At 45.5% G+C, this 141351-nt stretch overlaps 5 protein-coding genes across 21 annotated transcripts in view; 2 read left to right on the top strand and 3 right to left on the bottom strand.

The window, feature by feature from the left end:
* DHX57 (DExH-box helicase 57) overlaps window positions 1-22652 on the top strand; it is a 53114-nt gene extending 30462 nt beyond the window's left edge. For both annotated transcript variants that reach the window (XM_084793094.1, XM_084793095.1), the window contains exons 13-24: window positions 1749-1865; window positions 5212-5308; window positions 5992-6165; window positions 6846-7046; window positions 10240-10516; window positions 11658-11753; window positions 11841-11924; window positions 13886-14020; window positions 14638-14712; window positions 16069-16203; window positions 19193-19393; window positions 21999-22652. In XM_084793094.1, the coding sequence (XP_084649220.1) occupies window positions 1749-1865; window positions 5212-5308; window positions 5992-6165; window positions 6846-7046; window positions 10240-10516; window positions 11658-11753; window positions 11841-11924; window positions 13886-14020; window positions 14638-14712; window positions 16069-16203; window positions 19193-19393; window positions 21999-22142 (1736 nt within the window). In that variant the 3' untranslated portion in view covers window positions 22143-22652. The remainder of the gene's footprint in view (window positions 1-1748; window positions 1866-5211; window positions 5309-5991; window positions 6166-6845; window positions 7047-10239; window positions 10517-11657; window positions 11754-11840; window positions 11925-13885; window positions 14021-14637; window positions 14713-16068; window positions 16204-19192; window positions 19394-21998) is intronic.
* Window positions 22653-32669: 10017 nt separating this feature from the next.
* On the bottom strand, window positions 32670-52643 carry GEMIN6 (gem nuclear organelle associated protein 6). Of its 6 annotated transcripts, none has more exons than XM_084793138.1 (3): window positions 52505-52643; window positions 35098-35244; window positions 32670-33122 (listed from the first exon to the last, which is right to left on the bottom strand). In XM_084793138.1, exons 2-3 carry the CDS (start codon window positions 35223-35225, stop codon window positions 32747-32749), a joined length of 504 nt encoding a protein of 167 aa, XP_084649264.1. In that variant the 5' UTR covers window positions 35226-35244; window positions 52505-52643; the 3' UTR covers window positions 32670-32746. The 6 variants fall into 6 exon arrangements, with proteins under 6 accessions (XP_084649264.1, XP_084649259.1, XP_084649260.1 ...); XM_084793133.1 differs by lacking the exon at window positions 52505-52643 and adding an exon at window positions 35797-36035; XM_084793134.1 differs by lacking the exon at window positions 52505-52643 and adding an exon at window positions 35801-36035.
* LOC311603865 (tetratricopeptide repeat protein 39B-like) lies at window positions 43157-52642 on the bottom strand. 6 transcript variants are annotated; one of them, XM_084793117.1, is made up of 3 exons: window positions 52505-52642; window positions 51892-52058; window positions 43157-45157 (listed from the first exon to the last, which is right to left on the bottom strand). In XM_084793117.1, the coding sequence occupies exon 3, from the start codon at window positions 44976-44978 to the stop codon at window positions 43164-43166; it is 1815 nt and encodes a 604-aa protein (XP_084649243.1). In that variant the 5' UTR covers window positions 44979-45157; window positions 51892-52058; window positions 52505-52642; the 3' UTR covers window positions 43157-43163. The 6 variants fall into 6 exon arrangements, with proteins under 6 accessions (XP_084649243.1, XP_084649244.1, XP_084649245.1 ...); XM_084793118.1 differs by having other exon boundaries at window positions 43157-45091; XM_084793119.1 differs by having other exon boundaries at window positions 51892-52013; window positions 52505-52637.
* Window positions 52644-52949: 306 nt separating the features above from the next.
* Window positions 52950-59470, top strand: SRSF7 (serine and arginine rich splicing factor 7). Of its 4 annotated transcripts, none has more exons than XM_084793130.1 (8): window positions 52951-53120; window positions 54283-54463; window positions 55203-55379; window positions 56247-56321; window positions 56401-56502; window positions 57541-57594; window positions 58183-58218; window positions 59176-59470. In XM_084793130.1, exons 1-8 carry the CDS (start codon window positions 53093-53095, stop codon window positions 59228-59230), a joined length of 708 nt encoding a protein of 235 aa, XP_084649256.1. In that variant the 5' UTR covers window positions 52951-53092; the 3' UTR covers window positions 59231-59470. The 4 variants fall into 4 exon arrangements, with proteins under 4 accessions (XP_084649258.1, XP_084649256.1, XP_084649257.1 ...); XM_084793129.1 differs by having other exon boundaries at window positions 52954-53120; window positions 56401-56511; XM_084793132.1 differs by lacking the exon at window positions 58183-58218 and having other exon boundaries at window positions 52950-53120.
* A 13078-nt stretch (window positions 59471-72548) lies between these two features.
* GALM (galactose mutarotase) lies at window positions 72549-124691 on the bottom strand. Of its 3 annotated transcripts, XR_014780832.1 has the most exons (8): window positions 124304-124691; window positions 116058-116212; window positions 110943-111149; window positions 105581-105662; window positions 77731-77872; window positions 74793-74967; window positions 73611-73738; window positions 72549-73473 (listed from the first exon to the last, which is right to left on the bottom strand). XR_014780832.1 is itself a non-coding variant. In XM_084791242.1 (7 exons), exons 1-7 carry the CDS (start codon window positions 124491-124493, stop codon window positions 73661-73663), a joined length of 1029 nt encoding a protein of 342 aa, XP_084647368.1. In that variant the 5' UTR covers window positions 124494-124689; the 3' UTR covers window positions 72549-73660. The 3 variants fall into 3 exon arrangements, 2 of the variants coding, with proteins under 2 accessions (XP_084647368.1, XP_084647369.1); XM_084791242.1 differs by having other exon boundaries at window positions 72549-73738; window positions 124304-124689; XM_084791243.1 differs by lacking the exon at window positions 124304-124691 and adding an exon at window positions 122448-122646 and having other exon boundaries at window positions 72549-73738.
* Between the last annotated feature and the right edge of the window lie 16660 nt (window positions 124692-141351).

Genomic DNA, 141351 nt, shown 5'->3' with positions numbered 1-141351 from the left:
GAAAGATGGTTCGAAAGTTAAGAGCACTGGCTATTCTTCCAAAGGTCCTGAGTTGACTTCCCAGAAACCACATGGTGGCTCACAACCATCTGTAATAAGATCTGGTGCCCTCTCTTCTGGCCTGCCGGTGAGCATGCAGGCAGAACACTACATAATAAATGAATCTTAATTTTTTATATTTTATATATAAATCTTGTTTAAATATGTAATTTTCGAAGTCCATGTATACTGCTAAAGCTGGTGGGTCAAATATCTCTCCGTAAGTGACTTAACTACAAAAGGAATTAATAGCAGTTACACAGGGGAGAATCTTAATTAGATGGTCAAGCAAAGATTGCAGACCTCAGCCATGCACTGGAAATTCAGCATTATTTTGTAGTATTTCGGTCAAAAATCCAGGATGTAATTTGGGGGGGGAGGGTTGGTTTTTTGAGACAGGGCTTCTCTGTGTAGCCTTGGCTGTCCTGGACTCGCTTTATAGACCAGGCTGGCCTTGAAATTACAGTGATCCGCCTGCCTCTGCCTCCCGAGTGCTGTGCTTAAAGGCACACACCACCACGCCTGGCATTCCATGATGTAATTTGATTATAGCGAAATACCAGATAAAGCCAAATAGAGGGACATGCTACAAAATAATCTTTAAAATGTCAATATTGGACAGGGGAGATGGGTTAGTGGGTAAAGTGCTTGCTGCATACGCATGAGGGCTTAAGTTCAGATCCCAGAACTCGAATAAAAGCCAGGCATGTCATTGAGCACCTGTAACTTCAGCACATGGTGGGGGTGGGACACATAACAACAGGCAAAAAGAGCCTGAGGCTCACTGCACTCAATTAGCTGAAACTGGGCCTCTGGTGTAGGAGAGACCCGCAGAGCAGAGGTGGCTTTTGCTAAGACTCCAGTGGGTAGGAAGTTCTTTGGGGAGAGAGGGAAAGAGTGTTTCAAGAAAGGGTTTCTCTGTGTAGTCTTGGCTGCCTAAAATTAACTCTGTAGACCAGGCTGGCCTTGAACCCACAGAGATCTGCATGCCTCTGCCAAGTGTTAGGATTAAAGGCGTGCACCAGTCTACACCCAGCGTTGAGGAAGTTCGTTCATTCACTTGCATCCTTCAAGGAAGAGCCATAGTTTCCATCACTGTCTTGAAGTGACCTAAGAGGTTAGCCCTGTTGTAAGATGCTAATGAAATAGCTGTGCTCTGTTTGTGTCTTCCTGTGGTAACTGTTACCTGGGCTTCCAGATGGCCTGACTCAGGGTTTGATTGACTCTGGAAGGAGTTTCTAAAATGTGTCTCACTGTATTTTGTTCTAAATCTTAACCGTTGAATAAATACGTGATGGTGAAAGGAGAAAAAGTAGGAGAATGTTACAGTGGGGCAGACACTTTCTCTTTGTGTCCTTGCTCAAGAAACACTAAATATGTGTGGGCTGGGGAGGTGACTCAGTTAACACAGTATATGTGCCTGGCAGGGAGCCTTGGTTTGCCCTCCAGGAACACATGAACCAGACGTGCTGCTGTGTGGACACAGTCCCCTCACTGGAGAGGGAGGCAGGCTGATCAAAACTTCAGTGACCCTCATCTTGAGTTAAAGTTAGCTCAGAGACAGACAGACAGACAGACAGATAGACAGACAGGGAGGGAGGGAGGGAGGGAGGGAGTGGGGGGGAGACAGGGGGAAGTGAATTCCTGTGCTCTTGAACCAGTAAAGGCAGACATGAGGTGTAATTCTTCGACTCTTACCTTTCTTTCAGGAGTGAGCAAGTCAGTCATCAAGACGATGTCTGTCATGGACTTTGAAAAGGTTAACCTGGAGTTAATAGAGGCCTTGTTGGAGTGGATTGTGGACGGCAAGCACTCCTACCCTCCAGGTAACAGCTTTGTTTTTCAGGCCCCCAATGATGCACATATTAAACACTTAGTCCTGAGTGTTTGAGCTGTGTGCAAACTAGATTAAAAATATTTTTAAAAACAAAGGGTAGAGAGATGGCACAGCAGTTAACAGCACTTTGCTCTTGCAGAGGACCTGACCAGCACCCATGTGGGCAGTCACAACCTCCTATAACTCCAGCTCCAGAGAGAGCCGATGCCTCTGGCTTTCATAGGCACCTAGACTCCCATGTACATAGCCACATATAATTGTTATATAGATGTAGATAAAAAACAAATCTTTTTAAATAAAAAGTAAAAGTAAGGCTAGGTGTGGTGGTGCACACCTTCGATCCCAGCACTCGGGAGGCAGAGGCAGGCAGATCACTGTGAGTTCCAGGCCAGCTTGGTCTACAAAGCGAGTCCAGACAGCCAGGGCTACACAGAGAAACCCTGTCTCGAAAAACTAAAAAAAAATTTTAAAAAATTAAAAAAAAAAGTAAAAATAAGGCTGTGTGTATACCTGATCTGGTAGAGTGCTTTCCTAGCATGCAGACAACCCTGGTTTCAGTCTCTAGTATCTCATAAACCAAAGTGGCAGTACATTTGGGGGCGCAAATCACTTGGGAGGTGGAGGTAGGGGAATCTAAAGTCACAGGTCATCCTTGGCCGATGTCATCCCTTTTCTTTACTTCCTGTCCTCTTCCCATGCTAGCCATGCTCATTTCACTTGCAGCTCCTTATCCTCAGTGTAGCCGAGATCTTCTCTTGGCTGAGTCTTTCACATCAGTTGGGTGTCCTCATACATGTCCCCGTTGTAGGCCATCCTATGATCTCGTCCCCACTCTTAACCCTGTCATGACATCCAAAGTGACTAGTATTTATACTCTCTGAAATTATTTGCTACTGACCCATCTCCTTCAGTAGAACGTAAACTTAAGAGCAGGGATTTTGCTGGGCATGGTAGTGCATGCCTTTAACCCCAGCACTCAGGAAGCAGAAGCAGGCAGATCTCTGAGTTCAAGGTTAGCCTGAACTCCAGAGCAAGTTACAGGACAGCCAGGGCTACACAGAGAAACCCTGTCTCAAAAAACACAAACTAAAAAAATTTCTGGTTCACCCTGTGTTTCTCAGCTCCTAGGAAACTTATTGGAACATTTAAGTATAAAACCTTTTTCTAAGACAGGTTCTCACTTTGTAGCCCTAGCTAGCCTGGAACTCATTATGTAGACCAGGCTGGCCTTGTACTCACAGAGAACCATCTGCTTCCACCTACTAAATGCTAAAATTAAAGGTTGGACCACCATGCCTAGCTAAAAGAAAATTTCATTTAAGGCTTAGGTGTGGATTGAGTGAAATAACAGATCAATAAAAGACTTTATATATATGCTCATTACATACTACTTAAAATCATGGTAATGCTGCTCTCTCAGTTTAGTCTTTATCATCGTGACATTTTCTAAGGAGACTTGAAAGCCATGTAAATTATTACGTTCCTATTTCTCTTCTCTTGGCAAGTGGTCAGGTGTTGCTAATGCATTACCAATGGACTGGTGGCCTGGTTTCATTCCAAATAAAAAGATTTATTGAAAACAAACATACCAGCCAAAAAGAAATTTTAGAAAATTACCAAAAATCACTAGTCATGGTGGCACCTGCTTTTAATCCCATTGGGAGGAAGAGGCAGACCTCAAAAAATAACAACAAAGAATTGGTGATATATTGGCAACCCTGAGAGCCGTCCCTGGCAGGTGGCCAAGCCACTAGGGAGGACTAGATGATGATAAAGTAGGTAGAAATATAAGCCCGTTCCCATCTATACACAGATTGTCTTCCCACTCTAAGTCTTGTGTCATTTAGCACAGAGGAGCATGGGATGGAGCTGCCAGAACCTTGAAGTCTGTATTGAGATAATCAGCTTACAGCTCTCCCACCTAGCCAAGGACTGAGTAGAGTGTCCTCCTGACACTCTTCTTACATAGGTGTCTGTGAAGGGCAAATGAGGTAATGGGGGGGCGGGGGAAATCCCTGCAAGACAGCTGTTTTTGTGATAATTTAGACTCCATCCTTGTTTCATGGCGAGAGTAAGCATGGCTGTAGGTGTGAGTTCAGGAGGTCTGTTTTCCATCCATGCTACACAGCTGACGTGGACATCCTGTTAGATATGTGAGACCGAGGAAGACTTCACTGACGAGGTTAGCACAGGAGAAAGCTAGGCATGGAGGCTCATACCTGTCACCCCAGCACTGGGGCGACTGACAGGAGAGTCCACATGGGCTCCAGGCCAGACTGAACTACAGGCTTCAAAACTGCCTGAACTACCAAGTGAGACTGTCTCTCACATCTACAAAAGGGGCTGCAGAGACGGCTCAGTGGTTAAGAGCACTGGCCGCTCTTCCAGAGGACTGGGTGCAATTCCCAGCACCCACATGGCAACTGACAACTGTCTGTAACTCCAGGATCTGACACCCTCACACAGACATACATGCAGGCAAAACACCAGTGCACATAAAATAAAAATAAATCAATTTTTAAAAAAGAACTCTACAAAAGAAAGTAATTATTGGGCAGGGATTACTGTTAGGCAGAAATCATAATCTCAAAGTATTGCTCATTTTCTTTAATGGACAATTTTAAAGGCTATCAGTGCTTAATATGACATGGCTAATTGATATACTATCTCTTTGTTTGTTTGTTTTGTTTTTTGAGACAGGGTTTCTCTGTGTAGCCTTGGCCATCCTGGACTCACTTTGTAGACCAGGCTGGCCTGGAACTCACAGCAATCCACCTGCCTCTGCCTCCCAAGTACAATATACTGTATCTTTCAAATGTGTCTGAACTTAGACAGCCTGATCAGACCACCAGTTATAGTTTCTTTTTATCACATCCAGTAAAATGTCTGGATTTCATTAACCAAAGAATCTTCCAGTCTTAAAAGGTCGCTCTTCTACAGAGATGACTGTACTGGCCAGGTCCTGAGGAAGTATGTGGAAGGCCTTAGCTGGCTCAGTGTATGCGAGGTGCTGGTTTCAGTCCTCAGATCTTACAGTCCACTCGAGCGCGCACACTCATGCACACAGAGAACTTAGCTAGTGCTCTTGTATAACTTACGGTATGCTTTTCTATACCTCAGTTTTCTATTGGAAAGGGGTAATACTACTCTATTTTGTCCTTATTAATTCAGAGTATATACAAAAATGTAATTTCATATCACTTAAATACTAAGTCTTTACAAAGAAAAACTTGATAGTGAAAAACTATCAGATTATTGGTTTAAAAACTTTTGTGGCCTGTATTAGTTTTCCTTGTTCATTTATCTTAATTTTTTTCTTCCTTTTTTATACCCAGGTGCTATACTTGTGTTTTTACCAGGGCTAGCAGAAATCAAAATGCTTTATGAACAACTCCAGTGTAACTCTCTGTTCAACAACAGACGCAGTCAGCGGTAAGCCACTCACTTTCTCGTAGTCATCTGTAGAGATGAAGAGCAGAAGGGTCCCTGTGGCCCTTACCGTCCTTAGACGTGTGTGTTCATGCCAGCTGGAACTGGGCAGGCCTCCGTGTCCAGGAAATGTTACTCTCTTCCATCAAGGACAGACATTTCTCTTCATTTGATCACAGTGACACACAAGTTTGCATGCAGCTTCAGTTGCCAGATTCCTGAGGAGAGAAGCTGAGAAAGGCCAGCATCAATAGCAAAGACTTGCTGCCATTGTGAGAGACAAGGATTTTCGCCAGTCACTGGGTGTGCCACCATCAAAGCGGGCTAACAAACACTTCCTAGAAATTTAGCAATGTATACTCTAACTTGCCTCGCACTTGGCCCACCCCCCACTAAAGGCAAAAGATAATTCTTTGCTGGTTAGTTTGTTTTAGGCCTGTTATGTATAAAATATCCATCACTTATTCCTCTTGGTGGTTTACAACTGAATTAACCCCAAAACTTTTCCCAGGTTGGGACAGGTTTTTTCTGGAAGGCAGTATTTTGTAAGATCAGAAGGAGCCCTCACAATGCGGAGCGCTGGGTCTCTTGAAGTCGTTTAATTAACTTCAGCAGAAATCCACCCTCTGCAGCTCAGTTTAAACCCCGTGCGCCTGAACCCTTACTGTGGCTTTACTTCCTTTTAGATGTGTTATTCATCCACTTCACTCATCTCTATCCAGTGAAGAGCAGCAGGCAGTGTTTGTGAAACCTCCAGTAGGCGTAACTAAGATTATAATCTCCACCAACATTGCTGAGACATCCATAACCATTGATGATGTTGTTTATGTCATCGATTCCGGAAAGATGAAAGAGAAAAGGTATTCTTTTCTGGTGAAGTAACAGAGGGACTGCAGATACCTCATCTAGGATAGCATAGCTGCTAAAGGTTAACATACATACAGCTAAAGGTGCATACACACAGAACTGTGTGTGAATCAGTGTCAAACAAGGATGCAAAACTTAAAAATTTTACCTCAGAAGTAATGGATTAATTTTCCAATATGGTTTTTCATGATTAAAGAAACTGTGTGTGGTGGTGTATGATGGCATTTAAATAGCACTAGTTTCACCACGGTCCTAGAATAAACAGAGCACTGTGATCTCTGTGAGTAAGGTGATTGTCTTAAGTAAAATGCTGGTCCATGCCCAGTAGTCTTGACAGTATTCCTAAGAGTAACTCAGCAACGTTCTTGTAGAAACTATGTTCAATCCCCAGAACTCACACTGGAAGGAGGAAGGGAGGGAGGAGAAGGAAAGGAAAGAAAAAGAGAGTTGTGGTGGCATGGGAAAGGAGAGCATGCAGATCGCTGGTCTTCACTGGTCAGCCAACCCCACTGTAGTCCCGGGCCAGTAAGCGACCTTGTCTCAGAGAGAGGGAGAGACAGAGGCACTGCCTAAAGAACTACAGCCAAGGTTATCCTCCGGCTCACAGACACACAAGCTCACCTATACATACATACAAAGTAACTCAATCTTCTATTTCCTTCTCTTTTTTTAGATATGATGCTGGTAAGGGGATGGAAAGTCTAGAGGACACATTCGTGTCTCAAGCCAATGCTCTGCAGAGAAAAGGCCGAGCTGGCCGTGTTGCGTCTGGAGTCTGCTTCCATTTATTCACAAGCCACCACTACAGCCACCACCTTTTAAAGCAGCAGCTACCAGAAATACAGAGAGTGCCCCTGGAACAGCTGTGCTTAAGGTTACATTTGCATGCTCTGCTTCCAAAAAGTCCAGATGTTTCTCGTTCTATTTAAGTTTCATACTCTCTTTTTCCTAAAGGAAGACATTTTGCTTAGAATAGAGTGGATGAACCCATTCATTTGCAAGAAGAAAAGCACGTCGATGTGGACCTTTTCTTTCCTTTTAACTCTGCACATAAAAATTCTCACATTTGCAAAGTGGCCCTACAATAAAGCTCAAAAAAACTTTTGTAAGTTAGGAAAGTGACTTGCCAGGGGACACATAAACATCACAGCATTCCAGGGAAAAATGTACCACCGCATTATCAGTTAGAAAAAAAGTAAACCAAGTTTACAACACCATTAGTAACTAATAAACAAGTGTCATAAAATAGGATTTAGTGACCAATTGAACAGACTCCTATTACATGAACTAAACAAGATTCAATTCATGAAAAATTGCTTGGTGATATATAAGAAATGCAAATTATTCATGTTCTCCTATCCGATTGTTAACAGAGAAGGTAAAAAAATAACCAAACAGGTAAGGATTAATTGTATGAAGCTCTTTATTTTTTAAGCACTGGGGATTGAACCTAGGGTGTTGGCTTGCTAGTCAGGCACTCTGCCACTGCGCTATAACCCCAGCCCCTAGCTCTTCCTCCTCCCTTCACGTAGCAGGTGGACTATAGGATACAGGAACACTGAGTCCATAGTTGGTTACTCTTTTATTTTTTTTTAAGATTTATTTATTTAATATATTTGGATGCTCTATCTGTATGTACACCTGCAGGCCAGAAAAGGGCATCAGATTCTTTATAGATGGTTGTGAGCCACCATGTGGTTGCTGGGAATTGAACTCAGGACCTCTTGAAGAGAAGCCAGTGCTCCTAACCACTGAGCCATCTCTCCAGGCCCCCATAGTTACCCTTAAAGATGAGAACTAAGGAAGAAGCCAGGAAGGATGGTGCACACCTACAATCCCTGCACTGGAGAGTCTGGCAGGAGGACCCTGGCTTTGATCCATTTCAAAAACAAACAAAAGCAGTTGGGGAGCAGCTAATGCTTAGCACGAAAACAATGCTGGTGCAAGCAGCGGGGAGCTGAAAGGATTTGAGAGAACTGTGGAAGTTGAGCGACTCATGAAGGACGAGAGGGGAAGTGTAGTACATAGCATAAGAGATTTTATTGAAACAGTCAATAGTAAAAAGTTGGGGAAATCCTATCTGCCAGCATAGTTTATCCTTCTTTTCCTTCGTGAAACTTCAGTACATTATCACTGTCAGTGCATCACTCTAGTGAAGTACCTCATGTGAAAAAGCTAAGTACCAAATATATGTACGTTAATGAAAAGCAACTTTTGCTGGGTAGTGGTGGCACGCACCATTAATCCCAGCACTGTGAGTTCAAGGCTAGCCTGGTCTACAAAGTGAGTTCAGGACCATCAAGGCTACAGAGAAGCCCTGTCTCGGAAAAAAAAGAAAAAGAAAGAAAGAAAAGAAAACAAAAGAAAAGCAACTTTTATCTAAGTTGATAACCTCCAAAGAAGTTATAAGGCCTGACAGTAGTGACGCCTTTAATCCCTGACATATAATACTTGCTTTACAAATGTCAGCTGTCATCATCACCATCATGTCTCAGGAAGTTTGTAATATAGGCTGAATGTTAGGATGTCTTTGTGCGACTGGAAAGATGGCCCCGTGGTTAAGAGCACTGGCCATTCTTCTAGAGGACATAGGTTCAATTCCCAGCATCCACATCATGGCTCACAACTATCTCTGAGTTCAAGGCCAGCCATGGTCTACACAGTGAGTTTTCAGGAAACTCAGGGCTACACAGAGAAACCCTGTCTCGGAAAACAAAAACAAACAAAGTGCAAGCGCTAGGTCATATGGTAGTCCTGTTTTCGGTTTCTTTGCAGAGCCCCCGCCCCGCCGTCCATGGCAGCGGAAGCAGTTCCCTCCCCCAGCAGTGCTCAGGGTCCCGTGCCCATGCCGTCACTTCTCTCACCATTTGCACTCTCTTTCATCATTTGAACCCACTGTTGAGAGAAAAGTAGTTTTGAAAGTTTATATAAAGAAATTTTAAATGGATAAGTTCAAAACTTGAAGTGTTTCTGTAGTTTATTGCTAAGAAAACTAGAGGACAAGAGATTTTTAAATGTTTTGATTAGTGCTGGAGAGATGGCTCAGAGGTTAAGAGCACTGCCTGCTCTTCCAGAGGGCCTGAGTTCAATTCCCAGCACCCACATGGTGGCTCTCAGCCATCTGTAATGAGAACTGGTATCCTCTTCCGGCATGCAGGTGTACGTGCAGGCAAAAAGCTGTAAACATAATAAGTAAATAAATAAATATTTTTTAAAGAATGTTTTGCCTGAAGCAGCCCTGCAGCTTGAAAGGTATGAGAATCCTGCCTATAATTCTAGAACTGGAGAGGCTGCTTCTGCTTTTCTCAGAACCTTACTGTGTGCCTTTAAAAAGCATTTCTGAGCCAGGCGTGGTGGCACACGCCTTTAATCCCAGCACTCTGGAGGCAAAGGTAGGTGGATCTCTGAGTTCAAGGCCAGCCTGGTCCACAAAGAGAGTCCAGACCAACCAAGGCTACACAGAGAAACCCTGTCTTGAAAAACCAAAAGAGCAACAACAAAACATTTTCGAGATGTTGGAGAGATGGCTTGGTGATTAAGAGCACTTGCTGCTCTTCCAGAAGACCAGAGTTCAGCTCCCAGCACCCACACCATGAAGCTCCCAAGCATCTGTAATTACAATTCCAAGGGATCCTACACCTGTGGCTTCTGATGGCACCTGCACTTGCACTACGTGCAGACCAACCTACACATAATTAGAAATGGTTCAAGTCAATCTCTTTAAAAAAAAGAGAGAGAGAGAGGGAAAAAAAGAATAAATAAATAAATAATGCATTTCTTTCTCACTCACTCAAAAACAAAAGTTGCTGGGCATGATGGCACACACCTGTAATCCCAGCACTCAGGAGGCAGAGGCAGTCAGATCTCTGCGAGTCTGAGGCCAGCCTGGTCTATAAAACAAGTCTAGGATAGCCAAGGCTACACAGAGAAACCCTGTCTCAAAAAAAAAACAAAAAACAAAAACAAAAAAAGAGAAGAAGGAGGAGGAGAAAGAAAGAAAAGTTATCCCTCTGCTTCGTTCTTCCAGCTATCAAATTTACAAATTATGATTTTCTTTTCTCTTCCAGAATTAAAATTCTAGAAATGTTTAACACTCATAATCTGCAGTCCGTGTTCTCTCGGTTCATTGAGCCGCCACATATTGATTCTCTTCGGGCCTCAAAAGCACGGTTGCGAGACTTGGGAGCCTTAACTCCAGATGAAAAACTGACCCCTCTAGGCTACCACTTGGCCTCCCTGCCAGTGGACGTGAGGATCGGCAAACTGATGCTGTTCGGGTCTATCTTCCGCTGTCTGGACCCTGCTCTCACCATTGCTGCCAGCTTGGCCTTCAAGTCCCCTTTTGTAAGTAAATGTTTGTCTAAATTTGAGTTTATGTCACAAGTCTCAAAGGAATCTTTAGGCTTCAGAGGTATGTAAGCCCCATAAAAATTTGCTTGTATGTGGGATGTGAAAATTTTCAGAACACAATAATATTTGATCCTTTGAAGATCTATATCCCATCCCCCCATCCCCCCACCCCCGCAAAAAATTGGGAATTAGAGGTATAGTTTATTAAAATAATGTGCTTTGGGTTTGCTATTGCTTATCATAGAAAAATAAAAAATAGTAAGCCAGCAAGATACCCCTATAAATTTCAAGAGATAATTAATATATTTATCAACTTTAAAATGTGCCTCCACTGAAAGATAATTTGCATATAATCCACCCACTCGAGAGTATTTAAGTTGGTGTCATTTAGGAGGTAAAGTGCAGTGCTTGTTAGCATGTGTGAGGCCTTGGGGCCTCACCAACTTGGGGTTTGTATAACCATCCCACTATGACCAATTTTCAAGGCCAGCCTGAGCTACATGGTGAGTCCCAGGCTAGTCTGGGCTATAGAATAGAATCACTGCAGAAATAAAAATTAAAAATAAGTCGGGTGTGATGGTGCGTATTCTGGAGAAAGAGGCAGAATGACCACCACAGATTTAAAGCCAGTTTAGTGTACATAGCAAATTCCAGGCCAGTCAGAGCTTCACAGTGAGACTGTCTTTAAAAACAAAAAACGGGTTGGAAAGATGGCTCAGCATTTAAGAGTACTGGCTCCTCTTCCAGAGGACCCAGGTTCAATTCCCAGCCCTCATATCACAGCTCACAGTTGTCTGTAACTCCAATTCCAAGAATCTGTCATCCCTCACAGACACATGCAGGCAAAATACCAATGCACATAAAATAAAAATAAATCAATAAAAAAGGAAGAGCCAAACAGCAATTCCAAAAAATACAAGTAGGTCCTTGATGGCTGTCTTTCCCACCTGTCCTGAGAGAGCAAGCAAGCTTACCGTGGCTCGTTTTGGACTCACAAACAAGGCCATTCATTAACCTCGCTAGCACGCTTGCCTTGAGTAAGCTACACACGGGGTGGTACACGCGGTTCCAGCAGAGAGAAAGTGCCATGTGAAACCTCAGATACACGCGACTTCCAAATCCATTTCTCATCCAGGTGTCTCCCTGGGATAAAAAAGAAGAGGCTAATCAGAAAAAGCTGGAATTTGCATTTGCAAACAGTGATTATCTGGCCCTTCTATGTGCATATAAGGTAAGGTGACCTCAGAGCTTAGCTTTGTGGCTAGAGTTGGCACCAACATCAGTGTGTAAGTTCAGCTTGATTTTCTTCACAATTTAGGGTTGGCAACTGAGTACAAAAGAAAGTGGGAGAGCGAGTTATAATTACTGCAGACAAAATTTCCTGTCGGGGAGAACTCTGCAGGTGAGTTCTTGTGTCCAGTCCTTCATTCGTGTCCACTGTAGTAGCTCACAGTTGCCCAGCGGGGTTGCAGCGTTACCTCACTTGCCGTGTCTGGACAGTAGGGATGTTACCTCTGAGTATGCTCGGGTCTCTGGGCTGTGCAGAATGGATTCTGGAACCACATGACACGAGGCTTTTTCAGTGAGGAAACTTTCACCTAACCTGTTCTGTGTTGCTGAACGTGGGAGACAGTGGACGGGCAGCATGAGAGGGGTCTGCTTATTTCAAGTCCATTTCCCAGTGGCTGTAGCAGGCCTTAACCTGGACCAGACCCCCTGAACTGTGTGCCAAACTATCCATATGTGCATCATTCTCAAGAAATTAACTATAGCTCTTACCACACTCTCGGTGGGGTCTGTGACCATCACTAACCCCCTAACTCTTTGGGCAAAAGCAAAGAATATTGAGTCAGATTTTCATGGTTAGTTTTTTCCTGTGCCCACCAGAACTACCGTTTATGAGAAGCGAGCATAGAAGAAAGAGAAATGTTTGTTGTCTTTTGCATAATCACAGACAAGAGTGTCTGCCTTCCCCTATGACATACTTTTAGTTCTCCTTCCACAGTGTCTCGGAAGCCAGAGTAGCAAAGGAGAAGATCTCCTCAAAGCTTTTGTTTCTCTAACGATCTGGGGGCTGGAGAGGGGAGAGACAGCGGAACATAAAATCAGTGTTCTTAGTACTTGTGCCCCCAACATCTACTTTTCCTTCTGGCAGATAAGGTGTACCAGAGCAAAGACCTTACCTGCTCCTGTAGCCTGGTGCGGGGAGTCCGTGTCCAGCATGCTAAGGAAGCCCCTCCCTTCAGGTCTATACCCCACTTTTAAAGTGACGGGCCTTCCTGTGCTGCCAAGGCTGCCCTCAAATACATGTATCTGCCTTCCAAGTAATGAGGCCGCAGACATGAGCTGCTGAACTTGGTTCTTGCAACCTGTGTTTGAACAAAAGCCACAAGACAGAGAGAGCTGCGCTTGTAACTGTCTAGATCTGCAGCACTCCGTAATGCATCAGCCGTGATCCAGTAGGACCACAAAGTAGAACCGAGAGGCAGTCCCGCAGATGAGTTCCACTGAGAGAAACATTAGCCACTCTAAGCTCAAGTAAGGAACTGACAGGACCTGAACAGAAATGCAAACGTTTAAAAAATAAAGTAACAACCTGGCTGCGGACTTTAATCCCTGCATTTGTGAGGCAGAGGCAGGCAGAACTCTGTGAGTTTGAGGCCAGGCTGGTCTACAAAGTGAGTTCCAGGACAGCTAGGGGTACACAGAGAAACCCAGTCTCGAAAAACAAACAAACAAAAAAATAACAAATAATACAACAAACAAAATACATTCATTATGCTTATCCTAAGAATTTACAAGAAAATCAGACCTACCACACCCCAGTTAAAATGTTTAAAGTGTAAAATGATCATCAGAGTTTTTTAAGACTTTGGACTTCCATGTAACTGTCTCACTCTGACTGCCAGTTTGTGAAAACCACTTTTTAATGACAGACAACCCAGCACTTGGGAGGCAGAGACAGGGGGATCTCTGTGAGTTAGAGGCCAGCCTGGTCTACAAAGTGAGTCCAGGATAGCCAAGGCTACCCAGAGAACCCCTGTCTAAAAAAAAAAAAAAGAAAGAAAGAAAAAATGATAGACAAGGTCTGGGTGGTGGCACATGCCTTTAGTCCCAGCACTTGGGAGGCAGAGGCAGGTGGATCTCTGTGGGTTCAAGGCCAGCCTGGTCTACAAAGCTATCCAGGACAACCAAGGCTACACAGAGAAACCCTGGAAAAGAAAAAAAAGACAAGGTTAGCTTTGTATCTTGTTAGATGGTCCATCTGCACTCATTGCTAATCACTGATGTTACACACTTGTGAGCCATTCACCTGGGGTATGCTGCTAGTTCCCTCTTTTAAAGGGTTGCCCCTTTTTTCAGGAAATGGCCAGCCTAAAACGGCAGTTCACTGAACTGCTGTCTGACATAGGGTTTGTGAAAGAGGGACTCAGAGCAAGGGAAATCGAAAAAAGAGCCCAAGGAGGGGACGGTGTCCTGGACGCCACAGGAGAAGAGGTAAGGAGTGTGTACTTGTCTTGTTTAACTTTAATTCCAGTGGCGTGATGGCCGTGCTTCACTGCGGCCAGTGAGCAGGCGGCAGTGGCACTCCCTGTTCACACACTGTCAGCTAACACTCAGGAGACCAAGAGGTTTTCTGTTCGTTGGCAACATTGTTTTGTTTTTTAATTTCACGTTGATCAACAAATACCAAGTTGTTCTTAATAATTCTGTACTTCACAGTAGGCTCTGGTAACGTTTTCTCAAAGCAGGTCAGCCTTTTCCAGCCAGTGTCTTGGAAGAGTACTTCTTCGCAATGAACTTAGGCTCCTTTCTTTTCTAGCAGTTAGTATTTGCTGGAGCCTCACAAACCAGGCTCTCTCCAAGATGCTCATCAACACCACCCATGTGTATTTATTTGTTTAAACCTGTACCAAAAGTTCACTTTATGCCCAGTGAGGTGGTGCACACCTTTAGTCCCAGCACTCAGGAGGCAGAGACAGGTGGATCTCTGACCTCCAGGCCAGCCTGGTCTACATGATGAAGCCCTGTCTCAAAAAGAAAAAAGGAAGATGATGGCAAACACATGACCTGCTGAAACATGTCGTGTGGCTAATGCTGTGTTTCTCTCACAGGCAAACACAAATGCCGAGAACCCCAAGCTGATTTCGGCAGTGCTGTGCGCCGCTCTGTATCCAAACGTAGTGCAGGTAACTACACTTTTCCTGAATCCTCCTATTTCTTGTTTTCTTAGTAACCAAAGGATAAACTTCTCTCTATCATCCCAATTTTAGTATATGTGTTGCCAAAGCAGCACAAAAGGGTAAACTTAAAATATGCTCATTAGTCATCTTAAAGAGATACACACAGCTCACAAGGCTTCCCAATTCACTCATTCTCCCAGTCTGTATAAGGACACATATTTTGTATGAAATGAGGGTGTAAATTAACCTACAGTGCACACACACAGAGTGCCTACATTTAGTAGTACAAAGAAATGCAGATTTACAGTAGACTTGTTTACTTTTTAAATTGGCAGCAGCAACAACAACAAAACATTTAATAATACTGATGCTGTGTGAGTCTTAAATAACCACTCTGGGTGAGAATAAAATGTATATATCTATCCTAATTATGCTCCATTTCTAGGGCTATTAGAAAAAATTACAGCCAGGATATTCATTCAGCAGACTATCTGAATTTGCAGTAACATGTACCAGGTGTGGTGATGCACACCTGTAATCATGGCACATGAGAGATGGAGGCAGGAGAATTGGAAATTCAAAGACAGTCTCAGCTATATAGTTCAAGGCCACACGGGTGACTTGAGACCTGCTCTAAAAATAAATAAAGTTTAATGTTGAATTTTAGATACTTACAGTGAGGTACTATTAACTCTTGATAACAGCGCTTTAGGAAAATCTCGAACAAATAGAAAAATATGTTCAATAGCAAAGTTTAAAAAGCAGGTGAAGGGCTGGAGAGATGGCTCAGAGGTTAAGAGCACTGTCTACTCTTCCAAAGCAACCACAGGGAGGCTCACAACCATCTGTAATGAGATCTGCTGCCCTCTTCTGGCGTGCAGGTGTTACATGCAGGCAGAGCACTGTCTAAAAATAAAATTATATAAATAAATAAATAAGCAAGCAAGTGATTCAACAGTCCTGGGGCAGAGAGATGGCTCAGTGGGTAAAGGTGCCTTGAAGCCTGCTGCCCTGATGCCTGAAACTCATATAGTGGGAAGAGGGAACCAACTCATGGAAGCTGTTTGCTGACCTCCACACGGTATGCATGCCTAGACACACACACACACACACACACATACACACACACACGCATACATATTCCAGCCACTGGGGATATGAGACAGGAGGATCAAAGGTCTGAAGCCAACCAAGCTGCGTAGAAAGTCCCAGGCTAACTGGTGCTATCCAGTGAGACCTACCTTGAAAAAAAAAGAAACCTAAAAAGAAATAAAAACTGTTCAAACTACCCTTGTTTATTTCAAAGGATAAATTCTGCAGTGAAAACATGTGTATTTATTTTTATAAATACTTGTTTTATAGGTCAAGACCCCAGAAGGAAAGTTCCAGAAGACCAGTAGTGGAGTTGTCAGACTGCAGCCAAAGTCAGCCGAGCTGAAGTTCGTTACCAAGAATGACGGATATGTCCACATTCACCCTTCCTCAGTGAACTATCAGGTCAGCCTCGCATACCTATGGCATATCCTCAGATAAGAAATGCAGTCCCTAAAGCAGACAAGCCTTGTTCCGTGATTTGCAGTGTCCCCAGCAGAACCACAGATTTATAAAGGTTGAATCTGTATAGACTGGCAAGCTGTTTCTGGGAAAGTTTTCCATTTTGAGAAAATTCTACTATATACAAGAAGTGCTCATTCCTACTCCCAGATGAACATTGTCTCTTTGGATTGGTTTATGTTGTCGTCATGAGCTAACTGTGCCATCAGCATGGTTTATCGCCCCTCCGCATGGTGCTAGGAGACTTCTGCTGCTTCTGACCAATAGGCTAAACTCAGCCATGGTCACAGCCACCTCCCAGTTGTTGAATCTAAAGGGACGATGTCACCTGGCCCTCAGCACACTTGCTTCTCATGTGGCTTTTGACGTTACTGGCTTTCCTCCACAATGTTCCCTTTGGTCCTGCAGTATCTCCTCCTGTCCCCATCTCCCTCTGTGTCCTCACCAGGCCCCCTTCCTCTGCTCTGAGGCAGTGGTCTGCCTTCCTACTTCTCTCACTGTAGTGCATGCATACTCCTTGACCCTCTGAGGGCACACCCTCATCATCTCAGCTAACCCCACACATGCTGCCCCGAGTCTCTCCAGAGCATCTTCTGAGCTGTCCTGCTGCAGAACAGTGGCTACCACCCTCCAGTCACCTCAGATCAAACCCATCACCTTCCCATGCACCTCTCCTGCTGTGTGCCCGTCCTGGTAAACAGCAGCCTCAGAATTAGAGCAGGATGCCATGAAGACCTCCGCCTTTCTCCATACTGACTCACACGGGCACCAAGTCCAGGCAGTGGCACCTTTGCCTCTTCCCATGCTCACTGCCACGTCCTCAGTTCTAACCCCAACTGCTGCCTCATGGGATTCTCTCCAGCCTTCTGCAGCACTGTTGTCAACATCTTGATCCTGTTCTTAAGTCTTTCTGTATGGACTCTCACTTGACATCTGGCCCTGGCACCTCAAAGCCCACTTCCTCTGTCATTCTGTATGCTATAGCAGTGCATACAGAGCAAGTGTCCCCATACCTTGACACCAGACACACTGCTTCTGTTCCCAGAGTTAGTCTCCTTCCCCAGGAAGCCCTGCTTACCCTGACTTTTCCACTAAGAGCCATCTCCTGCCTGGGAGTGTAGCTCAGTGGGAGAGTGCTCGCCCGGTATGGCAAGGCCCTGTGTTCACACCTCAGCACTTCTAAAAATGAACAGAATTTCCTTAGTGTCTTTCCCTCTAATTTCCCCTCCTCCCACTGTTCTGCTACTGAGCATGCATTTCTCCACTGTTCTTATTACAGTACTATGTCCTGAAATTGTAAAGTCCCCAAAGACAGGAATCTGAAGCCTTTTTACATTTCCAGAGTCTAGCGTGATGCCCAGTGAAGCTTTCAGGAGAGATAAAGGAGAAAAGAAGATAAAGAAATAGAAGAAGAGAGAGCCAAGTGTAGTGGTGCATGCCTTTAATCCCAGCACTAGGGTGGCAGAGGCGGGCCTGGTCCATATAGTGATTTCCAGGATAGCCAGAGGGCTACATAGTGAGACCCTATCTCAAAACAAAAGAACAGATGTGGGGTGAGGTTAAAAGGTCAGCACCGGTCAGCCCTATGGGGCTATTGAGAAATGTGGCACCCAAACCATGAGAAAGATCTCCTCAAACTCAGGAACCAGGAGGTCATCACTCATCTGACTCTATCTGGCTTTGCAGAGCAGAGGCCTGAGTTAGCACCACTCTTTTCAGCTAGCCACATGGAAGACGCAAGCATTCATGCCTCCCTGCAGTACCAGCTAGTCCTAGCGCTGTGTTGGGCACTGTCACTGTAGGCCTTGAGGGAAGGAAGTGAGCGGGGTCCCTCCACTCAAGCAGTTTGTTCTAGCAGAAAATAAGCCAGTACCTGTCAGTGGCAAATGCCCTAGAGGGAAAGATAAAGCAGGCAGCAAGACTGAGAGAGGGGCCCTTTCTGTACGGCAATTTGGGAAGAGCCCTATGGGTCAAAACAGTCAGATACTGAGTGAAAAGCAAGCCATACAATCTCTAAGGAGAGACCGTCCGAGCACAGGAAATAAGTGCTGAGACATGAGGTGAGAGTATGTTCGGGATGTTTATATGCAGGAGGGCAGCAGATAATGAAGCTCAGTGGGACGGCTCATCAAGGCGAGAGTGGTAGGAGGTGCAGGGACAGATGGGCCATGGGGGAGTTAGACTTTTAATCTTTGGGGAACTGTTGGAGTGTTTTGGCCGTAACTGAAAGATCACTGTGGCCGCTGTGAGAAGCAGCAGTAAAGATGCAGACGTGACAACAGCATGAGCACAGAGGAAGCCCTGCGGTGGTTCCGCTGGAAGGTGACAGTTCACAGTGCAGTGGCAGCTAGAAAGGTCAGGAGATGAGAATATGTCAGCTCCTGTGCACTTTAAGCATCCAGCTGTCAGGACTTGATGGTGATCCAAATGGAATGGGGAGAAAAACAAAACCGAGGCCTTACACACCCGAGCTGCCGTTTTCGGAAATGAGGAGATGTAGAAAGAAAGAATCAAGAATTCTTTTAGGTATTGGCTTGCAGAGGACCCACATGATGGTTCATTCTGTCCATGGCGCCAATTCTAAGGGATTCCATGCCTCTTCTGACCTCCATAGACACACATACATGTAGGCAAAACACACAGTGTCAGATACTTATTAAATGTCTAAATGGCTATTAGGATATCACACATAAAAGCACCAAGTTCAAGCAGGGCATGGTGGCACATGCCTTTAATTCCAGCACTCAGGAGGCAGAGGCAGGCGGATCTCTGTGAGTTCGAGGCCAGCCTGGTCTACAAAGTGAGTCCAGGATAGCTAAGGCTACACAGAGAAACACTGTCTCAAAAAACAATAAAGTAAAATACACAGGACTGGTGGAAATCCCCTATGCTGACTGCGACAACATTGTCATTCTGAGGTTTTGTGTTACAGGTCAGACACTTTGACAGTCCCTACCTGTTATACCACGAGAAAATCAAAACTAGCCGGGTGTTTATCCGAGAATGCAGCATGGTGTCTGTGTACCCCCTGGTCCTGTTTGGGGGAGGCCAAGTGAATGTGCAACTTCAGAGGGGTGCGTTCGTTGTCTCCTTGGATGACGGTTGGATCCGGTTTGTGGCCGCTTCCCATCAGGTAACAGGAGAGCTCACTGTGTGAAGGTTCGGCTCAGAAAGCGCTCTGGTAGTGTGAAATGAGCAGCACCCTGTGAGGGCCTGTGGGCAGGAAGAGGGAAACCTGCATGAAGCAGAAGGAAAGCCTGGGGCAGGGCCACCTGGGGTGGCTTAGAATTGATATAAAGGCTTAAGGTCACAGGCTCAAGCATTTGAGAGGCTGATGAAAGATGATTACTGTGTCTTTGAGGACAACCAGAGTTACATAGCAAAGCCTTGCTTCAAAAACAAAACCAAGAGCCGGGCGGTGGTGGCACACACCTTTAATCCCAGCACTCGGGAGGCAGAGGCAGGCAGATCTCTGTGAGTTCGAGGCCAGCCTGGTCTACAGAGCGAGTCCAGGACAGTCAAGGATACACGGAGAAACCCTGTCTCGAAAAGCCAAAAAACAAAAAACAAAACAAAACACCAAAAACAAAAGCAAAATCAGCAGAAGCTCCTTAATGGTACACAGCAATGTACCATTATATAAGCAAAAATTAATTGATAAAAATAGCCCTGATCCAAAAAAAAAATCACCATAATCTTACCATTACCATGAAAGCAAAAAAGTGGTCAGGTAATAGTTCATTGGATGGCCCTGGGTTGAATCTCCAAAACCACAAAGATAAAGCAATAAATAATAAATTACTTAAAACAAAATGAAAGGAAATTTGTATACCATCCCAGCCATACAGGAAACTAAGGCAAGAGGCTCACTCGAGCCAGGTACTTAAGACTAGTCTGAGCAACAGAGTAAGACTTTATCTTTTTAAAAAAGCTGAGAATATACCTCAGTGGTAGAGCATGCACTCAGCAGCATGTGTAAGGCTATAGATACAATGCCCAATACTAAAAAAAAGAAAAAAGGTGAGAAAAAAAAATAGGTGAAACTAATCTTAGTATGTTTTATTTAACCTAATATACCCTTCATGTTTTAGTTTAGTTTAACATGTAATCGAAGACAGGTGTGCATTTACACTCTCAGCGCGTCTCAGTTTGAAGCAGGCACGTTCCATGTGCTCAGTAACCAAATATGCTAGTGGTTGTCACCAACCATGGAGCCAGGCAAGGCTGGTTTGGTGCAGCAGCTCAATGAGAACATCCCACTCTCCTTGTGTGAGCCAGATGGCTGCAGTAGATCCTGGCTTCACAACTGTACCACGTGCCATCCCGAAGGCTTCTCCACGCTTAGAAGCTTCATCAGAGCTTCCCTCGGGTACAGTGGTGGCATGTGCTTATCAGCCAGCACTTGCATGCTGACGTGAGTGAGTGAGTGAGTGGGTGAGTGAGTGAGTGGGTGGCCAGCCTAGGATATATAGTGGGAACTTAGCTTTAAAAATGAATAAAAGCACCTTTGCATCACAGTAACACCTGCAACCCCAGGATAAGAGTATCAGGAGTTCTTGCACAACCTCAGCTACAAAGCAAGTATGAGGCCAACCTGAGCTTGTCTCAAAACCAAAAAAAAAAAAAGACAAACAAGCCAGATGGTGGTGGTGCACGCCTTTGATCCCAGCACTCGAGAGGCAGAGGCAGGTGGATTGCTGTGAGTTCGAGGCCAGCCTGGTCTACAAAGCGAGTCCAGGACAGCCAAGGCTACACAGAGAAGTCCTATCTTGAAAAACATAAAGTAAAATAAAAAGCTCCCACTGGGGCTGGAGTGAAAGCTCAGTGGTTAAGAGCATTGGCCTCTTTTCCAGAGGACAGGAGTTCAGTTCCCAGCACCCACATCGCAGCACACACCTGTCTGTAGACAGCTCCAATTACAGGGATCCAACATCTTCACACAGACATACATGCAGGCAAAAGACCAGTACATATAAAATTTAAAATAAATAAATAAAATTATTTTATAAATAGTAAAGAAATTAGCCGGGCAGTGGTGGTGCACGCCTTTAATCCCAGCACTCGGAGGCAGAGGCAGGTGGATCGCTGTGAGGCCAGCCTGGTCTACAAAGCAAGTCCAGGACAGCCAAGGCTACACAGAGAGACCCTGTCTTGAAAAAAATAAATAAATAAAAATAAAAAAATTAAATAAATAAACAAATAAATCAAAGCCCCCACTGAACATAGAGCTTACACTTGTAACCTCAGAATCATAGCAGGGAAGATTTCTGTGAGTTCAAGGCCAGTCTGGGCTAAGGTGTGAGATTGTCTGAAAGTGCCAACAAAGCTAGAGAGGTGGCAATCAGGAAAGCACTTCCTGTATGAGCATGAGGCACTGAATTTAGATTCCCATGCTTCGCAGACACACAAAGTTAACAAGCCAAACCATGGAAGACACTTAAATACCACACTTCCTAAAGTAATGAGACCTGGTAACATACACTGCGATCCCCACATGCAGAGGCTGGTGCAACAGGATAGACGTCCAGACCAGCCTGACTGCACGGCAAGAGCTTACCTCTAAAGTAGTAATAAATAGATGTGAAAGAGATAAACAAACAATAAATAGATGTGTTTAAAGTATGGTCTAAAATAATGTCAGGAGTCTTAAATCATGACAGTCATAATGAGCTATTTCTCTATGAAAATCGATTTCCCCTTGGCTCCCAGCACAGCTAATACTGCAGTTTTCATCTTAGGTGGCTGAACTGGTAAAGGAACTCCGCTGCGAACTTGACCAGCTCCTCCAGGATAAAATTAAAAACCCAAGCATGGACCTGTGTAACTGTCCTAGAGGGTCTCGGATCATCAGCATGATTGTGAAGCTCGTCACCACACAGTAAAGACTGGGCCCGGGCTGTCTGCTCTTCGCCTCCTGTTCCCCTGCAGGTCACACAGCACGCCTACCTCCTGACAGAAGACTGCCCTGGGGAGGCCAGGGCACGGAGCCTGAGTGCTGAGCCAGCTGAGGCCCCACAACCCAAGAGCCCTTCTCCACACTTGGTGTTTCTGAAAATGTGGGGACACTCCCAGCACAATTTGGAGTGTCAGTGGTAGGACAGTCTAAAATCCACCGTGTCTCTTTGTGAGTGTACCAAGCTGAATGAAATTCACCTCATAACTCAAAAGTGAATGTTAATACGATTCTGTCTTAATCTATGTATTCTTTTCCTCCCCCTTTTTATTATGCATTGTCTATACATAATTGATAATTCTTTTTCCTGTTTTTTACTGGGCATGAGAAGAAATGTTTGGTTTGGTTTTCCCATCATAATAAAGGCTTACCTGAGAAAACTCAAATGAAAGAAAAAAATCATGTGAGTAAAAAAAATAAAAATTCATTTTAGACTTGGCTATGGAGTAAACTTGATTTGTTAGGGATTTTTATTTTTATTCATAAAAGATCAAGTTTTTAAAAAGTAAAATCCTGTCTTCAAAAAAGAAAAGTTAGTAAATTAACTTAGTTCTGGGAGGGTACTAAAATGCAAACTGGTCTCCTCCATCACACCCCTATTACAAAGAGAACCACCTCATGCTTTCGTTCTCTAACATGTGCATTTGCTTTGCTCTGGGTGGAAGATTACTCAGCAGTTTAGAGCACTTGCTGTTCTTCCAGAGGACCTGAGTTCAATTCCCAAAACCTGCCCCAGCCCCCCACACAGCAGACAGGCCGATGAAGAATGTATTATTTTAGCTACCTTTTTAGGAACTCTGGTCTGCCCAAAATTATAGGTATGTTTTAGTTTCAAATACTTTTGAAGAGCTCAGACTAAGCAGTATTTTTTAGTTTCTAGCCCACTTTGCATAAAAAGCATACATATGCAAAGCACACACAGAATTCAAGTTCTGATTGGCTGCTGAAACAAAGCTCTCACTACAGAATGGATAAAGCTAGAACCCTTAGAAGAAATAGAGAACAAAACGGTATTATTGCTCCAAATAACTTTCTGAAAGATTTATTTTGATTGTTCATAATTATGTGAATAGGAGTTGGTACATACACAAGAGTGCAGATGCCAGCACGGGAGAGATGATGACTCAGCAGTTAAAAGCTCCATCTGCTCTTCCAGAGGTCTGGGTTCAGTTCCTAGTGAACATATTACGGCTCACAGCCATTTGTAGATGGAATCTTAAGGGCTGGAGAGATGGCTCAGAGGTTAAGAGAACTGTCTATACTTCCAGAGGTCCTGAGTTCAATTCCTAGCAACAACTTGGTAGCTCACAACCTTCTTCTGGCATGTACATGCAAATAGGATGCTCAAATACATAAAATAAATACATAAATAAATCTTTTTTTTTTTTTAAGTGCAGATGCCCTCACAAGCATTGAATCCCTGGAACTGGAGCTACCCGTGGTGGAGAGCCATCCAACAAGGATGCTAGAAGTGAACTTGGGTCCTCTGCAAAAGCAGTTTGTACACTTGGTTTGGTTTGGGTTTTGAGACCGTTTCCCTATGTAGCCCTGGCTGTCCTGGAACTCACTCTTTAGACCAGGCTAGCCTCCAACTCAGAGATGCGCCTGCCTCTGCCTCCTGAGTTTTGGGACTAAAGGCATGTGCTGCTATCACCACCACCACTACAGGGCCTGCAGCATCTCTCCAGCCCAAATAAGAGAGTTTTGGGGTTGTTTTGTTGTGTTTTGAACAAATTTTGGCTCTTGGTGCTACAGCAAAGCTCCTGCTGCCTTAGTGAGAACTACCTGGCAACAGCTGGCACAGCTGGGAAGTAGTCACGGCAAAACTTGCCACCCAGAGCACTGAGAACTGCCCTCCAAGCCAGCCCTTGGACTGATCACTTTCAGACACATGTGCAAAAGTACTATCATTCTGTAGCTGTGGCTGAGTGTGAAAATAGTTGGGGAAACTTCACTTAAAGCAGTAAATAAGGAAAAGCCCTGTGCTGCAGGGAGGGCTCAGTGATTAAGAGCAATGGCCGTTCTTCCAGGAGACCCAGGTTCAACTCCTAGCACCCACAGGCAGTTCCAGGGGACCTGGTGCTCTCTTCTGACCTCTGAGGGCACTGCATGCACACAGACATCTATGCAAACAAACCCTACAAACAAAATAAATAAACTTTAAAAAAAAGTCCCGGGGCCAGGCATGGTGGCGCATGCCTTTAATCCCAGCATTCAGGAGGCAGAGGCAGACGGATCGCTGTGAGTTCAAGGCCAGCCTGGTCTACAAAGCGAGTCTAGGACAGCCAAGGCTAACACAGAGAGACCCTGTCTCAAAAATCCAAAAAAAAAAAAAAAAAAAAAAAAAAGAAGCAAAAAAAAAGTCCCATCCCAGGCTGGCAAGATGACTTGGTGGGTAAAGGCCCTTGAGGCCAAGCCCAACAGTAAGACTTCAGCTCCCAAGGCCAAGGGCAGAACTGCGTCCTACATGTCACCTTCTGACCTCCACTGGTGGCAAATGTGTGCACACACCCGTAAGTAAATATAATTTTTTAAAATAAAACCTGCTTCAGCTGAACCCTTTGTGTGTAGCTCTGGCTGTCCTGGAACTCTTTGTAGCCTAGGCTAGCCTCAAACTCAAAGGCATGTTCTACCATGACCTGTTTTTTGGCACATCCTTTTAATCCCAGCTCCTGGGAGGCAGAGGCAGGCAGATCCCCATGAGGTCCAGGCCAGCCTGGTCTACAGATTGATTTCTAGGGCACCCAGAACTACACAGAGAAACCTTCTCTCAAAAAAACCAAAAAATAAATTGCATACCTCTAGAACTAAGTTCTTTAAAACTCATCAAATTATGAAGTAAAAAGCAAAAAAATATTTACAATGGAATTATGAAATGATTACTTCTTTGTAATTAAAAACTCAGAATTCAGTGTTTATGTTGAGGTAAAATTAGATGTCTAAGCTAGATGGCCAGCATTTAATGTAAGTTTATGGAGAGATTGGTAAATGGCTCCTTTAAACGTTTTCCTGCAGGCTAGCTAGAGGATGGAGTATTTGCTCCATAATGTGTTTGCACACATGTTTTGTTTCTGGTCTGAGATGGTTTAGTGAGATGAGCTTAGCATTCTTCCTTCTGGAGCTCCATACACAATGCTCTATATAATACATATTAACCAGGTGTTTCTATTGAAGAGAAACGTCAGAGAGAAGGTAACACATCTCACACTGGAGAAGCTAAACACATCTGCTTTCCTCCTTGAGTCCCCTATCTGTTTATTATAACCCATCCCTGGCAGGTAACACATTTTAATCTGTAGCCTCTCTTTCTATATCTGAGTAGTTCAATTTGAATACTGCATCTAAGTGCAGCAAAAGATCTGAGTCATGTGGAAAATGTCAGCTCCTTTCTAGGCAACAGTGTAAATATGTTCTTAAATGTCATAAAATACGATTCTGAAAAAAGTACCTTGTAAAATCAAAACAAATAGACAGTGTTCGGCGGCTGGGGAAATGGCCGTCAGTAAAGTGCGTGGTGCATGAGGCCTGGGTTCAGACCTCCAGCACCACATAAGTCAAGTACAGTGGCAGGGTAGTATGTACTACCCCAATGCTGGGTGCATAAGGGCAGCTGCGGGGGACAGCTGGACCCCTGAAACTTGCTGGTAGGCCAGCTTAGCCAAACTGTTGAGTCCCAGTTTCAGTGAAAAACTGTCTCAAAAAATAAGGTGGAGGCTGGGCCGTGGTGGCGCACAACTTTAATCCTAGCACTTGAGAAGCAGAGGCAGGTGGATCGCTTTGAGTTCGAGGCCATCCTGGTCTACAAAGTGAGTCCAGGACAGCCAAGGCTACACAGAGAAACCCTGTCTCGAAAAACTAAAAACAAAACAAACATGGGGGGAGGGGTAGCGGCATGGACAGCCGCGGTGCAGGAGAAGTAGCTAAGAGTTCTACATCTGGACCTGCAAGCAGCAGGAAGAGAGAGACACTGGGCTGGCTTGGGCTTTTGAAAACTCAAAGTCCACCCCTAGTGGCACACTTCCTCCAACTGGGCCACATCGCCCAAGCCTTTCCAAGTAGTGCCACTCCTTGATGACCAAGCATTGAAACAGATGCGCTTACGGGAGCCATTCTTGTTTTTGTTTTTGTTTTTTGAGACAGGGTCTCTCTGTGTAGCCTTGGCTGTCCTGGACACACTTTGTAGACCAGGCTGGCCTCGAACTCACAGAGATCCACCTGCCTCTGCCTCCCAAGTGCTGGGATTAAAGGTGTGCGCCACCACGCCCGGCAAGGGAGCCATTCTTATTCAAACCACCATAGCCCCCACAAGTTCACAGATTTGAGTGCTTTGTCACCAAGGACCGAGGGCAGGGGAGGGCAGGGGAGAGGAGGGGAGGAGAGGGGAGGAGAGGCCACCTCATCAGTCTTGTAACTACAATGAGGGATGAAGAACAGGGCTTAAAGTGATATTTGACATAGTATAAAAAAATAATATTGTGGCACATGCCTTTAATCCCAGCCCTTGAGGCAGAGGCAGGTGGATCGCAGTGAGTTCGAGGCCAGCCTGGACTACAAAGTGAGTCCAGGACAGCCAAGGCCACACAAAGAAACCCTGTCTTGAAAATCCAAAACAAAACAAAAAATGTTGGTAAACATGGCATAAAACAAACATTTTCACTAAGGAGACAGCAAACCATGAGGTTTGCTTGTTTCTGTTTTGTTCTTTAAGCCAGGCATGTTAGTGCTGTCCTGTAAGCCTAGCCTTAGCAGGTACAGGCTGGAAGATCAGTCGTTCAAGGTCATCCTTAGCTCTACCTTAAGAGTGAGCAGTTTCGGGCTGGAGAGATGGCTCCGCAGTTAAGAGCACTGGCTGATCTTCCAGAGGTGCTGAGTTCAAGTCCCAGCAACCACATGGTGGCTCACAACCATCCATACTGGGATCTGATGCCTCTTCTGGCATGCAGGTGTACATGAAGATAGAGCACTCAGACGTAAGATAAATAAATAAACCTTAAAAAAAAAAAAGGAGCAGTTTTACAACAACAAAAAGGCAGGAAGAATTACAGAAAACACTGACTGCCACCTCCATACTGAGACATGGTGCATTTTTCTTCCAGGTTTAGATTACCCATGCATGTCTTCCTTCTGCACTGAAGCAGCTCAAAAGACTCACTTGCAGCCGGGCGGTGATGGCGCACACCTGTAATCCCAGCACTTGGGAGGCAGAGGCAGGTGGATTGCTGTGAGTTCGAGGCCAGCCTGGTCTACAAAGCAAGTCCAGGACAGCCAAGGCTACACAGAGAGACCCTATCTTGAAAAACCAAAAAGAAAAAAAAGAAAAAAGACTCACTTGCACCCAATTTCACATTTCACTTTGCATATGCTTTTCTTCATTCTGTCCTTGGGCTTCCATGTGCTGGGCACCCGCCTGAATACCTTCAAGACAAAATCTAGGCGGTCTATTTTCCCATTTGCCTGGTGTGTGTGCTGGAGTGGGTGGGATCATGCTTGACACATGTTCTTAGGATACCCTGTGCCTTGTGGGTACTGAGCAGTGAGTGTCCTTGGGCTCTACTGGACGCTTGGACGCTAACAGCTCTTTCTTTCGGCTATGACAACCAACAATGACTTTGGACGTTCCAAATGTTCCCTAGGGGACAAAATTACCAGCAGTTGAAGTGAAGTGTTAAACACACCCAGGCGGGAGTATGTTTGGAGGCTGGCAGGACAAGTCAGCTGCTCAAGGCACTTACCGGCAAGGCTGAGTTCAATGCTCAAAGCCCACATGGTGAAAAATGACTCACAAAAGCTGTAGACAAAAAAAAAAAAACTTATCCAGTCTAAAATGTCAGTACTGCCAAGGGGGGCAAAACTCTATTTAAACAAAATTAAATAAGGAACCATTTATAAGTATAATAGCTTATTATAGCCAGGCATGGTGGCGCACGCCTTTAATCCCAGAATTCGTGAGGCAAAGGCAGGCGGATCGCTGTGAGTTCGAGGCCAGCCTGGTCTACAAAGCGACTCCAGGACAGCCAAGGCTACACAGAGAAACCCTGTCTCGAAAAACCTAAAAAAAAAAAATAATAATAATAATAATAATAATAATAATAATAATAATAGCTTATTATTCAACTACAAATTTTGTCAATAGACATATCTAAAAATGTAAACATATGTTAGAATACTAAACACGAAACCTCTGCCAAAGCAACTCTAGTAAAGAGGGAGAAGCCAACTTGCAACTTGCATATGTTGTCCTCTGACCTCCACATATGGTTCATGTGCACACCCACGCACACACACATACACACACATGCATGTGCACAAATAAGCATGTGCTATATGAGTAAGACCACATATTGTGTTGCTAAATACAGAAATGTAAAGACCAAGAAAATGATATGCACAAATAGGAAAATGTCATGTACAGATGGAGAGGGATTTTTTAAAAAAATGGTTTACCAGTACTGATCTTTTTAAAAATCACTTATTTTAAAAATGTGAAGATATGATTTGTATGTGATTGCTGACACTAATGACTGGCACTGCAAAACACAAGTTACCACACTTAAGCCTACATTACAATGTCTAACATAGACACAAACCCTTATCTTATCTCCATGCTAACTGAACAGAGTCCAATCTAGTAGACTTTGGCTAATATGTAAAACCTAAACAGGAACCTTAATTTCTAGGCGCATTAACTCTTCTCTCCCTAAGTTTGCTAGAAAAATCCATTGGTTTCATGGATTGCCAAAGATAGGTGAGGTGTGGTGTGCTCTCTGGAAGGCAGATGCCACATCAAACCACGGACAGGCGTGCTACAAGATGAGCACCAAGGGACTGTCCCGTATGCTAGGGGAAACTAGCTGATTACAGATCCAGAACAAGGTGACTGGTAATCAGAGAGGCCTGTGTGCGCTCCCGCTGGGATTCACCTGCTCAGCTCTGCACTTACACTGCAGCTGCCCCCGTTATCCCTACGTAATCTGCACCTACAGTGAGCATGGCTAAGAGCAGATTAACTGAAGCATTAGTCAGCAGAAAAGCCAGTTTACAACTAAAGTTTACCACAGTGCTACCCTGAAACCCAACTCGGAGCTGCAGAAATGCTTCTCACATCTGTTTTGAATTTCTTTTGAGCAAAGCATGTAATTGCTGGAGATCAGTCAACACGCTAGAAATTCAGAGCACAGAGATAAACAAGGACGCAGAACAGACATGAAGCTTACTCAGATACAATCAACCTGCAACATAACTCAGCCACATAATGTCTAAGATAGCTGAAGAATCTGGATACTTATTTATTGAAACTAAAAGGAACTAAGGGCATGCGGGTTCCTAATTCTGCCCTTCCACTCTCAGGCCTACAGATGGAACGCACTGGGAGGTGCTTGCCCAGCATGCTAGAGGCCTTGGGTTTGATCCTCAAGCCTCTCTCCATCAGAAATAAGGTGTGTTTGTTTAATGAAATGACCGTGTACTTGGGAGGCTGAGGCAGGAGCATAGTTGCAAGTTTGAAGCCAGGCTGGGCTACACTGCAAGTACCAGGCCAGCCTGGGAAATACAGAAAGGCAAAGCCCTTATCACAAAAAATAAAGTACGATAAATAAAAAAGCAACATAAGCAGGGCAATGGTGGTGCACACCTTTAATCCCAGCACTTTGGAGACAGAGACAGGCAGATTTCTCTGAGTTCAAGGCCAGGCTGGTTTCGGGACAGCTAGGGATACACAGAGAAACCCTGTCTCAAAAAACCAAAAAACTAAAAAGCAACCTAAGACTTGTATGCAGAAAACTGCAAAGCCCTGTAGTCCTCGGACCGCCACACAGGGACATACGTTAACTGCCGATGTCTGGGCACACCCTTTAATCCCAGCACTCCAGAGGCAGAGGACTACACAAAGAGACTCTGTCTTGGAAAACAACAAACAAACATGCTGGAAAGAGCATGGAGACTTTTTGTTTTATTTTTGTTTTTTGAGAGTTTCTCTGTGTAGCCTTGGCTGTCCTGGACTTGTTTGTAGACCAGGCTGGTCTCGAACTTACAATGATCCACCTGCCTCTGCCTCCCGAGTGCTGGGATTAGAGGCATGCACCACTATGCCTGTACCGTCCCTCTTCTAATAGACACTCTTTTATATTTGTGTGTGTGTGTGTGTGTGTGTGTGTGTGTGTGTGTGCGCGCACACACACAGCACACATTTGGAGGTCAAAGGACACCTTTCAGGAGTTGGCTCTCTCCTCCAGCTGGTGTGAAAATCACATTTGGCAGCAAGTGCCTTTACGAGCTGAGCCACCTAACAGATTCTTAAAAATAAATCTTTGTCAGGTATGCTAACACACACCTGTAATTCCAGCCGTCTGGGAGGCAGTCTAACGGACCAAGGCAATTCAAAGCCAGCCACAACTTCACGCACAGCTCAAGACTAGCCTAGGCTACATGAGATCTATCTCAAAAAAAAAAAAATTAAAAATTAAAAGGGGCCGGGCGTGGTGGCACACGCCTTTAATCCCAGCATTCGGGAGGCAGAGGCAGACGGATCACTGTGAGTTCGAGGCCAGCCTGGTCTACAAAGTGAGTCTAGGACAGCCAAGGCTAACACAGAGAGACCCTGTCTCAAAAAACCAAAAAAAAATAAAAATAAAAATAAAAGAAGGAAATCCCAGAATTGGAGTTATAGTTGGTTGTGTGCCAAATGATGTGACTATTGGAAATCAAACTCGGGTCCTCTCGAAGAGCAGTACATGCTCTTAATCACTGAGCCATCTCACCAGCCCAAGTCCTTCGTTGTTGTTGTTGTTTTTTAACATTTATTTATTATGTATACAATGTTCTGCCTGCATGTGCACCTCCCCACCAGAAGAGGCAACAGATCTCATTATAGGTGGTTGTGAGCCACCATGTGGTTGCTGGGAATTGAACTCAGGACCTCTGGAAGAGCAGTCAGTGCTCTGAACCTCTAAGCCATCTCTCCAGCTCAAGTCTTTTGTTTTTCAAAAAGTATTCTTAATGTCATGTTCAAAGACAGCCCTGGCTGCCACCCAGAAAAGCAGTAAGCATAGTTGGCTTTGGGAAAGGCCCTGCCTCTGCAGAATCCGGAACCCCCACCAACGGCCCTGAGGAAGGATCACAATGGTGAGCTAACCTCACTCTGGGAGCATCTTAGCTGAGATGGTGACAGGGAAACTCCCTCAGCAGCCAGTTCCCATGGCAGAGAGGATGGTGTGCCCTCTTCAGCACTCAGGTTTTATGTGTAGGCTAATTGTTTAAACAGTCTAAGGATTCAGTTGCCAAGAAACAGCATGTCCCCAACCGACATTGAACAGCAAATCTATCTACCAACACTAATGGCCCCGAGTCTGTCCCTGAACCAAGACCACGCCCGAGTGATGCTGTGGTTAATTTTCTTCCCACAAGGACATTGGCTGATCAGAGTCATTTTCATGTTAAAGCCAGTTATTTTATATTCTCCCTCTATTAAATTTCTAACAGGTCCTAGCCAAGCATGGTGGCACACACCTGTAATCCCAGCACTCGGGAGGCAGAGGCAGGTGGATCTCTGCTTTGGGTCACTAAAATTAACTAAATACTTGGAACAGACTTTTTTATGAAGAAAAATTGAACTCAGTGTCGGAGGTATAGCACAGTAACACTGCACCAGCTCTACTTTGGTCATGGCTGCAGCAAGTTCACATAAGGGCTTTTCCTTTCCAGAATGCGCATCACCACAGTAGAAGAACTTACATCGTCAAACAGGAAGTCTGAGACCAGGTCCCATAATCTTTCCTGTGGTGTTTTGATTAGGAATTGTCCGACTGACTCGGGTGTTTGAATGCTAGGCCCACGTGTGGCCTTGTTGGAGGAAGTGTGTTGCCATGGGGCTGAAGTTTGAGCTCTCCTATGCTCAAGCTCCAGTGTGGCAGTCTCCTGATGCTGCCTTCAGATCCAGCATCAGGGTCTGTATCAGCATCATTAGAACTCTCAGCTCCTTCTCCAGCACCATGTCTGCCTGCATGCTGCCATGTTTCCCCCCAGGATAATTGCCTAAACCTCTGAACTGTAAACCAGCCCTGATTAAATAGTCTCCTTTAGCAGGGCTTGGTGGCACTTGTTTTTAATCCCAGCACTCGGGAGGCAGAGGCAGGCAGATCACTGTGAGTTCGAGGACCGCCTGATCTACAAAGTCCAGGACAGCCAAAGCTACACTAAGAAACCCTGCTTGAAAAACCAAAATATAAAAATAACATTAGGTCCTTACAAGTCTGACTTTCAGTGCACAGGATGCTAGTCTTGTACCCTTCGATTCCCTAGGATATCAGCACTCATGATTTACACATCTGACCTGACCTCAACAGAAACCTCATGCGCGCGTGCGCGCGCATGCGCGCGCGCGCACACACACACACACACACACACACACACACACACACAGAGCCTATGTGTGCTTATGAAGTACTATAATGTGACCAACTTACATTCCAAGCATTTAATACAAAGCCCAACAGTGAGGTAAGGCATTTGGGTCACTGTGCTCGTAGTGCTGGCCTCTCACTGGGAAGCTGAAAGGTGTCCCTGAATAAGATCCTGAACACGGCACAGGATGATCTCGTTAGAGCTGCTGCAGTTCTCTGGAGCATATGGCGGGTCTATAGTCAGAACCCCGGCCACACAGAGAGTCCTCTGTGCTTCTCCCTGCTCAGTGACAGGGATGTGGTTCTTCTCAAGCCATTTCCTTAGGCTGCTCTTTTTCTTTTCCAGATCCTCAGGGCTGAATCCTTGACAATCTCCAGACGTGAACAAACGCATCAGCTTCTCTCGCACCTTGTGGTCCCCTTCACTCACAGTTTCCACAGCCTGCACAGAATGCCCCATGATTCCAGTCACAGACAGTCTACCATCTTCAAGGAAGTTCACGAGGACAATACTTTAAAGAAAAAGTAAGTTCAGAGCAGATTTGCAAAAGAAAAACCGCAAGTTCGATGAAGAAGCAATGGACTGAGGGCATCACTAACCCGAGCAAGTACTTTTTTAAAAAAGATTTATTCATGTATTTATTATTTATACAGTATTCTGCCTGAATGTGTGCCTACACACCAGACAAGGGCACCAGATCTCATTGTAGATGGCTGTGAGCCACCTTGTGGTTGCTGGGAATTGAACTCAGGGCCTTTGGGAGAACAGACAGTGCTCTTAATCTCTGAGCCATCTCTCCAGCTCCCCGAGCAGGTACTTGAACAAGAGGGAACAACTGTCCCTAGAGAAGATTAGTCATCTCCACCTAATGCTTTTACTTGTCCATAAGCATTCACTGAGACCCTAAACATTTACGCATTTGCCCAGCTAGTCACTACAGGGCACAGCTATGGATTAGGGTTGAAATACAGTTCAATGACAGTGCTTGCTTAGCACAAAGATTAAAAGAAAAAGAGTTATAAATGCCTTGAGTGTGTGTAGGACAAGGTGTACATTTAACTGTAAAATTAGAAAACAAAAGTAGGGTGAGCCGGGCGGTGGTGGCGCACGCCTTTAATCCCAGCACTTGGGAGGCAGAGGCAGGCGGATCGCTGTGAGTTCGAGGCCAGCCTGGTCTACAAAGTGAGTCTAGGACAGCCAAGGCTACACAGAGAGACCCTGTCTCGAAAAACCAAAAACAAAAAACAAAAACAAAAACAAAAGTAGGGTGTGGAGATAGCTCAGCGGATAATGCGCTGTGTTGAAGAGGGCAACTGGATCCCTACACATATGGATGGTGCAGGTCACCTGAAACCCCAGCAGGTGGGCAGCACAGACAGAAGACCCCTAGAGCAAGGTGGTTGGTTAGACTGGCTCAGGTGAGGAACCCCGCCCCTTATATAATGTGGACCGTGACAGGGGCTACCATGCCTCTATCTACTCATGCACCTATGTGCATGCTTAATTGCACATACCACATATGAATATGCATATATACATGCACATATACCACATATACATAAACCTGTTTTTAAAAAAAAAAAAAAAACTTAAGTCGGGCATGGTGGCAACACCTTTAATCCCAGCACTCAGGAGGCAAAGAAAGGCAATCTCTGTGAGTTTGAGGCCAGCCTGGTCTACAAAGCAAGTCCAGGACAGCCAAGGATATAACACAGAGATCCCCTGTCTCAAAAAGCCAAACAGAAAAGGGAAAAAAAAAAAAAAGAATTTTCCAGTAAGTGGTACAGGCATTTCCGCCCTTCACCTCTGTGTAGCCTCAGCCCTTTGTTACTTTTTGAGACAAGTTCTCACAACTAAAGATGACAGCTCACACTTAGTCTCAACACTCGGGAGGTGGAGACAGGAGGATCAGTTCACATTTATCCTCAGCTACAGAATGAATTTGAGGGGCTGGAGAGATGGCTCAGAGGTTAAGAGCACTGACTGCTCTTCCAAAGGTCATGAGTTCAATTCCCAGCAACCACATGCTAGCTCACAACCATCTATAACGAGATGTGTATACATAATAAATAAATAAATCTAAAAAAAAAAAAAAAAAGAATGAATTTGAGGCCAGCCTGAGCTATGTGAGACTTATTTAAAAGAAAAAAAGAAAAAAAAAAAAGATTGGTGTGGCGTCCTGGCATTTAGGATGTTGAAGCATATGAATCAGATGTTTAATGTCATCTTCATATATAGAGCTAACTCAAGGCCAGCCTGGGCTACATGAGACCCTGTGAATGGAGGGCTAGGAGAGAAGAGAATTTCTATTTTCGATTCCTGTAACTGTGTCTAGCTTGCCATAAAAACCCATATGTTAAAAAAGCACTTAGACTCAAAAGCAGTCCTTCTGTGGGAATAGCCAGCCTTTCATTGGTCTGCATTCTCATCCCAATCCAGGTCAGTACACTGGACTGTCATTTCAGGAAAGAAAGGTGCATACTCACTTGGCAGAGACTGGGTCTGTGGTTAGGAGCCACCCTTTATATTCCTTCTTCTCACTGGCTGTCACTCTGACTTCTTTATAAACGTACTCTTCCCATTCTAAGGGGCTCTTCTTGATCCATTCGCTCATGGCTACCAGCTGGCTAGATCTAAAACCGTTACCAATCTGGGTTAATCACTGGGCATATTCCACACAAGCAAATGTCCTAACTCCTAATCGCCACTCTGGAGGCAGAGAAAAGTCTAAATTTTCCCTCAAATTAAACAAGTTCTTAATACAAGTAAGCACTGAAACACAGAGCCGGTCTTGGAAACTCACACCCTACAGGCTACCTACAACTACTGACGCCATCCATTTGAGACCGATCTGGTTAACACAGTGCAGGTCTCCAGCCTCTAAAGGAACAACAAAGAAAAAAGTAAGAAACTCACACTACAGTTGGAGGAGTCTTGAGAATGTTTTGTTTTTACCATATCCGGAAAAAGAAAAGCTATTTATAATTCAGCCTGCGCCCGCAGGTGCAATTCTGAAACTTCTAACATGTCTGTCCCACCCTCTTCTCCCAATTCCGGATACTGCTTTCAACCTGGTATGAACTCTGGCCCATAGAGGATACTCAAACCCTTCGGCTCCTCTTTCCTCAGATAAAAGGATTTCGCCCCTAGAGGCAGAGCTAATGCCGAGTTCTCGGGATTCCCACCTACTCTCTCTAGAGAAGTCTCCGCAGGATTTTTGCCAATGTCCTCGCAAAGCGCTGAGGACTGGTCAGCGAAGCTCTAGAGCTCCAAGGCCGCCATACCCACAACTGCACGCAAGACAGCTGCTTATCCCCGACAACCCAGGAAATCGCCGCAAAAAAGCCTGGTTACAACCCACTCAGCTCACGCGCGACCGTGCCGTGTCAAGTCGGCCCGCCAGAGCCCAGCATGCTTTGTACCTGACGTCATTTCCTTCCCCCAGAATCCTCCGCTCTGTAGTTCTTTGCCTCCGTTCTAGATACTGGGCCGACTCACATGCTGTATACTAAGAATTCTGAGTTCTCTCAGCCACCGTGAACATTTCAAGTAAGCCTTATAAGAAGATAATGTTCGTACCATGTCCTCAAGGCAAGTGGGTATGAAAATGCACTTTTGCCATGGAGTCAACGAAAAGCTCTCTGGGTAAATCTAGATGCTGGTGAATTGATTTGGGGCAGATGCATGCCTACGCCTTTGGAATGTGCTCTCAAATCTCAAGGGCCGTGCGGAAGATGGGAAGATCAACACTGGAATGTGTTGAATACCATCACTCATTATAAACCCCTTTGACGAAAAGGGATACAACCCTTGCTTCTGCTTCAGATTTCTGGGCACGTAGTTAACTGGGCTGACATAGTGCAGAATCTTCTTGGAGACTGTGATACTGAAAAGTGGTGCAAGGTAGTGAATGCTGAGATCCTGCCTATACGAAAAAACCAAGGGTGAGGAACAAAAATTGAGCTAAAAGACTGTGAAGCCATAGAGCAGAAACACTAAAAATGAATCAGCTTTTTATTACTACTTGAAATTCCGTATCAAATAATCCTCAAAACCTTCACTCATTCAGTGGCTGACTGCTTATATTAATGAGCTTTCATGGATTAAGTTAGGCTTTCCCAGTTAAAACCCTCTGTAAATCTACAAAGGACTAATGTAAATTCCAACTTATTAGAGTGTGGGAGAAAATGTTTGACCTTTTAAAAACGCAGAGTAAAGGGGCTACAACTGTTCATTTGCACTTTAAGCTTCATTCTTTATTGCAAAATAAAAGGTTTGGCTTTGTGTTTTCTTTCTGTTTTGAGACAAGGTCACTCCCTTACTCTGCCCAAACTATCATTAATTTAAATTGCTTTTGGACCACACACAGTGCACTGGTCTTTAATCCCCGTATGTGGGAAGCAGAGGTGGGTGGGGGTTGAGACTAACTGATCTACACAGTGAGTTCCAGGCTAGCCCTGTCACACGAGAAAGAGAGAGAGAAGAGAGATGAGAGAGAGAGAGAGACAAAGAGAGAGAGAGAGAGAGAGAGAGAAGAGAGAGGGGGGGTCAGGTGCAAGCATTGTATTGCATTAGGTACGAGATAAAGTATTCTAGCCTTTCCAGCCAGTATAAGGGACATACAGTGTCCCTTCTGTATGTATATGCTTAGCCATCAAGAATACTTTACTTTGATGAGGGACTAGGACTAGCTATATTAAAAAAAAAAAAAAAAGCCCAGCATGGGGCTGGAGAGCTGGCTCAGCGGTTAAGAGCACTGACTGCTCTTCCAAAGGTCCTGAGTTCAATTCCCAGCAACCACATGGTGGCTCACAACCATCTATAATGAGATCTGGTGCCCTCTTCTGGTGTGCAGGTGTACATGAAAACAGAGCACTGTATACATAATAATAAACCTTTAAAAAAAAAGTTGAAAAAAAAAAAAAAGCCCAGCATGGTGGTGGTGTTCATTTGTAATCCCATGGCTGGAAAGTGGACACTGAAGGCTCCCTGGGGCTCACTAACCTAATTGCCAAGTTCTGGACCAATGAGATCCTGTCTTAAGGTGGTTGGATTTCCTGAGAGTGACACCTGAGGTTGCCCTACCACACACAGAAGGGAACATAAAACAAATTTAGAAAAAGAATACATTGCTGGATATGGTGGTGCACGCCTTTAATCCCAGCACTTGGAAAGCAGAAGCAGAGGCAGGCAGATCGCTGTGACTTTGAGGATAGCCTGGTCTACAAAGTGAGTCTAGGACAGCCAAGAATACATAGAGAAACCCTGTCTCCAAAACCAAAACCAAACCAACAAACAAATACGTTAAGGGACTGGAGAGATGGCTCAGTGGTTAGGAACACTGGCTGTTCTAAGAGCCAGGATCCAACCCCCACTATCCACATGGCGGCTTACAATTGTCTAACTCCCAGGAGGTGACACACTCATCTGGCCACCTATGTGGTGCTCAGACTTACATGCAAGTAAAACACCCATGCACATAAAATGATTTTTACTTTGAGCGAGAATACACTGGGCTGGGGTGACAACAGCCCTTAGTAAAGAGCTTGCTTGAGAATCTGCGTTCACATCCCCAGTGCCCACAGAAGCCAGGTGAGCCCCTGCAGTCCGGTGACATTGCTCCGTGGTTAAAGGAACTGGCTGCTTTCCCTGATGACGTAAGTTTGATCTCTGGGACATTTGTGGAAGGAGAGAACGGGAGCAACTTCCCTTTGTAGACCAGGCTTGCCTTGAGATCCACTTGCCTCCGCCTCTGCCTCCCAAGTGCTGGGACGGGGTGTGTGCCACCATGTGTGGCTAACTAAATACAATTTTTTAAAATGTATTGTCTTTTGAGACAGACTCTCGCTATGTAGCCTAGGCTAGTCTAGAACTCCAGATCATCCTGCACCAGCCTCCAGAGCGCTTATTAAAGGACTGCACCACCATACCCAGCCACTGTTTGTTTTTCTAAGAAAACTTCTGTGTCTGAGCTGGAGATGTAGCCCAGTTGGCAGAGTGCCTGCTTAGCATGCATGAATTCCTAGGCTTGATCCCAGCGTTGTATAAGCTTGGAGTAGTATATATACTTGTAATCATAGCACCAAGAGAGACGGGATGGGGTGGAGCGGATGGACACACAACAGGACAGGACACAGGGACACACCTTATGCCAGGCACTGTAAGAACTTACAAACATTGGGGTTGGGGATTTAGCTCAGTGGTAGAGTGCTTGCCTAGCAAGCGCAAGGCCCTGGGTTCGGTCCTCAGCTCTGGGGAAAAAAAAAGACAAAATAAAAAGAACTTACAAACATTAACTGTATTATGGGATGTGAGGGGGGGTCATTGAGATGCCCAGAGTTTCAAGCGAATTAGGTAAGTACTTTATCATTGAACTACAATCCAACCCTAAAAGTTAATATGAATAATGGTGTATTGATGTCTGTACTGTTCTTTTAACTTTGCTGCTCAGGCTACTCTCTAGCAACCCTTTAGCCTCAGCCCCAGGGCAAATGGATTCTGCACGTTCATGTCTTTTCACTGCATGAATAAATAGGCTTGCAGATAATTGGTTTTTTTGTTTGTTTTTGTTTTTTCAAGACAGGGTTTCTCTATGTAGCCTTGGCTGTCCTGGACTCACTTTGTAGACCAGGCTGGCCTGGGTCAAGTGCTGGGATTAAAGGCGTGTGCCACCATGCCCAGCCTATTTTTTAACTATGTAATGACATGATTAAATCAATACAAAAAGCCTAGCAATTGTGGTGAATGCTTTTTTGTTTTGCTTTGTTTTGTTTTTCTGAGAAAAGGTTTCTCTTGTAGTCCTAGCAGTCCTGAGCTCATTTTGAATACCAGGCTAGCCTCAAACTGACAGAGATCCACCTGCCTCTGCCTCTTGAGTTTAGAATCGCCCGAGCTGAGATTAAAGGCATGGAGCACTGGGAGACAGAGGCAAGCAGATATCTGAGTATGAAGCCAGCCTGGTCTACAGACTAAGTTCCAGGACAGGCAAGGCCGCACAGACAAACCCTGTCTTGAAGAAGAAGAAGAAGGAGGAGGAGGAGAAGGGAAGAAAAGAAGAAGAAGAAGAAGAAGAAGAAGAAGAAGAAGAAGAAGAAGAAGAAGAAGAAGAAGAAGAAGGAAAAAAAAGCCAGGCATGGTGGTACACACCTGTAATCCCAGAACTTGGGAGGCAGAGGCAGATGGATCTCTGGGAGTTCCAAAAGAAAAAAAAAAAGAGGGGCTGGAGAGATGGCTCAGAGGTTGTTCTTCCAAAGGTCTTGAATTCAAGTCCCAGCAACCACATGGTGGCTCACAGCCATCTATAATGTGATCTGATGCCCTCTTTTGGCATGCAAGTACACATGCAGTCAGAGCACTGTATAAATAATAAATCTTAAAAAAAAAAAAGAAAGAAAGAAAGAAAGAAAGAAAGAAAGAAAGAAAAGAAAAAATAGGGAGGTAGATAGACAGACAGATGCAAAGAAGGGCTGCAAGGGAGTTAGGGATGTGTCTCAATAGTAAAGATTTGCTTTACATGGTAGAGGCCAGGGATTCACTTTCCCAGGACTAAAGTAAAAGGAGAGGGAATACAGAGAAATCGGACCTGGGGAACATAGAGAACTAAAGCAGACTGAAAAAAATCATGTATAGCCGGGCATGGTGGCACAAGTCTATAATCCCAGCACTCAGAAAGGCAGAGGCAGGCGGATCTCTGTGAGTTCAAGTCCAGCCTGGTCTACAAAGTGAGTCCAGAACATCCAAGGCTACACAGAGAAACCCTGTCTCGAAAAAACAAAAACAAAAATCATGTATAACATACTATGTACCCAAGCAAAGTGAAGAACGGTATTCAGAAAAACAACTCCAGAACACTATCTTTAACAGAAAATCCAGTTAAAATTGGGGGCTGGGAGGGAGGCTCACAACCTCAGAGAAGCAAGATTGATTTCCCTGGCATCAAGTGAAGACTGATTTGTTTTCTTAAGATGAACACACTTATATGCACTCAAAAGCAATAAATATGAAGTATGAAAGTGACTTTTGTTGTTTCTTGTTTTTGAAACAGAGTTCCATGAAGCCCAGGTTAGCTTCTAACTCACTTTTTAACCCACAATGACCCTAAAACCCTGATTCTGTCATCACCTCCCAACTGTTGGGATTATACATGCAAGAATAGCATGCTACGTAAGACCCTGACGTTAGAAAACACAAAAGCCCAAGAGGTTGGAGAGATGGCTCAGCAATTAAAAGTGCAGCGCTTTTCCAGATAGACTGTGTGGGTCCCAGCACCCACATTAGGCACTTCACAACTGCCTGTAACTCTTCTCTCACTTACATAGTCTCTCTCTCTCTCTCTCTCTCTCTCTCTCTCTCTCTCTCTCTCTCTCTCTCTCTCACACACACACACACACACACACACACACACACACACACACACACTAAAAATAATTAAAATAAGGCCAGGCGTGGTGGCGCATGCCTTTAATCCCAGCACTCGGGAGGCAGAGGCAGGTGGATCACTATGAGTTCAAGGCCAGCCTGGTCTACAAAAGTGAGTCCAGGACAGCCAAGGCTACACAGAGAAACCCTGTCTCGAAAAACAAAATACAAAAAAAAAAAAGAAGAAGAAGAATTAAAATAGCTAGGCGTGAGGGCACACACCTTTAATTCCAGCACTCTGGCAGGCAGGCAGACCTTTGTGAGTTTGAGGCCAGCTGGTCTACAAAGTGAGTCCATGACAGCCAAGACTACACAGAGAGACCTTGTCCCAAAAAAGCAAAAAACAAATATAACACATATTTTTGGTGGGATGCTGGGGATCAAACTTGGGATCTTGCACATGTTAAGCACTTTTATGGCCAAGTAACGTTCCCAATGTCAAACCCATTTTTTTCTTTTGTTTCATTTACACGAGGTCTTTCTATGTAGCCCAGGCACAGTTAGAATATGAATCCAGCTGCCTCAACCTGGGAGCGATAAGGTTACAAGCCTACATCATCTTGTCTGGTTCTTTCCTAAAATTTGTTTCAAGGTGCAAGGATACACTCAACCCAACTTACTGCTCTGGAAATTGGAGACTATTTTTTATCCCTGAGGCAGGTAAAACCATACCGAGTCCCAAAGCTATAACTACCATTTCCTTACATATTGGCCTATCAAATGGTTTAAAGATGTTGAAGAGCAAAAAGGAGGAGGAAGAGGAGGAGAAGAAAAAACAAACACATTTTAGGGCTGTGGTGGCTCACACCATTAGTCCCAGCACTCAGGAGGCAGAGGCAGGTGGAGCTCCGTGAGTTCGAGGCCAGCCTGGTCTACAGAGTGAGTCCAGGCAGCTAAGGGCTGTAACACAGAGAAACCCTGTCTCGAAAAAAGAGAACAAAACAAACAAACAAAGACGTCCAAGAGCTGGCTGGTATTAAAATAGAAACTACACCTAAGGACAATGAAAGTAAGAGTTAGTCAGTCACTAATTGTACCTCCAACAGCCTCACCTTTTTTCCCTTGAATTTTTATTAATTTTAATGTGTAGGTGTGTGTGTGTGTGGTGTGTGTATGTATGTATGTGTGTGTGTGTGTGTGTGTGTGTGTGTGTGTGTGTGTGTGTGCACGTGGAGACCTGAGGTTGATATTAACAGGCATTGATTGATCTCCACTTTATTGAGGCAGAGTCTCTCAACTGAACCTAGAGCTCTCAGACACGGGTTCATCTAATCAGCCAGCTTGTTCCTGGTTCCCCCATCTCCTCCTGCCTCTTACAGGTGAGGCTGCCACACCCACCCAGAAGAATTTACCTAGGTTCTGGGAAGCCAAACTCTGGTCTCCATAATCACGTGGCAGGTGCTTTATTTGCTAAGCCATTTCCCCAGGTCCTTTTTTTTTTTTTAACCCAACTGTCTATCATCATCTTGATTTCCTCTAGTTATCATCATAGTATTTATATGTGGAGCCTTCTTTCTTCTCTATTCTCTCTGGCAACTCATAAACTCACTTTAGAGCTTCCTAGTATTCCGCAGGTAAAAGTGTAAACAATATTCCCTATCACACAGGGGAAAATCATCTTCAATACAAAAGCCCATGAAAGTGATAGTTTAGAAGGGAAAACCTTTCAGAGTTTATTCTACTCCGTGTGCCGTTATTTCTGGAACAGTACGATACTGAGGTCATTTCTTACCAGTTAAGCATTCATTATGTTATGTGCAAGAGGTAATCAGTATATAGTGGGCGGCTAAACCTTTAAAGGTTTTTACAGCTGTTAATGTAATAAGCTCATGAATAGCTTTGCAATGTACAGCATTTGCCTTTCCTTTTCAAGAATGTGCATCACTCCGTTTTTAGTCTAAGCGTTGCACTTTATGGGTAAGGAGGAGCAGAGAGGGCAAAGAAATGGCATATTCCTCATTTACTGATCAGATTCTTAGCAGCTGCCTCTAGGATTTGTGCTTTTCACAAAGTACTTTCTTGTCTACCCACTAGCTACTTGACCGATTGTAGATAGTCCACTCATACTAAACAGAAGCACACTGGGTTAAGAATCACTTCTCAAAACAGAAACAAACCAAACCAAACAAGAGGATCACTTCTCTAATTTAGCGATCTGCTCAAGGGCAATATGCGCCCTAAACTGGAGCCGGGCTTCCATGGAGTAGTCTCTGTAGTTCTTTATGCACTCTAGGTTCTTCACGGCACTAGTGTAGTCTCCCTTCAGATAGTACAGCATTCCCAGCTCATAGTAACTGTACGGCACCAAATAGTGGTCGTATTTTAACATTTTCTCCTTCTTGATAACACGAGTAAAGTAGTGCTCAGCCTTCAAGTGCTTGCCCAGGTGTTTGAGGCACAAACCTTTCAGCAGGTTCAGCAAGCTCATGTCGTCGGTGCCATACTCCTCATTTGGATTCTCACTCAGCAGGTCTTTCCCTTTGTCGATTATTGACAGCCAACTTGAAATAAGCTCTATTCTCTTGCTCATGACTCGGAAGCCACTCCAGGCGTAAATGAATTCCAGGAGGGGCTGTGCTGTAAACCAGCCTGTCGTCGTACCGTAGCGCTGACTTTTCTCACCAATAAACTTTTCTATTGGCACAGACGAGCCTAAAAATTTGATTCTCAGGCTATCTACCCGTAAGAAGACAGAGCTCATTTTTTCACTCTCTGAGTCCACATAGTCAGGAGGAAGCAAGGCCAGGATGATGGCTTTGCTGTAGGTGTATATGGCCTTAGACCAGCGGCTGTGTTGAGCCAGTAGGCTGGCATAGTTGTATGCCTGCTTCCACTTCTGCAGGAAAATGTGGCACCACATGAGTTCCCAGTAACAGAGGTGATGAATCTGCTTCCATTCATTCTGAGTAATAATGCACTCTTGTAACTTTAACTGTGCCATTTCAAAGTTCCCATTTAGCATGCTGAACCGTGCACGAAAAAATTTAAGTACAACACAGTTGGGGAATTTCTCCAGGTAGATTAGGAAGAGACTCTCTGTGGCCCTATTGGAAACCTTTTCAACACCAAAAACTACGCGCACATAATTGTAATAAAAGAGAAGAGTGAAAACACTTAAGATGTTATTTATATGGGGTTCAGATGCACTCTCATGAAGCAAAGCCAGGCCCACTTCTCTATCTCCAGAATAGCCAACAATATTGAGAAGTTTAAGTGACCTTGGTGGCACAAGTGAGAACATCAGATTGAATACTCCAAGTCCAAATTTTACCCCTCCATCCAGGTGTTTGTGGGCTTTGCTTTGGTTGTCAGGCATAAGTGCTAAAACCTGTTGGCAGTCTTTATATATTTGATAGCTTGACCCAACGTTAAGGCCGCTTTTAAGAAAATTCAGCAAACTGTCGTCCTGTATAAACGTTATGGCACACTTGAGGATCAGACACTCAGCATAACAGACCTCTGCGTGTAATTCCTCCTCTTTGATAGACTTTATTCCCTGCCTACTCACTAGGCGAGACAAAGTCATTATCCTGGGTCTTTTCCGGAAATTGTTGCAGGTTTTCAAAGCTTCCTTTACAGCATCGATTCCAATCTGAATATCCTGTGGCTCAAAGGTCAGGATGGCTTTGACAACCATAAGCATACTGTATACCAGGGCGTGGTACGGACTGTGTTTTGACCATGGGTGAATAAGATTGATGGCATCTGAGAATCTGTTATTTAAAAACAAGTACAACCCAGTTGTGCACTCGTCCAAGGATGATAAAAGGTTCATTGTTGTTGCCACAGGGATAATTTCATGGGCATCCTCAAACTTGTCCTCTGCTTCGTTTTCTCTTAGACTCAGTGATCTAGTTACTCTGGCCATTCTCTCGCTTTCCCCTTCGCTTAGGCTAACGGACGTAATAAACATGTTCTCGTCATCCTCGTTTCTTAGGAACCGTGACATATTTGCTTCCTCGCAAAGAGGCAGGACTATCTGAAGTGGGGTTGCAAGGAGAGTAGCTGCTGCACTCCTGACCGGGGTCTCGTCTTCCACACAAAGCTCAGTCTGAAGTGTCGCTGTTAAAATGGAGGCAAACGCGAGACGAGCTGTGAGATGCAGCCTTAGGGCATTCGCTCTATGATCTAGGTCAGACAAGAGGAGGATTGCTTTATGTACCCAGAAGATGCATTTCTGAAAAGATCATCCAGAACGAGCTGAAGGAAACCAACCATTGAGCCGGGGGTGGGGGGGGTGGGGGGGGTGGGGGGGGGTGGTGCACGCCTATAATCCCAGCACTCAGAGGCAGAGGCAGGCAGATCTCTGTGAGTTCAAGGCCAGCCTGGTCTACAGAGTGAGTCCAGGACAACCAGGGCTACTAAGAGAAACCCTGTCTCGGAAAAAAAAGAAAGAAAGAAAAGAAAACCAGTCACTAAAAGTAAACCCTGATAAGCAGCAGAGTTCTGTACCTAGCTAGTACAGATTGCGTTTGCTCACACTTGTGGGTATTTCGTGGCAGAACTGTACTGAGATGGCTGCACACCCTCTCAATAGGACACAACAATCTAGCTAGAAAGGATGCATATATAGTTCTCTAGCTCAGACTAAGGAAGGCGTGCCTTGTTCTGTCCAAAGGACAAAGATTATGCGAATGAAAAAGCCCTCCCAACTATCCTTAGTGCTGTGCATGTATTGTCCCTGAAACAAGGTCTTTTTGTTCGTTTGTATGTTTGTAGGAGGTGTCAAGATAAGATCTCTCTGCTTAGCTCTGGCTCTCCTGAACTCATTCTGTAGAAACTGTTGGCCTGAACTCAGAGCGATGTGGCCTGTCTCTGTGTCTCAAGTGCTGGGATTAAAGGAATGGGCCCCATGCCTAGCAAAGAAACACAACTTTTGGGCCAGGTGGTGGTGGCGCACGCCTTTAATCCCAGCACTCAGGAGGCAGAGGCAGCCAGATCTCTGTGAGTTCGAGGCCAGCCTGGTCTACAGAATTAGTTCCAGGACAGCCAAGGCTACACAGAGAAACCCTGTCTTGGAAATGATGAAGGACAAGGAGAAATGTAACTTTTTTTAATAAAGGGAAAATATATTTTTTAAATGTTGGCGAGGATTGTCTCAGAGGTGTTATTTTAGGAATTTATTGTTTTTACAACTTGTGTTTCAAAGACTTAGCAGCTGTAATTAATAACCCGTGGAAAGCAATGTTAACCACACACATCCCTAGAAGACTTTGCTGTGCATGGCAAAGCCATGTGGTGCATTGAAAGAAAACTTAATCTTGGGGTGGCAACAGCAGTGGGTGGTGCTGAAAATGTAGCGCAATGGTAGAGTTCTTGTGCAATGCACACAAGGCCCAGGTTCTATCCCCAACACTGCAAAATCAGCAGCAAGAAACAGAACTATGGATAAAACTGAGGACGGTGGCCGTCACGGTTGTCCAGAGGCACCCAGGTGACAGCCAGCTTCAGCCTGAGGACGAAGCTCACCTTCCCCTGGCACTAACAACGCCACTTTCAAATGGTGTACCACAGACTCTCATCCCCAACAACTGCTCTCTACTTTTTGACCTTAGGATCCAGAGTTCCGCTGCACTGCTTTAGTGTGAGTCCTGGGACCAGCACTCCAGCACACACAGCAGCCTTTGAGCCCACTGAGCCGTCTCTCCAACACTTGTCTTGCTTTTTGGGGACATGATCTTACAACATAGTCCTAGCTGACCTGGAACATGCTGGGTAAGTCAAGTATTTCCCATGATCCTCCTTCCTCTGCCTCCCAAGTGCTGGGTTTATTGCCACGCATTACCATGCCTACAGAATTGGGAATTTTTTTTTCCCTACCTATTTATGTTAGGGATAAAACCTAAGGCCTTGTATTTATTACTGAGCTAGCCTCAGCTTCTTGGAATTTAAAGTAATTTTGGGGGATTACAGGGTAATGGGGATTGAACCTAGGGCCTTACACGTTAAGAAAAAGCTGTCTCGCCAGGCATGGTGGCGCATGCCTTTAATCCCAGAACTTGGGAGGCAGAGGCAGGTGGACCACTGTGAGTTCGAGGTCAGCCTGGTCTACAAAGTGAGTCCAGGACAACCAAGACTACATAGAGACACCCTGTCTCGAAAAACCAAAAAAAAAAAAAAAAAGAAAAGAAAGAAAAGAAAGAAAGGAAGAAAGAAAAAGAAAGAAGGAAGAAAGGAAAAAAGAAAAGAAAAAAGAAAAAGCTGTCTCACTGAGCTATTGATAGGCAAGCACTCTATCACTGAGCCAAATCCCCAACCCCCTTCTGAGGACTTTAAATCACCTCTAGCTTACTTATAATACAAAGACTGTGTAAATAGTTATGCTGTGTTGAATAGTCTGTACATATTCAGTATAGACACAAATTTTCTCATTTTTGTTTTTTAAGAGAGAGTTTCCGGGTAGCCCTGGTAGTCCTGGAATTGTAGACCAGGCTGGCTTCAAACGCACAGAGATCTACCTGCCTCTGCCTCCTAAGGGCTGGGATTAAAGGTATATGCTACCAACCAAAGATTTTTGCTTGTTGGTTGGTTGGTTGCTTTTTGGTTTTTCAAGACAGGGTTTCTCTGTGTAGCCTTGGCTGTCCTGGACTCACTTTGTATACCAAGCTGGCCACAAACTCACAGTGATCTGCCTGCCTCGGCCTCCCAAGTGCTTGGATTAAAGGCATGTGCCACCACCGCCCGGCTAATTTTTTTTTACGTTAGGTACATTGGTGTTTTGATTGCATGTATGTCTGTGTGAAGGTGTCAGATCCCCTGGAAAAGGAGTTATAGACAGTTGTGAGCTGTCATGTGGGTGCTCGGAATTGAACCCTGGGTCCTCTGTAGGAACAATCAGTGCTCTTAACCCCTGAGCCATCTCTCCAACCCCTAACCTGGAATTTTTAATGTAGATCAGACTGGCCTTGAACTTATAGAGATCTGCCTGCATCTGCCTCCTGAGTGTTGGGATTTTCCTTAGAAAATGAGGTGGTTTTTTTTTTTAACTAAAATACATTTAAATTTTAAAAATACATTTTCTCTCTCTCTCCTCTCTCTCTCTCTCTCTCTCTCTCTCTCTCTCTCTCTCTCTTCTCTCTCTCTCTCTCTCTCTCTCTCTCTCTCTCTCTCTCTCTCTCTTTCTCTTTCTCTCTCCACATGTAGAAGTCAAAAGAAAACCTGCATGAATCTTGGGAATCAAACTCAGGTCTTCAGGGATGGCAAAAAGCACCTTTATGTACCGAGCCATCTTGCCAGCCTTCTAAACATTTTCTTCTTCTTCTTGGTTTTTCAAGACAAGGCTTCTCGGTGTGTGTGCCAGGCTGGTCTCCAACTCACAGGGATCCATCTGCCTCTGCTTCCCAAGTGCTGGGAGTAAAGGACTGCACCACCACTGCCTGGCTAAGCATCTTTTCAAGACAGAGTCTCCTTGCATAACTCCAATTGATCTATAACTTCCTGCCTATAGCTGTCAAGCCTCAAATTTGCAGTAATCCTTTTGCAATTACCTCCCCCATGCTGGGATTAGAGGCACATGCTACCACACTTGGCTATTTATTAATTTGTGGCAGAATAAAATCATTTCTAGAGAGGCAGGCGGATCTCTGTGAATTCGAGGCCAGCCTGGTCTACAAAGAGAGTCCAGGACAGCCAAGGCTACACAGAGAAACCCTGTCTCAAAAAAAAAAATCATTTCTAGGGTCTAGATCAGTATCAAAGAAAAGTCTTAACAGCGTTTCTCTAAGTGTAGCCAACAGCCAATTACAAGCAAAGGTTCCAGAAATGAATCCTATATGCTGTGTTTTGTTTTGTTGTTTTGAGGAAGGGTTTCTCTGGGTAACAAGGCCTGGCTGTCTTTGTAGACCAGGCTGTCCTTGAACTCACAGAGACCCTCGTGCCTCTGCCCCTACCCCCTAGTACTAGAATTAATGACATGTGCCACCAGGCCAGGCTGTGAATGAGATTTAAGTTGTTCACAGCATCCTGAGCACTTCTGTAAACAGTGGGTGGTTGTGTAAAATAGTTTTAAGGAGTTTCACTCGGAAAGGCTCCTGGAATGCCCTATTTTAAACGACACATGCTCACCCTTGGACTATCCCTACCTGCAGGGTTGTCTCCTTCCAAACTAGCGCAGAATAAACTGTTGAATCCGAAACCTAAAATAACCCAGCTCTGTAGTTAAGACAGGTCCAGGCCCACTCACCAGTAATTCTTTCTTCCGAGAAGGAAGACGATGATTGACTGGTTAAGGGCATCAAGATTCCTTACTTTTACATTTTTAAAATATCACAAGGTGTTCCTCAGGAAACCTAGCAACACCCTGGATTGTTTTAAACTCCTCCGTCCTGCATTAGCTTTCTTCTTCCTAGTTTTCCTCTCACACTTCCACCCACCCCCACCCTAATCTTCTTTGTAGCTGGGGCTGACCTCACACTCAGGAGTCTCCTGACTCAGCCAGCTAAGTGCTGGAATTACAGGCATGAGCCGCCACGCCTCTTTGTTGGAAGGTGGCCAAAGCACTCACAGCGCTTTACTATTACTCCCTACCTTCATTCTTTACTACTGTTTTAAGTGTGTGTAGTATGTGGCTAATGACAAGTTCATTTCTTATAATATGAAAGAATTATATATTCTATAAGCCTTTCCGGGTTTCCTTTAAAAAAAAAAAAAGCACTCTCATGTTTTTTTGTTTGGTTTTGGTTTGTTGTTGTTTCTGATACAGGGTTCCTCTGTGTAGCCCTGGCTGTCCTGGACTCGCTTTGTAGACTAGGCTGGCCTCAAACTCAAGAGAGATCTGCCTGCCTCTGCCTCCCTGAGTGCTGGGATTACAGGTGTGCACCACCATGCCCAACTGGGTTTTGGTTTTTGTAGGCATGGTTTATCTTGGCTGTCCTAGAACTCACTATGTAGACCAGGCTGGCCTCAAACAAATAGAGATCGGTTTGTTTCTGCTTCCTGTGTGCTAAGATTAAAGTATGTGCCACCACCAATCACTCAGCTAGATTGTTTCTTTGTGTGTGTGTGTGTGTGTGTGTGTGTGTGTGTGTGTGTGAGAGAGAGAGAGAGAGAGAGAGAGAGAGAGAGAGAGAGAGAGAGAGAGAGAGAGAGAGAGAGAGAGAGAGAGAGAGAGAGAGAGGAGAGCTGTACAAATTTTTTTCTTGTCTTGTAGGATTTTTCTTATCTAACCTAATAACAATAATTTAAAATAATTTAAAAACTAAACTGAAGTGATGAAGGAAGCAAGATTTGGAAGTGAACTTTTCCCTCGCCTCCAGCCGCCTTGCCTTCTATTGCCTTAGGCAGCAGAATCTCCCCTACCGTAAAACAAAACAAAATAAAACAAAACAAAAGAAACCTTTTCCCTCAGCACTGGAAGGTGGATTTAGAAGAGTTTACAGCAAGATCTGTTTCAAGATGGGCAGTGGTGTGCATGCCTTTAATCCCAGTGCAGGCAGGGGATTTAATCCCACGGAGGCAGAGGCAGGCGGATCTCTGAGTTCAAGGCCAGCCTGGTCTACAGAGAGTTCCAGGCTACATAGAGAACACCACCAACAACAAAAATGACTTCTTAACTCTTTTATGGAAATGTTAAATTTAGTAAATGAAGATAAATTTTGAAAATTGATAGCACTTGGGAGGCAGAAGCAGGTGATCACTGTGAGTTCAAGGCCAGCCTGGTCTACAAAGAACAAAGTAAGTCCAGGACAAGGCTCTGTTACACAGAGAAACCCTATCTCAAAACAAACAAAAAAACAAACAAACAAACAAACAAACAAAAACAAAAAAGGAAGAAAAAGAAAAGGAAGAAGAAAAAAAGAAAGAAAAAGAAAATTCATGTAAAATGCAGATCATACTGGCCTATAATTTACTATGTAATTCAGGTTGGCCGCTAATGATTTTCCTATCATATCATAACATTCAATTTTAAAGTGGTAACATAGGCAAGATTTAACAACCATAGCATATTAATAATTACTCAGTAGCTTATATTTGCAGATGTTAGCATATTTGTTGACTTAAGCAGATTCATTTAAAGTGAATCTGGAGGCTGGGCATGGTGGCATATCCATTTAATCCCAGCACTCAGGAGGTAGAGGCAGGTAAATCTCTGTGAATTCCAGGCTAGCCTGATCTACAGAAGGAATCCCAGGCTAGCCTGGTCTACAGAAGGAGTTCCAGGACAGCCAGAGCTACTCAGAGAGACCTCATCTTGAAAAACAAACAAACAAAAACTTCCTTCAGAGAGTATTAAAAAAAATCTTTATAAGTATTGCTAGTGCTTTTCAGAAGAGAAGCAGATAATAGCAAAAAAACAGGGGCTGGGAAGGTAGCTCGGGTTAGAAGAGTCTTTCCCTAGCATGCATAAGAACTCTGGGTTCTATACAGAGCAAATCTAAGGCTAGCCTAGACTGCAGGCGACCTTGAGGCGAGCAAAAACCACAACAGTAAGACTGAGGAAGAACAAATACACTCTGTGGAGTTTCTATTTTCTTGCCAGACATTTTGTTGAAACACTCTATAATTTGAAATATTTGAAAATTAACGTTCATATGAATTGTTAATGCCTGGCCAGGTGGTGGTGGCAGCGGCGGTGGCACACGCCTTTAATCCCAGGCCAGCCTGGTCTGCAGAGAGTTCCAGGCTACATAGAGAACACCGCCAAGCGGATTTCTGAGTTCAAGGCCAGCCTGGTCTACAAAGCAAGTACAGGACTAGCAGAGCTACACACAGAGAAACCCTGCCTCAAGAAACCAAACCAAACCAAACCAAGGTGATGCTTAAGGATTTCATGCTTTATTGACCAAGTAGGCCTCCTTTCTCTGTACTCGGCATCTGCATCTATACACATCAAATGAAGACAATAAAACGATAAGATCACATACCTAAGGATTTCCTCTTTTATGTGCAACGTTTCCAGGTCTTGAGTATTCCAAGTATTTATGTCGTGATGTATTTTTTGGTGGTTGATAAAAAGAACTTAACTCTGTGTTTTTAAAGCTGGATTCTGGCAAGTGCATTGTGTAAAGTCAAAGGCAGATTTTAAGCAACTCTAGTACAGAGATAAGAGTTTCACTTACTATATATTGAGTGGCTGAGCTGTAAGGTTTTAAGTAAAAACTCAACTTAAGCACAACTTTAAAAAAAAAACCCAAAGCACTATAGAAGGGAAAAATAAATTTCTTTGTGCTTCAGATGCATGTAATCTAAGAATTGTCTGGACTCAGTATGCTTGCAAACTTTTACAGTTTTGACACAATTTTAACATTGCCAGAAGCCCTTCCTCCCAACTCTATCCCTTTGTTCAGCAAACACACAAGGATTCCGATCAAACTTGGTGACAAATTAAGTGACCGACTGCTTAACGGGCTGTCAGTCAGTGCAAATAGGAGAGGTAGGATCCGAGAATCCCTTTGAGGCTTGTGATGCAATGACCATTATGCAGAATGGCGGGGTAAGGGGAGTTTTTTTTTTTCACTCCGGTCACAGTCTAATTACCTCAGATGAGCCTCAAAGATCAATGAATAGCAGACTTAGGCCAGGTGCCCCAAACCGAAAGGTGGCGACAGCGACTTCAGCAGTTAAATTTTATAGACTTTCACAGATCGACCCTAAGGCACCTGCACTAAGGTTACACTAGCGAGGTCAGTTCCTAGATTAAAATGAAGAAGTGGAAGGGTTGGGAGAAGGTAAGGAGGTTCCAAAGGGTTCGGGAAAGGGGAAGGGGAGGGGAGGGAGCAGGACGCTGCCCCGAAGGCCACGGGTTTAAGGGGGGGGGGGGCAAGGTCTTCGGTGTTCCCATGGAAACGTATCCCTCCGCCCGCACTCGGCGTGGGGCCTCTTAGTTCCCTCCGCCCCGCCTCTAGGCTGTTTCCGCCCAGCTCCTTTGTGCCGCGCAGAACGTTAGCACGACGCATGCGCAAGAAAAAAAAAAGGCCTCCCCGCCCGCCGCGTATATAAGCGCGGATCCGGCCTCTTCCTTGTTAGTGCCGCCGGGATCGTTGGCGTGGGAGCTTCGCGTCGCCGCTTCCGTGCTACTCGCGCTTGGAGCCCTGAACTAGAGCCGAGTACGCGGGGCCGGCCATCATGTCACGTTACGGGCGGTATGGAGGAGGTAAGCGGCCAAGGCCCAGGGGAGGACGGTGCTGTTGGCAGAGCGAGGCCGTAAGGGTCGGCGCGGCGGTTGGAGACGGTTATTCCGCGTGCGTAATGGCGGCTCGGGCGCACGCCGTACGAAGCCCGAGGCCGCGGGGGCGGGGTGCAGGAGGGAGAGCGGGACTGGAGGGCATGGGTGCAGGGTAGGGCCGGGGCGCTGGGCCGTCTGGGGCTCCTGGCCAGCCCGAAGCCTGGTGGGGTCGCCGCTGCCGTGGCGTTGCCCTTTCTCGGCGCTGCCGCCCGCCTCTCCCCCCGCCCCCCCCCCGCCCTCGGCGGCCGTGGCTGCCATTTTGAGCACATTGACGACCATGGTGGCGCATTTCCTCAGCGCTTTCCCGCCACTGGAGCGGGGAGAGCTGGGCGTTAAGATTCGGCTTGGATTGGAGACGGAGCGACACTGGCAGCTGCGAGCTGCGCGGCGTCCAATAGTTGGTTGAATTGGGAGACTGGAGGGAGAGACCGTTACGACCGGCGACGGCTTTTTCTTTCTTTCTTTTTTTATTTTTTACCCCCCCCCCCTTCTTTTATTATTTTTTAGTCATCTCAAGCGTGGCTTTCTGGCTCAGGGGCGGGGACTTGAGTGAGCCTGCGCCTACCGTGGAAGACAGGAACCGGCGCGGCCCAGCTCTTCCCGGTAGACCTCTCTCGCCGGGCCGGGCCACCGGAGTCCGCGCGCTGGCTCGCCCGGGGCTGCCGGGACCGGGGGGCGGGGCCGGGGCCACCCCACCCCAAACGCCTTAGTCCACCACTCCTCCTTAGCAAGAGTTTTCCAGCGCTTCTGTCGTATAGGAACTACAGAATTTGGTCACGAGACTGGCTTTCAGTATCTCACGAGGTTAAGACTAAAACTAATGCTTGAGGAGAGCCAAATAAAAGAAGCCATGCATGGTGGCCTTTAGTCCCAGCTGCCTGAGGGAAGCTGTGGCAAGAGAGTTCCTTGAGTGATACATACGTAAATGTTTGTAGTGTGTCCCCGTAGTAGGGCACTAAGCTGGCGCAATCAAGGTCTCCAAAGCAAAACATGTATTTTGGCAGTTTTTAAAGAATGGTTTGTTTTAAAGGAACGAATTCAAACTTGAGACACACTTTGAATAACATTTGTTGTGTTTGTTTTTGAACAGAAACCAAGGTATACGTTGGTAACCTGGGAACTGGTGCTGGTAAAGGAGAATTGGAAAGGGCATTCAGTTACTACGGGCCCTTAAGGACTGTATGGATTGCCAGAAATCCTCCAGGGTTTGCCTTTGTGGAGTTTGAAGATCCCAGAGATGCAGAAGATGCAGTTCGAGGATTGGATGGGAAGTAAGTGGGTTGTTTCAAGTTTGTTTAAAATATTCCTGGGGGCTAGATAAATCATCTTGGTACTAATCATAGATTGGGGGAGGAGCGTTGTTTTTTGATAGTGTGTCTCTGGCCTGTATTGGCCTGGAACTCAACAGTGTAGCTCAGGTGGTGGCTAGGGCCAATCTGTCAGCCTCTCAAGTGGTGGAATTACAGGCACTTGATAATTTTAAGATTATCAGCCATGGGTGCTGGCATATGCTTTAAACCCAGCACTGGAGGCAGAGGCAGGCAGATCTCTTTACAAGTTGAGTCCAGGACAGACAGGAGAAACCTCGGGAGGCAGAGGCAGGCAGATTGCCGTGAGTTCAAGGCCAGCCTGGTCTACAAAGGCAGTACAGGACAGTCAAGGCTAACAGAGAGACCCTGTCTCGAAAAACAAACAAAAAAAGGGTGCAATTGGAAGAGGTTTGTAAACAAGGACAAAGCTCCTAGGAAGAATGAGTAGTTTAATTCTTTTTTGTTGTTGTTTTGTTTTGTTTTGTTTTTTTGTTTTTTCGAGACAGGGTCTCTCTGTGTAGCCTTGGCTGTCCTGGACTCACTTTGTAGTCCAGGCTGGCCTCGAACTCACAGTGATCCACCTGCCTCTGCCTCCTGAGTGCTGGGATTAAAGGCATGCGCCACCACGCCCGGCTAGTAGTTTAATTCTTTTAAGCTCATGTGTATATTTTAACATTAGCATTTTCTTAACATTTTATAGGGTGATTTGTGGTTCTCGAGTGAGGGTTGAACTATCTACAGGCATGCCTCGGAGATCTCGTTTTGATAGGCCACCTGCCCGTCGTCCCTTTGATCCTAATGATAGATGCTATGAGTGTGGTGAAAAGGGACATTATGCTTATGACTGTCACCGCTATAGCCGACGAAGAAGAAGCAGGTATTTAATTAATGAAGGAATGGTTGGTATTCTAGTTAATCAAATTCTTTTATTAGCAAGGCAGAAACTAGTGTTTTTCTATAAACTTGAATGTTAATTGTACAGGTGTATTTTACAATTTTTGTTTAATTAAAATGTTAATATATTAATAATCAACCTGGTCAAAACCTTTCAGGTTTCTTCGTTTGAGTCAGTCGCCTTGATTCAGAATGTCACGAGCCTTATGATATCATGCTGAGGCGCCTTGCAAATCCGACAATTAAGATCCTCCTAGACCTTGAGGTGATCAGCATAAGAGGCCAGATCCCCTCGAGTCATCTACACCTAGCTTCACCTTATTCTTTAAAGGGCAGAAAATTTGAGTCGGTGATCGCCGTAACAGTAAATTTGGCTTACAATTGGGGCCCCCTCCGCTTTAGAAAGAGGAACACCAGATTGACCACATTCCCAACTAGAAAAATCTTCTTGCGTCAATCAAGCCTCACCTGGCTCTTTTGGCTGTCAGTTTGATCGTCGTTAGATTGAAGAAAACAACTAGATGCAGCGATCGGCTATAGATACTTCTAGATCGTCTAGATCTACTAGACCTACTACTAGACCATGGGCCAAAGAGGGTCGACCTGCAAACTTGCAAGGTTTATTTTAAATACACATTATGGCGTTTTATAATTTGTAATTCTAAGTTGTAATTCAGCTTTTAACAAATCTTTTTTTAGGTAGTAAAAAAAAAAAATTAATAGGCCCAGACTTTTTCCAAATGAGATACTGAATTTTAAATAGTTTTGAGATTTGATTTCAGCAGAGGTACAAAAACACTAAAACTGAGTTATCGTCTAATATTTTTTATTTTTCTAACTTGAAAAATAGGTCACGGTCTAGATCACATTCTCGATCCAGGGGAAGGCGATACTCTCGCTCACGCAGCAGGAGCCGGGGTAGGAGGTAAGAAACCTAGTAAAATTCAAGTTTTAGCAAGTGGGAAAATGAGAGAAATGGGCTTAAAACTACTTTTATTTTTTAGGTCAAGATCAGCATCTCTTCGACGATCAAGGTCTGTGTCTCTTCGTAGATCAAGATCAGCTTCACTCAGAAGATCTAGGTCTGGTTCTATAAAAGGATCGAGGTATTTCCAGTATGTAACACATTTTTTCCTGCTTACTTGTAGATGGACTGTCACATCTTAATGACACAGTGAAGTATCTTGATTCAAATAAGGTTCTTCAAAATATTTGAAATGTGAAGGTTGTTTATTGAGTGTGGTGCATGCCTGTACTCACAGCATTTAGACTGAGACAGAAATAGAAGGGGGGCATAGTGAGGTATATATAGTCCACCTCAGACCAGAAAAATAATATTCCAATAAATAATCTGGGCAAGCATGATGCAAGCCAGCCAAAGAATACTGGCAGAAGAGCTTTCCACCAAGCCTGACAACTTGTTTGATCCTGGATCCCACATAGAGGGAAGAGAGAACCAATTCCCACAAGTCTCTGACTTCTGGAAGGTGGTGTTAACCTACTCAAACATAACATTCTCAGTGAATGTCAACTTCCTTTATAGAAGGCCTTAAAAGGTTATAAAATGTATTTTATAAATAAGGAATTTATAGTAAAGATAAAGAAGCACTTGGCCACTGGGCTTTACTGCTGGTTAATATTAAAACCTTTAAGTACCATAATTAATGGATTAACAATTGGAGAAAATTACTAAACCATCTCTACATCAGTTTAATTATAGTGTCCCAAGGTTTTTAAAAGATACACGGTCAGCCTAGTTTTGACATATTAAGGGGTCAAGTCATGGTAGTATTCTCAAGTGGAACCACCTGTTAATCTTGGCTATTCATGTTTGCAAATGGGTCTGTACAGCACTTGGGAGGCAGAGGCAGGCAGATTGCTGTGACTTCCAGGCCAGCCTGGTCTACAAAGTGAGTCCAGGACAGCCAAGATTAACAGAAGCCCTGTCTTAAAGAAAGGAAAGGAAAAGGAAAACTATGAAATAGTGGCTCTCTTTGTTTGAAACCTCCTTGTTGTATCATTTGTACATCGGATTGATGTAAGTCATACAGCAGTTGTCTCTGTTTCTCTGTCCTGTCTATACTACTTGGAAAGGTTACAAAGGAGTTCTTGTATAATTGTGTCCCCTTTCCTTTTTCATTAAGATCCCGCTCAAGGTCAAGATCAAGATCCAGGTCCATTTCACGACCGAGAAGCAGGTAGGGTCAGATTTTATCTCATTCAGTGCTCTTACAATTATATAGCACCAATATCCAAAGAGATCAAAGTATTGTAAATTACTGAAACTTGGGTGTTAGCCCAAAATCTGAGTGTTAAGTAGAAATAACCGTACCTTGTTAACTCAACTGAGAACTTCATTTATACATGGCCTATTAGCCAAATTCAGGAGAAGTTAATGTTGGGTGACATTTTACTTAGGAGGTTAAGAGGCCCTTAAAAGAGGTAGGCACATAGAGAAGCTTTCTGAGAAATGTGCTTTATAGCAGAATGTAAAAATGAACTGTAATACAGCAGTTCACTCATTTTATGGAAATACGGGCCCTTTAAGATTGGCTTTTTATCGAGGCCAGCCTGGTCTACAGAACAAGTCCAGGTCAGCCAGAGTTACATAACAAAACCGGTTTAAAAAAACCAACAAAAAATTGACTTTTTAGAGGAACTGAGATAGACACTGAAATTTTAGTTCAACGTGACATTTTAGGATAATTTTGGTGTTTGTTTTGTAGTAGGACTATAAAGAGATTCGTTAGTGTTTTTTCTTACTAGAATTTCTCATGTTTTAACAGCCGATCAAAATCCAGATCTCCATCTCCTAAAAGAAGGTAAGCTAAATGTTTTGTTGCCAAATATTGTCAAAATATGGCCTCGTAAAGAACTTAACTGCCTACTTAGTGGTCTTTGAACTCTTTGGAGAATTGGTGCTGTATAGATTGGGGACATTTTTTAAATGATGACTTTTTATTTTTGTATTAGTTAAAATTTAAGTTGAAAATAAATAACCATAAGTGTTAGGAAAATTTAAGGTGTTTTTAGTGTTGAGTGTTTTCAGTTCAGTTGTAGGTATGTCATGCTTAAGAAACATTTTCCCTCTGTGTATAGTAGCTGAAAGGGAAATAGCCACATAATAAAAAACATAATCTTGAAAATAGTTGCAAATTGAAATGTTGAAACTGAATTATTCCTTCTCATTGCCCTTCAATGACTCCACCCACCATCACCCCAAATTCTTTTCTTTCTTTTTTAATTTTTAAGGTTTTTTGAGACAGGGTTTCTCTGTGTATCCTTGGCTGTCCTGGACATACTTTGTAGACTGGCTGGCCTCGAACTCACAGAGATCCGCCTGCCTCTGCCTCCCAAGTGCTGGGATTAAAGGCGTGCGCCACTACGCCCAGCTTCACATATTTTTATTTAATGTATCCTTGCAGTTTTGACTAGAGTGGTTCTTAAAAGCCTGATTATGGGGTTGGTGACATGGCCCAGTGGTTAAGAGCACATACTACTATTAACAGAACAAGTAGAACTTAGTACCCATGTCAGGTGGGGGGTCTAATACTCTGACCTCTACAGGCGCTTGCATTCATGTGAACATAGCTCACACATAATTAAAATAAGCTTTAGGGAAAAAATACCAAGCACGTTAAGAGTGGATATGTAATGTACATTTGGTTATGCTTAGTCTTGGGCCAAAAAGAATTTGATCTCTTTGAATGTATTGAAATACTAACTTGTACACAAGAAAAAGCTTCATGACACTAATTGGTTCCAAACTTTGTTTTTAGTCGTTCCCCATCAGGAAGTCCTCGAAGAAGTGCAAGTCCTGAAAGAATGGACTGAAGTTCTCAAGTTCACCCGTTAGGGAAAAGTTATTTTGTTTACATTATTATAAGGGATTTGTTATGTCTGTAAAGTATAACCTAGGAAGGATCAACCATCTAAGGAGAATGGATCTGGATTATTATTACTCTGTAAAATTCACAGCAGTAAAATATTGTTTTTATTGAATGTATTAACATCTTATGGTCTGGAAATGTGGGTTGTTATTTGGCACATTTAAATAAAATGTTTCTAACTAGATTTTTTTTGATTTGTGTTCAATATTAATACTTTTCAATTGGGTAAGCATCAGGTGTCCAGACAATTGTTATTGACCATATTTATATGGGCCTGTATTCAAAGTTAATGGTATTGACTAAGTATCAATATCATTAACTTCCATAACACTGGCCAGTATCTTAAAGGACTTTGAAAATTCCATTTTACCCTTGTACCTTTGGGTAAGATGATCTTGAGTCCTTGTAATAGCATGAATGCATCACGGCAGATCTCTGAGAATTGGTGTTAAGTAGAAGTCAAACTAACAATCTCAAATCCTCAGGCTAGAGGGACCACCGATTTAGCCTACAAATGGATGCATGACAGGAACTAGTTACTAAAGTAAATGTCATTAAGAAACTTGATTTCTAGAGGCTGAGATATTTTTAGTATCTGGTTTTTAAAGACTATTACGTTAGGATGATTCTGCTCACTGTACTTTTTCTTTTCAAACAGCCAATTTAATACCAAAAAATGCATGTTTGAAGAATTGTCTGAATTTGGAACAAAACCCTGTAAACCAGCTTTGCAAAATGATCTAGCCCCATGCTCTTGGTTTTGTTTTGTTTTGTTTTGTTTTTTAATGGACTGCCTTATCTGTGCAAAAACCTGTTAATATCTGAGCTAGATTTTTCAGTTCCTGACAAACACTGTTCTATTTTGCCAAGCTGGTATAAAGAGATGTCAAGTAAAAATGTTAGAGACAAAGCAGTTTTGTAAACCTTACATATTTTAGCATTTCATGTAGCTAAGTTTTGTTATGTTTGGGGGCTTTTTGGTTTTTTGTTGCTTTCTCTTTTTGTATCTGGTAAACCTTAGAGTGGTATAGTGTGTTCTTAGTCAGACTTTAAATATTTTAAGCATAGTAGGGCAGTAATGGTCATTTTCAAATTTTTGTTTTTGTTTTTGTTTTTTTTAACAAGCTTTTTAACTTTCTTAGCCTTAGTGTAAAAACAAGTAGCACAGGAGTCTGTCCTTGTCCATTTTAGGCTTTTTCAACAAAGTTGTTCGATAGTATTGCAACTTGAATACTGATCTGCCTCAAATTTATTTGGCTGAGTGGTCACTAGTATGTTGAAAGTCATTTGGAATCTTTGTTTTTAGAGTTTGGTTGAATACATGGTTGGTATGAAGCGATGTATAATTGGCAGACTTAATCTGTTGCACTTGGTTAGCGTTAAATTGTTCTGTATTCGATAAAAATTAAAAAATTTATTCAACAATAAATCTGCAGAGATTGAACAAATAATCCTGATACTCAGTCTTTGGAAGTATATCTGAGCTAAAAGTTGAATCAACTCTGTAGCTTTTTAAGATTAACTAGTATAGCATTCTAGATAGGGCCTAAAGGGATGGGATGGAGTAAAAAGTTATCTCAGGTAAACAGTTGTGCTTTTGTAAGAATGCCCTGGCTGTGTGAGCCAGTATGCTTCTGTTCTGTGTACGCTCTCAGATGCAGTTCCAGTCTGTAATTTAGGTCTTTGTGACCATCACTACCCAAGACTGGAAGTGTTATAATTTTTTTTGATATTTATTTTTGGTTTCTCTGTGAGTTCAAGGCCAGCCTGGTCTACAAAGTGAGTCCAGGACAGCTAGGGCTACACAGAGAAACCTTGTCTTGGAAAAAAACAAAATTTTACTTACTGGATTTTCCCAGACAGGATTTCTCTGTGCAGCCCTGGCTGTCCTGGAACTCTGTAGACCAGGCTGGCCTAAAACTCAGATCCTCCTGCCTCTGCCTAAGTGCTGGGATTAAAGATGTGCACCACCAGGCCTGGCAAGAGCTTTTAGTTTTAAAATGAAGGAAAGAAGCAACAGTAGTCAGGTTGAACACTTGGAGAAAATAACTGCTTTAACTGGATCAGACTTTTGAGTTAGGTGTAAACTCAACAAAATGTGAGGTTCTTATTCTCTGTTTACTGTAATTACTGAAGGAAATAGGTTTCTACAACAAAATTATTACCTCCATCTTTCTGGGTTCAGAAGTTAGTATTGGTTTATTCATCTAGCAGGGAATAAGGAACACTTAATCCTTGTGGTTTTGAACCCTTCAAAAGTTAGAGGCGGGGCTCAGGTGATCCAGCTGCTGCCTTCAGCTACCGATGTATCAAATCCCAGCTTTTTTCTTTTTCCTTGTAACCTAGTATTAGCATTTTAACCTCCTAGTGCTAATAGTTGGGTATTCAGTTCCATTTGCTTGCTAGAGGGTGTCTTAGTATTTCCTGGAATAAAAGACTACCTCCCAGCCTTTTCAGTTAAAATAGTGTTTGGAATATACTCACCGTATGAGACTACCCCTCAACACACACCCTGTGCAACAGACTTGGGCATGTGTCTATTTGCAAGCAAGGCACAGACAACCAGTCACTAATTGCAGCTAGTGCCAATTTACATTGCCTGCCCCTTTAAGGTGCGTTCCACACTCAACCAAAAGACTGCAGCCCTTGGAGTTGGGTGGGTTCTGGTAGAGAGCCAATCCAGCACAGCAGGGAATTGGCCACAGCACCCCCACTGTATGTGCCAGACATAGGAAGCAAGCTGCAGGTAAGTACCTGGCATATAAGATGACTCCTGATTTTGGCACGGATTTTTCAGCTTGGGCCGGGAGGGGGCAGAGGTTAAAGTCATTTTATATGCCAGAAAATGTGGTAAGTTACTAATATAGGTAATAATAAAGGTACACTACCATTAAAGTGGTGACTTAGTGTAGACATTTAACACCTTTGAGTAAATAGCAAGGAGCCTGATCACGTTTACTTTTGTATATGAAGGTGATCTGTCACACAATTGACCTATATCGTATTAATATGGCTGGTCTCACCTCCCTCCCTTATCACACTATGAGCTTAGTCAAACAGGATGACCTTCCCCAGTAGAGGAAGATAGTTTTTCAGTCAAGAGAATACAAGCAGCCATGCTCTCCTAGATTCCTCTAGAGCTCTCACTGTGTGTTTATAAGAAACTGCCAACTTCCAAGAGACATACCTTCTCATATCCAGCAGTAAACTGCCATAGTTGCTGTTGTGCCCTGTCCTTTGATTTTGGCCAGTGTGTGGCGGTGTTGTGTCAGAGCATTCATTTCTCTAGTCAGCATGTGCTGTGCAGCATCTGCTCAACATTTCCTCTTGTGAAAGTTCTATTTAGGGGCTTTCGCAGCCAGGTGTGGCACACGCCTTTAATCCCAGCATTCGGGAGGCAGAGGCAGGCAGATGGATGTGAGTTCGAGGCCAGCCTGGTCTACAAAGCAAGTCCAGAACAATCAATGTTACACAGAGAAACCCTGTCTCGGAAAAAAAAAAGGGGGGGGAGGTGCTTTGGCCTCTTCTGCATTTATTTTTAATGTAGATGAGCGTTTTGCCTGCATGTATGTATGAGTGCCACATGTGTGCCTGGTGCCCATACAGAGGTCAAAAGAGGGCAGTGGGGAACTGGAGTTACAAATGCTTGTAAGCCACAGTATAAGTGCTGGGAACTGAGTCCTCTGTAAGAGCAACTGTGCTCTTCTCAACTAAGTCATCCCTCCAGCACCCCTTTTTGTTTTTGAGACAAGTTTCTCACTGGCCTGGAGTTTGCTACGTAGACCGGGCTAGCCTTGAACTTGCACTGAACCACCTGTCTTTGCTGGGATTAAAGGTCTGTACTACCAAGCATGGCTATAGCCTTACCCCCCCACCCCCAAATAGAATTGTTTTTCAGCAAAATGTCAATCATTCGATTTTACCAATAAAGACTCAGGAGCCAGATGCTGGGTTGAAAACCTGACAGCTCAGCGAGGCAGAGAAAGCGCCCAGCTGACCTTCCTACTCCACTGACAAACTAGAAGGCCTTTTCTCCTTCCAGTGCTCTCTATTTTAATACCCTTCACCGCAGCGTCCCTCCTTCCTGTGCTTTCTTCTGCTTAATCCCTATCAACTAGCTGCTTGTTCCACCTCTTGCGCTGTGGCTGACTTTAGCTCTTATTCACAGAAAGCTCTTGGGTTCAAGATGTGTGCCAGCGCTGAGCCACACCACAGCTACTTGTTTACAGTCAACAGAAAACTCTTGCTTTAAAGGTGTGTGTTGGGGCTGAGCCACAGCACAACAATAAACAAACAGGGGTTTCCAGTTCACAATCTAGGGGTTCACAACGGGATCAAATATCCTGTGACTTGGAATTGGTTTTTTATTGTTTGTTTGAGATGTCCTGGAACTTACTGTGTAGGCCCAAATGGGCCTCAGATTCAGACAGCTGTCTGCCTCTGCTCCTGTGCTGGGATTTAAGGCACGCGCTACCTGCCTGGCTTTCCTAGAGGGGGTTTTGAGGAGAGCAGTAATGGAAATCCAGTTCCCTACTGATGGGCTTGAGTGATTTCTAATTACTATTTCCACATTTAAGTGAATGTAGTTACTTATCTTTGCTTGGATGAGCATGTATATCCAGGATCCTAAGTTTCTGGGTCAAAGATATGTGTATATTTTAAATTTTGGTGGGTGTTGTTAGTTTCCCCTGGTGGCAATATATAGGCATTCAGGAGGTCCCTTATTTCCTATTGGGTGGGTTTTCAAATTTAAGATTTTAACAGACCTTGTGTTGAAAACTTATTACAATACAGTGTTTTTCTTTTGAATTACTACATTTTAGTTATACGAAATAATATGCTTAGAACATTTTCATACATTTAACATACTTCAGTCTACTTTCTCCGTATTTATCTTTTTCTTTATACCTCTCCTTTTGTTTGTCAGTTTGCTTGTTTCTTTTTTGAGACAGGGTTTCTCTGTTACACAGAGCCCTGGCTGTCCTGGACTCTCTCTGTAGGCCAGGCTGGCCTCTAAATCACAGAGATCCATCTGCCTCTGCCTCATGAGTGCTGGGGTTAAAGGCGCGCAACACCACGCCTGGCTATTCCCCTCCTTTTTAAATTTATGGTAAAAACATTAATCAACCCTTTCTGGCAATTTTCCATGTGTTTAGATTGTTTTAATTTCCTTAGTTTCAATATACTTGAACTTTGCCAGTGGGACTCAATTTACATAAGTATTTTCTGTTCATTGGTCTGCATATCAGGCACTATTCTGTTTATTAATTGCCTAAATATATATTTGGTTGGTTTTTGGTTTTTGAGACAGAGTTTTTCTGTGTAACAGCTGTGGCTGTCCTGGACACTCTCTTTGTAGACCAGGCTGTCCTCGAACTCACAGAGATCCACCTGCCTCTGCCTCCCGAGTGTTGGGATTAAAGCCATGTGCTACCACACCCAGGCAATTACCTATATTTTATTTCATTGCCTATACATACCAATTAACATTTAGGTACCTGAGTGAAACTTTTTTTTTAAAGGTTTTTCAAGACAAGAGTTTCTCTGTGTAACAGTCCTGGCTGTCCTAGGCTTGCTTTGTAGACCAGGTTGGCCTTGAACTCACAGAGAGATCCATCTGCCTCTGCTTCCTGAGTGCTGGGGTTAAAGGGCTATGACACCATGACCAGCTCTGAGTGAAAATGTTAATGGTGAATAAATCAATTACTTGAATAATAACAGTAACTCCTGTTTCTGAGACAGGGTTCCTCTGTGTAGCCTCGGCTGTCGTGGACTCACTTTGTAGACCAGGCTGGCCTCAAACTCAGAGATCTGCCTGCCTCTACTTCCTGAGTGTGGGGATTAAAGGTGTATACACCTGGATTCTAATTAATTTTTATAAGCTAAGCATATGAAATTGGAACTTAATCATTATATCAACTAAAAGCCTATATTTTGTTTGGGTGCTTATGAGACCGACTTTGTCTCCTTAGGCTCTATTTTGTAGCTGTAGCACAGGGGGTCAGCTGTTGAGCCCTAGCTGCTCTTCCAGAGAGCCCAGGTTCAACTCCCAGCATCGGTATGGTAGCTCACAATCATCTGTAACTCTAGTCCGAGAGGATCTCAAGGTCTCTGTGGACACTGTATGCACATAGCACACATACATACATGCAAGCAAAACACCCACACACAAAATATTCTCATCTGGGCTAACCCTGAATTCTGGTCTTGAAAGTATTGATCAGAGCCGGGTGTGGTGGCACAGGCCTCTAATCCCAGCACTTGGGAAGCAGAAGCTGGTGGATCTTTTTGAGTTTGAGGCCAACCTGGTCTACAAAGTGAGTCCAGGACAGCCGGGGCTATTAAGTAGAGAAATCCTGTCCTGAAAAGCAAAATCATCATCATCATCATCATCATCATCATCATCATCATCATCATCATCATCATCATCCCAGCACTCGGGAGGCAGAGGCAGGTGGACCGCTATGAGTTAGAGGCCAGCCTGGTCTACAAAGTGAGTCCAAGGCTACACAGAGAGACCTTGTCTTGAAAAACAAAAAAAACAAAAAACAACAAAAAAGCAGTGCTCAGAAAACATTGGGAAATTGCTGTGCAAAAGGTATGCGCAGCAGGTCTACAGAGCTGGTGAGAGCACGGTGCAGGGGCTTTCATTTCATGACTGTCAGCTACCTCCTATCCTGCTGAAGGCCCCTGGCTTGTGCTTCACAAAGACTAAGGTTTGAAAGTGTCTGGATTGGGGTTTAAGGACTCGGTTAATAACATGTCTATTGAGCTAGGCAAGGCGGTGCACGCCTTTAATCCCAGCACCCCGGAGGCAGAAGCAGGTGACCTCTGTGAGTTGGAGGCCAACCTGGTCTACAGAGCAAGTCCAAGACAGCCAGTGCTACTCAGAGAAACCCTAGCAGAGAAAAGAAAAGATATGGCTGCAGGCAGCCCTAGAGGGCCTTTTCTTAATGAGTGCCTGAAGTGGGAAAGCCTAGCCCATTCTAGGTGTAGGTGGTGCCATTCCTGGGCTGGTGGTCCTCGGTTCTAGAAGAAAGCAGGCTGTCTCTCCAGTTCCCCTGGTGCATGCCTTTAATCCTAAAACTCAGGAGGCAGAGGCAGGTGGATCTCTGTGAAGTTCAGGACAGCCAGGGCTACACAGAGAAACCCTGTCTCAGAAGAAAGAAAAGAAAAAAGAAAGCAGGCTGAACAAACCACAGAGGAGCAAGCTGTTAAGCAGCACCCCTCCATGGCCTCGACACCAGCTTCTGGCTTCAGGCTCCTGCCCTGCTTGAGTTCCTGTCCTGACTTCCTGGGATGATGAAGCATAAGCCGAATAAAACCTTGCCTCTTGGAGTTGCTTTTAGTCCCTCTTTTTATCACAGCAATAGTAACCACGACTAAGATATCAAACTAATGCTTATGGTCTGGAAGACTTGTCCGAGACTTATTAATGAAAAAAGGTGCTTGCGGATTAGGGAATCAACACATTTGTGTGCTTGGAACATGCAATATTGGTGACCATAGTGAGACAGTAGCAAAAGCGGCTACAGCAATTGCTCTCATTGCTGTTTTCAGGAGGATAATTTAAGGACCTTAAAACATTTTACACCATAAAAGTAACTACTCTTTTGGCTCAATTGTTATGTGGGAGGCTAACTGCCTCCTGCTGGCCTAGGCCTAGTTCTGGAAGCATCTAACCTCTATATAATCTAATCTAGGCCTCGAATGTTTCGGCCTCTGAGGCTTACTGCTTAATGAGCTCACCCTTACTTGTTCTTTCTGAGCTCTGGGCTGGCTGGTTCAACTCAGCTGTTCTGGCTCAAACTCTTCTCCCAGCTGATTTATTTAATCTTGTGTCTCTCTCGCCAGGCCGGAATTTCTCTGCTTGACCTCAAACTGACTCAGCCATCTGCTCTAATCTTCTGGCTTCTCATTTTCTGGCTCATTCTGTCTTGAGTTCTCTCTCTCTGCAACCCATCTCTCTATTACTGTCCTCGTAAAAACTGCCTCAAGTAGCTTAGTGGCTTCCCTTCCCCCTCTCTTCTCATGAGAGGTGTGCATCTCCTGTTCTGTCGAATCTTCTCTGATTCATAACTCTTCTGCCACTCGATTAGACATCACTTTCAAACATGAGTGCTTCCTTCTACAAACTAACTTTACCTTTGTTTGGGATTAAAAGCCTGCACCTCCATGCCTAGACCCAAGCTTTTCTTTACCTCATACTTGCTCTATACCAGGCCGGCCATGAACTCAGATCTGCTTGCCTCTGTCTCCTGGATAAAAGGCATGTTTGTTCCAGACAGATTACACAGACCTAAAAGGTCTTTGCATGTGATCTCTTGCCAACCTGATCACATAGACCTAGAAGGGGTTTGGATGTGACCCCCTGCCAGAAGAGCCATGTTCTGAAGTAATATTCCTCTGTACTACACAAATGGATAAGTCAAGTTAGTTCAAAAGCCTCCTGGTGAGCCTAATACAACAAGATTGAGAACCAATGCTTTGGGCCTCTGTTTCCTAACTGGAAACTGACATTAGCCTGGCTGTACAGAGGAAAAAGCACTAGTGTGGCTAAGGGGCTGTGTTTAGGTGTCTCTAGCCAAATACAAAACAGCAGAAACTGTGCTTTAATCTACAGGTGTACCAGTAGAGGTCACTGTGCTAAAAGAAAGAAACTGGGGGGAAAATTCTCTTCAGGAACTTTGAAGCAGTATTTCATAGAACTATTATTAAGTTAGGCCTAGGGTGCCATGGCGGAGGCAATTTATGACTCTAGCCACGATTATTGCTTCAAAGCCTCCTAAGGCTTTGCTGTTAGGTACATACATTTATAATTGTCATGGTGTGTGTGTGTGTGTGTGTGTGTGTGTGTGTGTCTACACAGCACACATATATGGGGGTCAGAGGGCAGCTTCGTGAGTCTCTGTTTGCTGTTGCACACCCTGGGCTAGATGACCCACAAGTTCTGGCAGTTCTGGACTGGGATTGCAAGGACATTCGACAGCTCCTGGCTTTCTGGGAAAGCTGGAAATTCAAACTCAGGTCCTCACACTTAGTAGGCCAGTGCTTTACTCCCCGACCTTGCCCCTGGCCTGATCCTCTCAATATAAACCACCTAGGTCTCTAGTAATACTTGCCTGCTTTCCCTTTCTCCTGACCCCAACTTGGCTTTTGTTGTTGTTGTATTTGGTTTTGGTTTTGCTTTTTTGAGGCAGGGTTTCCTTTTTTTTTAATATTTATTTTTATGTATATGAGTGCTCTATCTGCATGTACACCTCCATAGCAAAAAAGGGCAGCAGATCACATTGTATGAGCCATGAAGTGGTTGCTGGGAATTGAACTCGGGACCTCTGGAAGAGCAGACAGAGCTCTTAACCATTGAGTCACTTATTTTCCTGTGTTGATGGCATTCATTTGGTAGATTAAATTTTTCATTATTACCAATCACATTGTGGCCGGGAGTGGTGGCGCACACATTTAATCCCAGCACACGGGAGACAGAGGCAGGTGGATCACTGTGAGTTCGAGGCCAGCCTAGTCTACAAAGCGAGTCCAGGACAGCCAAGGCTACATAGAGAAACGCTGTCTTGAAAAACCAAAAATAAAATAAAAATGTAAAAGCCCAATTACATTTTGATAAACATTCTGACTGCCTTTACATGCTTGTCCTAGTGTTTCTTTTCTTTTTAGGCTCATCTCTGTGAATGTATGCCACATGTTTGGGTGCCTGAAGAGGCCAGGAGAAGGCAGGAGGTCCCCTGGGGCTGGATTGCAAACATGCCTGATACACATGTTGTCGGGAACCAAACTCAGGCCTCTGGAAAAGCACAAGTGCTCTTAACTGCCTGTTTACTGCTAGTCAGGTGGGGGAACAGAGCTGGTAAATAAGGCCAACTAAACGCTCAGGCACCTTTAGTCAGAGCCTCAGACAATGTATACTCCGGGGGGTTAAGAACGGTCACATGGGTAAAGTTCTCATGAGTTCAAGCCGCATACAATCACAACGAGAAGCCACACATGGCAAAAAACATGTTTTTCCATAGAGGAATAGAAACACTCAATTGGATAACACCTGCAAGCAATAATGAGTAATTGGAAGTAAATTCACTCCCATCTGCTGCACCTGAGAGGAGCTCGTAAACACACTCTAAGAACAAGTCTGTGTTTTGAAGAAACCGAGGTCACAAGACTCTTGTTTTCTCACAAGAACTCAGAATTCTCACAAAGCCAGGCTTCATTTATTTAAAAACATTTTTTTTTTTGTTACTGGTCTCGCTTTGAAGACCAGGCTGACCCTGAACTCACAAAGATCCACCTGCTTCTGCCTCCTCAGTGCTGGGATTAAAGGCGTGCGCTGCCACCACCGCCCGGCCATTGATTTATTATTAATTAATTAATTTATTATTTTGAGACAGGGTCTCTCTACAAAGCCCTGGCTGTCCTAGAACTCACTACGTAGACCAGGCTGGCTTCCAACTCAGAGATCTGTTTGCTTCTGCTTCCAGAGTACCGGGATTAAAGGTGCGAGACACTCCACCCAGCCTAAGACCATGAGTTTTTGCAATGATGATAGATTCTATCAAATTCCCCTCTATTGAAGTAGTATTAACTAATGCTTGTGCCAGTGGTAATTGGGCAGAAACTCTCTACTTATCAGTATTGCAACTTCTGGTGGCTGGAATAGAATGGCACACACATGCCCGTGTATCTGTACGCTTGATCCCTGGCTTGTGGAGCTGCGTGGGAAAGATTAGGATTCATGACTTATTGGAGGAGGTGTGTTCCTGGGGGTGGGCCTTGAGGTTTCAAAAGCCCATGCCACCCTCAGCCCTAACTGCTCTTCCCCTTTGTCTCCTACTTGTAGATAAGGATACATAGGAGCTCAGCTCCTGCTCAAGCGCCACACTTGCCTGCCTCACCCCCTATGATGGTCACGGACTCACCCTCTGAAACTGCACGCCCTCAATAAACTTGTATAATAAATTTGTCTTGGCCACGATGCTTTGTTACAGAATTAGAAGTAACTAAGACATGAATTATAATTTTTCCCTCCCTAAAAAAAACAGGACTTTTCGTTTTTCTTGTGTTTAGTGCCAATAGGCCTCTTATCAAAGGATATAGACATTGACCCTGGATCTGCCACGACCTGTTTTTCACCACAGCATCAACACCCGCCTTACCTTTCAAGGTCAGATGAAAGCATCCACTCAAAATTCAACCATTATGACAAAGTTACAGTGAATAGCTAGTTATGGAGGAGCACCCTGTAAGATGGCTGCTGCGTTAACTCTTCCTGAGGAGACTAGAGATCTCTCCAGCCCAGACAGCACCTGTGGCACCCGCGCCACCGCGGTACCGAGTCAAGGGCGAGGGACTGCGGATTTAACACACACACACACACACACACTAACACAGCGGGTCCTTCGTGCTAAGAGGGCAGCAGCCGCGGCAGCAGCTTATTATTCTCCATCATTCTAGAGTTCCAAAGAGCATTCTAATAGGCAGCAAAACAGGACTCCTCCTCCCAGGTGAAATCCCTCAAGAGGTAATCACACACAGGAGGAAAAGTCTCGAGGAAGGGAGGGGTGCGTTCTCAGAGCAGTAAACACAACTAGCTAACCAAGATAAACACAGATATGGAAGCTGCTAGAAACAGGACATGAAACAGCAAGACAGGCAGGCAGCCCAGTCGGGCCTGGTTCCTACAGCACCAAGCACAGACTGTCTAAAGTCCAACCTGGTGGGTCAGGGAGTTCATCAGGCTTACCTGCAGAGTGCAGATCGTGCTGGGGCTGGGGCTACTTACAGGATGTGGGCAGGCAGAAGCAGCTGTGTCACTGCTGGGTCCCATGCAGTCCTGGATGACAGCTTCACGGAAGGTAACATGGAGTCCCTTGTACATCCTTCAGGCAGCTTCACTGGCTGCAGGGTCTCCTCTCCCCACGGATTCTTTACGGCTTTTGACAGCAATTCTTGGTTGTCACCTTGGCTGCACCCAATTAACTGAGACCAGAAATGGAAGGGCACACTACAGGGGGAGTTTTGCTAGATTTAAAGTGGGAAGGGTCTCTCTGTGTAGCCTTGGCTGTCCTGGACTTGCTTTGTAGACCAGGCTGACCGCGAACTCACAGAGATCTGCCTGCCTCTGCCTCCCGAGTGCTGGGATTAAAGGCGTGTGACCCTACGCCTGGCTGAGAAGGTCTGTTTCTAATGATCTTTCAGGTGGGAAGATCCACCTTAACCCAGATCTTCTGAGACAGGAAGATCCTCTGCTAATCTGAGCCATGCCTTCCCCTGGACACCTACATAAAGACATGGAACAAGGAAGCATTTGTTCCTTGCTTGCTTGCTCTCACCTCCCTAGCAAATCCATTCCTTTGCTGGCATTACAGCTTTTTATGGGATTCTGGTGTATACTGGAGACCAGTTGAGAGATTCAGCCTTGTGGACTGAACAATTACTGGATTGTTGGACCTTCTGTTCAGTTTAGCTGGACCACAGCATGCATATGTACACACACACACACACACACAATTTCCATTACTTTAGAGAACCCTGACCAATACATTGCTTCTATAACCTGGAAGGAGGGACCTTGCAAATCTTATAACTTTCAGAACTTCCTGATTTTTAGGAGCTTCTGTCCTCTCTCTAGGAGGAAACAGCTCCCCACAATGGGAACAGTAATGATTTATTTACACAGAGGGTCCTCAAAGAACGTGATCAAAGTAGATTGTCAGGAGCTCTGAGCAGATGCTCCAGACTCCTCACTTTGGGTCATCTGAAGCACTTACTATGCACCCTTTCCTGGGGCTCCAGCATCATTGGGGGACCCTGGACCAGAAGAAAAAGAACCTGATTGACATCAGCTCTAGGTCCTACTCTGCAGAAGTCATCTTCCTGTCCCTTTGTGTCACAGGCGAGAAGACAGGCTGGAAGCATGGCTCATCAAGTAAGTGTATTCGCTGTGCACGCATGAGCATCTGAGCTCAGATACCTAGCGCCCACACAGAAAGATTGGGCATGGTAGTGCACAGCTCTCGCCCCAGGTATAGGGGGAGTGGCAGAGGACAGATGAGGCTTCCTGGCAGCCAGCCTAGCTGAAAAAAGGCGAGCTCCAGTTTCAGTGAAAACACTGACTTGAGAGGAAACGTGAAGTTGTCCAAATCCTCCTAGAGCGTCCACATAGGCACACATGGAGCATGCATGTGCACTTGAACGAACACACACACACACACACACACACCCCACACACACAGTGAACAAACAAGAGTCTCCCGAAGGTGAAAATTTGGATTTATTTCAACTGATTGTAGCAGGTATTAAGAAACTTTTTTTTTTTTTCAAAATCAGTAATCACAGAGGAAAAGAGGAGCCTTCAGCCATTTTGGCTCAACGTAGCATCTAGTTCTAGAGCGAAGTTTACTGCTGCAGGCACTGTTTGTGTGAGCTGCTCTCATTCAGCTCCCGCCTTCTACACCTATGCACCTTCCTACACCTTAGCCGAGCTTCTAGTGAGCCTCAAAGGCAGGAAAACCTAAATTATTCTAATATTTAGATTTTACCATTTAAACCACCATCTCTCAGACTAAAAAGATAGTTCAAATCACTCTAATCATTCTAAAGTGAATTTTTTTTAATTTTAAGATTATTTTTAATTGTGAATAGGTGGGTGTGTGTATGTGCACATGAGTGTGGGTACTCATGGAGACCACAAGAGGGCGCTTGATCCCCTAGAGCTAGAATTATAGGCAGTGTGAACCTGACATGGGTGCTGGTCTCATGCAAGAGCAGTGTGTGCGTCCTCTGTAGCTCCTACAGTAAGTCTAAGAAGAAAGGGCTGACGGAGCAGGGTCTAAAATCCTGCTTGTCCTTCAGTGACCCTAGGAATGTTTAGGCAAACTGAAGTAGAAGCACAGAGGAGGACCTGAATTCTCATAGCCTGAACCCAAATCCTGGTTAAAACTGTTATACTAACTTCTGGGAGGAGAGTGGTCTGAGGTAAAAGAAGAGACAAGAAAACAAGGGGAGTTCCATCAAAGAAAGGAAGGCTTAAGGAAAACAGACAAGATGGAGTCTGGATGGAGAGACGGAGCCTATAACAGCAACAGCAGGAGAGTCTCGAGGATCACTTGTCCTCGAGGATCAGACCTTAGATGAGGGCATTGATAGAAGAGCTAATTTGCCACCTGAACTGGACAGAGAGCAGAGCTGGTCATTAGACATGGCCTGAAGACAGCTGTTGGGAGGACATCAGTATTCAAGCTACTACAGCAGCCACCAGGCATAAGACGTGGGGCCACTTTAAAGCTTCCAAGCCCTCGCTGGATAGGAGGCCGGCTAGTGGGGACCAGCCTGGCCCTGAGCCGGGTCTCGTCCTCAGTCTTCTTTAAGCAACAGAGAACTTGAACCAGGTGGTGTGGTTGTACTCCTTTCCGGGCCCCAGCAGCACAGGAGGGAACTGGGGCTGTGGAAAGAAATCAGCAGTTAGACCTTACCAGCTATACACACAGGCATGTGGGGTTGCTTCTGTGCTAGTCTCCGGGCCAGTGGACGTGGACTGGTGCCAGTGTGAGGACAGCGCGTTGCTGACTTTCAGTGAAATTAACAGAAATCTACCACGGCACCAGGCCTGCTTCGTCAAAGCAAGACTTGCTACGGGAAGCATTGCCTTGACTCCGGAGTAAGCCACAAGCTTGTCCCCATGGATGACACTGTGAGGAGCACTGCTCTAAGTAACACCTAGAGAGGAAAGGAGAAAACAAACAGGGAGGAAGGATTTGGAGGGCCTCTTCAAAGAGTGGATGTGAGCCAGGTGGTGGTGGCGCACGCCTCTAATCCCAGTACTTGGGGAGGCAGAGGCAGGCGGATCTCTGTGAGTTCAAGGCCAGCCTGGTCTACAGAGTGAGTCCAGGACAACCAGGGCTACCCAGAGAAACCCTGTGTCGAAAACCAGACAAACAAACAGAGTGGACGTGGGCTGGCAAGACCGTTCAGGAGGTAAAGGTGCTTGAGGGCAAGCCTGATAACCGGAGTTTTATCACTGGAACCAGCATGGAGGAGAACTAAGCCCTGCAAGTTGTCCTCTGACCACCGTGGCATGTCGCTACACACCTCCCACTCCCCAAGAAAGTGCAGAAAATAAGAAGTGACGAGAAACACTGAAGAACGATGTTGATGGTACAAAGTTTGCAAACCCCACCGCCCCCTTTTTCTTGAGACAGGGTTTCTCTGTGTGGCCTTGGCTGTCCCGGACTGGCTTTGTAGACCAAGCTGGCCTCGAACTCACAGAGATCCACCTGCCTCTGCCTTCCTGCCTGCTGGGATTTATAGGCGTGCACCACTGCGCCCAACAAACTTCGCGCTTTTACCGGTTCCTTAGCTGTGGGTTTTCTGTGGCTGTCTACATTGAAAAGCAAGAACATGAGCTTTAATTACACAGCCCGACTCGAGTGCTGTGACCTGCCATGCTGAGCGATTGTGGGTCAACGCCACTCTGACAAGCCAGCTTGCAGCCTTACCTGATTGACAGCATCAGGCCAGTTCTGGGTCTCCAGGCAGAAACCAGAGTGCTTGGGATAGACGGCTCCACTCTTGCCTTTCAGAGTGCCATCCAGGAAGTTGCCTGTGTAAAACTGGACGCCAGGTTGGGTGGTGTATACTTCCAGGGTCCGTCCACTTCCGGCATGATGCACCCTGTGGGATAAGACAAGCAGCATTTGAGTGTGGAGGAAAGAGGCCAGGAAACTGCATTGTGACGGGAATCAGAACTGGGCCACAGAACCTGGGCAAGAAAGATGCAGGAGATAAAAACTGGATGAAGATTCTAGAAGCTTCACAGGGGAGCCATGAGCTGTTGCCTTTGAGGACCCTCAGAAACAACTTCTCACGAGATCTTGGCCTCTCTGGGCAATGGTATCACAGGCTGACCTCAGCCAGTTACGGGTGTGGAGGAGGAGCGGGCAGGCAGGCTGGAGAGAGGCAGTTCTAGGATGCTGAGATGCTTCTGTAGGGATGTTGGAGATGGAGCACATGGCCACTGCCATTTCCACTGAGACATGCCTCCCAAGGGTGTGGTCCAGGGTGCACTGGAACTCAGACCTCTTCCTGCCTCTCCCTCTGGAGTGCGGGGATTAAAGGCATGCAAACTACGGTCCTACTGTCCAGTTTGTTTACATATGTGTGTGTGTGTGTGTGTGTGTGTGTGTGTGTGTGTGAACATATATATATGTTCTTTTTTTATTTTTATTTTTTGGTTTTTTGAGACAGGGTTTCTCTGTGTAGCCTTGGATGTCCTGGACTCACTTTGTAGACCGGGCTGGCCTCGAACTCACAGTGATCCACCAGCCTCTACTTCCAGAGTACTGGGATAAAAGGTGTGCACCACCACACTTGGCTGTTTATATTTTTAAGCGTGTGCATGTGTGTAGAAATATGCACATGAATACAGGTGCTCTTGAAGGTAAGCAAAGGACATCAGACCTGCTGGACCTGGAGCTACAAGTGGCTCTAAGCAGCTTAACTTTTCTTCTGAGAAAAGTGTGGTATGTTCAAGCAGGTGTGGTGATGCACATCCTTAGCCCCAGCACTCCAGGAGGCCCAGGCAGGAGGGTATTCTGAATTCAAGGCCAGCCTCACCTACAGGACAGCTGGGGCTACACAGAGAAGCCTTGTCTTGGTATAAAGAAAAGGTATGTGTGAGTTGGGTAGCTCTGGGTTCTAATTCTCTGAGCCACATCTCCAGCCCCAGACACTTCCCCGACCACCACCACAGTGTTGGGGTGCTCTGTTGGTTTGACAGTAAGCAGCCAGGTCTTATGAAAAACTGAGGAGAAATGTTTTTCTGACTAAACCTTCTTTCCCATGGTCTTCAGCCGGCTTCAGGTCTCCCCAGAACAGTCCTGCTGTGGGGTTCCTGGAGTCACTATGTTGTTTGTTTTCAAACCAGGCCTCTGTAGAAGTGGTACTCCTACCTGGTTCTGTATTTCTTTTGTTTGGTATTTTCGAGATAGGGTTTCTCTGTGCAGCCCTGGCCCTAGTTGTCCTGGAATTAGCTCTGTAGACCAGGGGGGGCTCGAACTCAGGATCTGCCTGCCTCTGCCTCCCAAGTGGTGGGATTAACGGTGTGCACCACCATACCTGGTTGAACATACTGGCCCAGGTCTGTACTTCCTGTCAGAAGGATATAAAGAAAGGCCTGGGTCACATAAGGAATCATTCAAACAAAGCATGTTGTTGGGCTGGTGAGATGGCTCCGCCTCTCCTCCTTCCTCTACAAGACCGCACTAATAATAATATAATTTTTAAAAAAATTAAAATGCAAAGCCAGGCATGGTGGAGCACGCCTGTAATCCCAGCACTCAGGAGGCAGAGACAGGCAGATCTCTGTGAGTTCGAGGCCAGCCTAGTCTACAAAGTGAGTCCAGGACAGCCAAGGATACACAGAGAAACCCTGACTTGAAAAATTATAAATAAATAAATAAATAAATAAATGCAAAATGTGTTGTCAACCAAGAGGCTGGAAAAAACGTTTGGAAAGAGGGGGCCCAGGATTTGAATCAATGGGAAGAAGAGAGGAAGAAGGCCTTAGGTAGAGGTGGTGAGGAGAGGAACATGAGCAATGGGTATGCACACAGTAGGTATGCACACAGTAGGTATGCACACAGGAGGGGGTTATCCTGAGCCGATGGAACCCAAAGGCCCCTGTTCCTAGAGCTCCAGGGATGAGGTTCAGAAAGTATTTGTCTCTATCAAGGTATGTCACATCTCCCCCTAGACGCCCGGCTCCACAACCATGAGCTGACCAGTTGTTCGTGCCAAGCCCGCTACTAGGCAGGAGGGGAAAGATCAGGACTTCCACACACAGAATGACTGGATTTGCGTGAGAAGAGAGTATGTATTCCATTGTCAAAGTGGGGGTGGGAGCTGTGAGAACTGCAAGAGAAACGAGAAACGCAGCCTCTAGCCCATCCCGGCAGATAGGCTCTGGAGTTAAGTAAGCTAAGGGGGGGGGGGGCGCAACCAGAACAGGAGAATTAGGACTTCTGACAGAAAAGGGGCTTATGGAACAGGCAGAGATGCAAAGCCAGAGAGGATGCTGGAGAGGAAGGATTCTACAGAATTCACTTATGGCAGGGGACTTTACAAAGATACAGGGTGTGGTATTCGACCCCTGCTTCTATTAGGTGCTATTGAAACTGTTACAGAAAATGCTCCTTGCTGGCAGTGGGCACACACCTTTAATGCCAGCACTCGGGAGGCAGAGGCAGGTGGATCACTGTGAGTTCCAGGCTAGCCTGGTCTACAAAATGAGTCCAGGATAGCCAAGGCGATACAGAGAAACCCTGTCTCAGAAAACCAAAATAACAAACAAACAAACAAACAAACAAAAGAAGCTCCTCAAATAAGAATTGCTGTTTCTTCTCCCTTCCAGAGAGGCAATAAGGACAAAGTTCCAACCTTGCACAAAAAGTCTTTTCTTTTGACTCCTTCAGACAGAAATTGTGGTCAAAACCATGGATGTGAAACTCCTGCAGGTGTTTCCCAAGCTCCACTGGCTTTCTCAGGTCGAATGCAGTTCCTTCTACTGGAGCAATGACTCCTGGGAAGAGATTGGAGAAAACAAAAGTGCTTATTACCAAGACCAACGCTGTGCACTTTCTGTCCTCAAGACCCACCCGCTCTACTCTCTCAGCTTTCCTTTCCCTCTGTGGAGGAGATGGGGGCCTGGGTCCCACGAAGGGGAGTGAGTTGCTGGGTTCCCTGGATCAGAATAAGCAACTGACTGCCAAATGCAGTATCTAAAACAATATGAAATGGACAAAGCGCTGGGGTGCGGCTCTGTCGCTGGGGTGCGGCTCTGTCGCTGGGGTGCGGCTCTGTCGCTGGGGTGCCTCCAGAGCACACAAGAAACCCTGCATTTAATCCTGGAACCACATAAAGCTACATGTGGTGGTTCACATCTGTAATCCCAGCACACAGGAGGTGGAGGCAGGAGGATCAGAAGTTTACGCATTCTAGCAGTGGAATCATAAACCTATAATGCTAGCACTCAGGAGGCAGAGACAGGCAGGTCTCATTCAATTCAAGGCTAGCCTGGTCTACCTGATGAGTTCCAGGGCTATGCAGAGAGACCCTGTTCTAACCAAACAAAACTAAAACCAAACACAAACAAACAAAAACAAAAAAACCCAAGAATGAAAATCAAAAAATTGGCTCTAAAACAAAACTAACCAAAAAATAAAAGTACTTGGGCCTGGAGGCAGAGGCAGGTTCTGTGAGTTGGAGGCTAGCATGGTCTACAAAGTGAGTCTAGGACAGTCAAGACTACCCAGAGAAACCCTGTCTCAAAAACCAAAATAAAATAAAATAATAATAAAATAAAAAAGTAAAATAAAAGTATTCAAACAAAAAACCCTCATGTTGTGGAGATGGTTCAAAGTGTAAAGCATTTGCCTTGCAAGTATGAGGACCTGAGATCAAGTCTTCAGAACCCACGTAAAAACTGAACTCAGCAGCATTCCATGTTGGCTAACTGCCACCACGCCCGGCTTTTTTCTGTACATTGTGGGGATTGAACTCAGGCCCCTGTGCCTGCAAGGCAAGCACTTTACAAAGACTGAGCTATTTTCCCTGCCTCCCTACTCCTTTTTGGGTGAGCTGCCCCTATGTCCCCTTTTCAAAATTCTTTTAAGTGTTAGGTTTCCATCGGTTTGAGTAGAAGGTAAAGTAAAAGGCACCTTGTTTCCAGGAGGTGGCGCTAGAAACACGAGAGCAAAACCATCTGCGGAGTCTGCGCTAGTCAATCCTAGGTACCATGACTCATTCTGGGAGATTTTAGTAGTTAATTTTGGATCACAAAGGCCAAATTCTAGATGGTAGAGAGCCCACTGGTACTTTTTTTTTTTTTTTTAAGAATTTAAAAATGTAGACCTTAATAAGTATAATCAAGTCAGCTGCTGGAGAAGTTGACCAAGATACATGTGGCCACCTTAAAGTTTCTATGTTTCATTCTTTTTGCAAAATATGTACTAAGATTGTTTACATCTCTAATTTTGGTTTTGGGGTTCCCTTATTGTAAATATATGTGTATACACAAACTTAAATATATAATATATATGTATGTAGGTATGTTTTGTTTTTTGTGACACAATCTATTCTGTAGCTCTGACCATACTGTAACTCACTATGAAGACGACATCTTGTTATCCATCATGACCAGGAGCAGGAGCAGGGGTGGGGTGGGGTGGGGAACTGGCTCCCACCTGCTGGAGGAGCCAAGGCTGCTCCCACCTGGGTGTCTTTATCATGTAACGAATGTGTGCCCAAATACCTCCTGGACAGATGGCAAAGATCTACACATTCTGATCATTAGTGTGTGTACGTGGGTGTTCATACCACTGAGGAAGGGAGAGAACTTCCTTCCACTTGACGTACACCCTGGGGATTCAAACTCTAGGACTAGACCTCACAGTCCCTGTGATGGCCTTAACTTTGGACTTCTGTTTCTCACCAAGCCTTGTTTCCACATCAACCTTTTATTTTCGTTTTGTTTTGTCTTTTTGGTTTTTCGAGACAGGGTTTCTCTGTGTAGCCTTGGCTGTCCTGGAATTCCCTTTGCAGACCAGGCTGGCCTCAGACTCACAGAGATCCACCTGCCTTTGCCTCCCAAGTGCTGGGATTAAAGGCGTGTCCTACCACGGCCCAACTCACATCGAGTTTTTATTTTATATGTATTTATTTATTAATTAATTCATATTACATCTCAATTGTTATCCCATCCCTTCATCCTCCCATTCTTCCTTCCCTCCCACTTTCACCCTATTCTCCTCCCCTATGACTGAGGGGGACCTCCTCCCTCTGTATATGCTCATAGGGTATAAAGTCTCTTCTTGGTAGCTTGCTATCCTTCCCCTGAGTGCCACCAGGCCTCCCCATCAAGGGGACATGGTCAAATATGGGGCACCAGAGTTCATGTGAAAGTTAGTGCCCACTCTTCACTCATCTGTAGAGAATGACCTGTCCCTTGGCTAGATCTGGGTAGGGGTACATAGACTTTTTAAAAGGGAATCCATGATTCTTATGAAACTCTCAAGAGCTCAGTATGATTTTCAGTTCTATCAACCCATATCCGGTGTGACATATTATGCTTTTTCCTGTTTACACTTAACTCTTTCTCCTCTTCCTCCTCCTCTTCTTGGTTTTTTGAAACAGGGTTTCTCTGTGTAGCCTTGGCTGTCCTAGACTCACTTTGTAGACCCGGCTGGCCTCGAACTCACAGTGATCCGTCTGTCTCTGCCTCCTGAGTGCTGGGATTAAAGGTGTGCACCACCGCGCCCAGCTTTAACTCTCTTTTCTTTTTTTTGTTTTTGTTTTTTTCGAGACAGGGTTTCTCTGTGTAGCCTTGGCTGTCCTGGACTCACTTTGTAGACCAGGCTGGCCTCGAACTCACAGCGATCCGCCCGCCTCTGCCTCCTGAGTGCTGGGATTAAAGGCGTGCGCCACCACGCCCAGCTTAATACATCTTTTTTTTTTTTTTTTTTTTTTTTTGGTTTTTTGAGACAGGGTTTCTCTGTGTAGCCTTGGCTGTCCTGGACCCACTTTGTAGACCAGGCTGGCCTCGAACTCACAGTGATCCACCTGCCTTTGCCTCCCGAGTGCTGGGATTAAAGGCGTGCGTCACCTCGCCTGGCTTTAACTCTTTTCTTAAAGCCATATTTGACTTACAGTCTTACCTTGTGACAGGCCTAATTGCCCTACGTTGTGTCAAAACTTAGCTACTTCTCCACAAGGTTATTTGTAGAAGACTGTTAACAAACAACAGAAGCCACGAGCCTGCATGACAAAGGCACAGGGCACACTGCAGGCCTGTTTTGCCCATATTGAGCAAGTCAGTGCTTATTTATCTCTTCCTGTAAGGAAGCTGCTGTCTCCTGGCCTACACTCTGAGTTCCAGGCCAGCCAGAGCTGCATGTCAGAGAGACCCTGTCTCAGGTATTTATATTTATAAAAAAAGCAATAACAAGAACAAAAGTCAGAGAACTCTCTAAACTGTCTAGTAGCATCGTTCCCCGTGGAGGACTCTTCCAGTCAGACTAATCCCTTTCCTACTTTGCTGTCACCAGACACAGAACAAATTGTATCAAACATCCACCGCACTACCGTCGAAATATTGGACTATAGCAAGTTTTCTGCCTCTTATGAAGGTGGGGTCTGAAGTGCAGGGGCAGGGTCCTGCCCTGCATAGTGGCTGGCATGAACTGAAACCTTGGCTTCACAGGAAAGCTGGGGAATAGGAGCCGCTACGAAGGTGGCAGTGTCTGTGACAAAGTCAGAACGCAAAGCCTGGAAGGCCCGTGTGAGTGACCTCATGCAGACCCCTCACTTTGCAGAGACCCTGAGCCAGGTGCAAAAGGGACTCGCCTGAAGTGACACATCCCCAGGCTGCAAAGCCTTCCGGTGTCCACGGCAGCCCTTTCTGACTTACTACGATGTGTCTGCCGTGGCGACCCCCTCGGCCCCCAAGTCCTCTTGGTCTTTCAAAGACTCTGCAAAATGGACAAGCTCCTTTAACTTCGGTTAATCTGCGTATGTGAGTTTCTGCTTTGTGCTAAGAATAGAAAAGAGACATCAATCAGGCTTTGAGCAAAGCTGAGTATACAGAAAATGAAAATGAAGTGGAAAATGTGCCCACAGAGAGGATGTCACAACACGGTTCTAGTTTGAAAGCCACCAGATCCACCCATCCCTGTCTGTCTGTCTGTCTGTCGCTTCCTCTGACTGCCCACCATCTATCTTGTGTGCCTTTGGAAGAGGATGCCTATCCTCCTGATGCTTGTTAAGCTGTGGGAAGCAAAACCTAAAGCCTGGCAGTTGGTGACCTCTGACCCGAAGACATGTCAGTACAGCTCAAGGACACAGGAATGACCTGACTGGTCCTGCTTCCTCGTTGCAGCAGAACCTGAGGGCACACAGGAGTAAGAATTCCACATTTTCGGTTCCTATGGCTACAGGGTGAGGCCCTAACACTTCAGGGTAGCTACTGTGGTGATTGGGCTGGCTCTACCAGCTTGGGGCCGGCTTGCAAACAGTACAAGAGGAGGGAGAGAGACAAGAAAGTTGAGAACGTGTGCAAAGTGGTGCTTTTCAGTGATGCGCTCCGACCTAAGCTGGGGTGGGTAGGGGTGGAAGTGAGGTCATAAGTGGGTGGGCGGGAGCGGAAGGAAAGGGTAGGCGATGAAATGGCTGCAGGTCCTGTGGTGAAGGATGATAGGATCTCAAAGATGACCCCCTGACAAGTGGCCACAGAGGGCTGACCCTCTGAAGAGTGGCCACAGAGGGCTGACCCCCTGACAAGTAGCCACAGAGGGCTGACCCTCTGAAGAGTGTCCACAGAGGGCTGACCCCCTGAAGAGTGTCCACAGAGGGCTGACCCCCTGACAAGTAGCCACAGAGGGCTGACCCCCTGAAGAGTGTCCACAGAGGGCTGACCCCCTGAAGAGTGTCCACAGAGGGCTGACCCCCTGAAGAGTGTCCACAGAGAGCTGACCCCCTGAAGAGTGGTCACAGAGGGCTGACCCTCTGACGAGTGTCCACAGAGGGCTGACCCCCTGAAGAGTGTCCACAGAGGGCTGACCCCCTGAAGAGTGTCCACAGAGGGCTGACCCCCTGAAGAGTGGTCACAGAGGGCTGACCCTCTGACGAGTGTCCACAGAGGGCTGACCCCCTGAAGAGTGGCCACAGAGGGCTGACCCCCTGAAGAGTGGCCACAGAGGGCTGACCCCCTGAAGAGTGTCCACAGAGGGCTGACCCCCTGAAGAGTGGCCACAGAGGGCTGACCTCCTGAAGAGTGGCCACAGAGGGTTGCGAGGAGAGGAAGGCAGTAGCAGCGAGCAGGTGAGGACCCGTGGAGGACAAGGTTAGCTGAAGTCAGCGTGAAGAAGGCACTAGGAGATCAAGATCCACAAGCATGAATAAGGAAAAGGCCAGGAACTGTAACAGTGCTGGTGCTGGAGAGACAGTGGCCCAGAAGTGAAGGGAAACGGCAGGGGAAAGGGTGTGTGAATGGGCAGAGTTGGCTGAGAGTTAGTTCCATGAGCATGTGCGCTAGCCATAAACAGCTGTGCCAGTTTTGCAAGAAGTGGATGGGATCATTGAAGACAGAACTTTCTGGCAATGCTAGACATCCATCACCAGGAATTAGCCTCCCTCCTCCTAGCTGCCTCCTTGACAGTGATAATTACTTACTCTCTGAAAGTGAAGAGAACACTCACAACTCTTTTTGCAACCCATCTGCCTTGATTTCCCTTATGTCACTGAGGGTTTCCCACTCACATTTTATCACGGAATGTGGCCTTTCTTCACGTCTGTGGCATACTTGTTGGACCTTGCTGGGAAGGTCAAAGGCTGGCATTATCCTCAGCTGGGTTCCCTCATTTCCCTCTCATCTGGGGAAACTCCAGGTCCTATAAGAAGTGTCATATACCCCTGAGGCAGATTAAAGGCCTGAGCCTTTCCTGATAAGAAAAGGGTTCAATGTGCACCTAGGGATTAGAAACACCTACCCTATGCTAATGAGATGTCTTGGGAGTTCTTCCCCTACCCAAGGAAAATTATGTTTTTTGTTTCTTTGGTTTTGTTTTTTGTTTTTTGTTTTTTTTTAAAGGCAAGGTTTCACTGTGTAGCCTTGCCTGTCTTGGACTTGCTTTGTAGACAAGGCTGGCCTCGAACTCACAGCGATCCGCCTGCCTCTGCCTCTGCCTCCCGAGTGCTGGGATTAAAAGTGTGTGCTACCATGCCCAGCCCATAGACAGTTATGTATTGCATTCCTCTTCTTATGATAGGATGGTGCTGCTGCATGTAAATGAAGTCTCCCTGGCACCCCTAGCCTCAGAGAATCAAACACATTCACCCTCCAAACCTCCCCCCCCCCCCCATGCCTTGTTTCACACAAAATAAACAGGCTGCCATTATTTTTTCACCACAACAGTCTGAGACTCGTCATTTATCCTGGGGAAGGAAGGGCTCTCCTGTTCCCTGGAGAATTCGCTGCTAGGTCCCCATGATTGACTGCCAGCCAGGCAGCGACTGCAGAACTGCCGAGGCAGCTGCTGAAGCCCTCTCATGACTGACGAAGCAGCAGTGGCCAGGCCTGCCTTCTGGTTATCCGCTGCCGTTGGCTCAGCAGCTAGGCCGATGGGCTTTAACACTGCAGTGCCATCACCAGCTTTGGGATGCCCGGTCTGGTACCAGCAATCTCATTTTTTAAAAAAGCTAATTATAACACAGTGGGAAATGCCTTTCCACACCCCTGTGAGATCCAGGAGCCTAGCACGCAGGCCTCCTCAGCGCGCTCTAGCCACTCCTGAAAGAAGCGGAACCTTTGATTCCCGAAGTTCCTCTGTTCCTGCTCCAGAAGCCAAGAGCGCCTGGGCCAGAGTGCCAGAGGACTGGACCTCTGCAGTACCCTGCAGCCCTGACAGCAGCAGAGAGCACAGAACGACAATACTAACACTCCCTGACTGACAGCCGGCATCTTTCTCTCCCTCTTAATAATTGCCTCAAACCATAAAGGTGCTGGGGCGTGATTCCTGAGACGAGGTTATGAAATATAAAGCAGCCTCCGCCTGGACTGCTCTCTTAAGAAATGTGCTCTTGAGAGGCAGCCACGGTATCATTAGGAAGCCCACATCACAAGGAGGAGTGTGCAGGCAGGGTGGGGGGTGGGAGAGTGGGGGGTGATAGCCTCAGCTGAGCTCCCAACCAAAAGCCAATGCCAGCAGGCAAAAGAAGTCTATAGATGTTTACGTGCCAGCTCTGATGTATGCTGGAGGCCCTAGAGGATGACTCGCCCTGACTAAAAGAAACAACGTGACAATAAATGACTGGGTTGGGCTGATTTGTTTTGTTAGCAGTTGCTCCAGGGTGTTTTCACCTATCAGCACTGACAAGTCCCCGCTTCTCTCTCTCTCTCTCTCTCTCTCTCTCTCTCTCTCTCTCTCTCTCTCTCCCTCTCCCACCTTTGCACATGTTTTTTTTTTTTTTTAAACATTTTATTTAATTTAAGTGCATTGGTGTGAGGGTGTCAGATCTTGGAGTTACAGACAGTTGTAAGCTGCCATGTAGGTGCTGGGAACTGAACCCAGGTCCTTTGGAAGTGCAAGCAGTGCTCTTAACCACTGAGCCATCATCTCTCCAGGCCCTGCACATGGTTTTTAAGGGCTTTCAAGAGAGCCTACATCAAGAGCATGGATTCTTGAAATTATTTTTGCATCAGGGAAAACCAAAAATAGGGACCAGGGTGATCACTTAATAAATGGAATGCTCCAGGACCTGAGTGAATCCCCAGAACTTAGATAAAAAATAAAATTTAAAATGCCAGGCAAGATGACAGGTAATCCCAGCTCTAGGAAGATGCAGACTGGCAGCTCCTTGGGGCTCACTGGCCAGCAAGCCAAGCCAGCTTGGTAAGTTCCAGGCCAGTGAGAGATCTCAAAAAGCAAATGGATGGTACAAAGGAAGAGCAGCGAGGTTACCTCTGACTTCCCATGCATATGCACACACATGAACAAACAGTCTTGTTTGTTTCTTGTATCATCCCTGTCAATGGTTAAACTGACCTCAGGAAGCCCAAAGCCATGTGGCAGAGACAGACTCACGATATAAGCCGTTACAGGGCTGTGAAAATGCCATCATTGTGGGATGTGGGCCAGCAAAGGTTTCTCAGAGGTGTTACAGAAACCTGATCTTAAAAGATGAGTCAGGATTGGCTGATTTGATGAGGGACAAGAGATGACAACACAGGAACAGACTTCTGCTTCTGACGAACTTATGTTTGGGACACAAGCTAGACACATCTATATAACATTACACAGATCCTAAGGGATTCTGAGTGCTCACAATTGGGGAATGGGTAAAAGGCATAAGAAACAGGGTATAGGGCCGGGCATGGTGGCGCACGCCTTTAATCCCAGCACTCGGGAGGCAGAGGCAGACAGATCTCTGTGAGTTCGAGGCCAGCCTGGTCTACAAAGTGAGTCCAGGACAGCCAAGGGTATACAGAGAAACCCTGTCTCAAAAAACAAAAACAAACAAACAAACAAAAAAGAGGCTGGAGAGATGGCACAGAGGTTAAGAGCACTGACTCCCCTTCCAGAGGACCTGAGTTCAATTCCCAGCAACCACATGGTGGTTCATAAAAATCTATAATGTGTAATTATTTCATTTTTAGTTTTTTTTTTTTTTTTTTTAAGACAGAGTTCTCTGTGTAGCCTTGGCTGTCCTGGACTCACTTTGTAGACCAGGCTGGCCTCGAACTCACAACAATCCACTTGCCTCTGTCTCCCAAGTGCTGGGATTAAAGGTGTGTGTCATCATGCCCAAACCCAGGCAGTATGGTACATGCCTGTGATCCCAGCATTCAGGGAAGCAAAGGCAGGTGGATCTCTGTGAGTTCAAGGCCAGCCTGGTCTTCAAAGCAAGTCCAGGACAGCCAAGGCTACACAGAGAAGCTCTGTCTCAAACAATCAAAAACCAAACCAACCAACCAACCAACCAACCAACCAACCAACGGGAACCTGCTGAGGGCTGGGGATGTATCAGATTGCTGGGGTACTTTCCTAGCATATGCAAGGCCCTGGGTTCAATCCCTGGCACTATGTACAGGCACAGAAAGCTCAAAAACTACTGTGTCATCTGAACAATCTTTGGCTTGGGACAGTCAGTTGGTAGAGTGCTGGCCTAGGATACAGGAAACCCTGGGTTATATCACCAGCACTGCATAACCTGGACACTGCCTGCCTATAATCCCAGCAGCACTTGGGTGATGGAAGCCGGAGAGCCAGAAACTCAAGGTTATTCTTTGAATACATAATTTCAGGCCAGTCTGGAAGACATGAGATTCCGTGTGTGTGTGTGTGTGTGTGTGTGTGTGTGTGTGTGTGTGTGTGTGTGTGTAAACTATCTTAGGTTTCAGATGAACTCACTCATGGGCCTTGGATGGGTTCTATGTCTTTGTAAGCCTCAGTTTCCCCACGTATAAGGTGGAGCTAATACTGGCATCTACTCGGTACACAAGTAGCCTGTTTTGATTGTTACACACTCGCATGCACATGCGTATTCGGTAAAACAAAAAACGTTGGAACAGGGCCAGTTTTATTTAAGAATAGGATATTTCCATTCTGTTTTTCATCTTTTCGCTGTTAATTATTTAAGGATTTAGAACAATAGGTTTTAAACTGTGTTGAGTCACGAATTCCCTTGAGAATACTGGAAGAGCTACAGACTCCCTTTCTCTCTCCAGTACATGTGCATAGACACACACAGAAGCACCACAGAGCTCGCTAAGCCCGGCCACACCTCCCTTGTTAAGGATCCCTGGCCTGCAGCTGCAGAAGACAGGCTGCCTACACTGCTAAGCATCACAGAGCACGCTGCCCTCCCCCGCTTGGATGCCAAAATTCACAGGTGGAATGCTGCAGTTACATCACCATCAAGAGTATGCTGGCTGATTTGGAGGACGACGACTTACAGCAATGCAACAGAGACTCCAGATATCAAACCAGGACCACCGCCTTCTGCACCGTTCGCAACCCCTCCACTTTCTATCAGCACATACAACAAACACCCCGGGGCAGCGATGCTTGACTCAGTGTAGGCAAACCAACAGCTTTCAGATACGGTAGGGAGATGAAACGCTGAGGAAAGCAGGAGTCGTTCGTAATGACAACCTCCAACATGGGACTGCAGAGCCGAGTGACACCTCCCCTCCCCCCCCCCCGACCACGGATTTTGGTGGCATCGGAGGTCATAATCACCAATAACTGTTAACCTACTTCCCTGGAGTACCCTGTTCATCTGTTTGGCAACCAGACTCCGTAGAACGAATGCTCTTGACTAAACCATCATTTTATTTTGTTTTGTTTTTGGTTTGGTTTTTCGAGACAGGGTTTCTCTGTGTAGCCTTGGCTGTCCTGGACTTACTTTGTAGACCAGGCTGGCCTCGCCCTCACAGTGATCCGTCTGCCTCTGCCTCCCGAGTGCTGGGATTAAAGGTGTGCACCACTACCGCCCGGCTAAACCATCATTTTAAAAACCAGTTTTTTTTTTAAAAAAAATTATTCACTTTAGTTTATAAATGCTTTCCTTGCAGGTATGTGTGTACCATATGTGTTCTTGGAGCCAATGGAGGTAACAGAGGAGTCAGAGCCCCTGGAACTGGAGTTACAGATGGTTTTAAGCCATCATGTGGGTACTAGAAACCACACCTGGGTCTTCTGTAAGAGCAACAGGAGCTTTCAATCACTGAGCTGTCTTAGCACCCACTCTCCTTTAAAAAAAAGGTTGAGGTGGTGCCCGCCTTTAATCCCAGCACTCGGGAGGCAGAGGCAGGTGGATCTCTGTGAGTTTGAGGCCAAGGCTACACAGAGAAACCCTGGTTGGAAAAACTAAAAAAAAAAAAAAAAAAAAAAAAAGGAAGAAAGAAAAAAAGAAAAGAAAGAAAGAAAAATAAGAAAAATAAGTGTATATCTTCATATCTGGCTCAACCTTGCTTTTTTTTTTTTAATTACAAATACAGGGTTCTGCCTACATGCACACCAGAAGAGGGCACCAGATCTCATTATAGATGATTGTGAGCCACCATGTGGTTGCTGGGAATTGAATTCAGGACCTCTGGAAGAGCAGGCAGTGCTCTTAACTTCTGAGCCATCTCTCCAGCCTCTGTTTTGTATTTTCAAGACAGGGTTTCACTGTGTGGCTCTCACTGTCCTGGAACTTGCTCTGTAATCCAGGCTGGCCTTGGACTCAAGAGATATACCTGCCACTGCCTCCTGAGTTCTGGGATTACAGTCTTGTGCCTCCACCACCCTGCAGAGGCCAGCCTTTAAGTAGCAGGTAAAGGCCAGCTGGAGCTATACAGTGAGACTCTCTCAAAACATCAAATATGAATAAATCTTTTTTTTAAAAGCTGCTGCTGCTGGTATATACATTTAACCCCAGCACTAGGGAGGCAAAGGCAGGAGGATCTCTGAGTTCTAGGCCAGCCTGGTCTACAAAGTGAGTCCAGGACAGCCAGGCCTACATAGAGAAACTCTGTCCCAAAAACCAAAAACCAAAAACCAAAAAAAAAAAAAAAAAAAAAAGAGAGAGAGAGAAAGGGCTTTCCCACATGTTGACCCAGGAGGACAAGGAGCAGAGCAGCGCCCTATCTCTGAGGCACCAGCTGCTGGGATCATGATGCGGGACAGATAAATAAACGAATCTTTCCAATTATAATACCCCAGGATCATTGGCCTGGGAGACAAAAGCACTGACGCTGCTTGCTAATTTGGGGGAATACTTTGTGATAGTTGGTTACCTTTTCTTCTTTCTTTTAAAATTTTAATTTTGAGACAGTCTTATATAGGGCAGGCTGGCCTTGAACTTGTGAAGCTGAGATGGCCACTGGCTGAATGAATTTGCTGATGAATGACCCGAAGAACACAGGCTAGATGACAGAGAGCCCAGAGCCCAGGAATGGCGTGCTGAGGGAAGAGAGAGTATAGGAAGCTAAGGGCCTGTGAGACCACAGAGGAGCTGGGGAGGGCAACGAAAGGGGAGAAATAGTGCCTAAGTGAGAAAGCAACCCGGGTTCCTGCGGGCTAGTTGGAGCTTTATCTAAGGCCCTGGGGGATAACTGCTTGGAGCGAGACCCGAGGACCACCAGCAGTGAGGCACACCTCAAGAAACATGGACCCAGCACTCAACCGGAGATCACGGAGGAAAATCTGTATTTAATTAGCTCCCCAGTGATTGGTATGCACAGACCTGAGCTTAAACGGGCTGCTGCATAATCTTTGGGGGGAAAAAAAAAAGATCGAGCAAGGAGGCTGAAGCCACAGGAAACACTCTGGAGTCTGGTCTGGTCTCCATGGGGACGGCCCAGCTGTGCTTGCAGCCCAGTTGTTCCAATTATGTCTGCTTCTTTAGCTAGTCGGGCTGGGACTAGTCAGGGAGATTTGCATAAGGAGGCCTGCAGTAATGGGGCTCGTGGGCACAGGTATCGCGTCTGACACCTAATTAAGCCATCTCGTAAATCATCTCCAGAATGGTGGTTATTATTTTAGGAAACAACATAAAGAGGATGATAATGAAAAGTAACACCCCGGGTGGGAATTTTTACTTCATTCCAGCAGCTGGCAAGTAAAGCACCTTGGGATTTTTCTGTAAAGGTAGCATTTTGATGAAATTTCACCGAGCACGCAATCTCAAAGCTCCTCTGCATTTTCCTCTGCTGTCTAGCTGTGCTTGTGGTGTCCTTCTGCTTCTGTGTGGGCAGGTGGGTTCAACCCCCCAACCTCTTTCCATTCCACTGGGCGCTTTCTGGGTTTGGGCTCTGATTTGCAGCGGGGGAGGGTAGTGCTTCCAGACACGACATAACATCCGCGGCAGGAAAAGCTAAGTTGAGTTGCAGGTCAGTTTCAGGTGAGAAGGCAGCTTTTCATGGTTAACCCCACACAAGGCATTTTCATGACAGTGTTTTTCCATCCTAGATTTCCATCAGCTCTGAATATGGGGATTTGCCATTAAGTAAAATATTCATCCCTGAGTTGCCCTCTGCTCAGCTGTGGCCTCCAGGCCTTCTGGCTCTGCCACAGGCATGGGGCTATTGATAGGTCTGATGTCCTCAGAGACTGCCAGCTCCCTTGTCACCATATTTTCTCAGTATGCATCCTTCCATCCTTCACAGTCTTTGACACTTATGAAAGACCCTTTATCTACGGCCTGAGCTACCGGTTTTGTGACGTTCATTGGGCCTGTCTTGCACTCTGACATCCTGCCCTTTCATTTGACAAAACCTCAACTGTGGGTCAATTCACCTTCTTTGTCTTGACTTCTGAAAGGAGAAAATTCAGAGGCCCCAGCTGAGACTACACGAATCTGGGGTCTCAGTCTTCACCATAAAACCCCTCTAACTTGACTGGTACCCATGCCTCTTGGAGACACCTTCTTCCTGGCTCTTCCATGTCTCACATAGGCGGTTAAGGATAGACAGACCGCCCAGCCGCCTCGCCCCAGGCCTCGCCCCAGGCCTGGGGCAAAACACATGGACCAAAACAAACCAATCAGGAATCAGGCCCAGGATTCGGCAGTCAGCTCTTCACAGGCTCACAGTCTCTGACTTTCTTCACTTTGTGATCCCTCCACTTTCCTGAATTGGCCTCTACCCTGCGACACTTTCCCTCTGCTTGCTACCTGGCCATTTTCCTGGCACCCTTTGCACGGGTCTTTCTCAACTTACAATATCAGTAGTAGTTTCCTTGGGCCCCCTTGAGTTCGGTCTCACATTGCTGCTGTCCTCTCGGTCTGTTTCCTTTTGGAAACCCACAAGGTTTCTTCTACAAAGTTCACATGCTCACGTCGGTGTCTTGTCCCCTCTTCTCTGTCGTAACACGTAACACCGTACTCATCTGTTCAACTGCTTGTCACTTGTTCTACCCGGATGCCCTGCGCGGGCCTTCATCTCACATATGCCTACGGCTAATTCCATTCCTTTCTTAGTTCTCTCTAAGCTTGCTCCCTGCGCTTTTAACTCCCTTCCTCCATCACCACTTAATCATTTTTTAATATCTTCATTTCTACTGCCCACGGCCCCTCATTTTCTCGCCCCCTCCCCTTGTTGCCCCCACCATCACCTCAGGCAGAGTTTCTCTGTGTAGCCCTGGCTATCCTGGAACTTGCTCTGTAGACCAGGCTAGCCTCAAATTCATACAGATCTGCCTGCCTCTGTGTCCCTGGGGCTGGGGTTAAAGGTGTGTGCTACTTCTGCTCAGCCCAGTTTTTGTTTGTTTGTTTTGAGACAGGGTCTCTCACTGGCCTGGAACTTGCAGATTCGCCTAGGCTGACTGGCCAGAGACCTCTAGGGATTCTACTGTCTCTTCCTTCTCAGTGCTGGGATTACAGAGTGCTCTACTGACCCCTGGTTGTTTGTATATGGGCGCCAGGGACGGAACTCAGGCCTGCAAACACTGAGCTATTTTCTCCCCAGCCCCAGCCACTGACTTTACCTCCTAAACACTATACAAAGCCCTTCTTGCCTAATTTGGACATGAAGTATCTTCTCAGCTGGTCTCTGTCTCCAGTCAAGCCCCACCCCTACGCTTGGTGCGGTGGTATTTCTAAGCTGACAACTGTGAGAAGTCAGTCTCCGGATTAAAACCCTCCAAAGACGTCCATCATTTAAAGATAAAGACTCAAATTCATAGCATGATACAAAAGGCCAGGCATGATGCCTCAGCTGCAGGGTTGGGCAAGCAGGGAGCCTTAAGTGCAAATGGCAGAGGCAGGCTCTCAGATGCTGACCCTGTAAGAGCATGAACCAGCAAGTGAGTACCTTAAACTTTTCACTCTGTGGGGCTTGAGAGATGGCTCAGCAGTTAAGGGCACTGACTGCTCTTCCAGGAGACCCAGCTTCAATGCCCAGCACCCACATGGCAGCCCACACCTGTCTGTAAGTCCAGTCCCAGGGCTTCTTACACCCTCACACAGACATAAATACAAGAAAAATCACCAATGAACATAAAATAAAAACAAATTATATATTTCAAAGATTGTTGCTCTAGCAGGGTGTGGCGGCGCACGCCTTCAATCCCAGCACTCACTTGAGAGGCAGAGGCAAGGGGATCTCTGTGAGTTCGAGGCCAGCCTGGTCTACAAAGAGTCCAGGACAGCCAGGGCTACACAGAGAAACCCTGTCTCAAAAACAAACAAACAAAACAAACAAACCACTCTAGTCCTTGCCTTGCACTACTTAACAGTCCACCCCTACTTCAGAATTCTGTGTTTCAGTTAGTCTTCTCTCTTTATTTGTAGATTCTGAGAGACTAAAAGTACTTCTCAAAAATTAGCTTAAGCCGAGAAAGCCTCTCTCCCCTAGCCTCACCTCTGTGCTCACTTAGCACTGAGGGTATTATCTGTCACTGCTCAAGCCACAACAGATCTTTTCCTCTCCCTGGGCGCTTCTCCAGTGTTCTATCCTCTCTCTAGCTATGGCCGAGCTCCGGCAGTGCGCCAGTCACTGGGCACCATATTGCTCCGGGAGTGCACTCAGTGTCTGATGCATCACTCAAAGCCCCCTTTATCTTCCAGCCTCTTTGGAACAGAACAACCCTGAGAAGCTCCATGTACCCCTGTTGGACCTGGGGGGGGGGCAGGGGAGGCACGAGTGTGACATCAGTTCTCTAAAGGTAGACATCAACTCTTAGCAACTAACGTCCCTTAGGACCAACTCACTTGATGGGAGGCTGCACTTGTCACAGGAAGTGCATGGAGCCTGGCTGAGTGCTAGCTTCTGAGCTCTCTCCCTGCCAACTTTCCAGCAGGCTGGCTCATGTTTGCCAACCCTACAGCAGCGGGTGGCGTGTTTTCTAGCTGGGAAGGCAGGTAGCCCGGGGAGCTACTCTGGAGGCTCACAGAGCTGTTCTTGGATTGTTTTGTAGAGAGGTCCTCAGAAATGTGTCCCCTTAGGAAACATCACTGCCATCAGGAGAGGGCCCTGGGTCCTCAGTGGCCTCCTGGCATACTGTTTAGGCAGGACCTGTCCTACAAAAGGCAGCTCTAATGACATCGGGCTAAGTTTTTATAGTATCACCCCTTTATTTATCATCTGTGTGTGTGTGTGTGTGCGCGCGCGCGCGCGTGAGAGAGAGAGAGAGAGAGAGAGAGAGAGAGAGAGAGAAAGAGAGAAAGAGAGAGAGAGAGGGAAGCAGGCATGTGTTACATGTGGACACATGCATGCCACAGTGAGCATGTGGAATTCAGAGAAAAACTTTCAAGAGTCAGGTCTCAGTCAGGCAGTGCTAGTGCACTCCTCTAATCCCAGCACTCAGGAGGCAAAGGCAGGCAGATCTCAGTGAGTTCAAGGCCAGCAAGGTCTATACAGTGAGTCCAGGGCAGCCAGGGCTACACAGATAAACTCTGTCTTGAAAAACAAAACAAAACAACAAAGAGTCAGGTCTTTCTTCTTCTTCTTCTTCTTTTTTTTTTTTTTTTTGGTTTTTTCGAGACAGGGTCTCTCTGTGTAGCCTTGGCTGTCCTGGACTCGCTTTGTAGACCAGGCTGGCCTCGAACTCACAGTGATCCGCCTGCCTCTGCCTCCCGAGTGCTGGGATTAAAGGCATGCGCCACCACCCCTGGCTAGGTCTCTCTTCTTCTACCATATGGGCTCCAGGGCTTGGACTCAGGTCATCAGGCGTGGTGACACGTGCCTTTACCCATTTTGCTAGCCTTGTTATCTTCTATCTTCTATCTATCATCTATCTATCTATCTATCTATCTATCTATCTATCTATCTATCATCTATCTAGATCCAGGCTTTTGCTATGCATCTGGAACTGCCCTCAACTCACTATGTATCAAACTTGCAGCAGTCCTCCTGCCTCAGCCTCCAGAGTGTTGGGGCTTCAGATGTGTACAGCTAAGCCAGGCTTTAGTCCAGTCCCACACATACTTCTTTGTTTTATGTGTATAGGGGTTTTTGTTTTGTTTTGTTTTGTTTTTTGCCTGCATATATGTCATAATCATACAGGGCCTGCAGAAGCCAGAAAAGGGCAACAGATTCCCCCTGGAACCCGAGTGACAGCCAGTTGTCAACTGCCACTCAGGTGCTGGGAATCGAACCTTGATCCTCTGGAAGGGCAGCCAAGCACCCACTGAGCCATCTCCCCAGCCTCAAGTGCACGTCTTTGACTGTAGCCGTCCTTCTCCGAGGACAGAACCTGTGCTATGGACACTGCTGCGTGTCCCAGTGGAGACAGAACGTATCCAGCTTGCTCACTATGACTTCCCTTGGGCTGACACAGTAGCTGGCACACAGTAGGTCCTAGCTGTCACCTGGAGGCGGAACCTGGGAAAAGCAGTCGTGGGAGCTAGAAGGGCTCGTCTCCAGACCCGCAGGGCTGAGGGTAACAGCTGCCACACAGCGCTGGAGTTTCTACTTGCAGAGTGGACCTGTGTGCTTGCCAGCTCTACCCTCTGTGTCTGGGTGCCCGGGCCTGAATCCTGACACGAGCAGATGGGCCAGTGAACGCCATTTCACGCCTCAGATCAGGCAGAAGCAGTAGCCGCTCTACTCTGAGCCCTTCGCGGCTGGGCTTCTCTGGTGGACCGTGGGGACAATGGATTTCCTTGGTGTGCCACCTCCCTCCCTTAGCTTCCCTTCAGGAAGTGCAGCCTGATGAACTCGGCAAAATGAAACGAAACGAAACGCCCCACTCCGCCTGAAATCCCTCAGCTGCCGTTGTGTGTACAACTATGCAGCGAGGCTGCCTTAGACAGGCATGGCCGTGAGAGGGGAGAAGAGAAGAAACCCCCGTGCAGACCCAGCCGGCTCGGCCAGCTCACACAGGATCTGCCACAGGCTCTCAGGAGCTCCCGGGACCCTGATGTTCTTCTACCAGATTTCCCAGACACAAGGTCACCGGTCAAGAACGTTTTGGCCTACCTTCCACATGGCTTTGGGGTCAGAGTTTTAGAAGCAGGACAGGATGTCCGGGATCAGCTCCTCAGATTTCTCGTATTTGGTTGACAAGGACCAGATTTCTCTCGGGTGACTGGTGGGAAGCAGAAACTGAACCCCAGTTTTCTCACCACACTGCATTAACATACCATTGAAAACAGCTGCAAGGAGCCGGACAGAGTGGCACATTCCTTTAATCCTAGAACCCATGGTGCAAGAGGCAAGAGGATCTTTGTGAGTTCGAGGCCAGTCTGGTCTACATAGTGAGTTCCAGGACAACAGCTGGAGCTATATAGTGAAATCCTATCTCAGAAAAACAAAAAAATAAAAATAAATAAATAAATAAAAACCACCAACAACAAAAACAGCTGCAAGGGAGGTTAGAGTGGAGAGGCTTGGAGGAAAATGTAGCTAGCTGTTCCTAAAACATGCAGATTAGTTTTCAGTGGGTTTTGTTTTTGTATTTGGCACAGATTAGTCTTCCTTTAAAAAACAAGCAAACTATTCTTATGCCGGGCATGTTGGCACACATCTTTGATCCAGCACTTAGGAAGCAGACGCAAGATGATCTCTGTGAGTCTGAAGCCAGCTGGAGCTATACAGTGAGGGCTACCCAGTGAGCCCCTGTTTTAAATGTAGATATTCATTTTATTATATTTGTTTTAACATTTTATTTTGTGGAACCCAGGTACTGAACTCAGATCCTCGGGCTTGGTGACAGGTGACCTTTGTCTGTGGCGCCACCTCAGCAGCCTTAGGTTAGTTTTTCTAGCTTCAAACCAAAGACCGTCTTGGTTTTACAACTACCCTGACAGACTGATGTCAGAGGAGCATCGTTAGCACCGGAGGAACAGAGAGAGGGATCTGAACGGGTGAGAAACTCCTCATGACGCCAGACATTACCAAGACCATGCACAGGAAGCAAAGCTGCAGCAGAGGAGGCCCGGAAGGACAGGCAAGGAAAACGTATGAGGAGTCTTGAAGGCTGAATGGAGATTCATGAGGCAAAGCGGACATTTACGCCCCCATAGCGTGGAGGTGGGGGATGTTCAGGGACTGGGAAGGTGTGAGCAAGGCATGGTAAGAGCAGAGCAGCCTGGGGAAGCAGCTAGTGTCTGCCTGGGTAGCAATGTGAAAAAGGTGTGTGTGTGGGTGTGGGTGTGTGTGTAGGGGGGGCAGTGGGGGAATGGGGGGGAGGGGGGGCATGTGGTTGGTTGTTTTGAGATGAACTCTCATGTAGCCCTGGCTAACCTCAAACTTCCTATGTAGCCAAGGGTGAGCCAGAACTTATAATTATCCTGCTAGCATCCCCTGAGGGCTAGGATTAGAGGTGTGCACCAGTGCTGGTGAACAAACTCGGAGCTTTTCACACACGCTAGGCAAGTTCTTAACTGAGCCGCATCCGAGACCCTACAAAGATATTTTAAAGGAGTAATTACCAAAGTAAGATTTGCATTTTAGATGCATTTAGGAACCAGATGGAGGATAAATCTTTAAGGTTTTATTTTCAGTTAGAGTAATGATCTAGATTCATTTATCCACTCATTTATTGATCAAAATTTATTTTCCCGTAATGTAAGTTAGGGAGTCCCAACAGAGACAATGTCAAATAACCAATGTGAAAGACTAAAGAGACAGACCAGATGGATATCAGGAGCTAAAAATTAGTAGGACTAGCTGGGCATGGTGGCATACATCTGTAATCCCAGGACTTAGGGAGTCAGAGAAAGGAGGATCTCTGTGAGCTTGAGGATAGCTTGGTCTACAAACCAAGTCCAGGAAAACCAAAAAAAAAAAAAAAAAAAAAAAAAAAAAAAAAGGAAGAAAGAAAGAAAACAAATTAGCAGGACTGAGGATGGGGTGGCAAGAAGGAAAGAGAAGCAACTCTGTAGATGTAGATGGTTAAAATAAATACCTCAGGGGCTGGAGAGATGGCTCAGAGGTTAAGAGCACTGACTGCTCTTCCAGGGGTCTTGGATTCAATTCCCAGCAACCACATGGTGGCTTACAATCATCTCTAATGTGATCTGATACCTTCTTCTGGCCTGCAGGTGTACATGCAGGCAGAGCACTGTATACATAAATAAATAAACAAATCTTTAAAAAAGGAAAGAAAGAAATACCTCAGGCATTCTTTTTTTTTAAAAAGATTTATTTATTTATTATGTATTCAGTGCTCTGCCTGCATGTACATCTGCACTCCAGAAGAGGGCACCAGATCTCATTATAGATAGTTGTGAGCTACCATGTGGTTGCTGGGAATTGAACTCAGGACCTTTGGAAGAACAGCCAGTGCTCTTACCCTCTGAGCCATCTCTCCAGCCCCATCAGGCATTCTTTTAGGATTAGATGAATGAAGAATTTTCTGTGAGAAATTCTAGGAAGATGAAGCCCCACATGGCAGCACACACGGCAGCCTTCACTGGTGACATCTTGGAAACAAGAAGAGACCTTGGGATTTGTTATTTCTTGGAGTAAAGACAGACCCGCCCTGGAGAAGTAACTAAATCATCGACTGTACTGTAGGCTGAACAGAGGGAGGATGAGATACAGTGGCCACATCCACCAGGCCCTCTCTGGACACCCTGTGGTAAGCCTTTCCTACCCAAACTCTAAGTTGGGCAAAGTGGGGCTGCTTTCATGTAATTTTAGCATGAGCTTTCCAAAACTCACTGTAGGAAGAACAGCAGGTGAGCATGGATGAGGTGGGGGAACTGGGCTGATTAGGTAACCATTTTAAAAAATAAGAGGTATATTTTCCTCAAGGATTAGAATTTTAACTTAAAAACGAAACAAAGCAACAACAAAAAATGTAATGTTACTGTAAGCATTCATTTCTGCTTTTTTTTTTTTAGGTTTTTTGAGACAGGGTTTCTCTGTGTAGCTTTAGCGGTCCTGGAATTTGCTCTGTAGACCAGGTTGGCCTGGAACTCAGAACTCAGAGATCCGCCTGCCCCTGCTTCCTGAGTGCTAGGATTAAAGGCGTGCATTATCACCACCACCTGGCTGTTTATGCTTTCTTAATTCCACATATACCACTACAGATACAATGCAGCAAAATAAATAAATAAATAAATAAATAAATAAATAAACACAGTCGTACGCAGTGATGTCACCTCCTGTTCTTTCCACTCTGCAAGGTGAAGGTGGAATGTTGGAGTCCCACTTCTCTGGCTTAGACTCTCACACACTCACAGTCAGCTGACCTGCTACCTGATAGGGTACCAGTTTTCTCTTGTTGCTGGTCGGCAGGACAGATTCAGATGCTGGAGTCAGGGAGATGGCTTGGCAGTTAAAGGGCTTACTGCGCAAGGATGAGGACCCATGTTTGGACCCTCAGACCCTTGTAAATGCAGGTGGAGGAGGTGCCTACCCTGCAATTCCAGCCTTGGAAGGAGGGCAGAGAGGAGCCTCTGAGAGCTGGCTAGAGAGACTAGCCTAACCTGTGAGATCGAGGTTTGATTGAGAGGTTGTGCCTCAAAGAATATGGGAGAAGAAAGCCAGGCGGTGGGCACGCCTTTCATCCCAGCATTCGGGAAGCAGGGGCACGTGGATCTCTGAGTTTGAGGCCAGCCTGGTCTACAGAGTGATTTCCCGGACAGGCTACACAGAGAAACCCTGTCTCAAAAACAACAAACAAACAAACAAACAAACAAACAAAAAAGGGAGAAGAGAGACTGAAAAAGATTCCAGGCATCAATTTAAGGCTTCCTAATGCATGTGTGTCAGTGTGCAGACACACACAGACATACACACATGAACATGTATACATACATGTATGCACATCACACATATAGACACGAAAAAAGAAAAAGTCTAATATGGGAGTTTTCTCTATTCTGGACATTGGTTTGTTCATTTAATTTTGGTTTTTCAAGGCAAGGTTTCTCTGTGTAGCCCTGCTGTCCTGGAGCTCACTCTGTAGATCAGGCCTGCCTCTGGCTCTCAAGTGCTGGGATTAGAGGCTTGCGCCACCACCACCCAGACTCTAAACATTGTTAATATTACACTGACTCTCTTGTAAATGGTCTCTAGGAGTTTTATTTCAGGGCTAGATCTACTACAATACATGAAGCAAACACACTCAAGAGGACTGAAGATATCCTCATAAAAGCAGGCTCTTAACTGAAGAGTAAATGGTTCGTGAGCAGCAGGGATCTGGGGTTTGTTTGTTTTATGTAGCTAAAAACAATTGCCTTGGAGAAACAGCTAAGCTAACTGCCAACATGCAATGGACTGCAGCCTGAGCTGTGGGTTGAAATGAGTGTTCACCCCACAGATGCCCTCCAGAAGGGCAGCCTGCCAAGGCGCAGTGACCAACGGCTGTGCATTCAGGAGGGCCAAAAATGTAGTTTTGGCAGCTGGGCAAATGATTTTACTCAAAATATTTGTCTTATTTAATGTATTTTCTTTTCCTCTTTTTTCTTTTTCTTCTTTTCTTTTGACCTGGGGTCTATGTTGCCTAGGCTATTGAACTCTTGGGTTCAAATCATCCTCCTGCCTCAGACTCCTAAGTGCTGGGATTAAAGAAATGTGCCACCACTGCCCTGCTTGGCTTTTTCTTGTTGTTGTTTGCCTGCTTTAGTTTTCAAATAGAAAAGCAAAGATGCTAGAATCTTGTAGCTGAGCAATGAATACATAAGGGATATTGCTGGTTTGTGTTATGAAGCCCCAGGGCTTTTGAGAATCTCCTGTGGATAAAGCAAGGGCAGCTTTAAGCCACTTTGTTGGGTCCCAGTGAAGGTTGCACATGTCCCTACTGTTTCAGAGACTTGGGGCAAAGGAGAGCTTCCTCAGGTAGAAGACAGGACAAATGAGAGAATGGAGAAGCCAGACCCCATAGGTTTCTATGCTTTATTGGCCAAATAAGGGGCTGAAGGCATGATTTAGGTCCCCTACAATTGCCGAAAGGAGTGGGCTAGGGGCCCCAAGGATGCCAGGAGTAAAGATTTACATGGGAGCCTGCAGTGTAACAGGGAGTCATTTCATCCTGTTGTACTTGTTTCAGGTCCTTGTACATCCCAGTATCCCACTCTATGTAACCACTCAGTGAGCAAGCAGGAAGCACACAACTGAAGAACAGGACTGACTCTTCCCCAGATATACACAGGGACGGTAGGTAGCCCAGGTGCGGTAGTGCTGTTACAGTAAAGAGTGCTACTGTCTCATGATGTGAGTTCCCCATCATCTGAAACACTGTTTACTGTGGCTAACCAGAGTGAAAAACACCCCCAAAGTTTAGATCTGCGTCATCATCACCTCCCCTCAATACTACAATGATAAAAAGAGAGAGTTCCTTATCCCTCCAACTGCAAATAAAATTAACAACTTTTATGGCCCTAGAAAGAGAAATTTGAAGAATAATCATACAAGCAGGGATTTTGAGGTAGAAATTGGAAGATCTGGAGGGTGAGCAAAATAAACAATTTATAGGAAAAAGATAGCCATAACCAAGGAGATTAGAGTTAATAGCTCTCTATTACATTTTTGATTGTTTGCTTATTTTTCCTTCTTTCTTGCTTTTTTCTTTTAGGTTTTTCGAGACACTTGCTTTGTAGACCAGGCTGGCCTTGAACTCAAAGCGATCTACCTGCCTCTGCCTCCCGAGTGCTGTGCTTATTTTTCTCTTTCTTTTCTTTTCTTTTCTTTCTTTGTTTCTTGTGTTTGTGTGTGTGTGTGTGTGTGTGTGTGTGTGTGTGTGTGTGTGTGTTTGAGACAGGGTTTCTCTGTGTAGCCTTGGCTGTCCTGGACTCACTTTGTAGACCTCGAACTCATGGAGATCCAGCTGCCTCTGCCTCCTGAGTGCTGGGATTACAGGCGTGCGCCACCATGCCTGGCTCTGTTTGCTTATTTTTGCATGTGTATGGTAGGGGCACATACACTGAGGTGCACATCTGGAGGTCAGAGGACAACTTGTAGGAGCTGATACTCTTTCATTATGGAGGTCCACAGGACAAAATACAGCTAACTCCACAGCCCTGAACAGCCCAGGAACAGAGCAGGGTGGTGGCGGCACACACTTTACACCAGCACCAGGGAGGCAGAGGCAGGCAGATCCCTCCGTTCAAGGCCAGCCTGGTCTACAGAGCTAATTCCAGGACAGCTAGGACTACACAGAGAAACTTGTCTCAAAAATACACACACACACACACACACACACACACACACACACACACACACACACACACAACCCCAACCAAACAAAAAGAATGCTATCTGAAACACCTTGGCTCTAAACTTCTGTATGTTATGACCTGCTGTATTTTACTATACTTTCAAAAAATGGCTGGAGACTGACTCAGTCATTAGAGCACTGGCTGCTATTCAGAGGGCTAGGATTTGATTCCCAGCATCCACATGGTGGCCCACAACCATCCATAGCTCCAGCTTCCGGGGACCTGATACCCTCTTCCGGCTTCCACAAACACACAGGCAAAAAAACATCCATACTCATAACGTTAAAAAATTGATAAAAAAGAAAAACAAAGTCCAAGATGCTGTGGGCATATTCATTTGTCCTTGGCTGAGTGCTCCTCAGCTGTGTCACAGCAAAGTGGAGAGGCCATGTGCATGAGGTGGCTCCCTTTATAACAGCCCATTTTCACTGTGCTGCCCTAGACTCACTTTGTAGAACAGGCTGGCCTCGAACTCACAGCAATCTACCTGCCTCTGCCTCCTGAATGCTGGGATTAAAGGCGTGCACCACCATGCCCGGTTCCCAGTATGCACTTTCAACTGCTGAGCCATCTCTCAAGCGCCACCCTTCCCCCAGACGCTTTTTTATTTTATTTTTTGAAACATGTCCTGATGTAGCCCAGGCCTATCTTAAACTGCCCACTTTCTTCCTGTTTGAAAAAAAGAAGAACTAGGAATCTGTTTGGTGAAATGTTAAAACATTACTCATACACAGACGGCCTTTTGTTTGCTTAAGAAGAACGTGAGAGCTGGGCATGGTGCTGCACGCCTCCCCATTCCAGCACTTGGGAGGCCAAGGCAGCTTTCTACATAGTTGCAGGCTAGCCAAGGTTACACAGAGAAACAAACAGAACAAAGTGGGGACTAGAACAAGTCTCCTGCTACCCGAGTCCGGAACTCTTAGCTCCCACTCAACAGGTTTTCAATATTAGTACAAGGTGCAGAATCTCACCCTAATGGCATTTGCGGTGCAGAATTGAGGCACATGGGACTTTTATGCATTTCATTATGCTCCACGTCAGGCTCCACTGTGCTCTGCCCCCTTGCAATCATGACCCAGTTGGTGCCAGATGTGCACAGCTGCGGTTTTCATTAGATTAAAACACAAGAGGATGGCACAAGATGCTTCATCAACATGCACGATAAATATAACCAGTTCATATGCAGCACTTTCAAGCTACTGAGTTTACCTTGTCCCTTATCAGTCACAGGCAGAAGCCACAGCTAAGACGCTGAAATGCAATAATTCTGCATCGGGGACAAGATGAGCCAACTTCCTCCTGCTTATCTATTGAGTCACATAAATATCAGGAGGCAACGCGTGAGTGGGATAGACAGAAAAGCCTTTAAATCCACCTCAGCAAACCAGGGAAATAGTCAAAGCTCAGATGCCATAAATGTTAGTCCATTTACTTCAACTTCTCATTATTATTCCATTTTTAAAATGTATATTTATTTATTTATGTTGGTTTTGAGACAGGGTTTCTCTGTGTAGCTTTGCATGTCCTGGAACTTACTTTGTAGATAGACCAGCCTGGCTTCAAATTCCCAGAGGTCTCTGCCCTGCTTTTTTTTTTTTTTTAACTTTTTTTTTTTTTAACCTGGGGGCTATTTTATTCCAGCATGAGAGAAAACAATAGGGCAGGCAAGCTGTGAATCTTGGCAGTTACCAGGAGGAGTGGGATGAAGAGAATGAGAGAAAGCCATGCCTTCTGCGACAGAGGTTGACACCCAGCAGCGTGACAGAAGGAGAGGCAGGCTTCAGAGGAAGAATGAGAATGCAGAGTGCCAGAGAAATCATGGATCTCTGGGCTTTGACTAGGACCTGAAGAGAGAGAGAGAGAGAGAGAGAGAGAGAGAGAGAGAGAGAGAGAGAGAGAGAGAGAGAGAGACGACGCAGAGAGAAGAAAAATGGAAAGTTCTATGTTTCCGAGTTCAGAGGATGAGGTGGGTAGAATTCACAGGGTCACATGGAACAGTTCTGCAGGCATCTTTCCCCAACTAGGTTTGGGGTTTACTTGTTTGTGGTTGAGTGAGAGAGGGAGTCTCACTGTGTAGTCCTAGCTAGCCTTTAACAGGGAGATCTACCTGTATCCACCTTCTGGGTACAGAGATCAACTATATTTCTATATGAAATGATATGATACACACACACACACACATACACACATATATATGCCCCACATATAGTTAATTTTGCAGCCACTGTATTTATGAAAGTTTCTTTTTTCTTTTCTTTCTTTGATTTTTATTTATTTGTGGAGTTTTTTGTTTTGCTTTTTTGTTTTGTTTTGTTTGAGACAGGGTTTCTCTGTATAGCCGCAGATGTCCTGGACTCACTCTGTAGACCAGGCTGGCCTCAAACTCTGAGATCTGCCTGCCTCTGCCTCCTAAGTGCCAGGATTAAAGGCATGCACTACTAACACCTGGCTTACGAAAGTTTTTAATTCCTGCTATTAATGCTGTTCAGTATGTAGGCCCGTATAGTTACCCTTTTTCCTTGTGAAATTTTAAAATTTATTACTCTTTAGGTATGCATGTGTATGACATATGTACAGATGAACATGTACCATGGCCCATGTGTGAAGGTGAGAGGACACCTCTGTGGAATCAGACCTCCTCCTTCTATGTATTATGTGGGTTCCAGAGAGCAAACTCAGGTCAAGCTTGCACAGTAGGCACCTCTACCCACTTAGCCATCTCACAGGCCTCTCCTCTTCCTACAGTGGGTTAAAAGAAGGAATGGCCCCATAGGCTCATTATCTTTTAAGACTTGGACCCTGGTAAGCAGAACTGTTTGGGAAGCATTGGGAGGTGTGGCTTGTTGGAGGAGGTATGTCACTGGGTTCCAAAAGCCCACACCAGGCCCAGTGTTTGTCTGTCTGTCTGTCTGTCTGTCTGTCTGTCTGTCTGTCTGTCTGTCTGCCCCCTCTCTTCCTGCTTCAGGTGGATCAGATATAAACTCTCAACTACTGCTCCAGCACCATGCCTGCCTGCTGCCACACTCTCCATCATGATGGTCAAGGATGAGTCCTCTTGAACTGTAAGCCAACCCCCAGTTAAATGCTTCCTTCCATAAGATGCCTTGGTCATGGTGTTTCCTCACACCAGGAGAACAGTAACTAAGACAGCCACCATGCCCAGTACCCTTGTAAAAACTTGTTATGCTTTTCATCAACTCCCCTACTGTTAATGTTTTGTATAAGCCATGGTGCAAATATCAAAACTGAAAAGACTGACATTAGTAGGCTAGTTAAATAAAGCACCATTTTTACTAGGCCTTCACCTAGTAAAGGTGAGCACAGTAATGGTTAACACAGCAACAACCTTTCTCAGGCTGGGAACCATGGTTCTACACAACATAATAGTTTAAAGTCACTGACCTGAAGCCAGGCAGTGGTGGCACACACCTGTAATCCCAGCACTTGGGAGGCAGAGGCAGGCAGATCTCTGTGAGTTCGAGGCTAGCCTGGTCTACAAGGCAAGTCCAGGACAGTCAAGGATACACAGGAAAACCCTGTCTTAAAGAGCAAACAAACAAACAACAAAAAAACAACCCCCCCCCCAAAAAAAACAAAAAAAGAAAGAAAGAAAGAAAAGAAAAAGAAAATATTTACTGACCTGTAGGAATCAGAGTTTCATCCACAGGCAAATATGCCTCTGCTGCAATGGTGACTTCGTGGTCATATATATTTGGGGAGCCCTGGGAAGGAAAAGAGAAAAAGAAGATGTACTTCTTGGTTCCTTCTTGATGGGTGGACATTAAGACAGGGTTTCTCTATGTAGTCCAGGGGCCATGGAACTCACTATGTAGACCAGGCTGGCCTGAAGCTCACAGAGATCCACCTGCCCCTGTGTCCCAAGTGCTGGGATTAAAAGTGTGTACCATGCCTAGCTACTGGGTTTTATTTTACATATTTACTTTATTATCTTCTGCAAAAAAACATCTTCAAGCATTGACAGCTGACTGATAGCTATGATTAATAAGATCACTTAAGGGTAGGTAGGCAGAACCTCCATAGAGCCACCGACAAGTTTGGAAGAAACTGTCAAATGTAATTGTAGGGTGGGCAAGGTGGTTCAGTGAGTAAAGGGACGTGTTGTCAAGCCTGTGCCCAGAACCCACAGGGCAGAAGAGAAAATCAAACTCTCATCATATGTTGTCCTCAGACCTCTGTACATGATCCATGGTAAGCATGTGTGCGTACACAACACACACACACACACACACACACACACACACACACAATTTTCAACAAAAAAAGTGGCCTTTGCCTGCTCTCTCACATACAAGATAAAAGGAAGGGGTGGGGAGACACAAGTCTGTCTAGCCAGGGACCACTTCCAGGCTCATCAGAGAAGGCCATCTGTCACTCTTCTCTGGCTTAGCTCCTACCCACAGGACACATTCCCTGTCACACAACAGGAGTCAGAATCATAGTTCCTGCTCCTGAGTTTGTTCTTTGGGGCAGAACCAGCTGGTCTAGGAAGCCCAGGTCAGAGGTCAGAGGTCAGAGGGTCCAGGGTTGACCCAGTTCTGGCACTCACTGAGTGTCTCCAGGAAAATCACAAAGTTCTTTGGAACCTTATTTGTTTTGGTAGAAAACTGGGAGATACCCCCACTTTCCCCAGGGTCCTTCCGAGGTACAGTTTAGTTAAGGGGATACACTGTTCCTAAATTGGGAAATACTTTTGTAATATGAAACCACATAAGCATTTTTTATTTTCAGTATCTTAAAGCCCCACAGTGGCAAATGGGGAAGAGGAGCCAAATATGAGCTTCCTTATTTATTTATTTATTGGCTTTTCGAGACAGGGTTTCTCTGTGTCACCTTGACTGTCCTGGACTCACTTTGTAGACCAGGCTGACCTCAAATTCACAGTGATCCACCTGCCTCTGCCTCCTGAGTGCTGGGATTAAAGGCGTGCGCCACCACCGCCCGGCTGAGCTTCCATTTTTATGATCTCTTAAAAAGCTAAACGGAGGCTTCTGAGCCAGGGAGACTGTGTGCTGCAGAGGGACGTCTGCAATGTCTGGAATCAGGGCTGCTGCCTTCTGAACTGGACAAGGCCAAGGAGGCTGCCAAACATCCTACCTGCACTGCAAGAATCATCTCACCCAAAATGTCAGTGTCAATTTTGAGAAACCCTTAACAGAAGCCCTGCCAGGCTCCAGAGAGGCAACCAGGATCCCTATAGGCAGAAAGACGCAGGCTGCACAATCAAATGACTCATTCTGAGAAGAGAGGCCAGAGTTCAGAGACTTGTGAGTCTGCCAAAACACAGCAGAAAGCTGGCGTGGTGGCACAGGCCTATAATCCCAGAACTTGGGAAGGCAGAGGCAGGCGGATCTCTATGAGTTCGAGGCCAGCCTGGTCTACAAAGCGAGTCCAGGACAGCCAAGGCTACACAGAGAAGCCTTGTCTTGAAACAAAACAAACAAACAAACAAATAGCAGAAATGCTTTTCATTACACTGGAGGCTCTGCTGATGAATTAGCATGGAACATTGGGTAAGACGCCACTAGATCAGGAGTAACAGAAGAGCCCTAAAACACAAGAGCCATCTTCCTCTACACATGAATCTTGAAAGACACAACCCTGCTGATGTCATTGGTAGGGGTCACCCTCTGGACCTGGCCCAGCCTGTGTCCAGATCTGCACTTTCCTTGCCCAGGAGCAGACCTCTTTGCTGCCATTCCTTCCCAGATAAAGACCTTTCTATAACCAGAACACTGTTTTGGTTTCTAGGGCTGGAGACTGATCTCTTCTGCTCTGGAGCTTGATACAAATGGCATCCCACAGTAGACGCTCTTCAGTGGCTCCCCTCTCCCTCACAGCACAATGCTCTTGAGTATGTCCAAGTCACTAGGTGGGTGATTTGGTCCTTTCTACTGTAGGGTTTAGCACTGTTTGCCTTTATACAATTCTCCTGTAAATAAACATGCAGCTTGTTTCCACTGCTTTCACAGTAGGAACAAAGCTGCTGAGGAATTTCCTTGACTGTTTTTTTCTTTCTTTCTTTTGTTCTTTCAAAATATATTTTAAAGCACTAAGGCAGGAAGAAAATAAACCAACACATGAAAACCGCACACCAAACAGATGGATGGGTCAGAGATATTAGGAAGGGGAGGAGAGGCAAAGGGGTATTGTGAGCCCAAACTCTGAACAGCCCAGACATTTCATCACTGAGGAGGAACAAGCATATTTGTGTCTTCTGGTCTGGGAAACACAGTAGTCTATGTTGTCGGAAGATTACTGTCAGATTCCCTTCCTTTCCAGGCTGATGGAAACTTGGCATGAAACACTGGTTCCCACATTGACCTTGAGACAGGTCTCTGGACTCAGTGTTTTTGTTTTGTTTTGTTTTGTTTTGTTTTGTTTTGTTTTTTCTTTCCTGGTAGTTTCCTTTGACTGTTGCTTGTTGCAACTACACCGGTGACATGCAGAGTCTGTTACAATGGCACGGGCGTTAAAGACCCATGTGCGTCTCCATGACTACTGCCAATTCAGCTCCCAATGACTTGCAGAGTTTGAGGTAACAGACAAGAGATTTCTATCTGAAAGTCACAGCAAGGCCTCTGCATCAGCTCCCTTTCCCATGAAAGGAATTGGACTTGCTGTCTAATGTAGACCAGGTCACGTATTCGGGGAAGAGGAGCCCTCGCCAGCCTCCAAAGGCCTTGCTCTCTTTTAGTCTCCTTACTGGCCGTTGGGTTGGGTCGAGCTAGAGCGGGGTCACACTTTTGCCTGATGAAATGTGATGCTTCTGGACAACGTCCTATTTGTTCTTAGAAAAGAAACAGTAGAGATATGAAAAGGAACAAGTCAAGCTGGGTGAGGTGGCGCACGCCTGTAATCCCAGCTCTTGGGGAGGCAGAGGCAGGCAGAGCTCTGTGAGTTCGAGGCCAGCCTGGTCTACAAAAAGAGTTCCAGGACAGCCAAAGCTACATAGAGAAACCCTGTCTCAAAAAACTTAAAAAAAGAAAGAAAGAAAGAAATCAAGCAAGCAAGCAAGAGAAGAAGGAAGGAAGGAAGGAAGGAAGGAAGGAAGAAAGAAAGAAAAAGGAAATCCTGTTTTATATGTGGAGATGAGCATGTTAGGATGATATTAGGATGGGACTTCTGAAGCTATAGCAGCCACTCTGTGACTAGGAGGAAACACGTCTGAACGCAGAAAGCCCAAACACCAAGGAAGGTGTGCTTGTTTAAATAGGAATGGCCTCCACAGCCACATATATTTGAATGCTTGGTTCCGAGTAGGTGGAAGTGTTTGGGAAGGATTGGGAGGTGTGGCCTTGCTGGAGGAGACGTATTGCTGGGGGTGGGCTCTGAAGCTCACAAGCCACGCCGTTGCCAGTTAGTTCTTTCTTTCTGCTTCATGCTTGTGGATGAGAACCATGCCTGAAGGTCAGCTGCCATGCCAGTCATGATGGGCATGGACTCACCTTCGGAAACTGTCCCCCTCAACAAACTCTTTCTTCCAGAGTTGCTCTGGACATGGTATCTTATCACAGTAATTAAAAAATAACTAAGCAAGAAGGAAAATGAGTAAAAGGAAGAAAATGGGTCCCTGACAGCACATCTATCTAGTCATACCAGAACCACACTGCTTACTTTCCATCTCAAACCTCCCCGAGGTGCTCTCATAGCTCTTTAGGTAAAGTTTCAATAAAAATCATGTTCATGTTCCCTGAGTGTTGCAGTAGACAGAGGCTAGGACAGAAAGATAAAAATGAAAAAACCACCCGTAACCTCTCTACCTTTTTTGTTCTTTGAAAAACGTGATTCCCCACCCCCACCCGAGGACCCCAACATTGAATCCTAAAAGTGGTGGTACCTTGAAGCTCAGGCCCCAAACTAGAAAATTCTATTTATGAAATTTAGAATACGGTTGTGGTTGTTCACACCTGTAATCCCAGAACTTGAGAACCTGAGGCAGGAGGATTGCTATGAGCTCCAGACCAGCCTGCGCTACAGAATGAGACCATCCCTGAAAACAGACCACAAGGACGAGTGAAGAGTCATCACTGGCAGTCTGAACTTTGGAGATTCTGTGAGAACCACTTATCTGCTGTTTCAGGACATTGCCACCAGCAAACCAGCAGCAAAACCCACTAAAGGGTGAAGATGGAAGATACTGCCAGTTGGTCATGACCACCAGCTTGTAGGAAATGGTGTCACCATGATTCAAGTGATTTGATAAACCAAGTTCTTCAGATGGGGAGGAAGTCATAGAGATAAAACTCTGCGGTTTGGCTCTACAGTTGATTGACTCATGGGACAGCCTCTTCAACAGGCTAAAACAATTCCGTGGGAAAGGCTCGGGGGACGCTAATGAGGGAAGGGGCTATTGGCTGTTCTACACAAGTCTCAGATGTTTTCACCAACAGCTGTACAGAGTGCTCTCAACAAAGTTAGCCACTATTATGACACTGAGGATGTGTCTAGTCATGTAAAACCCCAGGTCTCCTACGTTCAAGCCCAGTGCCCTGTCCACTGGACCACACAGGGCAAGAACAACCACCAGACACCCCGGGAGAGGCTGTAGCACCACACGGCCGGAACACAACACACTATCTGGGGCATACTTAGAGGGGCTGAGGCAAACATGCTCACTTCCAACATTTAAGCATGGAAGCCACCTTAGGCGGGAGTAATTCTGGGGGAAGCAGAAGTACGAGGGAGCAGATGTGCATACACGCAATGAGAGGAAAGGGAAAGACTTCTTGAACCAGTCACTTGTCTGCACCACATGGGCGATAGTTGCTTCCCTTGGCGGGATGACATGTTCACCTGCTCTTCCTCTATGACTTCCGTTTTACTGAGTAACTATTTAGAGCCAGAGACTCTGCTTGGCCCTTTTGATCACAGAGAGCATGGGTTCATCTCCAAGTTGGAGCTTGTCTCTCCAGCCACCCCGCCTCCCCTTGGTCATCCCTGCAGCACTCTGGCTGCAGCAGGAGAGAAGTAAATTCACTTACTTGGCCTGCCAGGTTGAAATAAGAGTGGTTGGTCAGGTTAACTGGCGTGGTCTGGCTGGCCTGCGCTCTGTAGTTGATGACAAGCTCTCCACCATCCAGGGTATACGTCACCCAGACTTTCAGCTCTCCAGGGTAGCCCTCCTCACCATCTGGGCTGACTCGAGAGAACTGGACGCCATTGGACAACACCTGGGGGGTCCACAGGACCTAGGAAGAAGTATTTAAAGCTGCTGAGTCACTCCAGTCCCCACCGAAATGGCACCTTTCAATATTCAAAGACCAGAGTCTAGAAAGGGCGTTGGTGGTGCAAAACTAAAGGCTTCCCAACAACAGCCTGGACCTTAACTCATGCACAACTGTTTTATACAGAAAGACATGGCTTTTTTGGGAGAAAACAGTTTCCTCCTCATCTACTTGCATTTCCTATCATTTCTTCTCCTCCTAACTTTATATTTATGTGTCTATGTTTTTCTTTATCTTTCCCTTTGGTTTTAAAAAACAATTTGTTTATTAGGCATATGAGTGTTGTACTTGCATATCCAGCCTGCATGACAGAAGAGGGCATCACATCCCATTATAGATGGGTGCTGGGAATTGAACTCAGGACCTTTGAAAGAGCAGCCAGTGCTCCTAATCACTGAGCTATCTTTACAGTCATTGCCCCCTCTCCCTTTTTTTTTTTCCATTTTTTTTGAGACAGAGTTTCTCTGTGCAGTCCTAGCTGACTGTCCTGGAAATCAATCTGTAGACCAGGCTAGCCTCCAACTCAGAGATCCACCTGCCTCTGCCTCCAGAGTGCTGGGATTAAAGACGTGGTGTCACTACTACTTGGATTTGCTATGTATTTTAATCTTAGACTTCCAGTCTGACAAATATAAGACATCAAAACCTACTTGTGATATTTAAAGATAAGCTTGGGGCCGGGAATGTAGCTCAGATGGTGGAGTGCTTGTCCAGCTGGCATAAAACTCTGGGTTCAACGTCTAGAACCACAGAAATCCTGGCCTGGTAATGCATGTCTATCACCTCAAGGTTTGGAAGACAGGGGCAAGAGGATCAAGAGTTCAAGGTCACCCTCAGCTCTTAGGGAGTTCAAGATCAGCCTGGGCTGCATGTTACACTATTCCCAAAACAAAAACGTAGCCCTCTTTCTACTGGGGCACTACACATAGACATTTAATTCACACTGTTATTATTCTGATGTTGAAACCCAGGTCCCAAACAAGCTAAGCAAGTGCTCTCCCACTGAGCTTCACCACTAACCCTCTGCAAATATTTATTCTAAATACTCTGAGGTTGGCCATGCTCCCTGGGAGGGGCTAAAGCAAGCAGTGGGCTTATTCCATTTGGGAGAGTTCCAAGCCACAAGTCAGGAGTCCTGATTTAGGGACCAAAGTGTCCCTAGCTCAGTGTGTGGCTTTGGATAACAGGTGTGCATCACTACAGCAGGTACCCTTAGCCACTGAGCCACAGGGAAAAAAAAAAAAAGAGCCTAGGGATAGCAGGCCAGCTTTGTGGGAAAAAGCATCTGAATGGCAAGATGCTTCTGTGGGCAACAGCACAGCCTGAGTTCTATTCCTACAACCCACAGTGGAACACGAAAATGGATTTCTAAAAGTTGTCCTATGACCTCCACATGCATAGCGCATATATACACACACAGAGAGAGACAAACACAGGCACACACACACAAGGGTGTGTACATGTGCACTCGAGAGCACACACATTCATACGAACACAAAGATACATACACACAGGTGTAACACTAGTAAATAAAATTTTTAAAAAATTAAGGAAGCCTGCTACATGTATAACTTAATGGGAAAAAAAAAAAGAAGCTGGGTGTGGTGCACCCGGGAGGCAGAGGCAGGTAGATATCTATAAGTTCAAGGCCAGCCTGGTCTACAAAGTAAGTCTAGGACAACCAAGGCTACACAGAGAAACCCTGTCTCAAAAAACGGAAAAAAAAAATCAGAAAAAGGAAAAAAAAAAAAGCCAAATGGAAAATTTTAAGAACTGGTTGAAATGTTACTGCCTTGCCACCTAGACTTTGACCTTTTAAAAAAAGGACACAATGGAAATGTTTTTATTATCCTCAGCTAAGTGCAATTCCTATCCAAGAGTTTCCTGACCCAGAGTTTCCATATTTCCAGAAATTTCACATCTTTAATCTTTCTTGTCCTATTTGTAGTCCTGTCAGGACTCAATTTTTATCTTTTTTTTTTTTTAAGTATTGACATAAATAGAAAAAGCACATTATCTCCATAAATTATTCATTTACTGTTGAGATTGAATAAAGAATAAAGTATCAAGTTCAACGAAGCTGCTCCTGCTAGTGCAGTAAAACTTCCGGCCCCAAACTTCACTGGCTCCAGAAAAGGCAGCCAAGCCTTTCCTTTCACGACCCTCTCCTAAATATCCACGGATGGGTGGGTGCTATGTGCTCTTCAAGGGCAGTTCACACCCCACCACCCCCATTCTATATGCCTGTTCACACTCACTTCCTACAGCACACTGTTCACGTCTGTGTTGCACAATTTATATCTGTGCTCCTTTAGCAGTTAGGCAAGGGGCCATCCTCGGAGGCCCAGGAACCCAGGCCTGTGAGGTTTGCTGGTGCACAGAAAGGGCTCACTCCACTGGAGGATGTTGTAAGATTGGGATGTGCTGCTCAAAAGTTTTGTCTGTTGGAAACTTACTTCTCAAATTCATGGGATGGGTATTTGAGACAAAGCGCCTGTAGTCAGCGTTAGATGAGGTCATGATAAGTGAGTGCATCCCCCACCCCCATGGTGGCTGTAGTGGCTTCGTAATAAGATTAATCTAAGATGCCTTCTCTACCTTAGGATAAAGCGAAGAGAGAAGGAGGCAGCTGGCATTTGAAACAGAACCAAAGGGTGGCGTCATGCTCTTGAACTTCCGGCCTCCAGAAATGTGAACTAATTTAGACCTTTATCATAGCAATTCACATGGCTGCACCAATATAAAACATACTGAGGCAGGGTTTAGGGGATGTACCCCAGTGGGCAGGGTGACTAGCCAGTGTGCACGAAGGCCTGGTTTCAATCAGTCCCAGAGCCCCAAAAAACTGGTGACTCCCAGACTGGAGAGAACTCAGTGCCGGCTGCTCCTGTGCAGGACCCAGGTTTGGTTTCCAGTATCCACATCTTGCAGCTCAGAACTGCCTGTAACTGTAGTTCCAGAAACCCAACACCTTCTCTGGCCTCCTTTAGGCATGTGCACACACACGTACACACACACACACACACACACACACACACACACACACACACACTACAATAAATCTTAAAAGCAAACAAACGGCGGTGATGCCACACACCTTTAATCCTAGCACTTGGGAGGCAGAGGCAGGTGGATCTCCGTGAGTTCAAGGCCAGCCTGGTCTACAGAGCAAGTTCCAGAACAGCCAGAGCCTTACATAGAGAAACCCTGTCCCAGGCCAGCCAGAGCTGTTACACAGAGAAACTCAGTCTCAAAAAACCAAAAAGAAAAGAAAGAAAAGAAAAGCTGGGCATGGTGCCTCACAGCTTTTATCCCAGCACTCAGGAGGCAAAGGCAGATGGATCTCTGTACAGCCTGGTCTACAAAGTGAGTCCAGGACAGCCAAGGCTACACAGAGAAACCTTGTCTCAAAAAACCAAGCCAAGCCAAACCAAAAAAGAAAAAACAACAACAAAAAACAAACAAACAAACAAACAAAACAAAACAAAAACAAAAAAAGAAAGAAAGAAAAAGCAAAAGCATGGAGACAAATATGCACTATTTGACAGTGTTCATAAAAGGAATATATGTTCATGAAAACCACAGAACACTACAGTGGAACGGAGGAAGGAGGAAGTTGCTGTCTTGAGGTTCCTCTGAGGATCCCTGTCCCAACCAAGGCTGGGTCCAGCTTCCTCTGGGTTGAGGTTTGTTCACAGACCTGGAATGTTCTAGAGATCCATAGCTCTGACCCTGGTGGAACTGACACTCCCCTCTACCTTCCGCTCTTCCTGGTGTGAGAAGCACCTCACTGAGGGAAGGGAACCAAACGGGAAGTCTCATTCTAGGCCATAGACAGGAAGTTGGTGACAGGAGTGGGGGAAACAGAGTCCTCAGCTTCCTTCAGCAGGAGAGGTGGTGGCCAGAGGTAGAGGTGGCTTTTGGCTGCCACCCACGCTCTCTGGCTAGAGTCTGGAAAGTAACCTAAGCTGCATGGCCCAAAGGAAAGTGACCTGTGGGGTGTTCTCCCTCAGAGCTCAGAAGGAGACTGCTCACAGCAGGCTAGGGAGCAGGAGACTGAGCTCCGTTCACCTCAGAGGTTCGGCTTTATCCTCCTGAATTCCTGACATGGTTTCCAAGATATTTGCTTAGGTAATAGGAGCGGTTGTCTACAAAGGAGGACCTGGAGACAGCCTTAGCTAACTTTGGGGAACCAAGCACTTCAGTGGAAGGGTAGACTTAGGTGTGGGGCACCCTATGCATGGGGGAAAGGACCGAGGACAGCTACAAGGGAGTGTGTTGAATTAAAGATAGGCGCCACACCTGGCTGCAGTGTCTTAAGATGGATCATTAATCCCAGCATTTGGGAGGCAGAGGCAAGTGGATCACTGTGAGTTCGAGGACAGTCTGGTCTACACAGGACAGTCAAGGGTACACAGAGAAACCCTGTCTCAAAAAAAAAAAACCTAATAAATAAATAAATAAATAAATAAAAGAATGATCATTAAGCAAGGCACGGTGGCACACGCCTTCAATCCCAGCACTCAGGAGGCAGAGGCAGGTGGATCTCTGTGAATTCCAGGCCAGCCAGGTCTACAGAGCGAGTCCAGGACAGCCAAGGCTACACAGAGAGATCCTGTCTTGAACCCTGCGCCCCCAAAAAACCCCAAAACCCCAGAATGATCATTAATCCGTGTTTCTGCCACCCAGCACCCTGATGCTAACGTAGTGAAAGCCACGCCCTGTCTTCCTAAGTCCAGGGCTGTCATAGTGTGGAAGCAATCTGTTTCCATCACACAGGAGCTCCAAGGCCTGGGATCACGTCTTGCAAACACAGACTTGACAAGACTTTAAAGTGTGCCAAGAGGGGCCCCTGTCATATGCCCAACTCACCTTATCAAATCCTCTGAACCCTCCATGGAGGCTGTTGGGCTCTCTGTTAATGGGCAGGTGGTACTCCTTCCCGTCCACCGTGAATCTGCCTTTGGCAATTCTGTTGGCGACCCTCCCGACCACTGCTCCAAAGTAAGGCTGCTTCTGGAGGTAACCTGGACAGACAGGAAGCAATAGCATTTCTTTTTAAAAAACCTTCCGACATTAATGGAGGTTCACACTGTGGCCTCCTGCATTCTTCTGAGGGAAACTCCTAGGATATGTAAGTTGGTCCTGACTCACGCTCAAACAAAGTTGCCTTTGTTTGATTGTTGGCTATGTAGGCCAGCTTGGCCTCAAATTTGCCATCTTCCTACCTCAACCTCCTAGTGCTGCGATTAGGGGCGTCACGGGCATTGGCCACTGCCACCACACCTAGTTTAAGATGGTATTGTTACACAAGACTTCTTCCTTTTAGGGTCAGTGGGAAAAGGTGCTTGCTGTCCAGAGACGCAAGTCTGGCCACCCAAATTAATTTCCTGAGCCCACAAATTGGAAGGAGAGAGCTGATGTAAGCTATTTGCCTTCTGACTTCTACATCTGCATGGTGGCATGTGTGCCTACACACACATCATACAAACATACAAGGATAATGACATAATTTTAATTTCTTTCTCATGCAGTCTTTGTTTGTTTGTTTTCAAGACAAGGTTTCTCTGAGTAATCCTGGCTGTCCTGAACTCACTCTGTACACCAGGCTGGCCTCCAGCTCAGAGATCTGCAGGCCCTGCCTTCTGAGGGCTGGGGTTAAAGGTGTGTACCACCTAGGCCAGTTTTTATGCAGTCTTTAAACTATTTTTGTTTTAATTATATTTGTGTAATTATATATGGGTATTTTTCCTGCATGTATGCCTAATGTTTGTCTGTTCACCATATGTATCCCCAGTGCCCAAGGAGGCTGAAGAGGACAGCAGATCCCCTGGGACTAGAGTTTCTACATACAGTTGTGAGCTGCCCTGTGGATGTTGGGACTTGAACCTGGGTCCTCTGGAAGAATGGCAAGTGCTCCTAACTGCTGAGCCATCTCTCAAGTAGCTCTTATACAGTCTTGAAAGAAAACTCTAAGTTTTTATTATTTTTTTTTATTTTTAAATTTTTGTTTTGCTTTTCGAGACAGGGCTTCTCTTTTTAGCCGTGGCTGTCCTAGGCTCGTTTTGTAGACCAGGCTGGCCTCCTCGAACTCACAGAGATCCACTTGCTTCTGCCTTCAGCGTGCTGGGATTACAGGTGTGCACCATCACACCCGGCTGACTTTTGGTTTTTTTTTTTAAACCATACAATTAGGAGATAGAGAGATGGCTCAGTGGTTAAGAATTTGTACTGCTCCTACAAGGGACTCAAGTTCAGTTCCCAGCACCGAATCAGGTGGCTCTCAATCTTCTGTAACAGTAGCTCCAGAGCACCTGACAACTCTGGTCTCCGTGGGGGCACATGCACCAACACACACACAAATGTGCAAGTGCTCACACACAAGTATACACACAGATACACATTTTTTAAAAATCTTATTTTATGTGTACATGTTTTTTGCCTGCATGCACATATGTGTGCGCCTTGTGTATGCCTGGTGCCATGGGTTCCCCTGGAATTGGAGTAACAGACAGTTGTGAGCTGCCATGTTGATGCTGGGAACCCTGATGAACACAAATATTACCGGGCTTTGGGGCAGGTACTATTAAACACAAAGTTGCTCATTGTAACTATGACTTTGAACATAAACATATTGTAGCATTTCCCACCTCTTTCGGTTCCTCTGTGCTTCGTTTACAATAGAAAATATTAAGGACTTTTTTTTAATAGGGTTTTTGTTGTTGTTGCTGTTTACACTAAAATTCTATTTCTTGCCGGGAGCAGTTGCGCACACCCATAATCCCAGCACTCAGGAGGCAGAGGCAAGGGGATCTCTGTGAGTTCGAGGCCAGCCTGGTCTACAAAGTGAGTCCAGGACATCCAAGGCTACACAGAGAAAAATCTGTCTCCAAATACAAGAAGAAGAAGAAGAAGAAGAAGAAGAAGGAGAAGGAGAAGGAGAAGGAGAAGGAGAAGGAGAAGAAGAAGAAGGAGGAGAAGAAGAAGGAGAAGAAGAAGTAGTCCACGTCTTTTTAAGCAGGCCCCCACTCTGTAACCCAGGCTATGGTACATGCTGGATTATAAACATACGGCACTGGGAGTATCTCTCCCAGATGTTTTCAATCCATGGTTGGTGAAACCCTCAGCTACTGAGGGAAGACTGCATTTGGAAGACACCAGTCTTTCTGGTTGAGTGCCTTACCATCTTCCTAGATAGGTGGCCCTCTCTCTGCCGGCCCCATTCTGTCTCCCACCTGCCTCCGTATCAGAAGCTGTGGTTTTAAGCCCCTCCCAGTGGCTAACCAGAAAGAGCCCCAAAGAGCCAAACAACCTGTTTCTGGGTTTGCTTCGTGTGCACTTTGGCCGGGATGGGATTGGTTCCTTTTGCACTCATCATAAAGGGTCACGGCTGACCCCTCTAACAAGAGACAGGTGAATTCACAGAGACCAACACGCCAAATGTATTGGGTCACTTCAGCAAGACTATGGTGGTACCTGAGGTAAGCTGTCCGTTTTTGTGCTTATGTCTGATAGAAGCTTTGTAAAAATATAGTTTGATAAAATAGGCTTAATTCAGTAGCGAGGGACTGAAGAGGAGACCCAACAGGGCCTGCCTGTTAGGTTCTTGCTGGCCTCTTTGGGAAGGACCCCCTCCTAAGTCTGGGATTCTCACTTAGGGGACTTATGATCTGTAGCCAGTCAAGGAAGGTCAGAGAATTTCTTTATAGCTAACTTAGAAAGACAAGAGAAAGCCTGATGGTGGTGGTGCATGCCTTTACTCCCAATGCTCAGGGAGGCAGAGGCAGGAGAATCACTGTGAGTTTGAGGGCAGCCTGGTCTACACACTAAGTCCAGGACAGCCAAGGCTACGCAGAGAAAATCTGTCTTGAAAAACAGAAAGAGAGGGGCTGGAGAGATGGCTCAGAGGTTACGATAAGAGCACTGACTGTTCTTCCAGAGGTCCTTAGTTCAATTCCCAGCAACCACATGGTGGCTCACAACCATCTATAATGAGATCTGGTGCCCTCTTCTGGTGTGCAGGCACACATGCAGGTAGAGTACTGTATAAATAATAAATAAATCTTTTTCCTTTCTTTCTTCCTTCCTTTCTTTCTTTTTCTTTTTTTTTTTTTTTTGTAAATAAATCTTTTTTTTTTTAAAGTGACAGGCTCAGATCCTGAAATGGGCATGACTGAAAGGGTTTTGAATTACAGAAAATATTGTTTGTCATCAAAAGGTCAAAGTTCCTGGATCAAGCTATGAATGCTAACTTAGTGAACTCAACTGCTGGACTGAGAGAGCGGAGGCTGTCGGTGCTGGTTCATGAGCCAGAATGAACTAATAAAGGCTTAGCAGTGGTGCACAGCCTTTCCACTCGCATGCCACATCAGGCAGCCTACAACAACTTCGCCAGAGGGCCCGAAAGCCTGAAGTAAAATTACTCCCTATTTTCCCTCAGAAGCCTCACCCATCGAACCACTCACTGTCCTTAGGCTGTAAGGAAACAACTTGACTTAACAATCACTTTAATTACGCCAGATGTTATCTCCGTGATGGGATAAGCACACTGAAATAAATAAAAATTCCAGCAGAGTGGAAGAAGCAATTTAGGAACAAAAGAAGGAAAAGAGATGAAAACGACTACCAGTCTCTATAGTCAGAGACTTTGCTCACGTGATTGAGCACAGGCAGATACACACTACAGGTCTGGAGACGTTAAATAACTCACACTTTAACAGACAGAGCATCGATTTAAACTGGGAGCTCTCCCTGTTCCAACAAGGGAATCCTTGAGCATTCACAGTATCAATCTTCAGTCTTTGACCAGAACTCTTTGGTCTCTACTCCTTGTACAAAATCTAGGGTTTGGTTTTTCTTGTTTTTTTTTTTTTTTTTTTTTTTTTCTGTTTTGTTTTGAGACAGGGTATCAGGTATCCCAAACTGACTTTGATGAAAATGATCTTGAACTTCTGATCTTCCTGCCTCTGCTCCTAAGTGGAGGGATTATAGGCAAACACCACCACAGCAGGGTTTTATGTGCTTAGGGATGAGATTCAAGTCTTTAAGGCTACATACATGTTAGGCAAGCACACTACCAACTGGGCTACATTCCCAGCCCCTGGACCGCAGCACTGTTTGTTTATTGCTCTACCACTGAACTAAATCCCCAGACTTCAAAGCATCAAGGGTATTTTTTATTCTTTCCATAGTGGGTCTCAGTGCAGTAATAGCTGGGTATTTGGTGGTAACTGGGGGGGAAATGAGAGGGCAGGAGTCTTGGATAGGCTTATAAGCAAATACTCTTATCACAGGCTTTGAAAGACAGCAATAATGACTGTTGGTTGGTCACAAAGATGACAATAAGAAAGGGTAGGAAAAACCCACAGGAGACATTACTAATTTTTTCCAGGCTATAACTAAATGATCATATATAATTTCCCTTTTTAGAATTCTACGGAAGAGCTTATTTTCCCAGAGAGAAATCGAACTGTTCTGACCTCTAGTCATGGCTGCCATCCAGTTTACATAAAAAAATCTATCTAGAGACCGGCAGTTACAAAAGGGGCACGTTTCACAGAATTATCAAGTTTATCGCTTGCACACATCTCAAAACATTTATGAGACAAGGTAAATCTTTTCACTTAAGATTACTTACTCAGTTTGTGTATATAAATTTACAGGATCAAACCTTAAAAATTAAATTAGAATTATTTATTTACTTATTTGTGTGTGTGTGTGTGTGTGTGTGTGTGTGTGTGTGTGTGTGTGTTCAGGTACCATGTGCGCATGTGGAGGTCAGAGAACAGCCTGCAGGAGTTGGTTCTCTCTTTCCACCATGCAGATCCTGGGAATCAAACGCTGATGACCGAGCTTGGCAGCAAGCACCTTAACCTGATGAGCCATTTTGACGGTTCCATTATCAAGGTCTGGCTCTCCTAGAACTTGCTAAGTAGATCAGGCATCATCAGACACACTCTAAAACGTTGTTGTTTGTTTTGGGGGACAGGGTTTCTCTGTGTAACAGCCATAGCTGTCCTGGAACTCACTTTGTAGACACAGTTGGCCTCAAACTCAGAGAGATCCGCCTGCCCCTGCCTAAGTGCTGGGATTAAAGGTGTACGCCACAAAGCCTGGCATCTAAAATGTTCTTTTAAAAAATATTTTTAAATTTATTTTATGTGTATGTATGCCCTGTTTGCTTGTACACCTGTGTGCCAGAAGAGGACATCAGATCCCAGTGTAGATGGTTGTGAGGCACCATATGGTTGCTGGGAATTGAACTCAGGACCTCTGGAAGAACAGATAGAGCTCTTAAATGCCAAGCCATCTCTATAGGCCCTAAAATGGGTTTTAATACACTACAATCTACCAAGGTAGCAGCAGAGAACCGTTTTATATTTTTATAGTTGAGATAAATACTTCCTGTTGTGACATGGGCCAACTCCTGTCTATAAAAATCTGAAAAACAGGACTTTACAAGGGGAACTGGATTTCCTCTGCCATAATCTTGAAGATAGCTAACATCTCAGAAAGCATTACTTAATATTCTACAGGTGCTTTCCTTCCAGCTTCTCTTTTGACAATAGCTTTCTCTCCTTTTAAAATAACTCAGTATTCAAATTACAGCACAGGGACGAAAATGTCCATCTTGGCCCAGCACCAAGGATATTTTAAAGTTTTCATTGGGTTAGGGTTAGGGTTAGGGTATTTGGTGGTAACTGTGATGCATTTTGATAAGAAAAATGCTATAGAGCAGCCGTTCTCGCCGTTCCTAAACCTGAGACCCTTTAATATAGATCCTCACGCTGTGGTGACGCCCCCAACCATAAAATTATTTCCTGGCTACTTCATGACTTAATTTTGCTATTGTTATGAATCATAATGTAAATATTTGATATGCTACCCACACACAAAAGAGTTGTGTTAGCGCCTTCTCAAGCACCAGCGGAGCTCAACAAGAGACCTGCTGGGTTACTGTACTAAAGGAGAGCTAATGCCTTTTATCTAGAGCTTTTATGAGGAGGCGAGGATCATCCTTTCACTAAGCCTCTAATGAGTAGCCTCACAATTAGTACTTCCATGCCTGTGAAGAAACTGGAGCCTCCTGGCTGGGATATCCTCTTACATTTCATAGGGATTTCAAAGACATCTGAGGTTGTATTTCAGGTGCACTGGACTCTGACCTCTGACCTGAAAGGGATCTGGAGTGGGGGAGGGGGTTGTTTGTCTCTGGAGGGTGGTGGGTAGAGCAAGCGACAGATGGTAAGAGCAGGTACCAACCTGTCACCTCGAATTCTCTTACTGGCTCTGAGTTTCTAGGCCACGTATCAGCTCCAGTCCACCGGAATAATCTCTCTGCGGATTTTATTTCAGGCCACAAAGGGGCCTGTGGAGAGGAGTGACTCAGCAAAGCCTCCTCCATTACCCTCCCTCTAGCCTTTCAACTCGGAAGATGGCTGCACACAGAAGGAGGAATCAGGGCTCACGTCCTCCAAGTCTCCATGCCTTCCCACAAGCCTGTCCCTCACATCAGCCTTCTCAATTAAGTAACCAAAGAAATTCTGCTGGGAAATAAGTAACCCCGGGGCTGGAGAGGCTCCAAGACAATAAAGACATAACTGTGGGAGTGGGCGCAGGGCTACACCAAAGCAAGACCGAGGACAGGAACCTCAGCAACACTCTCACTAGGCATTTTAACAAGAAGAGGGGGTCACCCCTTTATTTCTGCCTAAAGGACAAATAAATAAGTAAGTAAAACACGGTTTTCCTGTTGACCTCAAACGAAGAGCCAGGTTAAACATATGAAGAACCAAGTAGGCAAAAAGAGGCGCAAAAAGGAAAACCTCAAACTTCTTGTGGTGCTACTGAGTAAAGCAAATTAATTCTGTTTCCATTTGCCGCCTTTACTTCAGCTTTTGCTTCCTGTCTGGTTTCATGCGATGCTAAGGAACAGTAAGATGTACATCTTTCTCTTGCTGCAAACCAAACTGCAATCCAATGCCTCCATTCTGTAACCGTTGGGCTAAAATCTGCCTCCCTAGCAAACTGCAGGTTTTATTATGTCTGTCTTGTTGAGGCCACTGCATTAACAGGTTTAAATATAAGAATTAAGATAATATCCCAACCCCCAACCCCGTGCATGGATTAAGATAAAACCGAAGGCTCTTGCCAGTCATCCCAAGTGGAAGCACGGTAATCAGGAGTTCCAGGCCAGCCTTGGCTACCCAGTGAGTTCCAGGCTAGCTTGGGCTGCGTGAGACCCTGTCCAATTAAAAAAATTTTTTAAATTTTTTAAATTAAAAAGAAAGAAAGAAAGAAAGAAAGGAAGGAAGAAAGAAAAACATCCGGCCGGGCGTGGTGGGGCACGCCTTTAATCCCAGCACTCGGGAGGCAGAGGCAGGCGGATCGCTGTGAGTTCCAGGCCAGCCTGGTCTACAAAGTTGAGTCCAGGACAGCCAAGGCTAACACAGAGAGACCCTGTCTCGAAAAATCGAAAAATAAAAAAAATAAAAAAATAAAAAAAAAGAAAGAAAACATCCGAATTGCCCAACGGATCCTGATGACTATGTCCGTGTCTTAGGAGGCCTTACTTCCAAACCAGTGGCTTTACCCCTTTGATTGAGAACATGTTCCTCCAAAGGCTCTGTACCGACATTGACCACAGCAGCCAAGCACTCTGGTAAGTTTATACCAGGCCTATATTCTGAGGCATTTCTGCTCAAAGAGGCCTCAAAGAAAATCCTATAAAAGGAGTGGGGTGTAGGATGGTTGCAGGAGCCTGTCTTTGATTTTCCTTCCTCAGAAAATCACACGCAACGCGCCCTGTGACCCACAGTTCAAAGCTCGCTCTAGGGAGTTTTTGGTCTCTCAGCTGACTTCCTCGTGAACTGTGACAAAGTCTAACTGCCTAAGGAAGGCCAAGTCCTACAGCTATTTGCAGTCGATCCTGTTTTTTCCTAACCACACAATCCTGTTAGCGGTTACTATTAGCCCATACCAGCACTTCCAAGTTAAGACTTGGGGACGTCGGGTAGGTCTCCCGAGAGGCCGGCCGGAAGGACCCGGGTACACAGGATCAGGAGTGTGTGCCGGCTAGGTCTGGGGCCACTTGGCAGCTTTGGGCAGGACGCACCCACCTTCCAACTCGGCAAAGCCCAGCACCACGTCTGAGGCCTTCCCCTGCCTGTCTTTGACCTGCAGAGCAGTGATCGTGCAGCCCCAGGAGATGATGTCCACAGTCAGCTGGTCGGACCGAAGCTGGAACTTCTCCACTGTCCCTCCCCCCGAGGGCAGCTCTCCAAACACGGTTCTGGTCACCGAAACCATTGGGAAAGTTCGGGGCGTGCAGCTACTCCCTGCTGTTCAAACTGTAGCCTTGGTCACGTTTGGGAAGATAAAAGTTCCCGGGAGAAGGGGAGGGCCTCGGCTTAACTCCGCCCCTTTATTGACTGGATTTAAGTATTTGACCAACTCCTGGGGGAGGCGGGTGGGATAGTCTAAGGTCTTTTTTAAAACTTTCCTTTGCCTAAGGTAAGGGAAAGCAAACTTTCCAGTCTAGCGTGCAGGTCTTTTCCTCCGCTAATCCGGGCTGCAGTGCATGTCGGGAATGGTAGTCTTTAAGAAAATTGCAATTGCATCTTGGGGCTTGTAGTTTAAAACAAATCAACTATTCTTTTGCGCAGGTGTGCGCGCACCCAGCACTTTAGCTGTCAAAAGAAAACCTCGGTTCTCTCACTTCCCTGATGGGCTCGGAGAAATCAACTCAGATGGACAGGCGTGGGGGTCCGCTCCATTGCTTACTAAGCTATGATGTCCATTGCATGTAGTCTTTCTAAACCCCAGTATCCTCACTTCTCTGCACACCTCTGCAAGATGTGCTGAGCGGAGCTGGTTGGCCATTATTGCTGGCTATTAATATTGGGTCCATTAGACAGCTCCTGAGGGAATTCTGGTCTCCTCCCCTCCCCCCCCCCCCCCCGTTTGTCTTTCGAGACGGGGTTTCTCTGTGTAGCCTTGGCTGTCCTGGAACTCTCTCTGTAGACCAGGCCGGCCTCGAGCACCACATTCATGCTGGATGCCCACAGAGATCAGAAGCAGACGTTGGGTGCCCTGGAATTGGAGTCACAGAAGGTTGTGAGCCGCCATATGGGTGCGAGGAACTTGTCTTCTGCAAGAAACGATCTTACTTCTGAGCTGTCTTTCCAGCCCTGTACAAAATTTAATTTTTTTTAAAATTATATGTGTATGTGTGGGTAGATTTGTGCACATGCATGCAGTGGCCATGTAGACCGGAAAAGTGCGTCGGATCCATTGGAACTGCCATTTAGGCAGTTGTGAGCCACTTGACAAGAGGGCTGGGGATCGACCCACCTCCTTGTCCCCCTTCCCTGTCCTCTGCTAGAACAGTGTTAGCTCTTAGTGATGAAGCCATCTCCTCAGCCCTGGAGTCTGCGCTTTTCCTCACCTCTCAGGCCATTCTCATGTTGATTTGGGACTAAATTGAAATAAATAAGTGTTTGGAGGTATGATGGCCTAGGATTGAGAAAATGCTATTAGGAGCCTTGTTAGGATCACGAGATGAAATACAGGCACCTCTGTCTCTCCTTGCTGCAGCTCTAGAAGATTGTTAGCTGTAGGAAGGAGAGGTCTGGGAGCCTAAAGAAGTGCAAAACTCACTCCACTTACATTTCTGGTCTTGCATAGCCACTGTGAGCACGGAAACACATCTGTGATTAGGGAATTAGGAGAACTGAGCTCATGTTCTCATAATCAAATGCTAATAAACATCATAACTGTCTCACTTGTTCCTGTCTGTGAAACTGGGAGGCGTATTAAGCTCTCATTCTACACAGCCCTCAATTCTCCATCACGAAGTTAGGGGACTTCTGAGAGCAGGCAAAGGAAAAGGAGCTTGCAGCAGGCTTTGGGGGAAGTACAAGGAATAACAAAGAGACCCAGACAAGCCAAGTCACAGACTGTGCCAGGCTCACACAATAACCCAAAGACACTCCTGTATGCTGCTTCATCAGATAAACCTTCCGCAAGTCTCACCAGCCCACTCAACATGTGTGCCTGACTCATACATAAGCCCTTTCAGCAGTGCTGTGCTAGCAAAGATGCCTGAGAATCTCTAATGTGATCAGGAAGACCATAGTTTTTTGGTGTGTGTGTGTGTGTGTGTGTGTGTGTGTGTGTGTGTGTTTCCCTCAGCCTCCAGTTCTCAGTGTTCTGCCAAGCTCACGCTGCCTCAGAAAGAAAGAAAGATGCCTTGGGTGGCTAGCACCAAGTGTCACCAGGGAGGCTCATATTGCCTGGCTTGGTATAAAACATACTTTATTTCCCTAAGATGTGAAGGGCACATGTCTGGTCTCCTTTCTCCCGTGGCTTTGGAGTGTTTGGCATATTAAGCAAGACTCCCTTGTGTAGGCTACAAACCGTGCTTTCTTTATCCGAATAGCCCACTTTCTTCACCTCACAGTACCACTCCACATTCAAAGCCTGAATTACAGCCATGTTCGCTGTCCGTAGGGAGGTCAGCATCAAAGCTGCAACGTAGGAAGCAGCCACTGTGAAATTCTATGAGGTATTTAAGTCTACCTTTTGGATAAAGCCGGGGAGTTAAGTTAATGATAAAAGAGGAGAAACCGTGATGGCATTTCTGTATGAACCAGAGGCAGAGGTACGAGGCTGGACAGCTGAAGAGTAAGGCTTGCTTCTTTTCAGTGGGTGCATAGTACCCCAGGCAGGCCTGAGGAGATGTAAGCCCATGGACCCTGTGCTCCTCACACCACACAGAAACTGCAGGGTGTGCGGCTCCCAGGACGTCAGCTCCAGGGTTCATAAAGATGACTCTGTGGCCTTAAGCTATCAATAGGCTGCTGTAATAGGAAACTCTGAGTCTGACTGGAACGAGACCTAGAGGAGGTTCTCTTCCAACAGGTTGACCTGGTTCTGCATCGCCCCCCCTCCCTCCCTCTCTCTCCCTCTCTCTCTCTCTCTCTCTCTCTCTTCATCAGAAGAGCCATCTATGTATTATCATCACATCTCCTGTCACTCAGGACCCAATACCTGAGATAATTCCTTTCCTTTTCAAGGAAAAAAAATGTTTTTGTTGTTGTTTTACTCAACTGTTGATTGCAAGACTCAGTTTTGTTAACTTTTCGAGCGTTTCACGCATAAGTATTATATTTATGTTATTCCCACCCCTCCAGATCCCCCAGCCCCTCCCACGTCCCTCACTCCCTCTCAAATCTGTGGCCTCGGCTTTTTAAGTTACTCTTGTTACATATGTACATAACACGCACGCGACCCACTGAGTCCATTTAGTGTTGCTTCTATGTACACGTGGTTAGGGCTGACCGCCTGGGACTAGGTAACTTATCAGGGCTGTTGTCCTTGGAAAAACTGATTTCCCTTCTCTTAGCACCCATCTAAGGATGAGGCCTTGTGAAGTTTCCCTCATCCACTTTAGCAGGTCAACTGGTGCTGTTGACTCTTACTCAGGTAGCTATATTGTTGAGATTTCATGGGCACGCCTTCTCTGTCATGTCTAGAAGAAGCTGTCTTGCAGCAGACACCAGACTCAATATTTTCACATGCACATGCACACATTTTTTTTTTTAAACTCAAGCTCATTATATTTGAGGTCAGAGGAAAACTACCTGTATCTAAAAGCCAGAACTGGAAGAATCCTATCAAGTCCAACAAGAAGTAGAATTCTTCATGGTTCTGTCCAACCTAATTTTGTCAACCATCTTGGATTTGCTCCTGGGGAAAACAAGATGGAAGGCACATGAGAACTGTTCAGGGAGATGAATACATCTGGCCAATGTAAGCATCCCATTAATTTGTCAAGTATTGATAGGTGTATCCCAGGCTCTGTGCTAAGTGATGGTTGCACACTGACAAGTAAGACATGGCCTTGCCTTCAAGGAGCTTACTTACCACATATCATGACATAACCCTCTTTTCTACCTTCTAGAAGACTCTGGAAAACATTTCAAAAGCCATTACCTACCAGTGCCAGACAAGGCAGCATACTGAGACTGGCTTCAAGGTTTTGTGGATGTTTGCATCTTGGAAGTGGTGATGAAGGAAGAGTAGGTGACAAAGGAAGGAGAGATTTCCAGGTGTCAGCACAGCTGTACACAGAGAAGCCCTACCTCATAAACGAAAGGAAAAGAAGAAAGAGACTTCCTTTGACTAACGGGTTAGAAGCTATGTGAGGCTCTGTCTTAAGTTTTATGTAAAGTCCATAGTGCGCTTCTCAGCAGGCAGTAGAGTTTAGCAGATTAGCCCTCCAGTCCCAGGGATGCTTTTCTGTGGAGCACTTGAATCCCTACTCAAGGTACAAGCATTCCAGTTGGGTTTGTATAGCACATGGGACCTCAGGCACATAGCCCTTGATTTTGTGCCATCTACCCAACTGACCGCATCTCTTTCTCTGTAGAGGAGAGAAACAAGCAATGGTTGGTACGATAAATAGTATTTCAAGGGTCCTCCCAATACCCAAATAGTAAAAGCTAGGCCCCTAGTGAGGTGTCATTGGAAATCAGCAGTGATTGTAACAAATGGTGCCTAATTGACAGGACAGTGGGGTTGTGGGCAATAAACAGGGTAAGTAGCGTGTGTAATAAGAGAGCTGAGGAGGAACTAACAAGGGGAGAGCGGGTACCAGCTGGAGGTGGGGGGTGGGGCACCAGGGAGGAAGCACAGAGAAAGGCAATAGCAGAGAGGAATAAATGAGAACATTCTATACCGATGCATATAAAGAGTCTATGATGAAACCTGTGTGTATGCTAACCCAAAATTAATTTAAAAAGAAAAACAGAGGAGAAAAAAAAAAGATAATTGCCTGGTGGTGGTGGCGCGTGCCTTTAATCCCAGCACTTGGGAGGCAGAGGCAGGAGGATCTCTGTGAGTTCAAGGCCAGCCTGGTCTACAAAGTGAGTCCAGGATAGCCAAGGCTACACAGAGAAACCGTCTTTAAAAACAAAAAAAACAAAAACAAAAAAAGATAAGGGTCTAGTGAGGTATGCTCAGGTCACTGAGGTGTGCCTTCAAAGGAGGAAACGGAACCTTGGCTTCTTTTTCTTTTTGTCACTGAGGTGAATGGCTATCTCACCCAAAGCCTAAAAGCAATGGGGCCAATGGACCACGGGCTAAAGCATGCAAAACTATGAGAATTTTTTCCCTATAAATATCTCAGGTGTTTAATTTTGAATTTTACCATTATAGCTGGGGGTGGTGGTACAAACCTTTAATCTCAGCACTCAGGAGGCAGAGGCTAGTGGATCTCTGAGTTCAAGGCCAGGCTGGTCTACAAATCGAGTCTAGGGCCAGGGCTGTTACACAGAGAAACTCTGTATCGAAAAACCTAAAAACAAACCTAAACAAAACAAACGTATTCTTTTTTTTTCTGAGACAGGGGAAACCTAAAAACAAACCTAAACAAAACAAACTTATTCTTTTTTTTTCTGAGACAGGGTTTCCCTTGGCTGTCCTGGAACTTGCTTTGTAGATCAGGCTGGCCTCAAACTCACAGTTATCCACCTGCTTCTGCCGCCTATGTGCCAGAATTAAGGGCTCCTAAGTATAGATTTTTGTTGTTGTTGTTAACAAAATCTCAAGTAGTGTGGGACGTGGTGACACATGCCTTTAATCCCAGCACTCAGGAGATAGAGCCAGGCAGAACACTGTGAGTTCAATGCCAGCCTGGCCTACAAAGCAGTCCAAGACAGTCAAGGCTACATAGAGAAACCCTATCTCAGAAAAAAAACCCAACCCAACCCAAACCAAACCAAACCAACCTCCCCCCACCAAAAGAAGCCAAAAACAAAACCAAATAACAAAATCTCAAGTATTTTTGCTGTAGCATCACTAATAGGTGACACTGGGTGATGAAACTGTGGGTCTTCTTTGATGGGGAAAGAGAAGAGGAAGGAGCTAGAATTTAGCAGCAAAGACTGGGAAAGCAGCAGTCTGTGCTTTCAGCAGAGCCTTTGCCTGGGCCCCTGAGACAGAGCGGAGGGAAAGCAGCTGTGAATGGCTTGTGGTAGCAACTTTAGGGTCCTAGGAAAGGCTTGACTGTCAGTAAACAACCAAGCACAGCTAGTGTAAAGGTCTAGCTAAGTAGGAGGAGTCTGGTAGGCATAACATCTACATAGGTTCAAAGGTCAATAGGCAGCTCAAAGTCAAGTGATAGTCCAGACATTCTGTCTTTCAGATGATTGATAAAAATGGGCAGGCTGTAACTAATTCCAGTGCTCCTGGCCTGCTGAAATGCTCACAGAGTGTGGTGTAGATTATAATCAGAAGCCTGGCTCAGGGTTCTGCAGGAAGTCCCTCCCCCTCGTGTGCAGGCTTCTCTAGAGCGGTGTAAGCCTACTTCTCCTTTGAATGTAGGTCAGAGAATTGCAGTGCAGTGGTTGCCACTTCTGACTCAACCACATTCTGTAAAGAAATGTGTCAGAAGGGACAGATGAGAGAAGGGAGATAAAAATATGACACAGTCCCTAGCCTGTGCAATAGTTTTTTGTTGTTGTTGTTTTCAAACCTACCTCATATTATTTCTCCATATACCAACCAATGTTGCGACACCAGCTATGTGCCTAGTGATGGCTGGGTCTCAGAAGACAATAACCCAGAGAGCCATACTTTGGATCTCAGAAAAATCTCAGGGCAGTGATGGTACATACCATTAATCCCAGTGCTCGGGTGGCAGAGGGAGGTGGATCTCTGTAAGTGTGACGCCAGCCTGGTCGACAGAGCAAGTTCCAGGTCAGAGAATTCCTTTCTTGAAGAACCAAAACCAGGAAGAAAAAAAAAAAGAGAGAGAAAAAAAATGGCTCCTTCTCACTCCCTCCTGTCATTTTGTGTCTTACTCTCCCTTTTATTTCTGAGGCTAGTCCCCAAAATTAGAATTTCTTCTACTAAGAAGGGTCATAGATGGGGCTGGAGAGCTGGCTCAGTGGGTAAAAGCACTCACTGCTCTCCCACAGGGTTTCGAGTTCTGTGCCCAGCGCCTCCTTGAGCACTAGCATACTTTCACAAACATAGATACATAAAAAGCAGAGCTTCTTTCTTTCTTTCTTTCTTTCTTTCTTTCTTTCTTTCTTTTCTTCCAGTTTTTTGAAACAGAGTCAGTTTCTCTGTGTATACCTGGGTGTCCTAGAACTCACTCTGTAGACCAGGTTTGCCTCGAACTCACAGTTCACTCACAGTGATCCACTTGCCTCTGCCTTCTGAGTGCTTGGATTGATGGCATGTGCCATGACCATGGTGCCTCTTAGAAGGAAAACATTTGTTTGGGGCTTCCTTGGAGTTCAGAGGTTTAGTCCGTTATCATCACGGCAGGAAGCATGGCAGCACACAAGCAGGCATGGTGCTGGAGAAGGAAGGAAGACGCCAACAAGTCTACATCTTGATCTACAGGCAGCAGAAGAGAGTGACACTGGCCTTGGCTTGAACATTTGAAACACAAAAGCCCACCCTCTGTGGGCTGGAGAGATGGCTCAGAGGTTAAGAGCACCACCTGCTCTTCCAAAGGTCCTGAGTTCAATTCCCAGCAACCACATGGTGGCTCACAACCATCTATAATGAGATCTAGTGCCCTCTTCTGGTGTACATGCAGACAAAACACTCTATACATAATAAATAAATAAATCTTTTTTAAAAAAAGCCCACCCTCTGTGAGTGACCACACCTCCTCCAACAAGACCACGCCTACTCCAGCAAGGCCACGCCTTCTAATCTTTCTCAAGTAGTACCACTCCCTAATGATCAAGCCTTTAAATATATGAGCCTATGAAGGGTACCATTCTTATTCAAAGTACCACAGCCCCATATTTCAACATCTGGGGAAATGAGAGGGAATGGAAATCCAGTCCTCAATGGCCAAAGATTTCATGAATCATGCCTAAGGATGCTTTGTCAAGACCCTGACAGCAGAAATGCAACTTTGGCACATTTCAGTCCTGGTGACAGAAAGTATGATGGTTGATGCTCATGGTCAGCTCGGCAGGACTAAGAATCACCTAGGAGACACACCTCTGGCCATATCTGTTGAGGACATGTTTCCAGAGAGGTTTAATTGAGAAAGGAAAGTCTGTTCTGAATGTGGGCAGCACCACCCTACAGCTTGGAAGCCTGGGTTGGATGAAAAGGAAAAAGGAAGCTGAACAGGGAACTAAGCAGCAGCACTTACCTCCTTGACTGTCGTCTTAGTTACGGTTTCTGCTGCCGTGATGAAAAAGCAAGTTGGGGAGGAAAGGTTTGTGTGGCTTATCACTGTTCATGTTGAAGGAAGTCAGGACAGGAACTCAAGCAAGGCAGGAACCTGAAGGCAGGAGCCAATGCAGAGGCCTTGGAGGGATGCTGCTTACTGGCTTGCTCAGCCTGCTTTCTTACAGACCCAGGGACGGCCCCACCCACGTTGGTCCGAGCCCACATCAATCACTCCTTAAGAAAGTGTCCCAAAGGCTTGCCTACAGCCTGATTCTATGGAGGCGCTTTCTCTATTTCAGCTTCCTCCTTTCTGATGACTCCAGGTTGTGTCAAGTCGCTATAAAACCAGGCAGGACAACTGCGTGTCTCAGCCGTTGCTCCCTCGCTGTGACTAATTGTAGTCCCCTGAACTGTAAGCCAAAATAAATCCTTTCTCCCTCAGGCCCTTTGTCATGTATTCGTAACAGCTATGAGAAAAGTAACCGATGCCGAGAAGCCCTGTGCTACCCTAGGCCCCTACATCTTGCCTCATGCATTCTTTCTTTTTGGCTGTTGCTTAAGATCAAATTGCAAGCACCAGAGTTCATGTCAGAGGCAGTGCCGGCTCTCCACCCTCCCCTTTCCCCAGCACATGGAGAATCAGCTGTCCATCGGCTACATCTGAACAGGCATCTTCGTTCTCTGCATGCGTTATCCTTGGCTGGTGCAGCAGTTTGTGCAGGCCCCCCTGCGTCCAGATCCACTGGCCATTGATGGTCTCCCTGCGGAACTCCTGATCCCTCTGGGATCTTCCATCCCATAACTTTTCCATACAACTTGCAGCGCTCCACCCCTTGGCAGGGGTGGCCTTGTGGGCACACAGAGGAAAGGGATGCAGACTATCCTGATGAGACCTGATAGACTGTGATCAGATGTGGAGGAAGAGGAACCCCCACCTCCTGTCAGAGATGGGGATAACAACCAGGATGTAATGTGAATTAATAATAATAATAATAATAATAATAATAATAATAATGCACCAGGCATGGTGGCACATGCCTGTAATCCCAGCACTGTGGGAAACAGAGGCAAGCGGATCTCTGTGAGTTTGAAGCCAGCCTGGCCTACAAAATGAGTCCAGGACAGCCAAGGCTACACAGAGAAACCCTGTCTGGAAAAACAAAACAAACAAACAAAAAACCCAAACCAACCAAACAACAAAAACCACACACACACACACACACACACACACACACACACACACACACACTTTGAGTTAAGAATACACCAGTGAACATAAAGAACATTTTGTTCTCCTAATTTCTGCGAGTCATTTTACTGAGTTATCAAAAACAAGGGGGACCCCTGTAAACCCCCAGATTTGTAGTCAGCTGGAAAGAATTATACCCAGCTTGTGGCTAACAGCTCAAGTGAAGGTAGTCTTGTGAGACTAAATCATGTAACTTACAGAGTCTAACCCTAACTCTAGGTAAGCAGGATCAGAATTAAATTACTTAATTAATTAATTGTTTTTTCAAGACAGAGTTTCTCTGTATACCTCTAGCTGACCTAGAACTCATTATGTAGACAAGGTTAGCTTTGAACTCACAGAGATCTCCCTGCCTCCAGAGTGCTGAGATTAAAGGTATTTACCACCACCAGGCTAGAATTTAGTTGAATTTATAGGGGAAGAGCGTTGCAGAATATTTGTTCCCATTGTGAACCCCGAGACTGTGAACTCTAAAAACCTGTGTCTACTTGTGGAGTGGCTTTGTCCTAACACATCACTTTTTTTGTTGTTGTTGTTAGTTTGTTTTTGTTTTTGTTTTAGGTTTTTGAGACTGGGTCTCTCTGTGTAGTCTTGGCTGCCCTGGACTTGCTTTGCTTGACTCACAGCAGCAATCCATCTGCCTCTGCCTCCCAGAGTGCTGGGATTACAGATGGGCGCCACCATGCCCTGCTAACACACACCTTTAATCCAAGAATTTTCTGTTTTTTGTAAACAGATGGGTGTAATGTGGCTCAGTCCTAACACACCTTTATCCAAGAGCTTTCTGCAAACTAGCTAAATAAAGTAAACCCTAGGTCAAGAGGTAGAGCAAGAAACCAGCTGACAGGGATTAAACAGAAAGGAGAGACACTGAGAGAAGAGTATTTAAGACAGAATGGAGAAGAAGAAAAAGGAGCTCTTAGGTTTTAGCTTTTGGCTTTTTCCTCTGGGACATAAGCTGACTAGGAAGGTCAGCTGGGTGCATTCTCTGCCTCTCTGAGCTACCAGGCATTCACCCCAGCATCTGCCTCCTGAGTCTTTATTGGTAAAATGGAATGGGAAAAACGATTGGGATTTTCTTTCCTTAAACAACAGGTATCCATCCAAGTTGGAGAGATGAAGACCAAGGTTCAGTCGGTTCCTAGAACCTACGAGGTGGTTCACAGTCATTTATAATGCTAATTCCAGAACTGACATCTTCTGACCTCCATTGGCGGACATACATGCAAACAAGACACTCATATACATAAAGTCCATAAGTCTATAAAAGACTGGTACAATCCTTACTGGCCATAAGGTAACAGCCTGTGGTGGTCTGTTTTGTTTTGTTTGTTTGTTTGGGTTTGGTTTTTTTCAAGACAGGGTTTCTCTTTGTAGACTCACTTTGTAGACCAGGCCGGCCTTGAACTCACAGTGATCTGCCTGTCTCAGCCTCCGACCTGTGGTGTTCCAAAATGAGAATGTCCTCCAACCATTTGGGGAGGCTTAATATATGTGACCTTCCTGGAGGAAACATGCCACTGGGGCAGGTGGCTTTTTTTGTTTGTTTGTTTTGTTTTTAGTTTTTCGAGACAGGGTCTCTCTGTGTAGCCTTGGCTGTCCTGGACTCACTTTGTAGACCAGGCTGGCCTTGAAAACTCAGTGATCTGCCTGCTTCTGCCTCCCGAGTGCTGGGATTAAAGGCGTGCCCCACCGCCGCCCAGCTCATGGGTGGCTTTTTGAATTTAAGTTTAAAGCCTGCCTACAGTTTGTTTTCTCTGCTTGCTTCCTGCTCTGTTTACTGGCATGCTTGCTGCTGTGCCTCCCTGCCACCGTGGACTCTTTTCCCTCTGGAAGCATAAGCCTAAATAAATAAGCCTCTTTCTGCTATGAGTTGCCTTGGTGTTTTATTAAGGTGAAAGAAAAGTAATTAATACATGGCATTATCTCTAACAAAATACAGGTTAGCGAGCTTTTTTTTTTTTTTTTTTTTTTTTTTTTTTTTTTTTTTTTTGGTTTTTTGAGACAGGGTTTCTCTGTGTAGCCTTGGCTGTCCTGGACTCACTTTGTAGACCAGGCTGGCCTCGAACTCACAGCGATCCGCCTGCCTCTGCCTCCCGAGTGCTGGGATTAAAGGCATGCGCCACCACGCCCAGCTGAGCTAAAATTATTTAATCAAAGTTTCTATACAGTCAGATATGGTGGCACACATTGGTAGCCCCAGCCCTCATTGGCTCATATATTTAAATGCTTGATCATTAGGGAGTGGCACTACTTGAGAAAGATTAGGAGGCGTGGCCTTGCTGGAGTAGGCATGGTCTTGTTGGAGGAGGTGTGGTCACTCACAGAGGGTGGGCTTTTTTTTTAAAGATTTATTTATTTATTATGTATAGAGTGTTTTGTCTGCATGTACACCAGAAGAGGGCACTAGATCTCATTATAGATGGTTGTGAGCCACCTGTGGTTGCTGGGAATTGAACTCAGGACCTTTGGGAGAGCAGGTGGTGCTCTTAACCTCTGAGCCATCTCTCCAGCCCACAGAGGGTGGGCTTTTGTGTTTCAAATGTTCAAGCCAAGGCCAGTGTCACTCTCTTCTGCTGCCTGTAGATCAAGATGTAGACTTGTTGGCATCTTCCTTCCTTCTCCAGCACCATGCCTGCTTGTGTGCTGCCATGCGTCCTGCCGTGATGATAGTGGACTAAACCTCTGAACTTCAAGTAAGCCCCAGTGAAATGATTTCCTTCTAAGAGGTGCCATGGTCATGGTGTCTCTTCACAGCAATAGAACACAGAGACTGGGGGAAAATAAATAAATAAATAAATAAAAAAAAAAAAAAAAAAAAAAAAAACAATAGACAGAGGCTGGAAATTTTTTTCTTTTTGTTTTTAAAGACAGGGTTTCTCTGTATAGCCCTGGTTGTCCTGGAACTGTGCTCTGTAGGTCAGGCTGGCTTCGAACTCAGACATCCTCTTGCCTCTGCCTCCTGAATGCTGGGATTAAAGGCATGCAGCACCACGCCTGGCAGGGGCTGAAATTCTAGCCCCTTAAATTCTTGGCTGATTTTTTCTGGTAATCAGCCCCCATGCTGAATCTTTTGAGCATTAACTCCTCCCGTCATTATTTTCAAATAAAAGACTCATCACTCAGGAGAACCCAAAGGCTTTAGGTTCTACGCCAGGATCCGGGTACGAAGACCAAGTATATGTTACAGTACTGCAGCCTCCAGCTGACAGCAGGCACACTCTTTTAGAGGTACCCAGGCCATGGGGGGGGGCGGGGTGGCAGGCGATGGGGGGGCAGGAGGAGGAGCTTCCAGGAAAGGCAGTGAGTCTCAAACTTTGGTGCATTTAGAATCTTCTGGGAAGCTTATTAAAATATAGATTATTGGATCTGACTCAGTGATTCTTAGCAGTAAGGCCGGGATGGGCCAGAGCATTTATCTTTCATAAGATGGGATGGACCAGAGCATTTATCTTTAATAACTTCGCTAAGAAAGTCCCATGATCACTCAAGTCTGAGGATAGAGGAGCGACTGCAGGTTTTAGTCCCTCCCCCTTACCCCTCCCACCAGCACCCCAAAGCATCAGTTCTTTCTAGAAACCTTCACAGCCACACTCTGAAGGGAGAGTCCAAGTCTGACTGCAGATTTTGATCTTTTCCTTGCTAAGGAGTAGGAAGAATCATGGCAGAACATGAAATCGCCCAGGTGAGAAACACACGTTTAGACTCCCGCATTCAAAAAAGTAATCTCTTTTGTTTTGTTCTTTTGAGACAAGGTTTCTCTGTGTAGCTCAGGCGGTCTTAGTCTCCTCTTGTAGACCCTCGAACTCACAGAGATCTGCCTGCCTCTGCCTCTGCCTCCTGAGTGCTAGGATTAAAAGGCGCTGGCAACCATGCCAGGCCAGAAAAATAAGCTGAATTTACAACTGTATGTGGCTTTTCTGTGAAGGCAAAGTTGTTGTTTCATAAATGCAGAGAAGATTGGAGTCAAAGAGGTATGTGTGGCTGGTGTTGGAACTCCAGGCCTGCCTAGCTCCAGTGCATTCCTCAGAAAGTACTTCCTGTCAGCTGGGATGACTTGGTAGTTAAGCTGAGTCTCTGCAGCCACCAGTGCAGTGTGGATCCTTCCAGAGTGTCTGGGGCTGAAGTAACAGTGCTGACCGGGCCACTGAGTGCTACCAAGTGAGAAAAGCATCTGTTCCCAAAATATACTTCCCCAAGCAGCTGCTTCCCAGGAACCTCCCCCCAGGAAATGCACAGTCCTGCTCAGTGTTTGTGCACAATGTGCTGATCTCAGATTCCTGACAGGGAGCTCAGAAAAAAAAAAAAAAGCTACATCTTGCATGGAATCTGGCTGGCTGATCTCGATCTGACTCTCGTCTGACATCCTGAGTATGCAGGGAATGGTTCTGTGGTTCTCAGAACTTGTTGCAGGGCCAGGCAGAGAAGGCCTGGCGCGGGGACAGCCTGTCCATTCATGGCTGGAGGGGCCACACAGGTCCCAATAATAATAATTTTAAAAAATCACCAGGTATTGGAGGGATGGCCTAGTGGTGGTAAAGAGCATCTGCTTCTCTTGCAGAGGACCTAGGTTCGATTCCCAGCACCCACATGGAGGCTCCCAACCATCTGTAACTTCAGTGGCAGGGCATCTGATGTCCTCTTCTGGCCTCCTCAGGAACCATTGTCATGTGGTGCTCAAGACACACATGCAAGGCAAAACACTCATACACATAGAATAAAATTAGAGAATTATTTTTATTATTAAATAAATTATTTTTAAGTAAGAATAAAAAATAAGGACGTTCAGGCTGGTGATGGCGCACACCTTTAGTCCCGGCACTCAGGGGGCAGAGGCAGGCAAATTGCAGAGTTCAAGGCTAGCCTGGTCTATAGAGCAAGTTCTAGGCCAGCCAAAGCTAAAGAGAAACCATATCTTGAAAAACAAGACAAAGCAAAATTGAGAAAGGAAGGAAGAAAAGAAGCGCACTCAGGTTTTTATTGAGTCCAATAAGAATATTGGGGAAATGAATGCAAGAAATAAATGTTCCCTTCCCTCCCTGGGGGCTGCTCTTGGTTGTCAACTTGGCAACATCTGGAGTTAACTAAAACCCAAGTTGCTGGATATACCTGGGAGGGATTTTTTTCTTTCTCTCTCTCTTTTTTTTCTTTCTCCATTTCTCCCTTTCTCTCTCTTTCTGTCTTTCTTTCTTTCCTTTCTTGTTTTTTTGAGACAAGGTTTCACTATGTCGCCTTGGCTGTCTTGGACTCGCTTTGTAGACCAGGCTGGCCTCGAACGCACAGCTATCTGCCTGCATCTGGGTCACACCTTTTGGTGGCAGCCTAAATAAAGGTCATGGAAGAAGGAAGTGTTTGCTCTTTGCCTGCTTACTTTCCCTTTTGTGGCAAGTTCATCCCTTCACGGGCAATAGAGTGTACCTATTCAGGATTCCAGGAGGCAGTGAAGACCAGCGGAGACATCTGGAGTTGTGAACTGAACAACCAATGGGTTCTAGAACTTTGCAGTAGGAAATAGCCATTGTTGGAATAGTCAACCATAATTTGTAATGCACTATAAAAAATCTCATAGGTCTTTTTGTTGTTGTTGTTGTTTTTTGTTTTTGAGTCAGGGTTTCTTTCTCTGGGTAACCCTGGTTATCCTGGAATAATTCTGTAGACCAGACCAGCCTGGAACTCACAGAGATGTGCTTGCCTCTGCCTCCAGAGTATTGGGATTAAAGGCATGAGCCTCCATGCCAGGCTACATAAATTGCATTTCTTCCGAGTGCGGTGGTGCCTGTCTTAAATCTCAGCACTCAGGGAGGCAGAGGCAGGTAGATCTCTGTGAGTTTGAGGCCAGCCTGGTCTACAAAGCGAGTCTAGCACAGCCAGAATGAGAAAAACCCATTCTTAAAAAAAAAAATCCCATAAACACACACACACACACACACACACACACACACAGACACACAGAGCTATAGATAGATAAATAGACAGAGAGATATATAGAGTCACTCTATCAGTTGTTTCTATATAGGACCCTGACTAATATGCCCCCTACTTTCTGGACTCTGCTGGCTTACAGTGTAGCCCCTGCAGCAGTTAACACGTCACTCCCAGCATTACTCATATTTCCTTGGAACATGACCACTGTCACTTACAGACTTCCCCTGTCCTCGTCTCTCACTGTGTACCCTGAGCCTATGCTTTGCCCTTGACCCCTCTGCAGTGCGGCCTTTTTGCTGAGACTTTTCTGCTTTTTCATTAGCTGTATGTACTGTAATGGCTTCTAACAGCCTTTTGACCCTGACCTCCTTTAATCCCTATTCTCACAGCCATACCGTGTCTTCCTAAAATACGAATATAATCATATGGCTTGCTTCAATAAAGCCCTTTAAGGGGCCCAGGGATAGTTCAGGCGGCAATGTGCTTGCTTAAGGAGGATGAAGACCTGGCCTTGGTCCTGGTGCTATATAAACCAAGAGTAATGAAGCACACCAGTAATGCCAGCCCTGAAGAAGGAGCAGTGGAGGATCAGAAATTCAAGGCCAACTTCTGCCACGTAGTGAATCTGAGGCTGGCTTGGACTACGTGAGACCCTGTCTCCAATACTACAAAAGTAACAACACCCAGCGTCTCACACAAGTCCTCTTAAGAGCTTCCTGGATTCTACAGGATCGACTTTTAACGATAAGGGATGTGTGTAGCCCTGGCTGTCCTGGACTTGCTTCATAGACCAGGTTTGGCCTCGAACTCACAGAGATCCGCCTGCCTCTGCCTCCAAAGTGCTGGGGTTAAAGGCATGTGCCACCATGCCCAGTTCAGTGTATTTCTGAACCTGCATAGAGCATGTACTCTGGATTTAATCCAGCCACCTAGGGGTAGGGGCGTGGCTCCTTTAATTTCTGATCCTTCTCTCTCTGCTTGCAGAGTGGGGATATTACCGGTGTGCACCATCGCGCTTGGCTTCTGTGATGTGGAGGATTGGACCCAGGGTTTCCTGCATGCCAGGCAAGCAGTCTACCGACTGAGCCACATGCATCCTCAGCCCCCACCTCTCTACGTGCACTGGTCTACAGCTCAGAGTGAAGTAAGAGCCTCACACTATCTCACATCTGCCTATGTGCATTTCCTTTATCTGCACAGATGTGCTGGGCTTCCCTTGCCTGAAAGCCTTAACAGGGTGAGAGTTTGCCTGTAGCAAACAGCTGCCTCGTTTCCTGTTTTCTGCCTTATCTAGTTACAGGTACTAAGCAGAGCAGGATATGTGGCTACTGGGGAGATTGTTGCTTCAGAGAGAATGATTATTGCATCGGTTTTCAAGTTGTGGGATAAGATCCTTTCACAAGAGGTCGAATTATCAGATATGCTGCGTGCCAGATATTTACATTTTGACTCATAACAGTAGCAAAATAACAGTTCTGAAGTAGCGACAAAATAATTTTCTGGTTGGTCACCTCACTATGATGAACTGTATTAAAGGGTCGCAGCATTAGGAAGGCTGAGGACCACTGAGTTATTGACTGGCAGGTTATTTGTTCCTTCTCATTTCAGATTATCATTTTGAAAATGACACAATGGTCTCTCCATCCTGACACTCCCACCGCCCCTTTCTCTACAGCAACAACCTCTTCCTGGTTCTGGGTTTGTTATCCTATCAATACAAACTGTTTGCATTCCTCTCAGCCCACTTCTAAAATCTCTTGAACTCAGCTGTGGCCTATTTAACTT

The sequence above is a fragment of the Acomys minous genome (genome assembly GCF_964271855.1).
Source record: "Acomys minous genome assembly, chromosome: 8".
NCBI classification, from domain to species: Eukaryota; Metazoa; Chordata; class Mammalia; order Rodentia; family Muridae; genus Acomys; species Acomys minous.
This window is presented reverse-complemented; position numbering and strand designations above follow the sequence as displayed.

Coding starts and splice junctions, on each gene's coding strand:
- SRSF7 (XM_084793129.1), top strand. CDS start 53,093: ATGTCACGTTACGGGCGGTATGGAGGAG. Junction 53,121..54,282: donor TTACGGGCGGTATGGAGGAG/GTAAGCGGCCAA, acceptor GTTTTTGAACAG/AAACCAAGGTATACGTTGGT. Junction 55,380..56,246: donor AGCCGACGAAGAAGAAGCAG/GTATTTAATTAA, acceptor CTTGAAAAATAG/GTCACGGTCTAGATCACATT.
- LOC311603865 (XM_084793117.1), bottom strand. CDS start 44,978: ATGTCACGGTTCCTAAGAAACGAGGATGACGAGAACATGTTTATTACG.
- GEMIN6 (XM_084793138.1), bottom strand. CDS start 35,225: ATGAGCGAATGGATCAAGAAGAGCCCCTTAGAATGGGAAGAGTACGTT. Junction 33,123..35,097: donor ACAGACCCAGTCTCTGCCAA/GTGAGTATGCAC, acceptor TTTTCTTTAAAG/TATTGTCCTCGTGAACTTCC.
- GALM (XM_084791242.1), bottom strand. CDS start 124,493: ATGGTTTCGGTGACCAGAACCGTGTTTGGAGAGCTGCCCTCGGGGGGA. Junction 116,213..124,303: donor GGGCTTTGCCGAGTTGGAAG/GTGGGTGCGTCC, acceptor CTGTCTGTCCAG/GTTACCTCCAGAAGCAGCCT. Junction 111,150..116,057: donor GGTTCAGAGGATTTGATAAG/GTGAGTTGGGCA, acceptor ACTTCTTCCTAG/GTCCTGTGGACCCCCCAGGT.